Consider the following 107282-nt stretch of genomic DNA (forward strand, 5'->3'; position numbering starts at 1 on the left):
CACGGCGCCCACAAGCCCACCCACACAGGAATTGGCACCAGAGGGGCCCAGTTTGCTTGGGGGAAGGAGCAGAGGGGACTGAAGTCCCACAGGGTGCCCTGCCCTGGTGAATATCTAAGGCTCCGCCCCTTACTGTAACAGGTGTGACCAGACCAAAAACCAAAAAAACAAATAAAAAAAAAATAAATAAACGATGGCTCAAACAGAAGAACAAATCAAAGCCCCAGAGCTCATCCTTTTAAGCCACCAAGAGATAGCTAACCTATCAGATGCACAGTTCAAACCACTGGTGATCAGGATGCTCACAGAATTGGTTGATTTTGGTCGCAAATTAGATGAACATATGCAGGCTACAATAAGAGAAATGAAGAAAAATGCACAGGAAACCAACAGTGATGGGAAGGAAACTGAGACTCAAAACAATAGAGTGGACCAGAAGGAAGAAAGAAACAACCAAACAGGAAAGAATGGAGAAATAAGAATTCAAAAAAAATGAGGAGAAGCTTAAGAACCTCCAGGACATCTTTAAACGTTCCAACATCCGAATTATAGGGATACCAGAAGGAGAAGAGGAAGAGTCAGAAATTGAAAACTTATTTGAACAAATAATAAAGAAGAACTTCCCCATTCTGGCAAAGGAAATAGACTTCCAGGAAGTCCAGGAAGCTCAGAGAGTACCAAAAAGGGGGACCCAAGAAGGAACACACCAAGGCACATCATAATTACATTAGCCAAGGTAAAAATGAAGGAGAGAATCCCAGAAGCAGCAAGAGATAAGGAGACAGTCACCTACAAAGGAGTTCCCATCAGACTCTCAGCGGATTTCTCAAAAGAGACTTTACAGGCAAGAAGGGGCTGGAAAGAAGTAGGCAAGGACCTACTTCTGATGGCAAGATCATAAAGGCAAGGACCTACACCCAAGACTGCTATATCCAGCAAAGCTTTTATTTAGAATGGGAGGGCAGATAAAGTGCTTCTCAGATAAGGTCAAGTTAAAGGAGTTCATCATCACCAAGCCTTTATTTTATGAAATGTTAAAGGGACTTATCTAAGAAAAGAAGATTAAAAAAAAACATGTATAGTAAAATGACAACAAACTCACAATTATTAACAACCACACTTAAAACAAAACCAAAAGAAACTAAGCAAACAACTAGAACAGGAACAAAACCACAGAAAGGGAGATCACATGGAGGGTTAGCAACAGGGGAGTGGGAGGAGGAGAGAGGGGGAAAAGGTACAGAAAATAAGTAGCATAGATTGTAGGTAGAAAATAGACAAGGGGAGGGCAAGAATAGTATGGTAAATGTAGAAGCTAAAGAACTTATGACACATGGACATGAACTAAAGGGTGGGGGAATGTAAGTGGGAGAGGGTGTACAGGGTGGAGGGAAGTGAAGGGGGAAAATGGGACAACTGTAATAGCATAATCAATAAAATATATATTAAAAAAGGAATTCCCACAATTTACCAATAATAAAACCAACAACCAATTTTTATAAATTGAACAGACACTGCATCAAAGAGGAAATATAGATGGCAAACAAACATGTGAAAAGATGCACAAGAACCTTAGTTATTAGGAAAATGCAAATTAAAACCATATTATCCTTATATGCTTATTAGAACTGTAACCAAGCAAACCAGAGCTCAGCCACGTGGCATGTTGATACATGACCTAACAATTAATGTTGAAGGAAATAGGTTTTTATTAACAGGATTCCAACCTCAGGGTGGGGATCTGAGTGCACTCCTGCTTAGAGCCCTGTTCTCCCACAAAACCCAGCACTTCCCTTGCTCCCCAGAAAGCTATAAGCCAAAACCATGCCCAGAAGTTCCCCATATGCTTATTTGTTTTTAAGCTGCCTGCACAAACAGGTCTCCATCCCCTCTGTAAGGTGCTTTTGTGGATTTCAGAGTCGCCATCCTCTCGCAGAAGCTCTCTCCTTCAGGATCTGGGGTGTGTTGTCCTCAGCCTCCATGTAGTGGTTCAGGGAAACTTGTGCCATGTTACACTGGATTATGGTGGAGTCCAGGGAGGCACATATCCCAAGAAAGTCACTTCTCTGTATGTCCTTCAGAGAAGCAGAAGTCTGCATTCCTGGTCACAGTTTTCAGTCTGTGCTTGGTTAGGCAGTTCCCCACACAGCTTCATAAGCTCTGCTTGGTGCTTGCACAGCTCCATCGGCTCTCTCCTTACACCTTTCCTCCCACATGGCTTCTTCTTCCTCTCTCTCAGGCTGCATAGCTTCTACTACTTCACTGCAGACTGCTTGGCTGTTCTTACCTGTCTCAGCTCCTCCCCTTATTTTAAATGCTCAGCCCGGAACATCCTATGTGACTTCATATGCCCCTCCTCCTATGATGTGTCACTTTTGCCAGTTCCCCCATATCTTTTACCTTCTTTTGGCTGCTATCTTTAGTCAGGACAAGAGTTCCCCATGACACAGGGGCATCCACCTCCCCTGGCTATGTCACAAGTCACTAACTATATACCAAGTACAGATTTTGCCCTAGGCAGCAGCACAGCTATTAATTTGCCATTGTTATAGAAAGTATCTTAAGTGCCCTATCATCCACTTCTCTCCACCCCCATTAAGGTTTATGGGGAAAACACACTGCTATTTTCAGGGATCCTCATCCTGCTCCCTGTTACAGAATGGCAAAATTTAAAAAGACCGACCATGCTAAGTGTCAGTGAGGATGAAACTTTCTTATGGTGCTGGTGGGAACATTAAATGATACAGTGACTTTGAAAAAAAAAGTTTGTCAGTTTCTCATTAAGTGAAACACATACCACATAAGCCAGAAATTCTAGGTATTTATCCTAGAGAAGTGAAAACTCATGTTTGCATAAAATCTTGTACACAAATATTCATGGCAGCTTTCTTTAATCACAATTGCCCCAAACTGGAAACAATTCAAATGTCCTTCCACTGTCAACTAAATAAATTGATACATCCTTGCTTATTACCCAGTAATGAAAAACAAACTGCTGATGCATACAACATAGATGACTCTCAAATTGCCAATGCTAAGTGAACAGAATCTGAATAACAAGGCTATATACTAAATGATTACATTATATGGCATTCTGGAAAAGGCCCAACAATGGGAATAGCACATAGATCAGTGGTTCTCAGGGGTTAGGGGTGGAGGGAGGGGCTGGCTTCAAAAGTGGCCACACAGCCCTGGCCTGTGTGGCTCAGTTGATTGAATGTCAGCCTGCAAACTGAAGGTCACCAGTTCAAGTCCCAACCAGGGTACATGCCTAGGTTGTAGGCCAGTCCCTGGTTCCTAGAACATGTGAGAGGCAACCAATCGGTGTTTCTCTCGCACATCAACGTTTCTCTCTCCCTCTTTCTCCCTTCCTTCCCCTCTCACAAATAAATAAATAAAATCTTTTTTAAAAAGTGGCCACACAGAGACTATTTTGAAGTGAGAGAACTGCTCTGTCCTAGTTGTGATGGCAGTTAACCAACTATTTTATTTGTCAAGCCTCAGAGAACTGCGCACTAAAAAGGGGAAATTTTACTCTGTGTAAAATATACCACAATAAACATGACATTTTTTAAGTGCAATAATTTGCAAGCAATAAAGAATTCTCTATCAGAGGGTTGTGATCATGCCTGTTGTTATTCCTCCTCTCCGTGTGGTGTCTGCACAGACATGTCTCAGGAATGCGCCTGAGGAAAAGGAGGTGCCATGAGCATCCTGAAACCATTTAAGGTAGTGCTTTGTTTGTTGACTGTCAGGACTTGAACTGTGTCTTCTCAAAAATCATATATGTTAGTCCGCTAACCCCCAATGTCACTGCATTTGGAGATAGAACTTTAAGGAGATAATAAGGGTTCAATGATGAGATAAGGGTATACCCTAATCCAATAGGACTGGTGGCATTATAAGAAGAGGAAGAGACACCAGTGTGTTCTTTCCTCACACACATGCACAGAGGAAAGGCCATGTGAGGACATAGTGGGAAAGCAGCCATCCACAAGTCAGGAAAAGAGTCCTCACCAGAAACCAATCCTAATGGCACCTTGATCTTGGACTTTCAGCCTCCAGAACTATGAAGAAATAAATGTCTGTTGTTTAAGCCACTCAGTCTGTGGTATTTTGTTATGGCAGCCTGAACAGACTAATACATTGCCTCTCAGTTTCAGGTCTGACTTCAGGAGACTCTTCTTGGCCACATGTAAAGGCAGCAGGTGTACAAATGAAAGAAGGGAAAATCTGACACATCTTCCTTATCTAGTTGAAGGCAGCTCTGGAGCCCAGAGAGGGGATGTACAGCCTTGGGAAACCCAGGGATGAAATCCACAGCACTCCCATGGATCGGATTCTGGGACTTTGTCCACAGAACATCATGGACCATGGACCACACTGCAGTGAGTAAGGTGAGTAAGAATTGTTTGGGGAGCCTTCAGAATGGGTCTGCCTTTAAAGCCCTGCACAAACCTGGTTCATGCCAGGTCATTCTCCCATGGAATATGTATATAACTTTAGAGCCATCAATGCCTCACTTCAGGACAGTAGCTGTAATGGTGTTATCTCAGACCTGGTGGAAGCCCAAAAGAAGTGGCAAATGTCTGACTCTCCCTAAATGACAGGTGTTAGGGGAAGCTGGGGTGAATCATGGTCCACAGCCCGCATCACACAGGAAAGTTCTGCCAGATGCAGAACCTGGGAGCAATTATAGTACCAGTGAGGCAGGGTTGGAGAATGAGAGTCTCAAAGGGTAATTGGGTGTGTATGTCTGCATGGGGGAGTGTGCACATGTGTGTGCATCCCAGCATGTGTAAAACTGTGTACATGATGTCCTTATGCCTGTATGTGCACATTTATGATGCATTTATTCATACATGCATGCATATGTGGTATGTGTGTGTGCATTCAGGCTTTGCTGGTCTGGATGTAATGTCATTCTTGTGGAGATGAACCCAGCAGGTACATGGTGACCTGTACACTAACAAGAGTTTTGTGAAAAGCAATTGTGCATATGCATAAGAATGTGCTTATGAATGAGATTCCATGTCCAAACACTTATGGCTGGGGGTGCAAGCCAGAGTGTTTGTGTCTATGTGTGTACATGTGTACCCCAAGGTGCACATGTATGCTGTGTGCTAGTGCACAAGTGCAGGGGGTACCCATTAGCCCAGGCTTGTGTGTCTAGTGTCTGTGCCTATATATCTTGGGTGACCATGCATGTGCAAGTGTGAGTGTACAGGTGCACACATGGGGCTGGGCATGGGTATCGGTACACATGTACTCCTGAGAGCCTGCCCCTGGGCATGTGTGTGGCATAGGTCCAGGTATTTCCAGGTGCCCCGACTTGGATATCTGTGCTAATGTCTCCTAGCAAGTATTTTCATGAATGCATACATGTGTGTGCATGAATGCATAAGCACCCAGTAGCCTGGACCATGGTGTCTGTGTACAGGGACCTCTGGGCAGCCATGAATGTGTATGTGCATGAGTGCAGGTATGTGCATGGGCTCAGGCCTGGGCCCCTAGGTGCTCATAAATGTGTGTGTGTGTGTGCACAAGTGCAAATTTGTCAATGGGCCTGGGGCCTGGATCTGGGTGCTTGTGCACATGGATCCTATATGAATATACATGTATGTATGGACAGGTGCAGTTGTGCACATGGGCCTGGACCTCAGTGTGTATGCATATGTAACTCTGGGTGCTCATGTATGTGTGTGTGTGTGCATGGTTTCAGGTGTGGTCATGGTCCTGTGTCAGGGCATACCTCCAGGGGCCCATCCATGGGTGTGCTCCTGTGTTCAGATGTGCCTATCTGGGGGCTTGGATCTTGGAGTTTGTACACATGTCTCCTTGGAGGTCCACATATGGCATCTGTGCATGCATGTATGGCAGTGTGAGGGGGTGGATATGCAGCTTCAATTCCACCTACACCTAGCTGGAACTGTAATGAAATGCAAAGAATGCACTTCCTCTAGGAATCCAGGTTTCAACAGAGCCAGGGGAGCAGAAGTGAGGACCCCTTTGATTTTTTCAAACTTTGTTACTTGGGACAAGGCTGGAGCTTGTAAAACTCCCCTTAATTCATTCATCCCCATGCTCCCAACTTGAGTACTGTGCTGGATTCAGTGGCAACCTAAAGATAATGTGGCCAGACTCCAGACTCCAAGAAAGATGAGCAATGCTTATAAGCCACCATGATATGAAGGAGAGATGCCAGGAAACTGCTCAGAGGGGGAGAAGAGCCTCAGGTAAGGCTTCAGGGGTGGAGAGGGAGGAGAGATAAGAAGGGGCAGGGAAAGGAGCTCACAGCAATAAGGTAGGGAGCCTGGACATGCAGGGGTGGGAATAGGGAGAAGGAAGTCAAGGCAAAGAAAACTCAGAAGGCAAAGGCCTGGACGTGGGACAACAGTTTGTTTGGTTAGGAAGCTGCTTGTGGCTCTTTCATCACTTGTAAGAGACTGAGTGCCCAGGCCTGGGAAGGGCCCAGCAATGAAGGAGTGTTGGTGGCAGGGGGAGTCGTCTCTCTGTCTCTAGAGTAGGCAGCCTACACTTAAGAAGATGTTTAAGGTTCCATGGACCACAGGGGCCTAGGGTAAGCCACCTGCCCTTTCTAGGCCTCAGTATTCCTTGCTACCAAATAGCTCACCTGTCTGTGGCCCAGGCCCAGGGGAGCTTTATCCTAAAAGAGTAGCTCATAGGTAGTGAGCAGGCAAGTTGCTTCTCCCCAAGATTGTGCCTCCCTCCTGCTCCTCTGCCACCTCTGAATCCTCACAACCTGTCCACAGAAGCAAGGCTTAAAAATGGGCCTGGGGAGCCATGCCCACTGGCCCATCAGCAGCAAGAAGGCCAGACCTGATGGGGACACAACCCTGGGCTTGGAGAGGACACCTCCACCACTAGTCCCAGTCCCCCACCAACCCAACCAGGCATGGCAGGGGAGGCACAGGGAACCCAACTCTCCTCCTTGCTCTGATTGAACAAGGGATGGCTGCTGCTCCTGAATTCCAAGTCTGACACAGATATAAAACAGGTTTGGGGAAAGCAGAGGGGTCTCCCCTTCCCATCTCGGCACCCCAGCCCTGCCCAGCTTCACCCCCAAAAGCCTCTCAAGTGTAGTGTCAGGACCCTTTTGTGCCCTCAACTCAACTCCCAAGCGATGACTTTCTTTTAGATGTTCCTGGGGGCCACCACTACTGACTGTGAATGTCAGACAGCATCAGGCCACTGTGACAATTGCACTGACTGTGTCCTGACAAAGGATTCCTGGCTAAGGAGAAGAGTGGGGACAGAAATACAGCCCTGGCTTCTCTGGCATCCTGGGTCCCAATTTAGGGCTTCATTCATCAAGGGGAAGGGGACTCTTTTTCTGAAGTTCACAAAGGCACTATGTGCTAGTGGCATCACTCAGCATTGAGATCTTTAAAGGCAAAAGAAGTCAGGAGATGAGTCTGAAAGTGGACATCCCCCTATGGGTAGGCATGCCTTAGCCCAGGGTGCCTCTGAGCCGGAAAAGTCTCAGTCATTGTCTAGTCCAGCCCTAGGCATTGTCAGGAAGGACTCTGAAAGGCTTTTTAATGGGCAAAACTAGCCCCAGGTGTCCTTTCAATGGAATGCTGGTGTCTTTCCAGCTTATCTGATTCTATAGCAGACCACATCTTTGTCCTTGGGCCTGTACAACACAAGAGTTAACTTGTGCAGGGCTGACAATTCCCATTCACAAGCATGCAAATACATTTGGTCCTTTCAAGATATGACTAATTTCTGCCCTTAGAAAGGATGATTACAAATATTCTGGTCGCCCTGGCTGGCATAGCTCAGCGGATTGAGCGCGGGCTGCAAACCAGGCATCGCAGATTCAATTCCCAGTCAGGGCACATGCCTAGGTTGCAGGCCACGGCCCCCAGCAACTGCACATTGATGTTTCTCTCTCTGTCTCTCCCTCTCTCCCTCTCTCTCTCTCTCTCTCTCTCTCTCTCTCTCTCTCTCCCTCCTCTTTAAAAAGAAATAAATAAAATCTTTTTAAAAAGCACATTATTAAAAAAACAAATATTCTGATCATCTATTGGCAAATTCATTCAATATCATGGTAGCCTATATATGTATCTGTTCTGCAGATTCTCCTTTGAGAATTAGTAACATCTTGCCAGTTCTTTCAATAATAAAAAGCCTAAGTAAGGTCTTTGACACATATTCATTTTATAATTGTATGTAGTGATATTATCATTTTGGAAATTATCCTTTAACTTAATCCACCAGCTCCTAGTACAGCTGAGGTCACCGTGGGGGGAGGGAGACTTACTTCCAGTGTCTCTCAGGGGCTGCAACTCGGAGACAGAGCTGAAACCAGGCCATTCTGGGCTTTGCTCTGCTCCTGCAGGCAGGGGCCTGTGCTTTGCACAGGATGTAGAATGGGGGGCTGCAACACACCCCCATTCTGAGGATGTGGAATGATCCCTTTGGGGTGAGGATCCCCCATTGGTTCCCAGCCTTTGTTCTGTACCTTAATTCAGATCCAAGACACAGTCAGCTCCCCATCCCCAGTGGTAGTTTGGGTAGGTTTATTCAGGATACGCAGCTGCTTAAATACCCCCATTGCCATCCTGAACACTATGCTGGTGACACGTATGGGAAGGGCTTTATTCTTGGGTGGATTGTTTGAACTGCTGAACCTCCTCAGTTTCTTTATCAATAATATGCAGATAGTTATGGTTCCTGCCTTACAGTAATGTGGAGAACAGTAAATGAGATAGCGGACATGAAGCTCTTTGAATAGGTTGGTGTAGAGCAAGCACTCAAAAAATACAGCTGTCAGTCATTAGGTGTGTTTGTTTTACAGAATTTCAGTGGCAGACATTTGGGAAAGGATGCTTAGGACTGCTGGATGTTGGCCTAGCAGGACCCAGCTGCTCTATCCTTGGCTAAGATATTCAGTAAGTGCTTCCTGGATGATGAATCAGTGAGTCAGGTTTCTGGTTAGTGAGGATATGCCTGGCCTGCTGTCTTTGGCACCCCATGTTCCCATCCATGGGATCCTGGGACCTGGTGGACAAAGGAGGAAGAGCATAAGGAAAGGTGAATTCTTACAGGTAATTGTGTGGTGCCATGGGGGCAGTCATTTCTAAGGGCCTTGGTTTCTCCATCTCCACAATAAGCACTTTGGAGCTGGGAATTGCTGACTTCACAGCCACCTTTGACGGAAGAACAGATGGTCTCCAAGAGCACTAGAGTTGGAAGCTAAAGCTCTCCCAGGCCAGGCGCTGCTTCTGGAGACAAAGCACAGCAGACAAGAAGGGGAAAGTCACTCCCCTCCATAACACAGGAAGTTACCTAGAGGGTTGAAAGGGAGAGTTGGCCAAGTGCCCAGGTGCCCATGTTTCTTGGCTAATGAGGAAGACACTTTGGTTCAGACCTGCCTGAGGAACTTGTAGGGGCCAAAGGGATAGATTGAAGACCTGAGGGGTCCCCAACTCCTGGCTGCGGCATTGTGCTGACCTCAGAGAGCCAAGCTTAAAAATGAGCAAATAACTCCACCAGGGAATGAAAAGGTGGGAAAGTAGATGTAGTGTTCAGGGATCTGCGGATTGTAAGTGATGGAAGTACAAGTCAAACCAGCTGAAGGAAAAGAGATATAGGTAACTGAAGGGAGAGGGAGCATGGGGCATGCACCCCACATCTAAGGACCCTACTTCTCACTGGAAGTAGACTCTACTTTTTCTTTGGCAGCTTCACCCAGTGCGGGCCCTCCTCATGTAGTGGCTGCCCTTTATGTGGGGCCACCTTACCTCCACCTAACAGCTAGGAGCCCCAAGGTACAGAAACAGCTCTTTCCCTGTAGTCCCAGCTTTGGTTATGTGGTTGGGCTTGGCTCTCCTGACTGTACTCAGGATGACAGATTGCTCTGGTGGACTGTGTTAGTCACAGGTCCACTCCTAGAGCTTTCAGAAGGGCCAGGAGGACTTAGCCCCATAAAATAACTACATGCACTGGGATGGGGTGTGGTATGTCACCAAAAGAAAATGGAGGGTGGTGTTTAATAGAAGAGGGAAGGGGTGCTTAGTTGACAAAAGGAACACCTACCTACTACAGTAGGCCACCACTGTATCCTTAAATGAAATCACTGGCAGCTTTTGTCCCTCTCTGTCCACCATTTGGAGTTCCTCAGGTTTATGTAGCAAAATTACCTCATCTCTCTCAGCCACCAGAAATTCTATCTCCTGTGGCAGATTAAAAGGTGATATAGTAAAATGTCAATGTCTCCCAGAAATGGTTAAATATCTTTGCGAAGAAGGCAATGCCTCACTGGAAGTGGTAGAATTAATCTAATGGTGGAATTTAGGGCAGTGTGACAAAAGGCCCCAGGAGGTCTCTGGAGAGACTTCCAAGTACGCAGTGGATAATAGCACAAAGGCTGCCCAGGAGGAAATAAAAAGCTCCTTCTCATCTTAGATGTCCATTCAAGGCTGATGGCCCTCCAAGGCATGTCAGCGCTGTAGGCTGGCTCTTCTGCTCCATTCCTCTGGGGATCTCTCTGTCCAGCTGTCAGCCTCTCATTGCAGCTCTGCTCCAAAGTTGTTGTGTAGTTGTGTATGCATCAAGCATCGGTTTGTAACATTGAGGAAGGATCTTTCTAAAGAGGGAAGTTTATTCTTCTGGACTATGACAGATCACTCTATGTAGGAGGGTCAGAGGGTCATTTGTGTGGCTTGGACAATGTTCATGTTCTGTCTGTATTCACATGTGATTATAGAGTAGTCTTGATTTTGTCTCAATATATCCCCGTCTGAAGCTGATGGTCTATGAAATTGTTCACATTCAACAGGAGGACACCAAATCCTGGCTGTGAGTGCAAGGCCAGCTCCTGGATGTGGAGGCTGCTTTTCTCTTTCCCAGTGTGTTCCTAAGGAGAGGGCTTTGATCAGATTTTCTGGGAAGCCTGGGATCCCACAAAGAAATACTGCACTGGTCAGGTGGCTGAGTTGGTTGGAGCATTGTCTTATACATCAACAGGTTGCAGGTTTGATCCCTGGTCAAGACATATACCTAAGTTGTGGGTTCAATCCCCAGTTGGCATGTGTATGTGAGGCAAGCAATCCATGATGTCTGTCTGTCTGTCTGTCTCTCTCCCTCCCTCCTTCCCTTCCTCTCTCTCTAAAATCAATAAAAACATGCCCTGACTGGTGTAGTTCAGTGGGTTGGGTGTTGTCCTGCAAACAGAGGTTCCTGGTTGGATTCTTGGTCAGAGTGCATGCCTGGGTTGACTAGGTTCCTGGATGGGGCAGTGCAAGGGACAGCCAATTGATGTTTCTCTCATACATCGATGCTTTTTGCCCTCTTTCTCCCTCCATTGCTCTCACTCTAAAAATAAATAAATTAATAAAATCTAAACAAACAAGCAAATAAACAAAAAGCCATATCCTCAGGTGAAGATTAAAAAAAAAAGAAACAAACAAATGCTCTCTAAAATCGCCTGTAGCCCAGATAGACAGGGCTTGAATCACAGATATCTCTCCATAGGTGGCCCCTCATGTGGCTTACTGCATGTGACCTCAGTTGCTGCCTCTGTGAAATGGGTGGCTCTGATGGTAGCATCAGGTTGGGGGTCAGGGTGTAACTACTGGCAGAGGCTCCAACAATACTGGTAAAATTTAATCACTCTGTAAAAGCCAGTGTTTGTGAAGTTAAATCCCTCTATCTTAAAACCAACATGACCTGGCTGGTGTGACTCAGTGGAATGAGCACTGGCCTGGAACCAAAGGGTCACCGGTTTGATTCCCAGTCAGGGCACATGCCTGGGTTGCAGGCCAGGTCCCCGGTGAGGGGCATATGAGAAGCAACCACATATTGATGTTTCTCTCCCTCTCTTTCTCTCTCCCTTCCCCTCTGTCTAAAATAAATAAATTAAAACCAACATGGACTATTGAATGGCAACAAGAAAGATTGTTTGGTTTCTCATGTGAATAGCAGCTTTTCTTCTTTGTGTTTCTTATTTTATTTTTTAAAAATTTCTTATATTTTTTATTGTGTATGCTATTACAGTTGTCCCAGTCTTTCTGTCTTTGCCTTCTTCTACCCAGCCCCCCGACTCCCTCAGGCAATCTCCACACCATTGTTCATGTTCATGGGCCATGCATATAAGTTTTTTGACTATTATCTTCCCTATACTGTACTTTACATCCCCATGATTATTCTGTAACTACCTATTTGTACTTCTTAATCCTTTCATCTCTTTCGCCCATCTGCCCAATCCCCTCCCATCTAGCAACCATCAAAATGTTCTCTGTATCTATGATTCTGTTTCTGTTCTTGTTCATTTATTTTGCTTTTTAGAATCAATTGTTGATAGATATGTATTCCCATTTTATTGTTCATATTTTTTATCTTCTTGTTAAAGAAGACCCTTTAACATTTCATATAATACTGGTTTGGTGATACTCAGTAAAAGAAACAAAACACAACAAAAAAGATGATACATTGTATGATTTCATTTATATGAACTGTCCAGAATAAGCAAATCAATCCATAGAGACAGAGATTAGTGATTACCTCAGGCTGTGAGGGGTAGATGGGGAGTAACTGCTAATGAGCACAAGGTTTCTTTTTGGAATGATTGAAATGTCCTAAAATTAAACTGTGGTGATTTCTACACAAATCTATAAAATACACTAACTACCATTGAACTGTACAACTAACACAGGTAAATTTTATGGTATATAAATTATACCTCAATTTATCTATTTTTATAAATAAATATAGAAACTAATTTTAGCCTGTAAATTAAAAGAGGAATCTATGAGTCTCATATTGATACAAATAAACAAATGTATAAATAAACATGTGGGGAAGAAGGGAAAGCTGTTCCTTAGAGTAAAATCCCAGTTGTACATGTAAAAGAAAATCATTTGGCCAATATAATAGTAGTAATTGCTTCAGGCAAGAATCACCAATGGATGCTAAACTAGTGAATGGAAGTTTGAAGAAAATAGAAGAGTTACATAGTCTCAAATTATGTCCCTACAAGGTATTTACTAATTACAAAGGGAAATAGTGCCCTGGCTGGTGTGACTCTGGATTGAGTGCTGGCCTGTGAACTAAAGGGTTGCTGGTTCAATTCCCAGTCAGGGCATGTGCCTGGGAGTGAGAGGCAACCACACATTGATGTTTCTCTCCCTCTCTTTCTCCCTCCCTTCCCCTCTCTCTAAAAATAAACAAAATCTTTTTAAAAAAGAAAACATCAAGATTAGGATAGTTAAGAGAGGACTGCAGCATTGCTCAGATTGAAGGAGACTGAAAAGACCTAATAACAGAATGCAGCTCTTGACCCAGGATTTCCTTTTCCTATAGAAGGATGTTATTGGCACACCCACTAGGATGGCTAGAACCAAGTCAAGTAACAAGTGGAGACGACAATGTGGAGATATTGGAACCCTCATACTCTGCTGGTAGGAATGTAAGAAAATGTCCTTGTTCTTAGGAAATTCATACTTAACTATTTTGTTGAAAGGGCATCATGTCTGTAACTACTATCAAATAGTTTAGAAAAATATATAAATAGAAGTGTAGATAAATAGATTAAATATTATGAGGCTTGACAATTTTTGCCAATCTAATAAGTGAAAAGGTGATTTTATTGTATTGATTTGTATCTTTTTAATTTTGGGGAGACCATTTAAAATGCTCCAGAAACCATAATGCAAAATGACTACAAAGGCTATATTGCGTTACTTGGCAGATATTTATTAAGTGCCCACTTGTCTCCTAAGCTCCAGTGATAAAAATATGAAGCACCACACCTAGTAGGTGTGAAATGTATCTGTTAATTTTGCATTTCCCAGATAATGAAAGAGACTGGCTTATCTTTTCATTGGCTATTCTTACTGGCCACTTCAGAGAACTTCTTCTGTGAATTACCTATTCATGTCCACTGTCCATTTTCTGGTGTATTATTTGTCCTTTCCTTATTGATTGGTAGATGTCCTTTATACATCCTATAATCTAGATACTAGTTTTTTATCACATACATCAAAAAACTAGATGGAAACAAGTCTGCCAAGCTCAGTGTGTTGCATAGTGAGGATCTTTCAGTTTTAAATGTCATTTTGCAATTAAGGGAAATATTTCTGGCATAGGCTGTGGGTCATTGTTGACTCTACTTAAGTATGTTTGAAAACAAAGAAAAATGAGAATTAAGTCTAATGCATAAAATGTATGGCTGTATTCTGCTGTTAAGAAAAGGAACCACTAAAAAGAACAAACTAAATAAAAAGAAGAAAAGAAATTAGCATTCATGTATCTGGTCTGTGTAATTTATTCATTGTATATATTCTTACTGGTTCAGTATTTTTCTTTTTTATTGATTTTAGAGTGAGAGAGAGAAATATAGATTTACTTATTCATTGGCTACCTCTTATATGTGCCCTAACCAGGGATTGAACCTGCAACATTGGGGCATCCAGACAATGCTCTAATCAGCTAAACTACCCGTGCAGAGAATATTTTTCATTTATAATACATGAATATTAATTTATGAGTTAAACTCCATTTAACTTCATGTTAATGTTTTTTTAAAGAGGGAGGACTTTCCAACTGCATTCAAGAGCAACCTGGAGAGACTCTGCCAGCTCAGGTCAGCATAATATCTGCAGCTGCCACTCACCTTTCCTATAATATCCCAGGAAAAAAAAAATAAAATAAAGAGAGGGGACTTATATATTTCTTTTCAATTCTCACAGGTATTTCCAAGTAAAGAACTACTAATCCAGCAGCTCTGGCTGGCATAGCTCAGTGGATTGAGTGCAGGCTGCGAACCAAAGAACTACTAATCCCATTCTTTTAACTAAAGTCCTGTGAGTGGGCAGGACTTGCCCAGCTCCTTATAGGCAGGTACTAATCTAATTAGAACCTGTTTTCCTTACCTCCTCAGGTCAAGGTAGGGTCCCAGCTTTATCTGGGTTTCCTTCTCCCTTACACATCATAGCTAACCATGCAGTACATGCTCAACAGATGCTCCTTTGGAAAAATAGGCCCTTCATCAGCCTAAGGACAGAGTGGAGTGCCCAGACACTGCACAGTAGGGGAGGCAGACAGCAGGTGTAGCATAAATTCTGTGTTGGTGCATATAGAGCCTGATACAAACTATCGTTGGGGACACTGTAAAAGCTTCATAAGTGCTCTGTGTCACCCGGTGCTTCATACTAGCATCCTGGTTCACAGGGAATACTCACTAGTTGCTGGGTTCACCCTCAATTCAGGGTGAAAAATTAAAGGATGGGAAATTAAGCAAACAAATCAGTTCTCAACGACCAGCAAAGTGCTCACAAGGAGTCCCTAGGGGAAGCACAGGTACCTAATTGGTGCTCCTCGGTTACATGGTCAATACTTACAAATGTTTCTAGCCTGCCCCTGGGGGTGGGGAGGATTGGAAATTCCTTTAGTTTCCTCAAAAGGATGGAATGGGAGAGACCTCGGTTTATTTTCCCATCTGTGAATCGGGAGCTCTGCAGTGTCGAAAGTCTGCGTGGGTGAACGAACAGTCAAGGTGAGCGGGCTTTCCCTTCTTCCTACCCCATCTTTCGCATGTCAGCTTCCAAGGATTAGGAATCTGACGATTGGAAAGTTTGTTTTAGGACGGTCAGAAGACCCCCAGACGCGAACGTTCTGGGGCTGCAACGCTCAAAGCCACAAAGGTAGGGACGCAAACGTGGTACACATCCCGCAGCGCTCCGCTCCTCTCAGCCTCCCGCGCCTCCTTCCCTCGACCCTCCAGCTTTCCTCCTCCTCCTCCAGTCCCCGCCCTGCTCCTGCCTTCTCATTGGCTGAGGTGGCAAGCCGGGCCTCCCCGGGATTTAAAGGGCCCGCTCGCCGCGCTGCCCTGAGAGCCGCAGCTGGTCCCGGCCTTGCGGCCTGCTGGGGAGGCTGCCGGGAGGAGGCGGCGACGGTGGCGGCGGCAGCAGTGCGTCCCCGGCCCCTGGGACCGCAGCTTCCTTCCTGCCAGGTAGGTCGCAGGAATGCGCTCGCGGCTCCTCTGCTCCCATCCTAAGCCGGCCTCCCTTCACTGGTCTGCAGCGCGTGTTCTGGGGTCCACTCTCCATCACCTTTCAGACTCCCCCCTCTCCTCTATCCCCAACCACCACCACCACCTTCCTGAAGCCCTCGGGCCTGGGCAGGGCTTTGTTGGTGGCCAGGAGTGGCCGAGTGGGGGTGAGATGGGGCATGCTGGAGATACAGGACACCCCTCATGTCCGTATAAGGAGAGATGCACATGGCCCCCAAATGTCACAGAATCTCCCTCTCTGCCCTCCACACAGAGTGACTCTACCTTGGAAACCAGAGACCCTCCATTTGATATACCGGCCTGGAATGTACACCATTCATTCCCCATTGAACCCCAATTCCTCATAACAGGAGAGACACAGGTCCTTCATTCACCACAGGTCATGGGTTGTGTGTGGGCACCCAGGACACCCACACACACACAGTTGGTGGTTCAGTCTGATGTAACTGACACTCACACCCTCCCCCAATACTTCAGTATGCTGTGTCTACATGGGATGGACAGCCCAAAACTGAAATCTGAGCGCTCAAGTCTATTCCTTGAGCATGGTCTGCCCCATGGACATCTCGGCTCTGTGTCCCCACTTTCACAGGTCTATCCATCTGTCTATCCATCCGTGGGGGGGCTGCAATGGCCACCTTCAGCCGCCAGGAATTTTTCCAGCAGCTGCTGCAGGGCTGTCTCCTGCCTACTGCCCAGCAGGGCCTTGACCAGATCTGGCTGCTCCTTGCCATCTGCCTCACCTGCCGCCTCTTTTGGAGGCTTGGTAAGTGCCTGTCCACTATGTACCACCATGCCAATCTATATCACACTTGCCACATTCATCCATACCAACCACACCTTATTCTGCCACATCTTGCCATGCCAAGCCAGATGCCAACATGTCCAGTCCACCACATCCCATCAGGCCAAGCACCATTTTAGCACACCACATCCTACTACACCCAGCCACCCTGTGCCACATGCTGCCATGTGCTACCATACCAAACCATGCCTTTCAGTATTCCTGGGTTCTAAGATTCTAGAAAGTTGAGGTTCTTGGACTTGGAGATCCTGAAATGTCTACATCCCAAGGTTATAAGATTCTAGAATGCAGGTGTCAAAGGGTTATGGAATCCCAAAGTACCACATTACAGGGTCTGGGGATCTGATAAGTTGAAATTCTCATATTCTAGGCTTCAAAATGCTGGCATTCTAGATTTCCAGAATCAGGGCATGATGAGATTTCTGGATGCTGGGATTCTGGAATGTTTCTACAATCACAGCAAGCATATATCCAAATGATAAGAGTACAAGTTCCCAAGGTCCCTATAGGATGCTGAGAATTTTGGAAATCTGAAATCCAAAGGTTTTACACTTTCTTTTATCTTTTTATTTTATTTTAAAAGGTATTTTTTTGAAAAATAAAAGGTATTTTATTTTACTTTTCTTATGTTTATTGTTTTGAAATATTTCAGTTACTGAAGTTAAATTGAAAAAATAGTACGATGAACACCCATATATGCATTACTAGATTCTCCAACTGTCAATATCTTCCCACTAATGCCCATTGTATCTATCATCTTCCTAAATTACTTCACCCAAAATCTATCAGTGTGTGTGTCCCCAAAGAATAAGGACATCTTCCTCCAATAACCACCGTCTCAACCATCACCCTTCAAGAAATTTAATCTGGATGCAATAATATTATGCAATATAAGTTGATACATTTTTCCCAGGGTTTCCAAATATCCTTCATAGATGTTCCTTTTCTTTAAACCCAGGCCTTGCCACCTCTGTCACCCCCCATACCTGCTTTGAGCCCCCTGCAATCCCACCACATTGTAACCTTTAGGCCTTTGCCCAGGCTGTGCTCTCTGCTCAGGTTGCCCTCCCTTCCTGTCAGCCCACCCAACTTCCCTTTCTTGTTTTCTCTCCCTCTCTTGCCTGAAGGGTTACCATCCTACCTGAAGCATGCAAGCACCGTGGCAGGTGGATTCTTCAGCCTCTATCACTTCTTCCAGCTGCACATGGTTTGGGTTGTGCTGCTCAGCCTCCTATGCTACCTCGTGCTGTTCCTCTGCCGACATTCTTCCCATCGTGGCGTCTTCCTCTCCGTCACCATCCTCATCTACCTGCTCATGGGGTATGGGTGTGAGCCCTCATTCCCATACTGTTGGCAGATGAGTGGAGCAGGGCCCCCGGCTGCTCCGTGTGAAGTTGTCCAGGACAGGAAGTGGGTGAGGGGTTCCTGGAGGAGGGAATGTGGGAGACTAGTTCTTTCTAAAGGCTGTACAGAATAGGCTGGACTTTGAGCTCCCTCTGGAGGAGGGAATCCTGGAGAATTATTCTTCCATGAGGTTGTGCAGGACAGGGGAAGGCATAACCCTCTCTGAACCTTGGTCTGTCCTTTGTGGTCTCTGAGGCCATAGGAGTCATGGGCCCAAGACCGCCACCTTTTTTCCTCAGTGAGATGCACATGGTGGACACTGTGACATGGCACAAGATGCGAGGTAGGACACCCTGGTTCTCTCACCTGCCCCAGGCCCACTGCCCCATTCTACATCTCCTAACTCCCCCAACCCTGTCTTTCCTTCCCTACTTTTGTCCCTCATCTGTCCAACCCACTGGATGTGCAGGCCTCAGATTCCCTTCACATCTGTGTCTCTCTCTCTACCACACCTTTTCCCTCATCTGTCTTTCCCATCTCATGTATGTGCCTGACTTTTGAAAAAGGGCATCTGCCAGTCCTGGGTCCACATGCTCATCTGCCCATCTGACTCTATGCCTACCTGTCCACCCTTGAACTGCTCTTTTCCTACCACCCCTCAGCTGGTGCTCCCCATCTCCCCATGCTGACCTGCTCTCTGCCTATTCACTTGACCATGGGCACCACACATAGGGGCCCAGATGATCGTGGCCATGAAGGCGGTGTCTCTGGGCTTCGACCTGGACCGGGGCGAGGTGGGTGCGGTGCCCTCACCCGTGGAGTTCATGGGCTACCTCTACTTCGTGGGCACCATCGTCTTTGGGCCCTGGATATCCTTCCACAGCTACCTACAGGCTGTCCAAGGTCGCCCGCTGGTGAGGTTCTGGGTGGACAGGTGGGCAGGGACTATGGGAGCCCCCACAGGGCAGTCTTCATGGAGCCTTGATCCCCACAGAGTCGCCGATGGCTGCAGAAGGTGACTCGGAGCCTGGCACTGGCCCTGCTGTGCCTTGTGCTGTCCACCTGTGTGGGCCCTTACCTCTTCCCGTACTTCATCCCTCTTGATGGTGACCGCCTCCTTCGAAAGTGAGCACAGACTTTGAGGCCTCTGCCCTTCAGTGAGGGGTTTGGGTAGGGACCTGGGGTCTCCCCAGCTCTGAGCCTGTCTCTTAATGCTTCTGTCTGTCTTCTGTTACTACAGCAAGAAACGCAAAGCCAGGTAAATGAGGGCAGGTGCTGAGGGCAAGTGGGCTAACTGGGGGGTGGGGGCACAGTCTGACCTCTTGGTTCTGTTAAGTCTGAGACCATCTGACCATTCTACTCCATGACTGGACAGAAACAGAGTGTCTGTCTGTGGCTGTTGTTTGGCCAAGTTTGGCTCTGTGACTCTGTGTATGACTGACACTCTGACATATACTGTATATGAATGTCCATCTGATTTGCTGTTTCACCATTAGAAGCAAATTACATGACTGTAACAGAGAGTGACAAGTATGTGTTGGTTGGTGATGCTGACCTGAATGTGACTCTGGCTAGGCGTGTGTATGGGTTGTTTGTCTCTCAGCCACTGGTTCCCTACGTGGGACTGGAGTTCTGGTTGTCTGGTTGTGCCATTGTCAATGATGGGGTGTGTGGCTGTCACTGGGTAAGTCTGACTTGTAACTCTGGCTGGGAATGGGTCTGCCTGTAGCATGTTATGTGCCTGCCTGTGATGGATTCTGCCTGTGGGTCTGCCTTCTCTGGCTGCATGGTGTTGTCTAGCCGAGGAGTTGTGACCCACTCTGTGCCTCTACCTGTGTGCAGGGATGACTATCAGCCTCTGGTATGACTGTAGGATTTCATCCAGCTGTTTGATTGTATGACTCCCCTTCCTCCCCCACTCATTGGCCACTGATTGTGTCTGATGCTGAATGAGGCCCTGGAAGACGAAGTGACTTGCCCAGTGTCACCCAGTTAAGCTGCCAGGCATTAATCCCAGGCCTGATTCCAGAACTGGCTGTTTTTCCAATGCAGGACTCTGCCTGTTTTTTACTGTGTCTGTTGTATGACTGACAGGATGATTATCTTGAGTGTAGACTTGTGTATGTGGTCATAGCAGGGTGCTTGATGATCTCTGTGCCTAACTACAGCACTTTTTTGTGTCTCATGGTCAGTAAGCTGACCACGTAGGTTTGAGAGCTATGAGGCTGGGAGTATTTGTGCTGATACGAGCCTGATAGTGTTTGTGCCTGGCCACGTAGCTGTGTCACAGTGTGGGGCTGTTAGGTCAGGTCTCTGACAGTGGCTGGGTCTGGATGTGTGACCATGGTGACCATGGGAGACTGCAAGACTGTCATAGGGCAGCTCACACATCTGTTTGAGCCCCATGAAACTGACAATGTATGTATGTGTGTGACTATCATACTGTACCTCTTTTTGCCACTATGTTTCTGTCTTGTCTACATATAATTCAGGCCAGCCTCCTGGGCCTCTGACTCTCTTTCCTTTCTTCTCTGCTGCCTTCCTGACCCCTGCGGGCCTTAGGGGCACCATGGTAAGGTGAGTCCACAGAATGGGGCTTGGGATGATGACACATGGTGAGGTGTCATGCTGGCCCCTGGGCATGATGCCTCTTTCCCCTGTTCCTTTCTCCCCAGGTGGCTGCGAGCCTACGAGAGTGCTGTCTCCTTCCACTTCAGCAACTATTTTGTGGGCTTCTTGTCCGAGGCCACGGCTACACTGGCAGGAGCTGGCTTTACGGAGGAGAAGGATCACCTGCAATGGTGGGGAGGACTAGGGAGCATCCTCTCCCACAGGGTGCTGCCTGAAGGAGCTGCAGGGAGGGGGTGCTCCCATGGGGGAAAATAGCCAAGACAAAAGTGTGGCAGTCAGCTAGATTGAGATCCCAGATGAATTTCTATTTCTTTTGCTCACAGGGACCTGACGGTGTCCAAGCCACTGAATGTGGAGCTGCCTAGGTCCATGGTAGAAGTTGTCACAAGCTGGAACCTGCCCATGTCTTATTGGCTAAATAACTGTGAGTCACCAAGTCACCACTCCAAGAGTGGAAAGTCCTTACCTCAGGCCCTTTCTCATATCCATACAACAAACATTTACTGAGAACCTATTGTGTGCTAGTTGCTGAAGGTACTGCAGGGACCAAAAAAAAAAAATACCCCCAAATTCCTGCCCTTGTGGAGCTGGCATTTTTGTGGGGGAGCAGATAAGAGAAAAAATACACAATAGTTCAGATGGTGATAAGTGTCATGGTAAAAAAATAATAAAGCAGGAATGAATGATTTGGGAGTGTTGCCAGTGGGGGTAGGAGGTTGCCATTTAACATGAATTAGCCCAAGCCAGTCCAAGGGAGGAGATGACATTTGAGAAAAGACCTAAAGAAGGTGAGAGCAAGCAATGTGAATATGTGAAGGAGGAGTGTAACAGATAGAGGGAACAGCTACTGCAAAAACCCTAAAAGAGAGCCAAAGGGGCCAGTGTATAAGAGGTGAGGTCAGAGAACTGACAGGGGCCTGGTCTCTGGGGCCTCACTGGCCATGGGGAGGACTTTGGCTTTTTCTGTGAGAAGGCTGGAGCTACAACATGGGTCTGAGCAGAGGAGGGCCTTGGGCTCCCTTGGGCTATAACAGGACCCACTGGCTGCTGTAGGACAGATGGGGCGGGGGCAAAGACAGAAGCAGTGAAGAGGTCACTGCAGTAGTCCAGGCGAGGGGTGGTGGTAAGCAGCAGTGGGCGTGGAAAGGAGAGATTGGATTCTGGATAAATTATGATGGTAAAACTGATAGGATTTGCTGAATTTGGTTGTGAGAGTGGGGAGAGGACAGATCAAGGATGATGGAACTGGAAGGGTGGGATTGACTTTGGCTACACTTGGGAAGATTGTGGAAGGGGCAGGTTAGGAGGGAAGTTCAGGAGCAAAATTTTAGACATATGAAATATGAGACCGTTATAAAGACTTTTCCCTGGGGCTTCCAACATGTTGTATATATCCTCACCCTGCCTTATGGCACCCCCCAGGAAGGGCAGGAGGGAATCTTGGGAGACTCCTAACCCGCATCCCCTCTTTCAGATGTTTTCAAGAATGCTCTCCACCTGGGGACCTTCTCAGCCGTGCTGGTCACCTATGCAGCCAGCGCCCTCCTGCACGTGAGCAGGGTGAAGTGGGATTAGGGTGGAAGATGGGTGGGAGTGGCGGGGCCTCCTCTTCACTCACCTCATTGCCCCCTGGGCCCCCACCAGGGCTTCAGCTTCCACCTGGCTGCGGTGCTGCTGTCCCTGGCCTTTATCACTTACGTGGAGCATGGTGAGTTCAGAGCCCAGTATAGCAGACAGGATGGAAGATTGGTAGGGGGCTGGAACCACTGTCCTCCAAGGCTAACCTCACCCCCTTACCTCCCCCATCTATCCCAGTCCTCCGGAAGCGCCTGGCTCGGATCCTCAGTGCCTGCATCTTGTCCAAACGGTGCCCACCAGACTGTCCACACCAGCATCGCTTGGTGAGAGTTCAGCCTGGGCAACCTCAAGCCCAACACTCCCCCTCAAAAGTGTCACTTCTGTCTCCATTTTATATCTGTCTCAAGGTGCCCAGCTTCTTCAGGCACCAGGAGAAGAAGTTCTGCCATCCACAGAACTTCATCTCTGTTCACTGCCACCTGTGTCTCTAGCAAACATTTATCAAGCACCTGCTGTATACACCCAGGCATTCCTGTCCCCAGTGAACATTTATTGAGCACCCACTGGTACCAGGCATGGTTTTAGATGCTGGAGATACAATGATGAACAAAACAGACTATAAAATTTCAGTGCTCTGGGACAAACATTTTTAACAGGGGAGACAGTAAATTAAAAATAAGTCAGTAAAGTATAATAGTTTGTTAGACTGCAATTAGTACCAAGGAGGAAATACATAAGGGAAAGGAGGAGGGAAATGTCGGGGGTAAGTGGATTCAATTTTAAGCAGGGAGGTGCCTTTTGAGTACTTTAACTGAAGGAGGCAAGGGACAGAAGCATTCAAGGCAAATGGAAGAACCAGTGTAAAGGCCCTGAGTTGGGAGAGAGCCTGGAATATTTGGGGAACAGCGAGGAAGCCAGTGTGGCCTGAGCAAATGAGCAAGGGGGAGAATGATGGGTCCTTTAAGATGTGGTGGGGGTTTGCTTTTGTTTGTTTGCTTCTTTGTTTGTTTTATTCTGTTTGTAATAAGAAGTACGTACAACCTCAGATTTGCCTCCCATCTGACAACTGATGTTTATTATCATAAACCCTTGACCCAGAGCTCCACCATTTTGCCTCCCTTGCCAGGATGATCTGAACCATCTCTTTCCCACCCCTCGGGTGCTGTGGTTATCCTCATTCCTGGAACCCACTGCACTTTGTGCATCTCCCTGGGCTCCCCTGTCCAGGTGGTACTGAGAGGCAGTGAGTAGGTCCAGCAGCCAAACAAATCCATCTGTCCCCCAACAGGGCCTGGGGGTACGAGCCTTAAACCTGCTCTTTGGAGCCCTGGCCATCTTCCACCTGGCCTACTTGGGCTCCCTGTTTGATGTCGATGTGGATGATACCACAGAAGAGCAGGTGAGATGGGGCCCTGGGTTGGGGATACCCAGGGATGTGCCATCTGCTCATGGGAACCATGAGGACAAAGGGAGACAGGGAGGGTGAGGCATGAGGACTTTGTGTGGTGTCTTCAGCTTGTGCACCCAGTGCTCCCCAGTCGTTCTTTCCCATTGTCCCTCCAGTTGATTCACACTGCTGGCTCTTTTATTTGGGTGAAGTGTGCAAAATATGTTTAGTGTACTTGCAAGATTTATTTTATAGAGATGGAGTGTAAAATCCAGCTTTTACTTTTTTCAATTAGTCATTTCATCATATTTTTGTTTAGGTAGAATTTGCAAGGTTTCTTTCTTATTTTTTAATATAGCTTTACTTAGCTTGAGTGTAAAAGCTCTGGATTCTACTTTAAAAATGTATATTAAAATGTATGTACCATTTTATGCCCTGGCTGGTGTGGCTTAGTGGATTGAGTGCTGGCCTGTGGACCAAAGAGGGTTACAGGTTTGATTTCTACTCAGGGCACATGCCTGGGTTGTGGGCAAGGTCCCCAATTCGGGACATGTGAGAGGCAACCACACTTTGATGTTTCTGTCCCTCTCTTTCTCCCTCCCTTCCCCTCTCTCTAAAAATAAATAAAATCTCTAAAATGTGTATACTATTTTTATTTTCATTCATGTGGAGTATGCACATTCCAGATTTTACTCCTTTTTAAATGAAAAACAGATTTAAAAATGTTTATTTATATGGCTCTTGAAGGATCCAGGTTCTGTTTCTCTTTTTGTTGTAGTTGCTGTTGTTCTCTTTTAAATTTTTATTTTTAATTAAAATAAAAATACATTTTTATCTTTAAAAACAAACTTTTTTTTTAAAGATTTTATTTATTTATTTTTAGAGAGGGAAGGGAGGGAGAAAGAGAGAGACAGAGATATGAATGTGTGGTTGCTGGGGGTCATGGCCTGCAACCTAGGCATGTGCCCTGACTGGGAATCGAACCTGCGATGCCTGGTTCACAGCCCGCGCTCAATCCACTGAGCTACGCCAGCCAGGGCTAAAAACAAACTTTTCAAATACTGTATTTATTTCTTAGAGAGAGGGGAAAGGAGGGAGAGCAGGAAACACCAATGTGAAAGAAACATCAATCATTTGCCTCTCCCATGCCTCTCCCCAACTGGGGACCCTGCCCACACCCCAGGCATGTGCTCCAACTGGGAATTGAACTGGTGATCCCCAGTCACAGGCTGGCACCCAACCTGCTGAGCCACACCAGCCAGGGCTCATTAAAAACCATTTTTAATTTTTATTCTGGTTGAGTATGTAAAATCTGGGTTTTGCTTCCTTTTAAATAAAATTGTTTATCTTATTTTAATTAAAACATTAAAAAATTGTTAATGTACATCACAAGGTTCAAAAAACCAAACAATATTCAAGATATTCAGGGGAACCTGGCTGATGTAGCTCAGTGGATTGAGCATGGGCCTGTGAACCAAAGGGTCACTGGTTCAATTCCCAGTCAGGGCACATGCCTGGGTTGCAGGCCAGGTCCCCAGTAGGGGGCACATGAGAGGCAACCACATATTGATGTCTCTCTCCCTCTCTTTCTCCTTCCCTTCCTCTCTCTCTAAAAGTAAATAAATAAAATCTCTTAAAAAATCAAATTTAAAAAAAGTTATTCAGGGGAAAGTCTTGTTCCTACCCATCTACTTACCGCCTTCTTACAGGTAAACATTTTCATTCATTTTATTAAAATATCCTTCAAAAAGTTAAGCATAATAAGAAAATATAAAAATATATTTTCATTCCCTCCCCCTGGTTTTTACCCTAGAGATATCTCATGAATGACATGATGCTACATGTTGCTTTATTATATAAATCTTTGAAAATCTTCCACATTAGAACATAGAGTGTCCTCACTCATCACTTCCGTTATAAGGATATGACACAGTATAGTTTGTCCCTTATCAGTGGACATCCAGGTGATTTCCAGTCCTTTCCTACTGCAAGTGACAGTGCAGCAACTAGTATTCTCATGTCCATGTGGATTCACACAGGTGAACACAGAACTGTAGGATCTATTCTTGGTGGTTGAAATAAAGAAGTTACCTTTTTGCCCTCTCACCAGCAGCATATGAACGCATCTGTCACCCCACCAACAGAGTGCCTCTCAGATTCCTGGATGTATTTGTTGGTTTGACAGGAGGAAGATTATGAGTGAAGCCATATATTTAAGAGCCATTTGGTTTTTTCCTTTGCTGAGAATGGCCTACTTACTTCCTTTACCAATTTTTGTCTTTAAAAAAATTGTTTATTTATTTTTAGAGAGAGGGGAAGGGAGGGAGAAAGAGAGGGAGAGAAACATCAATGTGTGGTTGCCTCTCACGTGCCCCCTACTGGGGACCCAGGTATGTGCCCTAGACTGGGAATAGAGCCAGCGAGCCTTTGGTTTGCACAGGCTGGCACTCAATCCACTGAGCCACACCAGCCAGGGTGTCTCATCTAGTTTTTAAAGAAGAAAACAAAAGAAAAAAACTAAATCTGCTTGCCTTTTATATGTACCCAGTCTCTTTGGGGCCTCACCTAGGGTTACTGTGGAGTCACAGAAATGGCCTTCAGCAAAGGATGGGTTTTCCTGAGGACTTACTTGTTCTTGCTGAGTGGGACCATCACCTCTTTCTCTCCCACAGGGCTATGGCATGGCATATACTGTCCACAAGTGGTCAGAGCTCAGCTGGGCCAGTCACTGGGTCACTTTTGGATGCTGGATCTTCTACCGTCTCATAGCCTGAGGCACATCTGTGGACCTTCCCAACTCCCTCAAGATCCCTCTTCAGGGTGCCAGCTCTGATGGAGGATGAGGAAAGGCTCCCTCTCTAGTTCTTGACCCCTCTCCATCATAGAACCCCCCAACACATCTATACACACGTGCGCGCGCAATTTCCATGCCTGCTGATTCCCACTCCATCACAAGGTGGAAAGGGGGTAGTCCCTGCTGGGGCCTAGGGGTGGGGGATGCTCGGAGAAGCAGGGTGGAGGAGATCCACGGACTCCCCACCTTCGTACTCCCTTTTTATATACAGTTTGTTATTGTCAAATAAAAATAGGAAATATACAAAAGACTCTTTCTTCACTGCTCAGTGGGGAGTAGAAGTGAGTGAGGAAAGGGGCACAGCATGGATTAAGGTTTGGAAGCTAGAAACCATGAACAGGGAGCAGGTTGTGATTAGAACAGTTCATGGTTAATTTACTATTGTTCATGATTGGATGATGAGTCTGAGGATGGCAGTGCTTCATTTGAGTAGGGCCTGGACAGATTGGACAGTTGTATATGGGGGAGGCCTGATACCAATAGGCTGGAAAACACAGGGATCCCCATTCTGATTGGTTGCTCTCACTGAGATAGAAGCAATGGAAAGCAAGACAGAGTTGATGTTTACTGATCTTTAGGACTGAGGGTTGTGATTGGATAGGAGGTCTGGTATGAGTCTGGGTTCTGATCCTGTTATCTGGGTGCCCACTGGCTTAGAGTTGTGGAGTTCTGATTGGTTCTTTAGAGCTGGCACGGGGAGACTAAGGGTCTCCATGTCAAGCGGCTCTCAAGGAGTTTTGATTGCTTTTTTCTGACTTGAAGTCCAGAGACGTGAGGATGGCCGCTGAAGGGTCCTGAACGCTAAGGCAGAGAATGGAGGCGTAGTGCACAGGATGTGATCTGTCTTAGTATAGTTTTATTGCGCATTCGGGCATTAAGATTGAAGGATTGTCTGGAAACTAATTGGTCTGCTTAGAAAATCAGGGCAAAGATGAGAGGACGCAACGCAATGCTGATTCAACCGCAGACGATAAGGATGAGTACCCACTTTCCCAGATGATTGACTGATAAGGGATAGGGAAACTGAAGCCTAGACTAGAAGCGGGTTGGCTTCAAGCAGGAAACGCCTACCAACCTCGGCAGTTCCTGACTTCACCCACCTCCTGACTGTGGCTCAGCCAACAGCGAAAATGGCACCACGCTTAAGGGCGGGGCCGACGGCACACAGAGAGCTCCTATTGGTTGGAGGCGACACGGGCCGCCTTCCCAGTCCCTCCATTGGCCAACTCCGTAAGACGAAAAACTAAATAAGTAGGTCTGAACTAGGGCTGTAACAGAGCCTGCTAGACAGCCTCAAGAAAGCTAGGAACCTGTAGGAGAAACCGCTCCGACTGCGCTGCCGGGTGAGTGCCCCGCGCCTGGACTGTCACTCCATCCCTTAGCTTTCCATTGCTAAATGGCCGGCCCTAGGCGCGCCTGTGCGAGACCCTTCCCTTCCACCCCACCACCCTTTCTACCACCCCCACGCGCCTGCGCGATACCCCCAGCTACTGCGTGGTTGTCCCGACTACAGAAGGTCCTCCTTCTCATTGGGCAGCTGGACTAGAGGGTTCTAGTTCTGATTGGTGGTCTCTGTATTTAACTCTCCTTTTCCCTTGTACCCACTGCGAGCGCTAGACCTATGCCTTCCACTTTCCTTTTTCTTGCAGGTTAAAGGTGGTGTACGCAATTGCTGGAAGCGTGTGTCTTTCCACACATTGAACCTGAGGGTTGTAATTCTCATTAGTCTTCTCCCTTCTGCCCTGCTGCAGAGAGGGAATAGCTGTCCGCTGAACGAGGCAAGACACTGACCCCTCCAATGGGACTCAACCTGGTGTCTGTGTCTTTCTCAGCCAACACTGACCCCTGATGGCAGGGAACTGGTCTGGTTACTGTGTCTACCACATCGTATGGCTCCCAGAGGGCAGAAACAAGATTTCAGTCTTCCTGTGGCCTTATAGCCACATTTTTAAAACAGCATATAATTACTCTTTGTTTTTAGTCCAGTTTTACAAGTCTATTAACTAATAAATTTAGTCCATTTGCATTCTTGTGATAATAAACCATTTGGATTTGAATTTATGATCTCATTCTGTACTTTTTATTTATTCAGATTTTTCTCTTACTCTTTTCTTCTTTCTACTTATCCACACACAGCCTTCAGCCAACAAAGACATGGCCACCAATGCCAGTCCCTTGCACCCATACTGGCCTCGGCACCTGACACTGGACAACTTTGTGCCTAATGACTGCCCTACTTGGCATATACTGGCTGGCCTCTTCTCTGCCTCTGGAGTCTTAGTTGTGACCACATGGTTGTTGTCAGGACGTGCTGCTGTCATCCCACTGGGAAGCTGGAGGCGACTGTCCCTTTGCTGGTTTGCAGTGTGTGGGTTTATTCACTTAGTGATTGAGGGCTGGTTCAGTCTCTACCACAAGGACCTGCTTGGAGATCAAGCCTTCTTGTCCCAACTCTGTGAGTCCTGAGTTCTTTCATTTGCTTTGGGAGGGAATTTTCTGTGTAGGGATTGGCTTAAATGTTTAGCTGCCTACCAACTTTTCTTCTATTAATTTGTTTAAAAATTTAATATAACTTCATGTAGCATATATATTGACATGGGTCAAAAAAACAAACCATTTAAAGAGGTATATAGAGAAAATCTACCTTCTGTCCACCAAGTTTTGCCAATTATTAACCACTATTAATAATTGCTTATTTTTTTCCAGAGTTTATTTACACATAAATTTTACACAGAAGCCTCAGTTTGCTCACTTGTAAAAGAGGGATAATAGTAATACCCAAATATATGTAAGGCACTTAGAAAAGTGTTTGGCAAACAGTAGATGTCATATAAGTGTTTAGTAGTAGTAGTAGTAGTCAGACAATAGATGCTCTATAACTATTACTGTCATCATTGCTTTTATTTTTCCCTTTTTTGTAAACAAATGATAACATGCTATATACACTTCTGAACTTTGCTTTTTTAAGCCAGGTCATTCCTCATCAGTTCATAAAAGGCTTTCAAAGCATAGATGTTACAGAATTATTTCACTTGTCTAGTATTGGTGGGATTTCCCCTAGGCTTTTGCTATTATAGGCAATACTTCTTTTTGACCTCATGAAGAAAACTGCTATGAACATTGTTATATAAGTTTTTGTGTGGACATCTGCTTTCATTTTCCTTGGGTAAATATGGAGGAGTGGCTGAGTTGTATGGTAGATGTGTGTTTAACTTTATGAAAAACTGCTAACCTGTTTTCAAAAATGGCTGCACCATTTTATATTCTCACCAGAGGTATATGAGAGTTCTGCATCATCACTGACACTTGTAATGGTCAGGTGTTTCTTAAATTGTACTCCCTCTAGTAGATGTGAGTGATAGCTCATTATGTGATTTTAATTTGCTTTTACTTAATGACCATTTGGAAATCCTCTTAAGTGAAGAACATACTCCAGTCTCCTGACTGTTTTATATTGTGTGATCTGCCTTTTTCTTACTGATTTTCTGCTTACTCTTTCATTAATTCATCTGTTCACCTTCATTCTCATTCTCTCTCTCTCTCTCCCTCTCCTTCTCTCCCTCCCTCCCTCCCTCCCTTCCTCCCTCTTTCCCTCTTCCTCTCCTCCCTCTTTCTCATTGGCTACTTCATTTACTCCATCATCTATACCTGCCTCCTTGTATTCTACAGATATTTACTGAATACTAGACAATCACAGAAACACTGTTCTATGTTAGGTTTGCACACATTATCTTGTACATATATATTAACTTTAAAATCCAAACAGCTACCCCATTTCAGATGAGGAAATGGAGGCATGGAGAGGTTATAAAGCCTGCCTTATTATATGAGCCCTCAGTTCCTTTTTCTGCCTTTATTCTTCATGTATGTCTCTTGTCTTCTTCAGGGAAAGAATATGCCAAGGGAGACAGCCGATACATCCTGTAAGTCTTTGCCTCTATCAAGCGATACCTGAATTGGTTTGGGGTGGTAGTAAGTCAGGGGGCACTAATGAGGTGCCCTGTGGTTAGAGCACAGTGATGCCAGTGTCACACCATTCTTTCTCTCACAGGAATGACAACTTCATGATATGCATGGAGACTATGACAGCTTTCCTGTGGGGACCACTCAGTATTTGGGTGGTGGTTGCCTTTCTCCGCCAGCAGCCTCTCCGTTTTGTCCTACAGCTCGTGGTCTCTGTGGGTGAGGAGAGGGCCCATATTCGGTGCTGGAGGGATTATCAGGGATGCAAATACATGGGTGGCATCCATGTTGGTGGGATCTCTCAATTATGCCCATCCAGCGCTGAGTCAGACTGCATGACATACTCCTTGAAGTTCCAGAACAGCCATGTCCCACTCAGCCTGTCTTCTCAAGCAGGAAGTGTTCATTTCTCCTCCTCCTTCATCACAAAGTCTCCTGTGAAGGTTACATGAGGTGGTCCATCCTGGCAGGAAGCCCTTTGGTCCTCTGGGCTGAGGATTTTGAGCCTCTTTCATCTGAGATCTAGTTCTCTTGTGTTCTTACATGGTTAGCTTTATTTAGTTCTAAAAAATGTGAGTTCTCTTTAGTCCTGGAATCCTGAGCTGTCTTGAATGAAAGGATTTTGAGCTTCCTTAAATTCTGAAAATATGAACTCTCCTAGGTTCTAAAATTCTCAGGTTCTGATTTCTAGAATTCTCATTTTTCCGATCTTTCAACTTTGCAGCCATATGAGTTCAGAATTCTTAGCTCTCTGAATTTGGGAATCCTGAGTGCTGAGATTGCAAATGATGACTTGGAAAATACTTTGGAATAGCTCATCCTCCTCACAGGGTTTACCCCTTTCCCTTTTACCTCCCACAGGTCAGATCTATGGGGATGTACTCTACTTCCTGACGGAGTACCGTGATGGATTCCAGCATGGGGATCTGGGCCACCCGCTTTACTTCTGGTTCTACTTTGTTTTCATGAATGCCCTGTGGCTGGTGCTGCCCGGAATCCTTGTGTTTGATTCTGTGAAGCAGCTCACCCGTGCCCAGAGCCTGCTGGATGCCAAAGCCACAAAAACAAAGAGCAAGTAGAACTAATGAGGGATGGACTAGGCTTGACCACTGGCCGATGACAAACAATCCACCTGCCAGAAGAGTCCAATTCTTGCTCCCACAGGTCAAAAGGACAAAGTGAATTGATCTGTCAAATAGGCTGATAGGCAGGCACCAAAAGGGCCAGAAATGGGGAAGAAAGTGGCTGTGTGGAGCTACTGCCAGGAGCTGTTGGGACAAAAGTCCAAGAGAACCTAAGAGGTTTGCAGTGGTGGCAATTTTTAAAACCAAGAAATAAAAGTCCTTGACCCTAACACTGAGAGATCTTTAATTACTGACTGCAAAGATGCACCATAACTGACCCCACAGATCCCTCCATCACTCACTCATTCCACAGACCACCATTCTCTCAGCCATAGATCCCCATCCTCATCACACATGGACCTTCAATCACATACACCTCACAAACCCTGATTACTAACCCCGGAGATTCCTAAGATGGCTGATTATATTCATGAGTCACACACCTGCAGTCTCTTTAAAGGAGTGATCTTCCACCCACACCCTTGGAGTTCTTGCCAGAACATACTTTCTCGTTTTTTGCAAGAGAGACAGTCTGAGAATTTCCCAAATCTTCAAGTCCTGGAATTTCCTCAGCCTCTTGCCTCCTGAGTAGGCACCCCACAGCCACCCCATCATTCATCTCACAGATACCCTGTTAACTCCAAGGACCCTCATCACTGACCCCACATACTCATCACTACCCTAAAGATCCCCATCATTTACCCAAGAGACCCTACCATTATTCACCTCATATACCCCTGGATAACATTTGAAACAGCTATTACTGTCCCCACAACAGCCTTTCTTTTACTCCGTAAACCACCCACCATTCACCTCACAGACTTCTATCACTCACACCACAAACCCCAATTACCCAGTAGATCTTCCATCACTCACCTCACATCCTATCACTTATTCCATAGATTTCCACCATTCATCCCACAGATATCCCTCATCCTTCATCTCACAGCCTCTGTCATTAACCTCAGATCTTCAATCATAAACAAATGGGTACTTGAGGAATTTCGAGGAGGTGATAAAGAATGACTGATAAAAGTACAGATACCTGTAGGCTGGCTCCAGGTGACCTGTGCAGAGCAGGATTTCAGTCCCAATCTTGGCTGTGCTTAAGCCTACAACATAACTTTTGAGAAATGCCTCAGCATTAAGGCCAAAGCCATGAGTTACTAACTTACCTCATGTCCGTCACTGATTTCATCATTTCTTAAGGTATGCTGGCCTTCTTGTTCTTCCTCAAACATGCCAAGTATAGCCTTACCTTCCATCCATTTCATGATCTACTCTGTGCCACTCACTGTCCCTTTGACCTTGAGCATGTTTCTTCCTGACCTTTAGTGCTTTCATCTGTAACATGCTACCTCATAGGGTTTTTATTCAGATTAAATGAATTAATATATGTAGACTATCTGGCATACAATATGTATTTGTTGAATGGAAGAATAAATAAATGAAAGAAAGAGTTCTCCCCAGAACATGGTAAGAACCTCCTTGTTGGTCTCCTTGTTTCCATTACCTTTCCATCCAAGGCTTTCTCCACATCCAAGACAGAGGCTTCTGACCGCATCATACCCACATCTAAATAAAGCCTGTGCTCTCAGGATAAACTCCAAGCTCCAGGCTAATGTTTCACTCATCCTGCCCTATAATTTTAATGAAAAACAGACTCTGAAACTCCTTGTTTCCCTCAAGAAAAAAAATCCAGCAGTGCCATAAGTATTTTTTCACTCTACCACATGGGGCAAGAGAAATGTGTCAATAACCCTCTTCTGGTTTTCAAAAAAATCTCCCATTTCTACATTCCAGAAAATAGATGTCAATTTAATATAAATATCAAGGCAACAATGTATTTTAAAAGATACCAAAATAGAATCTTAATTTTTTTTTAAGATTTTATTTTTAGAGAGGAAGGGAGAGAGAAAGAGAGGGAGAGAAACATCAATGTGTGGTTGCCTCTCGCCTTAGTTGTGACCTGACCCACAACCCAGGTATGTGCCCAAACCAGCAACCTTTTTTGGTTCTCAAGCCCGCCCTCAATCCATTGAGCTACACCAGCCAAGGCACAATATTCTTTAAAAAGTTAATACTGCCCTGGCTGGTGTGGCTCAGTGGATTGAGTGCCCTCCTGCAAACCAAAGGGTGGCCAGTTTGATTCCCAGTCAGGGCACATGCCTAGACTGCAGGCCAGGTCCCCAGTAAGAGGTGCATGAGAGACAACCACACACTGATGTTTCTCTCCCTCCCTCTCTCCCCTCCCCTCTCTACAAATAAATAAATAAAATCTTTTTTAAAAAATGAGGGCCAACTTTGTCCTGGCTGTTGTGATTTAATGGATTGAGCGCTGGCCTGCGAACCGAAAGGTCGTTGGATTCCAGGTCTGGGTACACGCCTGGGTTACCGACCAGGTCCTCAGCTGGAGGCGTGTGAGAGGGGCAACCAATCCTATGTATCATTGCCGTTTCTCACTCCCTTCCCCTCTTTCTAAAAGTAAATAAATAAAATCTTCTAATTTTTTTAAAAAATTCTGGGAAAGGGATTATTTTTCCGTTCAGCGTATTCATTACAAGAGAGGGCCACAGCATTTGAAATATATGACATCATCTGAAACTGAGGCACAGGCAACTTAGTGCAGGCTGTAGGATGACATAACCTCATCTCCCAGCAGCTTCCTTCCCCAACCCACCCCTCACTTCTCTCGCTCCAATAGGTCATCACTTTAATACTAACTAGGAAAATCCAGAAGTAAACTACCCAAACAACCGAATCGCAACAGGGGAAGGCGGGGCCTAAGTAAGCACCTGCGCACTAGCTGAAGTAAGGCAAAATGCCCGGCTTTGGGGGCGGGGCTTCTGGCTACTGTACTGTATACGCACGCGCAGAGGCCACCTCCCCTCTGCCAGGTGGGAGGGGCGGTGACAGGGGTTGCTAGGGTCGCGTAGCGCCCTTTGCGCCTGCGCTCGGGCGCAAGGTGGGGCTGCGGGCGCCTCACAAGGGGTGCGCGCGGAGGTAGGGGGCAGCTGTCACCTGTCACCTTAAAGGGGGTGGCGGCGGGATGGCGACGGCCCCTGGGTCTTCGGACTTGGCCGGCTCCGGAGCGCCCTCACCTGGCGGGGGAGTCCAAGCGGCGGCGGCTGAGGAGGAGGAGCGAGAGGTGGTACGGGTTCGAGTCAAGGTGAGGTTGGCTGACGCTCAACCAGACTGCCCGGGGCTATCATGGAAGGAGAAGGTGGTGGCTGTCCTAGGATGGAGGGCGGGACCTGAGATTTGGGGTGTTGCCTTAGGGGAGAGGCTTGAGGGCCTAGTGATGGTGGCAGGGATTGGAGTAAACTGGAGCTGGGAATGTGGAGCAAGGCTGGAAGGCGTGGAGACGAAAATGGAGGGATAGGGGCCTATGGAGTTGAATGAGTGGAGATTATAGGTAGAGAAGAGAGGCTATAGGGATGGAGGAGGGGGCTTAATAGTTGAGGAGTGAGGCCCTGAGCAATGGGGGGCGGGTGCTGTGTGAAAAGGAGGCACCGAAGTCAGTTAACATGTGTTGAGAGTACACTTTTGTGCAAGTCTCCACCTGGATGAACTGACATGACAGTTCGTGGGGGAGACAAACAGCTACATAAATGAGATGCTGCGGACACTGGTGAATGTCATGAGGAAATAATAAAAAAGGTTCTGAACTAGGGTGTTACTTTACTCAAGGTTGTATAGGGAAATTCCCAGAGAGGTACTGAAGAAGCAGAGGCCGAATTAAAAGGAGTCAGCATGTGCCTGTGGGGGGGGATGAGTGTTCTAGGTAGAGGGAATAGCAAGGGCAAAGGGTGGGAGGTGTGGATTAGCTCGGCATATGCCCTTAGGTTCCCTTATTGCTGGAGCCAAGGGAGTGAGGGGAAGAGTGGATGAAGGTGAATTGCAGAGGTGAGAGAGGGGAGATTGTGAAGGGCCTTTGATGTGTACTCTTAGTAAGAAAGCTGTTAGCCCTGGCTGGTGTACCTCAGTGGATTGAGCGCAGGCCTGTGAACCAAAGTGTTGCTGGTTCAATTCCCAGTTAGGGCACATGCCTGGGTTGTGGGCCAGGTCCTTAGTAGAGGGCACATGAGAGGCAACCACAAATTGATGTTTCTCTCCCTCTCTTTCTCCTTCCCTTCCCCTCTCTCTAAAAATAAATAAATAAAATTTAAAAAGAGAAAGCTCTTACACTAGTTCCAGCAAGCAGTGATGGTGACTCGGACTAGGGTGGTGGCACTGGTGGTGTTAAGAAAAGGGTAGATTCTGGAGAGGAGTAAGTGCATCTCTTCAGTGTACTAGAGGAAGCTCTAAGGTAGAGGTTTGAATGTTCAGAAAAGAGATGATACATGAGCTGAGTGAACCATTTGAAGAAAGTGGGAAGGACCCCCAAGAGAACAGAATCAGCACAAGCAGAGGCCTGAAACCAAAGGTGTGTTCCAAGTAACTTTCAGCAGCTTAGTAGTACCAGCATGTAAAGTTATAAAAGCTGACAGGAGACAGGCTGGCTACGGTCCTATAGGCCCACCTGTTTGGGACCCTTTCAAGATATTTAAGCAGGGAAAATAGGGGAAGGGTCATCAAGGAACATGTATGAAGGGCACATGGACAATGCCAAAGCGGGTAGGATTGAGGGTGGGAAGTGAGGATGGGTGGGGTAGGGGGGAGTAGTGGGGGAGAAATTGAGACAACTGTACTTGACCAGCAATTTATCAAAAGATATTGAAGCAGGGAAGTGTTGTAGCTTGATGTACTAGATTGGTTGCAGCATGTAGGACTGATTTAATAAAGATCAGACTGGACATGATGATCCTGGCAACCATTGTTGAGGGGATATAGAAAAAGGACTGAGTGCCTGGACTATTGTAATAGCCCCCTCCTCACTAGACTGCTGCTGTCTCCCTTGCCCTCCACTCTGTTCTAGACAGAGCAGCCAGAAGGATCCTGTAAATCTTAAGTCAAGTACATCCTTCCTTTCTCAGAACCCTCCCAATGCTCCCACCTCACTCAAAGCAAAAACTTAAGTCCTCACCATTGTCTAGAATGCCCACCTTGATATGGTCCCTGCCACTTCTCTGACCTTGCCTCCTACTGCTCACTCTGCTTTAGCATGATGATATGCCCCTGATAGCCTACCCCATGTCTTCTCTCCTCAGAAATGTGAGAGCTTCTTGCCACCTGAGTTCCGTTCTTTTGCTGTTGACCCCCAGATCACCTCACTTGATGTGTTACAGCACATCCTCATCCGAGCATTTGACTTGAATGGGTGAGTAATAGGATGCTGGTGATCCACCAGTGGGCGACCTACCTCAAAAGCAATTGTTTGGATTTTTGTTGTTGCTGTTTGGTAGGTTATTTGTTTGTTTTATTATCGTAAATAAACCCACAGTGAACAGCCATATATGTGTATCTTGGAGGCTTTGAGGAAATCTAGTCATAGATTAAAGGGTGTATGCTTTTTATTTTTAAAATTTTTTCAAAGATTTTATTTATTTATTTATTTATTTTTAGAGAGATTGGAAGGGAGGGAGAAAGAGAGGGAGAGAAATGTCAACGTGTAAGAGAAATATCTATTGGTTGCCTCTCATATGCCCCCAACTGGGGACTTTGCCCACAACTCAGGCAAGTGCCCTGACCAGAAACCAAACCAGTAACCACCCCCACCCCATCCAGTTCACAGGCTGGCACTCAGTCCACTGAGTCACACCAGCCAGGGTGGGTCTGTGCTTTTTAAATTTTCAATTAATTGGCCCTGGTTGGTGTGGGTCAATGGATTGTGTACTGGCCTGTGAACCAAAGGGTTGCCAGTTTGATTCTCAGCCAGGGCACATGCTTGGGTTGCCAGCCAGGTCCCCAGTAGGGGGCATGCAAGGGGCAACCACACATTGATGTTTCTTTCCCTCTCTTTCTCTTTCTGTTCCTCTCTGTCTAAAAATAAATAAAAAGTCTTTTAAAAATTTCAATGGATGGTTCCAAAATGCTCTCCAGACAGGTTTTACCAATTTACAATCTCACCAGCAGCATATAAAATATGTTTCCCTGACACCCTCATAAACACTGGTTATTAGAAAACACTGGAGATTTTGCCAACCTGATGGATGAAAAAGTGGTGTCCCTCAGGGGCAGGTGTGATGGTTATTTTGTTGTGGTTATTTTGGAGGAATACATGCACATGGTAACAAAACTTAAAGGAGTACAAAAGTGATGGGTATTGGATGTTTCCATGGTTACAGTAGTCATCACATGACACACCTCTTTGCATAGTTACACAAGTGTATCTGAAGAACAAATTTCTAGTTGTTATTTGACCTTTTTTTCTTAAACATCGTTTATTGTGAAAAATGACAATCATACAGATTGCTTTTTTATGCAGAAATAAGACTGCTTTCTTTCCACTTCTATCCTTCAACTACCCTGTCACCCTCCCTAGAAGGTACCAACATTTTACCAGTTTCCAGTGTGTCCTCCAGATATAAGCAAGTGTGTGTCTGTTTCTGTTTGTGTAACAAAGATGAACAACCTGCTCACAATCCTTAGCATAATACCTAGCATATAGTAAATAGTTGTCAACACCATCTACCACCCCTTGATTCTTTTGAAAACTGTCCCTGAGGCCTCCAGGGCAACTGGGGCACTGAGAGCTGCCACACCTCTCACGAGCAGGAAGAAGAACTTTGGCATCAGCTACCTGGGCCGGGATCGGCTGGGACAGGAAGCTTACCTCTCACTCCTATCTGACTGGGATCTCAGCACGGCTTTCGCCACTGCCTCCAAACCTTACCTGCAGCTGCGTGTAGACATTCGGCCCACTGAGGACAGTGAGTACCCAGTGTCCTTCACAGAATTGCTCTGGGACCTACCTACCATGTCCCCATATGATGACTCTACCTCTTGCATTACCCTCCTTCACACCAGGCTAGGGAGCAAGGTAGCCTAGTTCCAAGTCTTGGCTTGGCCACTTTTCTTTACCTGTAGACTTAATGGTATCTTAGGGCTATCGGGAGGATTAAACAGGGAAATTTATGTAAAATACCTGTAATAGTGCATGGCTGCATAGTGAATACTCAAAAAGTATTAGCTCTAATAACAATAATTACCATTTTATATTTACCATGGTAGCATATAATCTAGTAATATACAATTATATAATGCAATATAACAATAGAGCTACAGATTGTATGTTTCAGTTATGATAATATCTAAATATAACAATGCTGATTATAGTAATGATAGTTGTATTTATTCATTCACTCATCTTATACTCATCCATTTGTTTGTATTCTTTTTTAATATCAATACACTAAAGTTTATGATTTTTAAAAATTTTTATTGTACTTTTTTACAATTTGTATTATTTTTTATCTTTTTAATTTTTTAGATTTTATTTATTTATTTTTAGAGGGAAATGGAGAAAGAGAAGAAGAGAAACATCAATATGTGGTTACCTCTCACGTGCCCCCTACTGGGGACCTGTCCTGCAACCCAGGCATGTGCCCTGACTGGGAATCCAGCCAGCAACGTTTTGTTTCGCAGGCTGGGACTCAATCCACTGAGCTACACCAGCCAGGCCTGTATTCTTGTTTTTTTTAAAGATTTGTTTACTTATTTTTAGAGAGAGGGGAAGGAAGGGTGAAAAAAAAGGAGAGAAACATCGATGTGCAAGAGATACATCATCAGTTGCCTCTCCCCCATCCCCAACTGGGGACCTGGCCTGTAACCCAGGCATGTGCCTTGATGGGGAATCAAACCAGCAACCTTTTGGTTAGCAAGTGGGCACTCAATCCACTGAGCCACACAAGCCAAGATGATTTGTTTGTATTCTTGTTCACTCATTCATTTGTTCCCTTGATCTCTCAGCTACTTCTTTTCTCATATTTATTCCCCCACTCTTGCCTGTGCTGGTCCCTCAGAACACACAGATTCACTTCAAAATTATATGTATACACACAGAGAGAGTGAAATTAAGCAAATATGCCAAAATTGTCAATAGTTAGACGAGCTAAATGAAGGATGTATGGATGTTCAATGTATTCATTTTTTTAACTTTACTATAGATTTGAAATTCTTTAAAATAAAAAACTGTGGATTGAAAGACATGGTTCCCAGCCTTAGGGAACTCCTGTGGCTACTTGGGGTGACTGAAGCATTTTATTGACATCATAATAACATATAAATAGCTAATGTGTTGAGTGCGTGGGGCCATTTTACACACAATAGTTATTCATTGGATTGTCAAAACAATCCTACAGGGTAGGGCCAATTGTTATCTCCATATTATAGATGAGACCACTGAGGCTCAGAAAGGAGACAGAACTCGTCCAAGTCACACAGTAAGTGGGGGAGCAGGATTTGAACCCAGGTGGAGGTTGGAATGACGCCTCAGTCTTTGCTCATAACCATTTGACTGTACAAAATTTTGCCCTTGTTAAGATTGGCAGCCTTGAGAAAAAGAGATAGGAGAAAGACAGAGGTAGAGAGTGAAACAGGAGTCAGAGAAAGATGGTGACAGAGACGGACAGAGAAACAAATGGAAAAAGACAGATAGCCAGAGGTACAGGAACCTCTGCCCCTAAGCAGCCCTATGTGCTTTACTCATGCACTTAACTTATTCTTCAAGCCTTGCCTTCCTCCCTTGTAAAATAGACAGTGTAGTGCTACTTCAGTAAAGAAATTAAGTCTGCTCGGCTAATAAATACATGAAGAAAACTTCAACTGGGTAAGAACTGAGAGGAATGTAAATAAAGCAGGGAGACAGATTTTTTTAAAGAGAATCAACTTTCTGGTTATCAATGAGTCCATTCTTTTCCTCCTGTTGTCTTATTTACCAAATTCTTTCACCTATACAGGCTTGTTTCTAAATTCCTGATTTTCCAACCTTGATCTCTGTTAAATCCTAAACTAGTTCCATATTGTTTTAATCACATAACTTTATGATATATTTAATGATTTCCTTTCTAAATTTTTTTATTGATAATTCTGTGTACTTACTGTTCTTTTCATTTAATAGAATTAGCCCTGGCTGGTGTGGCTCAGTGGATTAAGTGCCAGCCTGCAAACCAAAGGGCCACCTGTTCAATTCCCAGTCAGGGCACATGGCTGGGTTGTAGGCCAGGTCCCCAGCGTGGGGTACGTGAGAGGCAACCACACATTGATGTTTCTCTCCCTCTCTTTCTCCCTCCCTTCCCCTCTCTCTAAAAATAAATAAATAAATAAAATCTTAAAAAATAAAATAAAAATTCCAGATAGTCAATTATGCCAGCATGATTTTCATTGTTATTCTATTACAGTTGTCCCAATTTTTTCCCTTTGCTCTCCTCTACCCATCCCACCCCCCACTCCCAAAGTCAATCCCCATACCATTGTCCATGTCCATGTGTCATTTATACATGTTCTTTGACTAGTCCCTTCCCCTTCTTTCCACCATTATCCCCCTCCCACCTCCCCTGTGGCCACTGTCAGTCTGTTCCATGATTCCATGCCTCAGGTTCTATTTTGCTCATTTGTTTATTTTGTTCATTAGATTCCTCTTATAAGTGAGATCACATGGTATTTGTCTTTCACTGACTGGCTTATTTCACTTAGCATAATATTCTCTGTTCCATCCACGCTGTCACAAAAAGTAGGAACTCCTTCCTTCTGCGGTGTAGTATTCCATTGTGTAAATGTACCACAGTTTTGTTTTTTATCCATTCATTTACTGATGGGCACTTAGGCTGTTTCTAGCATTTGGCTATTGTAAATAGCACTGCTATGAACACAGGAGTGCATAAGTTTTTCTGAATTGGTGTCTCAGGATTCTTAGGGTATATCCTCAGTAGTGGAATCATTGAGTCAAAAGGCAGTTCCATTTTTAATTTTTTGAGGAAATTCCATACTCTTTTCCACAGTGGCTGCACCAGTCTGCATTCCCACCAACAGTGTAGTAGGATTTCCTTTTCTCCACATCTTCACTTGCACTTGTTTGTTGGTTTATTAATGGTGGCCATTGTGACAGGAGTGAGGTGACAACTCATTGTAGTTTTAATTTGCATCTCTCTGATGGCTAGTGATGTTGAGCATCTTTTCATATGTCTACGGCCATCTGCACGTCATCCTTACAGAAATGTCTATTCACATCATTTGCCCATTTTTAAATTGGATTGTTTGTCTTCCTGGTGTTGAGTCATATGAGTTCTTTACACTTTGGAGCTTAAACCCTTGTCCAATGTATCATTGGCAAATAGGTTCTCCCATATGGTCAATTACCTTTTTATTTTGAGGATGGTTTCTATTTTTTAAAAAAGATTTTATTTATTTATTTTTAGAGAGAGGGGAAGTGAAGGAGAAAGAGAGGGAGAGAAACATCAGTGTGTGGTTACCTCTTCTGTGCCCCCACCCAGGGACCTGGCCCACAACACAGGCATGTGCCCTGACTGGGAATTGAACCAGCAACCCTTTGGCCTGCAGGCCAGCACTCAATCCACTGAGCCACACCAGCTAAGGCCATTTCCATATAAATTTTTAGAGTATTTGTTCTAGATCAGTGAAACATGCCATTGGTATTTTAATAGGAATTGCATTGAATCTCTAGATTGCTTTGAGTAGTACGGACATTTTAATGATGTTAATTCTTACAATCCATGAACAGGATATATGCTTCCATTTATTTGTATCTTCCTCAATTTCTTTCTTCCATGTTCTATAGTTTTCTGAGTGCAGGTCTTTTACCTCCTTAGAAAAATTTATTCCTAGGTACTTTATTTTGATTGTTGCTATAGTAAATAGGATTTTTTTCCTAATTTCTATTTCTTATAATTCATTGTTGCTGTACAAAAATACCATTGATTTCTGAATATTGACTGTATATCCCACTACTTTGCCAAATTCACTTATTAGGCCGAGTAGTTGTTTGGTAGAGTCTATTGGGTTTTCTATGTACACTATCATGCCATCCACAAATAATGACAGTTTTACTTTCTCCTTCCCTGTTTGGATGCCTTTTATTTCTTTTTCTTGTCTGATTCCTGTGGCTAGAACTTCCAGTACTATGTTGAATAAGAGCAGTGGAAGTGGACATCCTTGTCTTGTTCTTGATCTTAAGGGAAAAGCTTTTAGTTTTTGCCCATTGACTATGGTTCTGGTAGAAGGTTTCTCATATATGGCCTTTGTTATGTTGAGGAATGCTCTCTCTATTCCCACTTTGCTGAGTGTTTTCTTCATAAATTGGTGCTGGATTTTATCAAATTTTTTTCCGCATCTATTGATATAATCATGTGGTTTTTGTCTTTCATTTTGTTTATGTGATGTATTACATTTATTGATTTGCAAATATTGTACCAACCTTGAGTCCCTGGGATGAATCCCATTTAATTATGGTGTATGATCTTTTTAATGTATTACTGGATCCAGATTACCAATATTTTGTTGAGGATTTTAGCATCTATGTTTATCATAGATATGGCCTGTTTCTTTCTTTGTTGTGTCTTTACCTGCTTTTGGAATTAGGGTAATGCTGGCCTTGTAAAAAGAGTTTGGGATTCTTTCCTCTTTTTGAATTTTTTGGAGTAATTTGAGAATAGGAGTTAGTTCTTCTTTGAATGTTTGGTAAAATTCTCCTATGAAGCCATCCAGTCCAGGGCTTTTGTGTGCCAGGAGGGTTTTTTTTTTTTTCTTTTCTTTTCTTTTTAGATTTTATTTATTCATTTTTAGAGAGAGGGAAAGAGAAGGAGAAAGAGGGGAAAGAAATATCAACATGTGGTTGCCTCTCACATGCCCCATACTGGGGACCTGGCCTGCAACCCAGGCATTTGCCCCAGTCAGGCATCGAACTGGTGACCCTTTGATTTGCAGTCCACACTCAATCCACTGAACTACACCAGCCAGGGCTGCCAGGAGTTTTTTTATTACTACTTCAATTTTGCCAGTTGTTATTGGTCTATTCAGGCTTTCTGCTTCTTCTTGATTCAGTTTTGGAAGATTGTATGTTTCTAGAAATTTATACATTTCATACAGGTTGTCCAATTTCTTGGCATATAAATTGTTCATAGTAATTTCCTACAACCCCTTGTATTTCTGTGGTATCAGTTGTTACTTCTCTTTCATTTCTGATTTATTTGGGTCTTCTCTCTCTTTTTCTTGATGAGTCTGGTTAGAGGCTTGTCAGTTGTATTCTTTTCAAAGAACCATTTCCTGTATTCATTGATCTGTTGAATTGTATTTTTTTAGTCTCTATGTCATTTAATTTTGCTCTGATCTTGATTATTTCCTTCCTTTCACTCACTCTGGGCTTTGTTTTTTGTTGTTCCTCCAGTTCTTTTAGATGTAGGGTTAGGTTGTTTATTTGAGATTTTTCTATATTTTTTAGGTAGGCCTGTATTGCTATGACTTCCCTGGACTGCCTTTGTTGTGTCCCATAGGTTTTGGACTATTGTATGTTCATTCTCATTTGTTTCCAGAAACTTTTTGATTTCTTCCTTGATTTCATTGTTAACCTATTCATTGTTTAATAACATGTTATTCAGTCTTCATGTATTTGAATGATTTTGAGTTTTTTCCTTGAGGTTAGTTTCTAGTTTCAAGCTATTATGGTCTGAGAAGATGATTGATATGATTTCAATTTTCTTGAATTTGTTGAGGCTTGTTTTGTGCCCTACCATGTCGTCTGTCTTTGAGAATGATCCATGTGCACTTGAGAAGAATGTATATTTTGCTTCTTTGGGGTGAAATGCTCTGTAAATATCAATTAAGTCCATTTGATCTACGGTGTCATTCAGTGCCACAATATTGTTGATTTTTTGTTTGGAAGATCTATCCATTGTTGACAGTAAGGTGTTAAAATCCCCTATGATGACTGTATTGCTGTTGATCTCTTTCTTGAAGTCCTCCAAGATTTTCCTTATGTACTTAGGCTCTCCTGTGTTGGGTACATATATGTTTACAAGAGTTATATCCTCTTGTTGGATAACTCCCTTAAGTATTATGTAGCGACCTTCTTCATTTCTTGTTATGGCCTTTGTTTTGAAGTCTATTTTGTCTGATATAAGTATTGCCACCCCAGCTTTTTTTTTTCTGTCCATTTGCTTGGAATATTTGTTTCCAGCCCTTCAATTTCAGTCTGTGTAGGTCTTTTGTTCTGAGGTAGGTCTCTTGTAGACAGCATATGTGTGGGTCATGTTTTCTTATCTATTCAGCAATCCTATATCTTTTGATTGGAGCATTTAATCCATTTAAATTTAAGGTTATTATTGATAGGTATTTATTCATTGCTACCAGCATTGGTTTTTAAATTGATTTGAGAAAGAGAGAGAAACTTCAATTTATTGTTCTACTTATTTATGCATTCATTGGTTGCTTCTCGTATGTGCCCTGACCAGAGATCAAACTTGCAACCTTGGCATATCTGGATGATGCTCTAACCAACTGGGCTACCTGGCCAAGGCATGCCAGCATCTTTTTAAAAATATATGTTTATTGATTTTAGAGATAAAGGAAAGAAAAGACAGAAAGAGAGAGAGAAACATTGATTGGTTGCCTCCCACTGTGCCCCAGCTGGTTCTCAAACCCACAAGCTAGGTATCTCTCGTGACCAGGGATAGAACCCCCAACCTTTTGGTGTACAGGACAACACTCTAACCAACTGAGCCACACTGGCAAGTGTGCAGACATCTTTTTAAAATAACTACCTTTTCTATGGTGACTTGAAATGCTACTTTTGTGAATGTTGAGCTTCCATGTGCACTTGGAATTAACACGTACTTCTAGGCTTTCTATTGCATTCCACCAATTGGTTCTCTTTGTTTATTCCATGCTAACATCATATTTTTATCACAATGCTTTTGTGGTAAATTTTAATAAGGCAAGCTTTGCCATCCTCCCACTATTCTTTTTCTTGACTCTTCTTTTTCTTAACTATTCTTAAATATGAATTCTTTCATATGAACCTTAAAATAGTTTTATCCATGTCTATAGAAAACTCCATTAGATTTCTGATTAGCATTGCACAGCATTTACATATTAATTTAGGGTTTGGGAAGCTTGATAATTTTATGATGAGGAAATGCATTACATATAGCATATATTATATAATACTGCAAACAGGGTCTGAGGTCACACCCCATAATGAAACACTTGGGTGTTTTTTTCAGGAAAATGTGTGCATATTCACACTTAGTGGGGTTACATAAAGACTATATATAGTCTTGTGTTAGTTTAGATGGTTAGTGGTTTTGCCACTAGATGAGTTTGTACTTGTAGAAATCCTTTACCCATTTTATTAATGGGCTCTTTCTTTTTAAAATCAATATAGATTTTCCTGTAATGTTTTTGGCCTCAAGTGATGCTTTTTTCTGACATTCATATCACTGCTCTTGCTTTCTGTTTGTGTTTTCCAGGTACAATATTCCTTCAGGTTTCTTCAGTTTTCATCTTTTCTTTGTCACCTAGTTTTGGGTATATGTCTCATAAAAATCCCATAGCTGGATTTATGCTTTTTTACACAATTGGCAGTGACATCTTTACAACACTTTTCCACTCCAGTGTTCCCCACCCTCCCTAGCCCTCAAAATGGAAGCTTTGGCTTTGGAACACTTCTACTTCTAATTCTTCCTCTGATCCCTAACCCTTAACTTCTGGGTTTTTTTAAGACAGTAATTTTTGTTTCTTTTTAAATTCCAGGCTATCACTATCTTTTCTTTATAGTTGGTTACTTATGTTTCAGGAATGCTAAAGTAACACTTAAGATTACAAACTCCCAATCACAGTGTCTCTTTCAGCTTATGTTTAACTATATATGTTACAAACTTTTGGCCCATCACCCTTTACCCTTCCTTTGCCTTCCCTACCTTAAGCCCTTGTAATTGTTTCCTTCGAGAACTTCTTTGTTCTCTTCCAATAAGATACATGGGTTAGATGTACTCTAGTGATCAAAAATGTCTTTCTTTGGCCGCCATAGATATATACTGTTTTGGCTGGGCATGGAGCCCTTGGATCTTAGGCCTTTCTTCTCAGTGTTCCATAGGTACTGCGAGTACTGCGAGCTACTGTCTTCTTGCTTCCGGAGTTGTGGAACAGAAGTCCATCACCATTCTGACCTTCTTTCTGTTGTAAGCAGCCTCATCCTTGTCTTTGGAAGCTGGCAAGAGTTTTTCTTCCTTCTTGGAATTTGGGCACTTCACCAGCATCTGGATAGAGTCAGAGGAGGCCTGCTGTATGTGTTGTTTGTTAAATAATGCTATCTAAGATTTGGTGAGTCATTTCTTCATCTCATGGACCTTCTCCTTCATGCCTGTACGATTATACTGTCTCCTCCTGATCCCTGTTTCCCCCCTGCATTTCCCAGTATTTGTGTATTAGGTCTCCAGGTCTCTCGACTTTTTCACTCAAATCATGATGAAGCTTTAGCTCTGTGCCTTGAAGGGGTTTTTCTAGGTCTTTCAAACCATTATTTTGACCTTCTTCATTTTACCTGTTCAGTAGTATGACCTCCATTTTATCTGTTGTGTTTTAATGCTCTGATTAATGTTATAGAAAGACCACTCTGGCAGCTGTCAGGAGAGAGTGGAAAGGGGTAAAAGAGGAAGCAGGGACTGGTTAGGCGGCAGTTTCAGGTGAGAGATATGGTGGCTCAGACAGGGTGACAAATGAGAGAGGTGGTAGAATTAAAGTATGTCCTGCATGCAGAAGCCATGGGACTTAGCAAAGGTTTGGCCCTGGGAGTTGAGAAAGCGGGAGACGGCGAGGATGTCTCTCGAGTTTCTGGCTTAAGCAACTGAACAGATAGAGACACTGTTAACGCACATGTGGAACAGAGGAGGAAGTCATGTCTAGATGAACTCCCAGGCTCCCCTTTTGGACCCCTTAGGTTTACAGTCCACTGTGAGACATCCAAGGAGGAGCAGTGCCATCCAAATGCAGCCTAAGGTTTGCTTCCCCTTTAGCTCTGAGGGACAATGTACAGTGAACTCCATGGACATGCTGCTTAGGGATGGCCCTTGCCTACAAGTGACAACACATTATACAAATCCAAGTTGATTTGTTTCCCATAACAGAGTTTGAAAACCACTGGGTCTTGCTGTTGTTTTGCCCACCACATCACATTTGAGGTGGAAGAAAGGATGCAAACAGGTTTAAAGATGAGAGAGAAGGGACAGACTTCTGCCGATGTTCCAAGGGCCAGAACTGGAGAAAGTCAAGCATAGCATTGTTTCCTCTGTCTAACATACACAACATACCTATTCCAAAAGTATTTTTTCTAAAATCTACATGGGCTCTGGAGTAAGGCAAATAAGGTTCAGATCCCAGCCCACCATTGCTTAGCTGTAGAATCTTGGCCATTTACTAATTGTCCTAACCCTTTTGTCATTGTCTATAAAAATGAGAATGATCATGGTAAATTATATTGTTTGTGGGAGAAAAACTAGCATGAATATAGCCCTGGCTGGTGTAGCTCAGTAGATGAGCACTGGCCTGCAAACCAAAGGGTTGCTGGTTCGATTCCCAGTCAGGGCACATGCTTGGGTTGTGGGCCAGGTCCCCAGTGTGGGGCACATAAGAAGCAATCACACATTAATGTTTCTCTCCCTTTCTTTCTCTCTTCCTTCCCCTCTATCTAAAAATAAATAAATAAAATCTTTTTTAAAAGAGTATGAATAATTTTCAAAAACTAGCATGAATACAGATTAATAGTTTGGAAACTCCAGCTTTGGACCTGGGCTTCATTTTTTGGTTTGTTCACTCCTAGCTGTAGGGCTTTGGACAACTATCTAGTCCTGACTATGCCTGCTTCCTCATAGAAATTGGCAGTAATAATAGTGCCTAATTTATAGGGTGGATATAAATATAAAATAAGCTAATATTTGCAAAGGGCTCAGAACACCTCCTGGCACTTAGCACTATGGCAATATTGTCTCATATTCTTATTGTATATATTAAAAGCTAAGACCTTTTCACAGTACCTGGTGCATAGTAAATATTTTAGAATCTGCCCAGCAATTTTGTGAGACAGTTACCTAATATAAAAGACGGTCTAATAGAAAAACAGTTATGTATGGCTCTGTTTTTTTCATGATTTAGATGACATGGGAAGAGAAAGTGGGAGTCGCTCATTGTCTTATGGTAGCCTGGCATTGGTAGGAGAGGAACCATGCCTGGAGGACTAGATTTCTCATCCCCATTCTCACGTTGTTTCATTCTGTGTGTCCAGGCCCACTGCTGGAAGACTGGGACATAATCAGCCCAAAGGATGTCATTGGCTCCGACGTGCTGCTGGCTGAGAAACGGTCGTCACTGACAACGGCTGCCCTGCCCTTCACTCAGTCCATCCTCTCCCAGGTGGTTTCAGGGACCCCCGGGCCCTGCTGTGGTTGTAGGGCAGGGCCTACCTGGCTCCCCTCATTCTAAGCCTACTGGTTGGCACCATCCCTAGCCTGCCCAACTGACAAGTGGCCTCCCTCCCTCCTTTACAGGTGGGCCGCACCTTGTCTAAGGTCCAGCAGGTGCTAAGTTGGTCATATGGGGAGGATGTCAAGCCCTTCAAGCCACCCCTGAGCGATGCTGAGTTCCACACATACCTGAACCACGAGGGCCAGCTCTCCCGCCCTGAGGAGTTGCGCCTGCGGATCTATCATGGAGGTGTTGAGCCCTCCCTGCGAAAGGTGAGCTTCCTTGGCCACTCATTGGACCCATTGCTCCTGCAGACATGAGTAATTCATGAGACACATGCAGTGGACCACACAGTCATGGAATGGAGTGGTGATGGTTCAGTGTAGCAAGCTCTCCTTTACCAGGGGCTAGGAGTCAGAGGTGAAAGGCAGATCTTTCTGGAGGACAAAGGTCCAGGGCAGGTGGGTAGGTGGTGGCAGATATACCTTGGGATGTGGTGGCTCATCTGTAGAACTCTAGCCTCATCCTTTTTGTCCCTGGCCAGGTGGTGTGGCGATACCTGCTGAATGTGTACCCAGACGGGCTGACAGGCCGTGAACGGATGGACTACATGAAACGCAAGAGTCGGGAGTATGAGCAGCTTAAGAGTGAGTGGGCTCAGCGAGCAAGTCCCGAGGACCTGGAATTTATCCGCAGCACTGTCCTTAAGGATGTGCTGCGTACCGACCGGGCCCACCCCTACTATGCGGGGCCTGAGGATGGCCCACACCTGCGGGCACTGCACGACCTGCTCACCACCTATGCCGTTACCCACCCACAGGTGTCCTACTGCCAGGGCATGAGTGACCTTGCCTCACCCATCCTTGCTGTCATGGACCATGAAGGCCATGCCTTTGTCTGCTTTTGTGGCATCATGAAGCGCCTAGCCGCAAACTTCCATCCTGATGGCCGTGCCATGGCCACCAAATTTGCCCACCTCAAGCTGCTGCTGCGACACGCTGACCCTGACTTCTACCAGTATCTGCAAGAAGCTGGTGCTGATGATCTCTTCTTCTGTTACCGCTGGCTGCTGCTTGAGCTCAAGCGCGAGTTCGCCTTTGATGATGCCCTCCGCATGCTTGAGGTCACCTGGAGTTCATTGCCCCCAGATCCTCCTGAACATGAGGTAGAGCTTGTTGGACCCCCCAGCCAAGGGGCAGACACTGGCTTCGGTAGCCACAGGGGGCGGCCTGTACGACAGAGGCACATGTTAAGGCCTGCCGGTGGGGGAGGCAGTGCTTTTGAAGATGCAGTTGACCACTTGGCCATGACCAGCCAGGGGCCTGGTGGTGGGGGGCGTCTCCTGAGACAGGCCAGTCTGGATGACCTCCAGCAACTCAGGGATAACACTGGACCCAGGAGGGACCCCCTGGTCCAGCTGCCCCATCCCATTTCCCTCATCAGCTCCAAGTCCCTTTCCGAGCCCTTGCTCAACTCCTCAGACCCACTGCTCTCCTCCTCTTCCCGCCCTGATTCCCCATCCTCATCATCTCCTCCATCCTCCCAGGAGGCCTCTCCTGCTGGTGATGCAGCTACAGGATCCCCCTTGATGCCAGAGGTGGGCTCCCCACAAGACCCTGGGAAGTCCCTGCCACCCCAACACCCATTGGGCTTGCCCCCACCCCAGGAGTTTGGCCGGGGGAACCCATTCATGCTGTTTCTCTGCCTCGCCATCCTGCTGGAGCACCGTGACCACATCATGCGCAATGGGCTGGATTACAACGAGCTGGCCATGCACTTTGACCGCCTCGTGCGAAAACACCACCTGGGGCGCGTCCTACGCAGGGCTAAGGCTCTCTTTGCTGATTACCTGCAGTCTGAGGTGTGGGACTCAGAGGAGGGAGCTGAGGCCACAGCCTCATCTTGATTAGGCTCCCTCTGGCCTACCATCAGCCTCACCACATCTCCATTCTTTGCCATGAGGGCCTCCACAATGAGACCCCACCTCCCTACCTGTCAGCCCTAGACCTGTTGGAGTGTGAGAGCCTCTCTCTGCAGGTCTGAGAGTACGGGGCTCTACTTCAGCACTGTCCCATTGAGACTACAGCCTCTTTTCTGTTTTTGTTGCTTTGTTTTTAACAACTGTAATTTGCACACATGAAGGTCACTGTGGTCTATTTATTTCTCTGCCCTCTTTCTGGTTTTTGTTGTAAGTGGCATTCTCAGGGGCTTTTTACATGATGGAGCTGAAATAGTTCACTTGGTGGAGGGCGGGTCATGCAGTGCCTCCTTCCCCAGTGGTGGAAGAGTGGATGCTGAGAATTGGTTCTAAAAGGTGAGCCCGGGCAAGGACTGCTTGAGGAAGCCTTGAGGCTGTTGTGTGGTACATCTGTCTGACTATATGGATCTGGATTGTGGTTGTGAATGTATGTTTTCAGGACAGGCACCTGAATGAGGAATGACAGAGATCCAGGCTTGAAAAGGGCAAGATTTATACAAAGACTAGGGAGTATGGCTACTTAGAGAGAAACATTGGGCCAGTCACCTCTAGCTTTCCACACGGCATTGGTTCCAGGATCCAGACCCTTCCTTATGAGTCTTCTGCAGTAATGCTGGCAGTCCTAGGCAGGGGTTTAAGGCTCCTATCTTGTCACCTGCTTTAGGGCTAGCTTGAGGGACTGTAGCCTTGCCATGCCTAGGGCCCTAAGCCCTAAACTGGATTTCCAGCTCATGGGTACCTTTCTTAACTGTTTCATTAATACATACTTTTTATTTGCCTTCTCCATCCCACTACTGTGGACAAATAAATCAAGCACTGATAAAGCTTGGGCCCTAGAAGAAGTCACCTACTTATTTAGAAGTTAGTCACTAAAAGAAAGTCCTTTTTCCCACTTACATTCTCCAAAGGTGGATTGTGTCACAGGTCAGATGCTGTTGTCCACAAGGATGTGGCAGACAATGGGTAGGGTAACTGGGGACCTACAGGTGGTGTCCTTGCTGTGCTAGGTTCTGGCCAGAAATTGCTGCACAAGGCACCGCTAACAGAGATGAGGGGCATTACAGCAGTCATCTTCTCATCTGTCTCCCCAAGAATGCCATGTAAAGCTGGAAATAACTCTTAAAAGGCTCCTATCACACCTCAGTATTGGAGGGGAAGCTGACCATTCCTCAGATAAGGGCTCAGTCACTGGAAGAGCAGGACGAGACCATTCTGTGTATGGGGTGCTCCAAGGCTGTGGGTCTAACAAGTACATATAAGGGACACAGGTAGCCCCACACACATATACCAAGGAGCATCCAAGATATTGGGGTATCTGGCCCTCTGAGGACCTGAAATGTTCCTCGCCTTCAGTAACCAGCTGACACCCTCCTGAGTGTATTCTATGATTAATGATCTCATATATTTAGGGGCAATACAAGTCAATTCTATGTATGGCAACTTGGGACCTCTGAGAACCAGAGGAGTCCTTTCTGTGAATAAGAGGCTGAAATAAGCCTGAAGGGCAGAAAACTCTATTAGTCTCTGAGGATGCCTAGCTGGGGCATCTGGTTCCTGCCAAGATGGCAAACAGCACAAACCATTAATTCCCTTGCCCGAAAGGAATTCCGGAGAAACCACAGAGGGAAACAGGAGTTCCAGAAACTTGCACAGCTATGAAGACCCATAGGGAAATGGAAGACTGTCTTTAACTGGCCAGTATTTTGAGTGGTAGATGGCTAGAGGTAGCAAATACAGGATAGGTTAGAGATTTAAGTTCTGGCTCTTACCTCTCCTCCATGTTGCCTTGAGAGGGCCCTTGTCTGCCCTATCACTGCAGAAATCATCCCAGCCACGAGTACAGGTGTCTGGGGGGCTAGTGTCAGGGCAGCAAACAACCTGCTGGTGGTGACACCTAGGGAAATGACCTTGTCTGAGGGTTTAAAGATGAAACCCCTGCCATAGGAATTGTCAGGTGGTGTGATAGCAGATGGGACTGAGAGCTCTGTTTCTGTGGTGCCTGGGACTGTCCAATCTCTGGCTTGTCTCCCCACATATCCCCTAATCCTTTGAAGTCCAGGTGATTGAACAGAGTTGAGTCTGGCCTTCAGCCTTCCCTTAAGATGTTTTTCCAGCCAGAACAGCTGCTCATATCAGGGGAATATGCACTCAGCACCAAAATAACTAGACACTGGGACAGTATACCTCCCAGAGAAAAATAAACTGGATGTATTGTCTATTACTGCATAACAAATTACCCCCCAAACTTAGTAGCTTAAAACAACAAATCAATTTTCTCAGTTTCTGAAAGTCAGGAATTTGGGGGCAGTTTAGTCCAGTGGTCCAGGGTTTCTTCCGAGGTTTCAATCAAGTTGTGAGCCAAGACTGCAGTCAGCTGAAGGCATGACTTGACTGAAGGGCCCACTTTGAACATGGCACACTCATGGGGCTGTTGGTAGGAGACCTGAGCCTCTCCACGGGCCTCCTCACAGCACATGGTCCCAACAAACAGGTGAGAGACTATAACAAAGACAGAACCACAGTGTCTATTTATAACTTAACCTCAGAAGTGATATTCCATCACTTCTGCTGTGTTTTCTTGGTCACATAGACCAACCCTAGTGCAACATTGGAGGGAACTATACAGGAGGCATGGATTGTTGGGTGCTATATCAGAGGCTGCCTTCTACACTGGGTGACATACAATATCTAAAGCAGAAGTATTGAGACAGATGAATAATTTTAAATATAATAGATAATATAAGAAAGATAAAACAGAAACACAAGACATAAAAAACGCCCAAAGAAAATAGGCATGAGTATGACGGTAGAAAAAAAGGAACAGAATAACACTAACTGGAGAATATGAAATGAGATGTTAGAAGTTTTTTAATTCTTTTTGAAAAGATTTTATTTATTTTTAGGCAGAGGAGAAGGAAGGGAGAAAGACAGAGGGAGAGAAACATCAATGTGTGGTTGCTTCTTGCACACCCTCTACTGGGGACCTGGCCCGAAACCTAGGCATGTGCCCTTATCTGGGAGTTGAACCAGCGACCCTTTGGTTCACAGGCCAGCACTCAATCCACTGAGACACACCAGCCAGGACTGATGTAAGAAGTTTTAATGGTAATTACAAAAACAGAGCACAGAGACCCCCTCACTGGATTTTTTAAAAGGTCCAGTGGTATATACACACATACAAAGATTTAGAAATGTTGAAAATGAAGGAATGAAGAAAGGATACAGCAAGGGATTTGTAATTGGACCAAGGGGCCCCTGAAAATCAACAAGAAGAAAAATACTGGAATATGGGAACTGGCCTAATAGGAACATAGACATGAAGAAGCAATTTCATGAGGAAACCCAAAATCAAACAAGTACATGAAAAGTACTCAAAATCATTATCAATCATTTTGAAATACAAGTTAAAAAATTATGAAATTTGTACCAGATAGACTGGAAATTTTTATTCTTTTCAGTGCAGTGTCAGAAAGGAGACGGGAATGGAGCAGGTGTGCAAGATGGAGGGTGAAAGAAGGAGAAGAAAGGAGAGGGGAAGAGAGTGGAGAGGGGCAACTGAGTGAGCGGGAGGAGTGAAGCGGGAAGGATGGGCAGAGGGAGTGGGAGCTAAACTGGAAAATTTAGAATGCTGGGTAATGCTAACTGTTGACAGAGACAGGGGAATGTAAGCACCTTCATTTGTTGTCCCACTCATTCCAGATAACAATCTGGCTGGCACTGCTTACAAAAATTAAATATGTACATGTCCTATGCCCCAGCTTATTTTCTGAGTACACATCCAAAAGAAATTTTCACACTGGCCCATAAGGGAGCATTCACAAGGCATTATTTATCAAAATGGGGGTGTTGGAGGCAACCCAGTGTCTCTTGTTGGGAGCACCCAGGGATAAAATGATGCAGTGGATGTACACATTGGAGTTTATTGCAACCATTAGAAGCAACATATAAGCCCTGGCTGGCGTAGCTCAGTGGATTGAGCACGGGCTGCGAACCAAAGTGTCGAAGGTTTGATTCCCAGTCAGGGCACATGCCTGGGTTGCAGGCCATGACCCCCAGCAACTGCACATTGATATTTCTCTCTCTCTCTCTCTCTATGTCCCTCCTTCCCCTCTCTAAAAATAAATAAAATAAAATCTTAAAAAAAAAGAAGCAACATAGAGATTAGATGCACCCATGACAACACAGAGAAATGTTAACATAATGCTAGCTGGGGAAAAGAATATAACTACCATTTAATTAAGAGCATGGACAAAATGTGGATTTTATATGATATAACAAAAAAGATACACATTAAACCCAATAAATTGGTGAACTGTGGGAGGAAGAAAATGATATTCAGGTGCAGGAATAAAAGAATAAGTAAAATGAGATTTGCATGGAACAAAAATGACAATGTGTCATAAACTATGGAATATGATCAGAGGGCAGACACTTTGAAAGGCAAACAAGCACCCCCTTTTTTTGCATGAGGCTCAGATTCTCTGAGGGCTATCCAAGACCAGTATGTATGAGGACAATGAAATCTGTTTACATCCATCCTGGACATAGGTCTGAATATGGCAAAAGCCAGACAAGTTCATTTTGTGGATGCATGTGATACTGTACTCTGAAAGTTAACAAATCTAGTCTGTTTTGGGGGATGGGGCTGACCCTTAGAAAACTACACAAGTCCATTCTATGGATGAGAAATGTAGTCTTTGAAGGCAAACTAACCCATCCCTCCTGGATGGAGAGCTCAGAAACGAAGTCTGTCAAATCCATTCACTGCAAAGGTAGCTAAGACACGCTGAAGGCTGCACAAGACCAAATCGTGGGTAGTAGATTCAGGCACACCTTGCTTTGGATAAGTCTACTGTGTATTGTCAAAGTTCTTTCTGTGGATCAAGGGCTCAGTAGCCCTGAGTGACAGCAAAAATTGTTTCGTGGACTGGGAATTACTTCCTTCGGAGATTGGAGCATCCAGTTTTGTGGAAGGCATCTCACACAGAATACTGGTGGAGAAATCAAAAGACAGCCTTCAGGACGCTGTCAGATAAAGATGAGGGCTGAAGTCAGAAATGAGAAGGAATGATGCCAGGAAAACGGGTACCATAACAGGCGGCTAGATGTTAGGTACAAAGAAGAAAACGTAGAGGTCCGGATCAGACACTGAGAAAATGTAGGGTCTGATGTTAAGAACTATGAAGGGTCAGGGAAAGTGGGGGATTAAATATCGGGCCCTTGGGGTATAAACCATAGGGCCCTCAAAGGATATGAGGTTAGAGGGCTAGAAGGTGAAGGAGGTTATCAGAGGGCGGTAATGTCATCAGAGACATAAAAAAAAAAAGACGACTGAGATCCTGAGAAAGTCGTCAGAACCAATGGGAAAATGACGTCAAAGGAGTAAGGGCAAGAACAGAAAGGGATGTGTGAGAGAAAAGGTTCATGCTCATAAGGGATGAAGATGGCTGGGGCCGGAGGGATGCTTATGTCATTCTGCACAGACCACACAAAGCTCGCCTCGGTTCCAGAAACATAATGAGCACTTCGCTTCCTTTGCTCGGCGGTCCTTTCCTTCCACCCCTCCCCTCGCTGGCTTCAGCCAATCGGCGCGCGTGGGGGACGTTCCGTGACGTGTAAGATACGTACACTTTATTAAGCCTCTTCCCGCGCCCCAACCTCCTCAGTTGCTCTCCTCTTCAACGGTTGCTGTCTGTCTGGCCATTCTACGTAATTTCTAGGTAAGCGTAGTCTGACTTAAGAACCCTCTCCTCTCCTCTCGGGTGTGCGCCGCGCCGTCCTTGAGCAAGGCGCGCGAGTGGGAAGAGAAGCGGCTTCAGACACCTAGGGTTGGGCTTCTCTGGGGCGGGTGGGTACCGTGCTCCGAGGTTAAACTTTTGGTTTGGTGGGAAGTTGGCACATTGTATCCAAGCACCAAGAGTGCCAGGAGGGGCTGAAGGCATTGGTGGCCGGAGTGATCATGCGATGGCCCAGACTTGCGGGGTGGGGGTGGGGGGGTGCTTTTCCCACGTGACTACCGCCATCTTGTTCTGCGGGAACAGAGTGAAAGTGTGGGTGTTCTGGGCCTGCGCGGCGTCACAAAATGACTGGCGTGTTGGCAGGGGATGTGGGCATGCGCGGAGGAAGCCCTCAAATGGCTACCTCTCTGATCCTGTCCCACGGATTTCCGTCTTCTTGGTCCGGCATTTTCGTTTTCCCCTTAGTTACGTGTCTGTTTTTGTTGTCTCCTTTCCTATTTATCCTTTCTTCAACCTCTTTCTCCCTCCCACTGTTCTCCCACCCTTTTCCATATTCTTATAGGACTCAAATTCACTGCCATGTCCTCTGAAGAAGGGAAGCTCTTTGTTGGAGGGCTCAACTTCAACACCGATGAACAAGCCCTGGAAGATCACTTCAGCAGCTTCGGGCCAATTTCTGAGGGTGAGACGTGGGCCAGACTCATAATGGATGGGTATGGTAGAGGAAGTCTGGGGCCCCCGGGTTTTGGAGAATCTGATAACTTTTCATTGAGTCTTAGTGGGAGGGGTCCGTTCTCCACCTGATACCTGTCACTTTTCCTCATATCTATCTTCTCTTTCTCTTCCCCAGTGGTCGTCGTCAAGGACCGGGAGACTCAACGATCCCGAGGTTTTGGCTTCATTACCTTCACCAATCCAGAGCATGCCTCAGATGCCATGAGAGCCATGAATGGAGAGGTGAGGCCTTCTACCTGCATTAGGGCCCTGCCCCCATCTCTGCCACTTCCACTGTTCTTTCTGTTTTTCCCTCTGTGTCTGCTAGGGGCAGCGCGGCCACCAAACCCCACGGTGCCCACTCACAGGAGCGTGACTGCCTTCTGTTCTAGGGGGTGGAGGGCAGCGGCAGACAGAGCCGGGCTGCCTGGGAGGCGACGACTGGTCCTGCATGAGGCCGAGAAGCCACCCGTGGATGGTTGACCTTGACCTGCCCTGGGCTTAGGTAGTAGAGTCTGCAGACCTGTGGGCCTGGCCCGGAGAGGACCTCGTGAGTCTTCTGGGATGGACTCTGAAGCCTCAAACCAAGAGAGGTGTCTGTCTAGCCCTTGTAGTTGGGCAGCTTAGAGGAGTGGGGAGGAGAACTCACCTGAGATCAGTCAAGATGTAAGTAGTAGCAGGGGAACATGGTGGATTCAGGTCATTTTGTGGGATTCTGTAGCTCCTGATAAGGCCATTCTGGTCAAAGGAGCTTGTTGTGAACATGGCACCCAGAATCTGGTGCCCAGCAGGAGTTTCTGGGTTCTTTTGCCCACCTGCCCCGCCCACTCTTTCCTCACCACTTCCCTGGGTGACCACCAAGCCATCCTCTTTGTGTCTCCTCATACCTAGTCTCTGGATGGTCGCCAGATCCGTGTGGACCACGCAGGCAAGTCAGCCCGTGGAACCAGAGGGGGTGCCTTTGGGGCCCGTGGGCGTGGTCGAAGCTACTCCAGAGGTGAGTACAATGGTAAGTTTGATCACAAGGTCTGAGGGAAAACCAACTGTTGGTGGTGTGTGTCTGGACAATTGCAATTTAAAATAATTGTTTGTCGTAGGTGGTGGGGACCAGGGCTATGGGAGTGGCAGGTACGACAGTCGACCTGGAGGATATGGATATGGATATGGATATGGAAGGTCCAGAGACTATGGCGGCAGGTGGGTAACCAAGGGGTTTGGAGCACTCTGGTGGCACTGCCTTTCTCTTTAAGAACTGGGCTGCTTGGGTGTTTTTTACTGTGGTGTTACTGTTTGTTTTACAAATTATAATGAAACTAAAAGAAATATGAAGTATAATACTTTGAGTTACGTGTAATGCATTGGCAAATTGTAAGATACTATAATTGCAGTATGTGATGATGTGTATGTTGTACCGTGTTGGTTAGTTGTCTATTGCAGTAATGTTTAGTATGATTTAATGTACAATGTAACTTATAAGCCATATAATTATGTGATTTCTATATAATGTTCGTATGCTTCATATGTCTTGTTTTGCAAGTATTAAAGTTTTATAATGTGATGAAATATGTAAATACGGTTTTTACTATTATCTGGGGGTATCTGATACATTCCCGCAACTGTTTTTTCCCCAGAAGCCAGGGTGGTTATGACCGCTACGCAGGAGGAAATTACAGAGACAATTATGACAACTGAGATGAGGCATGCGCACCTAATGTAGGTGAGGCTTGTAGGTTGCCACTGAACAGACCCTGTTGTGTTCCCTCACCTTTACCCTGCCTGCATGTATGTCACCTGGCCCACCTGACAGCATTCCTAGGCCTCCCTTGATCTCAGGTGCTTGTCAGGGCTATTCTGCCTTCCAGGGTATAGGGGAGGGGTATCTGAAAACCTTGTACCCCTGTAACCTGCTGGGCATGTAGATGAGGGTGTGTAGTTGTGAAGTCCTCAGTGTCCTTAACAACCCCAGGAAGTGAGCGTGTCACTTGTTCCTTCCTGGCATCACAATTCTTCCTCTTCTTACTGTTCTCAGATACACAAGGAATAAAACTTCTGATCCAGGATCGTCCTTCCAATGGCTGTATTTATAGAGTTTTGGAGCTACACTGAAACATCTGTTTTAGTACATAAACATATTTTTGAATTGAGCTCCCAAGGTAGCTTGTTGAAGACCTTTTAGAAAGCTCCGTGTGTTTTTATTTTTAGTTTTCTCTCCCGTTTCAAGACAAATTCTGAGGCATTTAGTTTGTGCTCTCAGGATTGGTTCTGGCAGTTTGACCAGACTCTCCCCCAGAAATCATGTGCATCTAGGGACATTTTAAAAACTCATAGACAGTGTTTACCATGTTTAGGAAGCAATTTCCAAATGTAACTATAAGAAATTAAGAACATGATTACTTAGAGGTGGTGTTTTTTATTGAAATCACTGACCTGATATATAGATGTTTCTTAAAATACTTGTGAATGTCATATTTTTTTAATACTGGAAGAAAAATATTCTGTTGTGTTTTCATGTAGCATTTAGGATGTCCTTCATGGAGCTGATTAAAAAGATGAAACCTGAAAAACAAATCGATATTGATAGTGCTTTTATCCTTACTCAACCCAGTTTGTAATGTAAGAACAGGGAAGATCACTGGGAAGGGAGTCTTTGAGCAAAGGATTTAGTTGAGGGGTGGGGTGGGCAGGGATTGCCAAAAATTTAAAGTTTGAGATTGATTTGGGTCTATGCAAGCACACCATAGAGGTACTGTGGGTTCATTCTACACCACAGCAGTAGGAGTGAGAGTCTCACTATAAAGAGTCACACCCTTTTTGCTGGTGGAGGGCTTTGGTTTCCATTTGTTAAGAAAAGATGTGTGAGGTGCAGTAGAATGGGATATGCTTGAGGTGAAGTCCCCTAATAAACCAGAATTGGGTTTCTTCATGGTCCCATTGTCTTGATCTTGCCAGCATTTCCTGTTGAGGATAAAGCCAGTTTATTAGGCATATGGAGCCATTGAGAACAGTTAGCCACACCTTCCACCACAGGGGGTCATAAGGTGGTGGCAGAGGCCTGGACTACTTTTGTGCTTCTAGTTAATGTGAGTTCGTTCCTCAATTCTCCCTTTAGTCAGGATTCTGGTGGCTGCATTGGAATCCCATAGGGTTTAGCCTTTCATCCTAAATTTCTAATCAGTTGTGTCCATGGCTTCCACCTGACTGATGTTGAGCTTAAGTGCCAATAGATTGAAAGTTTCAAAACAACCTAAACTGCCTTATTTTCAGATTACTGGGACTTAACATTAACAGACTGATCATGTTCCCTCAAAATGTGTTGGAACCCTCCCTGATATAATGGTATTAGGAAGAGAGGTCTTGGGGGGTTACTTGGATTAAATGAGGTCATGAGGGTGGGGCCCTCATGATGATAGACAACTCACTTCCCTGCTCTGCTCCATGTGAGGACACAAGGCATTCTGGAATAGGGCCCTCACCAGAGCTGAACCAGCCTGATACCTAACTTCCAGCCTTTGGAACTGAGAAATTTCTGTGTACAAGCCACCCAGTCTGGTAGCAAACTAGACTGACAGCATGGGTCCATGTATTATGAGTACCAGTATTGGCAGCCTGGTTCCCAGGTCCACCAGCTAGTTGGGACAGGCCCCAAGGACCCTTCCTCCCATCCAGATGGTCCTGCCAAGCCCACAGCAAGGTCCAGAGAAGGGTGTTAGGTGCTGGACCTTCCAGGACCCACGGCAGTGAACCACTATTAACTGCCTTGTGAGGGGGTGAGGAGAGGCTTCTCTGTTGCTCCTGAGGGAATAAAATGTCCTTACCACCAGTGTGGCCTAAGAATAGAATCCCATAATTAACTACCAAATTCCTGTAACAAAATGACCCCCCACGTGACATCAATAAAGACCGTAAGTAGCCTCCTATATCTGAGTGACACCTTGATCAGCTTGTTCTGCTCTCCTGGTTTAAGGTGCCTTGTAGTCCAGCCCAGGGAGGCCCAATCTCTATTTGCTCTAAGGAATGGGTCCTAGAGAACAGTTGGGTTCTTTTTGCAGTGAAATTGCTGATAAAATTTCCTGACAAAAATGCCCATTAGTCCTCTGCTTAACCAGGATCTCACTAATGTGCATGTTTCCCCAAGAACCTGCCAAAACCAGAAACTCCCATACGCTGGCCTTGGGAACTTGTGTCCCAAGGCTTGTGAAGACCAGATTCCTGGCCTGCAAATACTTCAAGTTTTTTAAATATGTTTATTGATTTTAGAGAGAGAGACAGACATCGATCGGTTGCCTCCCATACCCACCCTGGCCGGGAATTGAACTTCCAACCTTTTGGTGTACGGGACAACGCTCCAATCGACTGGGCCCCACCGGCGAGGGCTGCAAATACTTTTCAAGCCCTGGATCGAGCTCTTACCAAAAGCTATCTACAAACATCCCATAGACAACCCCTGCACTTCAAGTTCCAGAGTAAATCCCAAGCCCTGACCCTCCCACCCCAGGCAAGCTGAATCACTGTTGCCTTAGGTTCAACATGTATAAAAGGAATAGTGCTCACCTGATGGTGGGGTCAAGGATGTTAAATGCAACATGTATAGAACAAGGTAAATCCCTGATACCCCCATATCCTCCCCCCCATTGTAGATGTAGGGGTGTAGAAAACTTTCAAATAGCCTCTTAAATAAAAATGCTGTGAATACTTAAGGTATGTCAAAAAAAAAACATTGGACAAAGATCAGTAGCCAGTGTTCTTATCATTCCTCTGCTTATCAAGACAAAATATTCCCGGTTCTGCCCTGGCTGGTGTGGCTCAGTGGATTGAATGCCAGCTTGGGGTCACTGGTGCGATTCCAGGTCAGGGTACATGTCTGGGTTGTGGGTTAGGGGTATGCAAGGCACATTGCTGTTTCTCTCACTTCCTCCCTTTCCCTCTCTGTAAGTAAAATCTTGAAAAAAAAAAAAAACCACACATGCCAGGTCCCTGTCCAGCTGCATACCTCTTCTATCTCCCCCCGCCCCCGGGCTAACATAAGGATCATGATCCCTTGTAATTCATCGTGCCCCAAGATCTGAAAAACCAGAAGGGTGTTCCATCTCAGTGTGGAATACACATACAGTATACTGGAGAAATGTTAGTGGTTATGGAGAGCCTCCCTAGAACCTGTGGGAGGGGGGACTTCAACATAGAGTGAATGCACAAAGACAATTAAGGCTTCTAAATTGTTACACGTAATCTGTGGAGCCCTGACCGGTGTGGCTCAGCTGGGTATCTTACTGCAAAGTGAAGGGTTGCCGATTTGATTCCTGGTCAGGGTACATGCCTGGGTTGTGGGTTCAGTGGGGCATGTGTGTGAGGCAACCAATTGATGTTTCCCTCCCTCCCCCTCCCTCTGGAAATAAATTTTTTTGTAGTTTTTAAAAATTTATTTTTTAGAGAGAGGGGGAGGGAGGGAGAAAGGGAGAGAAACATCAATGTGTGGTTGCTTCTTGTGTGCCCCCTACTAGGGACCTGGCCTGCAACCCAGGCATGTGCCCTGACTGGGAATGGAACTGGTGACACTTTGGTTGGCAGGCCAGCATTCAATCCACTGAGCCACACCAGGTAGGGCTAAAATCTTTTTTAAAAGTGAAAAGATCTTAAGACACTTACTTAAAAAAATACCATGGCATTGTTCTGCATAGACATTTCTAATATGCCATCAAGTTAGATTTTTAAACTCAATTTTAAACTTTCTGTAAGCAAAACTCATCTCTGAAAGTTTCCTTTACTCTCTAGTTCTTAATAGTTTTCAAAGCACAGGATTTGTGATCAATTTTTAACTTTATGACTGCAGTCCACGGTGATAAGTACATTTTTCTTGAGGTACAGTCCACCCATTATGAATGAAATTTGCAAAGTTCCCTGATGTTTCTTAGTTTATTGTACTTTAACAAAGTCAGCTAGACTGCAACCATTCATATGCTATGGAGGCTGCAGTTTGAAAAAATGCTGTTTAAAATTGTTGAATCTGGGTGACTGGTACATGAAAGTTCATTCTATCAATACTAGTGTAAGTTTGAGATGTTCCATAATAAAAAGTTAAAAAGAAAACTGTTTGAGGTGTGGTTTGTTGGACTTCCACATTGGCATGGGAGGTAGGTAGCTGTCATCAGTTTTCTGAAGGCCTGCTTTGTGTCCCAAAGCCCTCTCCATAGTTGCAGGCATTTCTATTCCAAATGGGCCTCAAGATACCATGGTGTATAAATGCTAGCTTCTATTTCTTTCTTTGTTTTAAAGATTGTATTTACTTATTTTTAGAGAGGATAAGGGGAGGAGAAGGAGAAGGGAAACATCAATGTGTGGTTGCCTTCTCTCGAGTGCCCCCTACTGGGGACTTGGACCACAACTGAGGCATGTGCCCTGACTGGGAATTGAACCGCAACCGTTTGGTTCACAGGCCCACACTCAGTCCACTGAGCTACACCAGCCAGGGCTATTTCTTGACATCTGATACTCCTTAAGTTAATATTTTCCAGACACTGGCCCTAGAACCGCTTCCTGCTTCCCCACCCATCATGACCCTTCTAGCTTCTCCAAACGGAAGGAACATCTGTTTGCCCAGCACCAGAGGTCCTGCCTCCCCTCCTCCAAAACCCAGGGCCTCTAAAAACCTGTCTCTTCACCTGTAATGTGGGGTATAATACCCATTAAATGAGTCAAGACATGGGGAACATCTAGAACAGTGTCTGGTAGATGTAGTCAGTAATGTTATATAGTGCCAGATAATAACAGGGACACAGCAAAGAATACAACATATTTCTTTCCCTCAAGAATCATGCATGTATTAGAGGGGTCCACAGACAATAAAGTAGTAAACTGGTGCATAAGGTAACACGAGTGTCAAGCATTAAGGAAAATAAAGGGAGGGGTGGAGAGTGATGGGATGTGGTATTTATTTTTCACGAGGTGGTCAGGGAAGGCAATTCAGAGGAGGAGACTTTACAATAGAGACCTCCAGACAGAAGGAGAGCAAACGAGGAGGATATCTGGTGTAGGACAATGGTTCCGCCACCGTGCTCTGTGTGCCTCGCACGTCTCCACATAAGCCAGGTAGGCAAGCTGATCTAAGTATTGGCAGAACACTCTGTGATCTTCAGAACACAGAGCACTAGAGGCTTGTGAGGAAATGCTTTGAGGCCAGCTCTCATTAACCTCCCCATCTAGCAAAGAAGCTGTCATGAGACAGTTTCTCATTGCCTGAGGTTCTGATGAAGTCAGAGGTGTTCTAGAACTCTCCTCCCCCCGACTTGAGGGTATAGAACTGGTTAGTCTGGAGCGAGTTCCTCTGCAGCAGGGTGCTGTAGCACTCATGCTGTAGTGATCTGGCCCCTTACATTTCAGTGCTACCTCCACGAGGAACACGAGCTGGCATCTGAGACTATTCTTGCTTTTGCTATGTAAGTAGCAAACACCCGAATCGAACAAGGGCTCGTTTCTTTACTGGCCAAATCAGTCAGCCTTTCCCAAACCTGGGAAAGAATTACAGGCAGAAGGAAAAGCAAGCAAGTACAAAGGCCCTGAGGTGGGAGTGTGGTTGGTGTGTGTGAGGGAACAAGGTCAGTGCAGCAGGAGCAGAGAGAGCCAGGGGCAGGGGGCAGGAAATGAGGTCGGGGAGCTGACAGGGGCCTGGTATGTGGGGCCTCACTGGCCATGGGGAGGACTTTGGCTTTTTCTGTGAGAAGGCTGGAGCCACAACATGGGTCTGAGCAGAGGAGGGCCTTGGGCTCCCTTGGGCTGTAACAGGACCCACTGGCTTCTGTGAGGACACATGAGGGGGTGAGGGCTGAAGCAGTGAGGAGGACACTGCAGTAGTCCAGGCAGTGGAGGCAGTGGAGGCAGTGGACATGGAGAGGAGTCGGATTCTTGATAATTCTGAAGGTGGAACTAATAGTATTTGCTTGCAGATCAAGTGAGGAAGGTGAGGGGAAAGAAGGTGCTTGTTATGAATCCACACTAGAGGAGCTCACACGGAATAATTTGGCAGTTGGTGTTAAGTAGAGTAGTGATGCCCTGGGCAGGTGGCTTGGTTAGAGCATCTTCCCATACAACAAAATGGTTATGGGTTCGATTCCTTGTCAGGGCACATACCTAGGTTGCAGGTTTGATCCCTGGTCAGGGGGCATGCAGGAGGCAAATGATTGATTTTTCTCTCTCCCTTTCTCTTTCTCAAATCAAAACAAACAAAAAAAGACATATCCTCAGGTGAGAGTTTAAAAACAGTGTAGTAATTAAGAACAAGGATTCTGGAACCAGGTGACCTGGGTGTAACTTCAACTCCATTGCTTACTGAGTGCTCTTGGGCATATAACTGTTTGCCTCAATTTCCCCATGTATGACACAGGATAATTGTACCAATTTCACAGGGTTGTTGTGAGGATTAAATAAGGTTTTCTATGTCTGCAAAGTACTTAAAACAGTACCTGGCACAGAGTGCTTGGTATTAGTAATATTACTGTGGGGTGAGTTGACATGTTTACTGCATGAGTACATAGAAGAGAGCGTTCCAGATCCCAGGAACAGTTTGTGCAGTTTTCAAAGGATGTGCAATTAAGTCAGTGTGACTGGAACATACCCTGATTGAGGAAGAACAAAGGATGAAGTTGGAGAGTAGGCCTATGAGATCAGCTTCTCCTCAGAGCAGCTGGGGGCCACTGTGAATTTCAGGGTGGATCTACCAGTGCAGGAGAGAGGTTGGGAGAGAGACAGGAGAGAAAATTGATTTAGGACTTGATGCAGGAGCATGTACAGAGAGAAGAGAGAAAGGAATGGGCACTACTGTAAATACTGCTGGCTGGTTACCATGTGGTTTCTGGTGCCCAGGATGAGAAATTTAGTCCAGTTCTACTTCCTGCCTGGTCCAACTGCTAGTTCTAAAATATTCTACATCTGTGACCATGGGAAGTAAACCCCTTTAGGGGTCACTTCCCTCATCTTCAAAGTGGGGTTCGATGTTGCACCTACTTCATTAGGGTGGCCATGATAATTACCTTGATGGATGTTATAAGAGCTCAGTAAATGCAGGTTATTACCAAAAGCAAGCGGGCTTATCCCAGGAACACAAGGGTGGCTTAACATCTGAAAAGCAATGAGATGTAATCCAGTGTATTAGCAGAAAAAAAAATGGGAAGAACTAGGGGCTGTACCCATTTCACTATACTACCTGGGACTGAGGTACCAAACCCAGGGTCCAGTCTTTCCCCGGGCCCACAGTGTGGCCCTGAACCTCTCACTGAGTCAAAGGAATTGCAAACCAAAGAGCAGAGCAGCCCTAGTTCCAGCCCCGCAAAGTGATTTCTTCCCCTCTGAGAATTGGTCACTGACTGGCCTCACTGGCCTTATCCACACATTCGGCATCCAGAGCTGTGTCTCTGGCTTCTTTTTATTCTGGTTCCAGCTTAAACTTATTTCTCATCCCTTTCCCCATCCCACAGCTCAGCAACACTAAGGGAACTATTTTAATGACAGTAAATACCAAATTCTAAACGATCTTCATTATTGCTTATTTTTTCAGTTAGAAGGGCATTTCCATGAGTGGAGACCATTTGTCTGAGTTACTGCTGTTGCCCCAGTGCCTGGCACCCAGTAGGGGCTTGATCACTATGTGTTGGAAGGCTAGCTCCCTGTTTCAGTTTGCTGGGGGTGTTTGAGTGGTTTGTGAGGCTTTTCCTAACTGCAAGAATCTTGTTTATGACTCATGCCATGGAGAGTTATCATCATTCAGATTTTGGGGACCATGAGAACTTTGGCTTCAGAGGCTAATGTTCTCCTATTAGGAAATGGTAAAATGTCCAACGCCCACTTGTCCCATATTGGAAGAAACTTCAGGGATGAGATAAATAAGGACTTAGCATTTACACTCCAGTTATACCTCAGTCCCATGTCTCCCCCAATTACTCTCTGGCCTTGATTCTTGTCACCCCCAAGCTACCCAGGCTTTCCCTCAAATCATATTTGTTCCTAGGATAGACCCCAACTTCAGGTTTCATTTTAGCCTGTGTTAGTAATAAAAAGTGGACATAGCTCATGTGGTCCAGTGCTCGCCTTTGCATTTCTGAACTCTGGGGGCCAAATAGGCAGGAGGTGTATGAAGGAAGGAGTCCAGGACAGACACGGCCCTGCCTGTTTCTGCCACTATTTGAGTCACTATTGTGATGTGGTATTCTCTTCAAACAGCTCTGGCTTACCTGTCTTTTCTGTCCAAATCTGTTTTAGTTTGTTCATTTGGCTAGGACCCTCAACTGTCATTCTGACAGTGAAATAGCCCTGATCCTGTTAGAGTGAATAGGACCTGTGGTCCCCTATGGGCTTGAGCTTCTTTTCCAGAGGTCATGAGATGGTAACCAAGGTCACTCACAATCTCCAGGAACTGATTCTCATGACTTGATACCACAGGCCTGAGACTCTTTTCCCCACCCACTGACTTGCCATTCATGGTGAGAAACTCTGCCCCTTCTCCCCAAACTCCCAACAAACTGAAAGTTGTCTTCTATCATCAGCTTATTATTCAAAACCTATTTTTTAATCTTCTCCCAAGGATATGTTTGTTGATTTGAGAGCGGAAAGGGGAGTGGAGGGAGAGGGGGAGAGAGAGAGAGAGACACTGACTGGTTGTTCCTGTATGCACTCCTACCAGGGATCAAAACTAAAACCTAGGTATGTGCCCTAACTGGGGATCAAACCTGCAACCTTTTTTGGTGTATGGGACTACACTCCAACCGGCTGAGCCACTCAGCCAGGGCAAATCCTATTTTTAATCCAGTGAGAGTGTGTAAAAGCTTAAGAAGAAAAACTGAAAAAATGCAGAGCACCTAATAGGTGAAAGAAACAGTTGTGGTCATTCTTTTTTTTTTTAATTTTTAAAAGATTTCATTTATTTATTTTTAGACAGAGGGGAAGGGAGGGAGAGAAACATCAGTGTGTGGTTGCCTCTCACGTACCCTCTACTGGGGACCTGGCCCACAACCCAGGCATGTGCCCTCACTGGGAGTAGAACCGGTGACCCTTTGGTTTGCAAGCCGCTGCTCAATCCACTGAGCCACACCAGCCAGGGCGGTCATTCTAATTCACATTAGTTCTGCACCATATCTACCCTCTGGCAGATAGATCTATTAATGGGAAAAGTTTTTAAAACATCTAACAGTAGCCAACACTTAGTGGGTATTTCCTCTGTTCCAGATGTTAGTCTAAATTTTACAAGTATTAACCTCATTTAGTCCTCCCAATAACCCTATGAGGCAGTGTTTTTAGAGGGGGAGACTGAGTCACAAAGGAGTTAAGTGACTTGCCCAAATACACAGAGCTCCAGGTTGGCAGAGCCTGTGGCAGTGATCAAGGTATACTGCCTTGTACACATTATTTTACTACCTCTCAGAATAATAGCAAACTATTCACGAAACGGGTCTTATGAACACTTCTTTTTATCCTCGCCTGAGGACATGCTTACTGATTTTACAAAGAGGGGAAGGGAAGGAGAAAGAGAGGGAAACATCACTGTGAGAGAAAAACATCAATCCATTGCCTCCTGTATGGACTCCAACTGGGGACAGACCACACCAGCAAACTAGGCATGTGCTGTGACCAGGAATCGAACCAAACCTGTGACCTTTCAATTTACAGGACAACACTCCAACCAATTGAGCCACACCAGCCTGGGTATGAACACTTTTTATGCATTAGTTAATTTATAACAACCCTATAATTGGGTTGTTTTATCTAGTATCTTATAGCCTTATAGGAATGAGGTTTTAAAAAGTTTTTGAAATTTTAACATATAGATATTATAAAAACAACAAAAGAATCAACTCTGGTAGTGAGACAGTAAATCTCCCTGGCTTCTCTGACTTTCCTGTGACTTCTTCCCATCATTTGTCTTTGGAAGGAGAGTGGTGGGATGAAGGGCAGGGCTCTGTCCAGGGAGGGTCAAGGTGAATGGGAAAGGCACTGATCATAGCACCCTTTATGGTGAAATGAACATGGAAAAAAACCCAATGCTGGTCACAAATAGGGAACCAGTTTAATAAAAATGTCACTCTTGAACTCTCTGAGCTTCAGATTTTATCATCTGGAAAGTGGGGATAGTCAGTCATAGGTCCCAAAACACTCAGTTATCAGGATTAAATAGATTAATACATATAAGTCACTTTGAACAGTGTCCAGCACATTGTCCAATAAGTTATGCATTTGTGCAGTGAAATAGTTTATTCTTCAGCAATAATGAAATAGAAGAGTATTTAATATCCTATAAAGACACCAGTCGCTTAGTTACATGGCAAGGGAGGTGCCAAATCCATAAAACACAATGTGGTCTATTTTTATTAGAACACAAAAAAAGGGCAATACATTTTTGGACGTGTCTCCTCATTTCAGGTGGCTTTAGAACATTTTTCAGGTTGTTGTATTTGTGATAAAAATACTGTAATAACAGTTTTGAGAATTGTATCAGTTGATGTTAAGATCCAATAGGAAGCTACTAAACCTTGTATTTCAACTTTGTAAATTGTATATCCTGACCACGTTAAGATGAATAGAGAGGTGGTTTCCTGTTGAAGTCGCAATAAGGATGATTCAGATAGGCTTCTGGGATTGTTCCGCCTAATTATTTAGTGATTCACGCCCATACCAAGTTTCCTGGAAGCACCAAGCCCAACGCCACACCCATCCGGCGCTGCGCGCGCGCTGGCACATACACACACTCCCACTCTCCTCAAAGAACCTACTCTTCCCCTCCTGGGGGTGTCTGGAGGCCCATCAATTACTCTAAGAACTGATGAACTTTGTAGGGCCTCTGCATGTGTGATTATTTTATTCTCTGCTTCAAATCTTGCTTGGCCAAGATTGTGCTACTAAAAAGCCGCTTATACACCGCTCCTTTACAAGAAAATGTTTACTTTTTTTGAAAGTCGTATATCTGATTTTTAGCGAGTGCTTCGCATACTCGCCCCTGTCCCTATGGCCATTGGACATTATTCTTGTGTATACAAAAAGTGCCTTTAAGCACGGGGTGAATTGAATTTAAGGGGAGGAGCCTCCGCCCTGGTGACGGAAGCTACTGTACCTTAGAGCGCCTGCGTAGGTCTCCCACGCTATGGGGAAGATTCCCATCCATTCGCTCTACGCTTGGCAGCCCTTCCTGGCAGCAGGCAGCCATCTTGCCGGGAGCCTGGGAAAGGGAGAGGAGAGACAGAAGGAAAGGGCGACACTGGTCTCAGGGCCGCCCTGGGGGCCTCAAGAGCCGGAGGCAGCCCCGGAGGTGGTCACTGATCTGGGCCCTGTTCTTAGACCCGAAAAGGGAAGGCGGGCGGTGGGGGCAAGATGGGTGGGGACAGCCCCCTAGGATTGCTAGACTGGGGGAGGGGCGTTGCTATGGCGACTGGGGAGGGGCGAAGTCAGATCAGAATCCCTGCTGTGAGCCTTCCGGGAGCTCCCAGAGCAGGGCTGGGGTGTTGACCATGCTAACAGCCGGGTGGGATTTGACATATCGGCGTGGAGGGACTCAGTGTCTGTGGAAATGATCACCTGGCAGAAGGGGCGGAACTAGATCCCTTCACTTGAGACGCTGACATTCCAGGCCCTTGTCCTGCAGGCGCCCGCGGGCGGATACGGCGGAAGAGGAGGCCGGGTAATGGCCGCGGTGTGGCAGCAGGTCTTAGCAGTAGACGCGAGGTGAGACGTGGGGTCAGATCCCAAGGGAGCGGAAACTACTGTGGTGCATGCGCAATGGTGATAAGTGAGGCTGGGCGGGGAAGTTTCTGTGGCTGCGTGAGCATGCTGGGGAAATGCAGTCATATATGGGCATGCGCAAAAAGTGTGTTATTAGAACCTTTGGGTGTGGGGGAGGTGATGGAGCTCACGCTGGTGACATCCTATTTCCCACCATTGCTCGCCAGAGTTAATCTTACTACCATCATTTCTCTAGTCTCACCCCATCACCATCCCATACTGATCCCTTCCATTGCCCCACACTAACCATCACCATGTCAGACTGACCCCTACTATTGTGTACATTGACCCAGCCACCCCATATCGAATTAAGCAAAGCTGCAGACTGCCTCCATCATCCCCATACTGACCTCATCTCCATGTCCATTCTTAGTAAAGACACACTCGCATCCCATTACCAGAGGAACCCCCATCACCACTGCTGATCACTTGCCATACTGACCCCTACCTGCCACACACCTCATTCTCCTTCCCTATCCCCTGAGCTGATTGATTCCCTCTGTCCTGTGCCTGCTGCTCGCCTGCCTCCTGCCATCGCAGGTACAACGCGTACCGCACACCAACGTTTCCACAGTTTCGGACACAGTATATCCGACGGCGCAGCCAGCTACTACGGGAGAATGCTAAGGCTGGGCACCCCCCAGCACTGCGTCGGCAGTACCTGAGGTTACGTGGGCAGCTGTTGGGCCAGCGCTACGGGCCTCTCTCCGAGCCGGGCAGTGCTCGTGCCTATAGCAACAGCATCGTCCGCAGCAGCCGCACTACCCTTGACCGCATGGAGGTGAGCTCCCTCCACACCACCTACCATGCATACTACCTGCCTTCATGTATATTCACGCAACAGACTTGTCAAGCACCTGCTATGTGCAACGCATTGTTCCAGACTCTTAGGATGAGCAGAGGGCAAAAAGAGATAATATATGAGATAAGTCAGTAAATGGACAATAAATAAGATAAACAAGGTGATAAGTATACAATAAAGATAAATAGGTGCCCTGGCTGGCGTAGCTCAGTGGATTGAGCGTGGGCTGTGAACCAAAGTGTCGCACTTTCGATTCCCAGCCAGAGTACATGCCTGGGTTGCAGGCCATGACCCCCAGCAACCACACATTGATGTTTCTCTCTCTCTCTCTTTCTCCCTCCCTTCCCTCTCTAAAAAATAAATAAATAAAATCTTTAAAAATATATAAATAGGTCAATAAACATAGCAAACCAAATAAACAAGTCAATAATTACCATGGCTTATAGTGAGGCATGCTAAGATACAAAAATAAAGTAGACTGGGAGAACAAATCAGGACTGGTGCAGGAGATAAAGGGAAGCTACTTTTTATGGGTATGAAGAAGGAAATCCTCTGTGAGGAGTTGAAAATTGAGCTGAGACTTGAATGAAGCAAGAGACTGAGCTGCATGGTTTTCTGGAAGGCATTCACTCTTTATCTACTGAGTGGGGCAAGGGTGGGAGAAAGCTAACTAATGCAGAGGCCACCACAACACAGGTGATGGTGGTGGCACTGGATGGGGTGAGAAGGGATCTGGTCCTGGATATATTTTGAATGCTCCAGACCTCATAGGTTCTTGAGGGCTGTTTGCAAGATGTGCCCACCCTGACCCTCTCTGTTCACAGGACTTTGAGGATGATCCTCGGGCCCTGGGGGCCCGTGGACACCGCCGTTCAGTCAGCCGAGGCTCCTACCAGCTACAGGCACAGATGAACCGTGCCGTCTATGAGGACAGGTAAGCACCAGGGCTGAGGGTTTGTAAGGAGGAGAGGAGCCATGGGCAAAGGCAGGCTGAACACTAGTACCTTCCTCCTCTCACCTCCTACTCCTGTTGGGGCCCAGGCCCCCCGGCAGTGTCGTGCCCACATCAGCAGCAGAAGCAAGTCGAGCCATGGCTGGAGACACATCGCTGAGTGAGAACTATGCCTTTGCGGGCATGTACCATGTTTTTGACCAGCACGTGGATGAGGCAGGTGAGCCAGTAGATAGCAGGTCCCATCACCATGAATTTTCCCCAGTTGTAACAACCACCCAGTATATCCTTTTCTGGAACACAAAGTCTCTGGCCCAACTGTGAGGGAGGAATTATCCATGAAACCTTTCACAAACCTAAAAGCCCTCTACAAAGTTGTCTGCAAAATCTCAGGTATTTTGTCTACCATAAAGGGGCTCGGCATCTTAAAAAATCCCTTTGGAGAGGCTTCTGGGGTCACAAGTCACTTGAACAAGTTGAAAGCTTTTGCTGCACAGAAATCCTCTTGCAAAGGACAGACCGGGTCTGGCAAACTGCTAAGACCTTGGGAATTGTAAAGTGCTTGCTGAGATGTGGAGGCCTTTTCACACTGTGGAACTCTTGCAATCCATACAGCACCTGCTAAGATGTAGGAAGCTTTTGGCAGAGGGCTTTCTGGGGTTCCAGCTTCCTTTCTCAGTGAAGGAAAGCCCTTTGGTTAGACCACTGTGCCTAGTGCAGTGGGTTCCTCCCCTCAGCTCACACGTCAGAGCCTTTTATAAACAAAAAGCATCTGGTGAGTGTACTGACTCCCACAAGTGGCTCCTTGGCATTGCAGTCCCAAGGGTACGCTTCGCCAATGACGACCGGCACCGCCTGGCTTGCTGCTCCCTTGATGGTAGCATCTCACTGTGCCAGCTGGTGCCTGCTCCACCCACCGTGCTCCGAGTGTTGCGGGGCCACACCCGAGGTGTCTCCGATTTCGCCTGGTCCCTCTCCAATGACATCCTTGTGTCCACCTCACTCGATGCTACCATGCGCATCTGGGCCTCTGAGGACGGCTGCTGCATCCGGGAGATCCCTGACCCTGATGGCGCTGAATTGCTCTGCTGCACCTTCCAGCCAGTCAACAACAACCTCACTGTGGTCAGGCTCCAGGGCGCCTACTCACCGGGGGCGGGGATGCTGGGCCAGGAGGGCTGTTCTAGGGCATCAATATGCAGGGGGAGGGAGGGTTACCTCTAGTCCATCACCACAGTCCCCTGGTAGTCAGATTCAGAGGGAAATAAGTCAGAATGAGGACATGCAGCTCTCAGTTTGGGTTGGCCTCACTGTGGTAGACTACAGGGGTGACTAGTTCGCAGGGGCAGGGTCGTAGGTCTGCCACTTCTTTGGTCCCATCAGCTGCAGTCCTACCATTTTCCAACTGCAGGGGCTACTGGTTGGGGAGTAGGATTACTAGTTGGAAACCTCATCTCATCTCAGTGGAAGCTTGACTGAGGTCTAACCTCAGGATAGAGAGTCAGAGGGTGGGCAGTTGGGGAAGGACATGAAAAGCCTGGCCTGGCTCTGAGCAGGTAGTAGAGGGGAACTGGCCAAGTGGTCCTGTGCTCTGGGATCCTTTTAGTTGTGGCGGCAGCAGCAGCCCCAGTGGAATCAAGGCTCCAGGAAGGGCCAGCCAGGGAGTGGATGAGCTATTATCAAGGGTCTGGGATAGTGCTGTACTTTGCTGAGCACAGGGAGCGCTGGCCAAGGGGAAACAATATGGGTCTGTGACCCCTGTAGCCCCTGCAGCAGCTGTCTACTCTGGTCAAATTGCAAGAAGGGTTGGCTTGGGAAGACTGTAGGCCTGGGTCACCTCTACATTACCCACCATGACCCCACTGTGATTAAATTTCAGTAGGGAGAATCGAGTCCCATTAATAGCAGTCCCACTGTGGTCAGATTCAAGGTGGTACTGGCTGGGAGCAGGATGATGGTATGTGGTTCTCACCCATAGGTGGGGAATGCCAAGCATAACGTACATGTCATGAACATCTCCACGGGAAAGAAAGTGAAAGGTGGCTCCAGCAAGCTGACAGGCCGCGTCCTCGCTCTGTCCTTTGACGCCCCTGGCCGGCTGCTCTGGGCAGGCGATGACCGAGGCAGTGTTTTCTCCTTCCTCTTCGACATGGCCACAGGTAGGCAGGTCCCAGGCCTTCATCTGAGTGCTTGCACTCCTGCCCTCCTGGTACACAGGTCTCCCCCTTACTTTTGTCTCCTGTCCCCTCCATGGTTGCAGGGAAGCTGACCAAAGCCAAGCGTCTGGTGGTGCATGAGGGTAGCCCTGTGACTAGTATCTCCGCCCGCTCCTGGGTCAGCCGTGAGGCCCGGGACCCCTCACTGCTCATAAATGCTTGCCTCAACAAGCTTCTGCTCTACAGGTCGGTCTCCCTATCCAGCCACCTGGAGATGTAGGGCCTGCCGCCTCCATCAGACTAGGAGGGGAGGCCTATCTCCTTCAACAGGCTAATTTCACTGAGAAAAGAGGTCCAGGTTCCTCCCCCTCTTCCTCGTTCTTAGCATCATTAATATAATGATGAGCTCAGTAGTGGCAGTAATAGAAATAGTAGTAGCTGGCACTTAGGTAACAGTTGCTGGTACCAGGTCCTATTCATAGCTTCTCATACGCATCACCTCATTTAATCCTCATAACAACCCTGTGAGGTGGGTGCTGTTATGACCATTTCACAGACAAGCGAACTGAGGTGTAAAGTGGACTAGGGCCCCTTAGAAGAGTGACCTGTTTTCCTTTCTCTCTCTCTCTCTCTTTTTTTTTTTTTGAGGCAGAGTTTACTGTCCCCACTCACATGTGTCATGTTTCTCAAATGCAGTTCTCAGCCTTAGCCACATACTGGAATGACCTGAAGGGCTCCCAACATTCATGACCAGGCCCCAATCCAAGTCAGGGATTTCAGAAGCTCTTGGGCAGGCTGGACATCAGTATATTAAAAGTTCCCCAAGTGTTGTCCAGCCAGGTCTGAAAACAGCTGCCTGACAGGATGCTTGCCATTTTGCTATTTTATTTTTCTTCTCCCCTTAAAAATTATTTTATACACAAACACTGACAATTTTTAATTTAAGTGTACTCCTGAGTTTCTTGCCTCTTTCCCCCATCCTCTGCCTTCTCTCATCCTCATTCCTGCCACACTGGCCGCCCCCTGCCATAGTTAAGCATAATAACAACTTCATATGTACTGTTCCATGCTTTACTCCCTCTCCCACAGTCCTCAGCATGTACACACCCACACATTTCTAAGGGAGAGTCATTATTTTACAGAAGTGGGTTCCTTTTACATCCTTTTCCACATCTCACTTTTCTCACCAGATGACGCTATGGACATGCCTCAGTTCATGCCTTTGAACAGCTGTGGGGTAGCCATGGTACAGGGGTGCCAGAGTTTGGTCAGCCATTTCTTCTCTTTGTACACATCTGAACACCAGAGCTCTTAGAGGCCCTTAGAAAGAGAAACTAGTGAATTACACTGCAGAGGCTTCCTATTTCTATCAACATTTAAAGTGTCCAAACTGTCACTAAATCACATACCAGCCCCTGCTTTACAGGTTTCTGCCATCATCTCAAAACTGGATTTCATGAACCTTGAAAAGAACTCAGGCACGGGGGTGGGGACACAGGCTACTGCACCATGCGTTCACCTCTGGGCTGAGGCCGTGCCCTGACCTGCTCTCATTCTCCCCTCAGGGTGGTAGACAATGAGGGGACCCTGCAGCTGAAGAGAAGCTTCCCCATTGAGCAGAGCTCACACCCTGTTCGCAGCATCTTCTGCCCCCTCATGTCCTTCCGCCAGGGAGCCTGTGTGGGTGAGTTCCATAGGGTTGGGGTGTCTGGGTGACTGAGGAGGGGCAGGCACTGGGGCTGGTGCTGGTGTGGCTCATATGTCATGACACCTTAATGCCCTGACTTCTGGGCCTTGAGACCTGTCATACCCCAACAGCCTTCCGCTTTGAACACAGAGCCCCAACCAGCCCAGAAACTTCATGGCATAAGAAACAGACTTCCCAAAGAGCTGAGAGACCTCACTTTCTAGACACAAAACCAAAACAGCCAGTTAACCTCCCATCTAGATAGGGCCCCCCTACACCTCCCCAGGCACGCTGGGACCTCATACCTTGGACATGACTCCCTCAACACCTAAGTCACCTCAGAGACTTCACGTCACCACGTGCAGCACCTCCTGATGACCTCTCCTTCTCACCTGGGCAGTGACTGGCAGCGAGGATATGTGCGTACACTTCTTTGATGTGGAGCGGGCAGCCAAGGCTGCAGTCAACAAGCTGCAGGGCCACAGCGCCCCTGTGCTGGACGTCAGCTTCAACTGTGATGAGAGCCTCCTGGCTTCCAGTGATGCCAGCGGCATGGTCATCGTGTGGAGGCGGGAGCAGAAGTAGGAGCCTCCCAGCCCTGCCATGTCCACCTTCCCACCTGGCCCATGCTCCAGCCTTGTGTTTGTAAATAAAGTTCCTGTGCTTGTACCGATGGCTGGCTCCCAGGGCTGCTGGGGGCAGAATAGTAGAGAGGGCAGCTCTAGGGCCCGAGATAGGAATGGCTTCACTTACTCATTCACTCATGCATGTATTGATTTATTCCTTCCTTCAAGAACCATTTACTGACTATCTGCCATGTCATGGGCAACACTTTAAGTGTTTTACGGTCATGCATTGGACGGACATTACTGAGTATTCACTGTGTGCCAGGAACTGTTCTAGTCTCTGGGGGTACTGCTGTGACCTAAACTGACAAATCCCTGCCCTCCTGGGGCTTGCTTTCTAATGGAAGCAGGTAGGTAACAGAAATATTTAATAGGTCAGCTAAAAATGATTGTTGTGAGGACAAATAAAGTGAGGATAGGAGATACCATTGCAGGAGTGGAAGGTTGGCCTCTTTTTGATGCCATGATCAGGGAAGACATTCCTGACTGTGGTGTTTAAACAAAGACCTGAATGCAATGAGAGGGAGCTGTAGTGCGTGGCGGAGGACAACATTCCAGGCAGAGAGAAAAGGCAGTGCAAAGGCACTGAGGCTGGAGTGTGCCAGGAGAGCGGTTGTAGAAGCGGGTGCAGGAGGTGATGAGGTTGGCCAGGCCCAATCCTGGAGGGCTCTGTGGACCATGGTGAGAACTTGGACTTTTTATCTGAGCGAGGGGTGAGTGACCAAACAGTTTTGAGCAGAGGATTCCTCTGTGTGCTGTGAAGAGAACATACTGGGGGGCAAAGGTGGAAGCAGGACAACCTGTCAGGAGACCCTGCAGTAGTTGAAGCGAGCATGATGAGGACCCGCACCAGGGTGGGGGCAGTGGAGGAGTTGAGGTGGCAAATGTTGGCTTCTACCACAAGGTTTCATCCTAGAAGTTTGCAGGGCTCTGCTGCCTCAGGGAGGCCCAGGCTTCCACTAGCCACTGCCTGGGCCTCACGTCTGTCTGTGCAGCAAGCAGGCTGTTGCCCACAAGCATGGAGCTGAGGACTTGGAATACAAGCCAGTATGGGACCAACCATGGACTCAAAAGCTGAGCTAGTGGCTTCTGCTGGGAGTGGAGGGGATGGGGCCTCTCTCCATCTCCAGAGGAACCCCAAACCACCCATACCTCCTGTCATGCCCACTCAAGACCCAAAGTCAAGGCCTGGAACTGTTCAGAGGCTACCAAGTGATGTTCAGTATTTCAGGGGAGCCCTGAATGAGAAGAGAAAGCTCAGGGTATAGACGGGACAGATCACCAAAATCCCTTGTCAATGACCTGAGTCACCAGATGTCAAAGTTGCTGGAGATGTCAAAGAGTCTCTTGGTCCAGCTGGCCCCTTCCCTTCACCTCCATGGGCTGCCATGTCTAGATGCATCAATGGGAAGGGTGGCTACCACCTTGAGTTCTCAGCATCAGTCCGCAGAGTCACAGAGACTCCAACCTGGCCCAACATCATTGAGCTGCTGAACTAACACCAGCAGTCTTGTTGAGGGAGGAAAAAAACCCTGTTTTTTTAAGCCACTGTTATTTGACCATGTGGTTACTTCAGAAGCATTTCTACCTGGTACAGCAGGTCCTTGAATAATATTTTGTCAATGTCATTTTGTAGAAATGTTGATGAAATGACATAGCAACTTAACTCTTATTTCTATCAATTAGCTTATGGTAAAATTGGTTTTATTATATGTTGTTTCACTTAAAGTACAGAACCTATCGACAGTGTTAAGTGAGGACTTGTGTACTTCCATCTGAGAGACCTTAAGGTAAATGGTGTGAGATGGGGCCATCAGAGAGCTGGACTGTTCACGATCATGGTCATGTATGCATGTGTGTGGGAGGGCCTCAAGACTACCCATACTCAAGGATTTGCTAGAAGGACTTTCATTCTCAGTGTACACATGATGATGATTTCCTCCAGCAAAAAGACACAGAGATCAATCAGCAAGGGGAAAACAAGTCCAGGGGAGACCATGCACAAACTTGCAGGGATCCTCTCCCAGTGGGGTTGCACAGGATACACTTAATTTCCCCAGTCCTAGGTTGTGACAGCACATGGGAAACATTGCCAATGAGGGAAGCTCCATAAGAGACTCAACATACAGTGTTTCTAATGGTGGCCGGTCACCTAGGCAGCCTCTCCCAGGCATATACATAACTTCCAGACTCCCAAAAGGGAATCAAGAGTTCAGCATAAACCACAGTGCTTGTATGAATGGTGAGAGAATGGTAAGAACCCTTCTGAAGTCTAAGTTTGCAAATGCCAGCTAAGGGCCAACCTTGCAGCAGACCTTTCCAAGGACAGCAGTTTAGGCCTGCTCTGTTAACTCTTCTGCCCAGTATGCGACACTAAAAAGATGCTCAGTTTCAGCAAAGGTCAGTGTATGAGCAAGATCATTCGGGAGAACTTCATTTATCTATTAACACTTTCTTCACACTCTTCTTGTTCTTTATTGAGTCTGGATTCAAGATGGCTGATTATGGATATTGTTATACATGACTTTGTGGGTTTTCTCATTGTGAAATTAATTCTGAGGTGGCAGAGTTGACATCCTGTTTTAAAATCATCTTCATGATATCTTTTCTTGATTTACAACCTATGGGGAAATAAATAATGAGCATGTAGTAAAAATAATCTTATTGATCAAATTTGGGCTTCTGTTAATTTGTCCATCATCACTGTGCCTCTGGTTAAACATCAGATCTGGAACTCTTAACCATTCTGCCATCAATGCCACTCTAGTCTTGCCTCCAATCCAGGTCTTCATTAACTGTTCCACATTTTTTGTCTCACTTGGAATCTGTGTTTTTTTACTTCATTAAGAGCTTCTCTGGTCTGAGCTTGAAGCTGGGCCTTAGTTGACTATTATCCCATTAGTGTACCACTGGTCAGCTCTCAAACCAGTGTCTCCCTGTGAAGTTCTACCAACTATAGTCTTCTGACCTGACTTTGAATTTTGTGATTCTGTTAATTGTCATGAGTGCCTTTTTGCTCCTTTCTAACCTTGAGGACCCTTAGTCTTGACCTTGAATCTGAGCATCCATTAATTATTTTACCATTAATACCCTCATGGTGCCAATTCCACATTGGGGTCCACATCCTACTCTGTGTTGCCCCAAGCAGGGGACAGTTGAACTGTAATGCAGGCCCCACAAGACCTTGGTGACCTAGTGGTCAGCTCTGAAGCAACCACTGCCAGTCAGAACGCAGGCCTGTTGGGAGGAAATGCCCAGCTTCGTACCTCTTCCCAGCTCAATCACCATGTGGAAAGGCCCAGTCAGGGCATAACCTTGGGAAAGGTGGCTCTCCAAAGCTGGGGCCAACCCTGTGGAGCTGACAGCTGCCCAGCAAGCACTTCCTTGACAGGGGTCTGGGTGGTGCCAGGAAAGTCATGAGGAAAGGGGCTGTGAAAAGAAACAGATATGCCACTTGGTAAGTAACTGGGGACCCAGGTAAAATCCTGGTCCCTCCATTACTCAACCCATGGTCATGAGTCAGTCACCTCACCATCATTCTGTGCCTGTTTTCTCCAAACTCAGTTGAGGGTTCGAGAGTCATTTTATTTATTCTGACATAAGTTGACTAAGTCTCTACAGTGTGCCAGGCACTGTGTCAGGACCAATAGTGAACAAAACAGGCAAAACCTCTGCCCTCAGGAAACCAACATTCCCAGTCACCCTTAAAATCCATCCAGTGATGCAGACTTGGATCAGAGGTCACCCCTGGCCTCACTTGAGATGATTGTTAGACACACAGTAAGCACCATGGCTTCAATGCATATTCAGACAGATGACAGGGGCTGGTGTGGAAGCTGAGGAAACAATTGGCTGGATTCACATAGTAACGGGAGGGAGCCACAGCAGGTTCTTGAGCAGGATTGCAAAGAGGTAAGTGGAGTGTTAGAAAGGTTATTGCACCAGCAGTCAATAACCAAAGTGCAGAAAAAAGAACTTTTTACTGCATATCACCCTTCTAACATAGGTCAAATAAGGGAAAATGTATAGCCAAGGTCAGGCCACACTGTGGGTCTAGCTCTGTGTGAAATGTTCATTTTTGGCTGGTTTGTAGCCAAGTTATTGCCTGTCAGTGGCAGCAATGGTTGGGGTTTTACTTTGTGATCTGACCATTTGGTGAGCTCTGTGAATGAATGAATGGATGAGCGACAGACAACAGGGCAACTGGTTTGTTAGTCTGCATCACTTGCAGTTCTTGCCCTGGGGCTAACAGTGTAGAAAATTGAAGCTTTAAGCTCTCTGTGTCTATGTGTCTGTCACTCAGTATGCTATCACTCAGTGTATAATGTTTTCCTGTCTCTGGAAGGCTTTAACAAATTATTTTGTGAAGTCTCTTAAATTAAAGGAGCTCTGTTCTGATTGGCACATACAAAGAAATAAGCACTTATATATATATTCCTAAAATTCCAAGAAAATGAGGAAATTGAACTTCTAATACTTTAAGTGCACTAGACTTAAAAAGATTCATCTTTCAGAAATTAACTTAGAAGCTTTTAAAGAATCCAGGTTGAGGCCCTGGCCGAGTAGCTCAGTTGAGTAGAGTGTTGTGCCGATATGCCAAGGTTGTGGGTTCGATCCCCAGTCAGGGCACATACTAGAATCAACCAATGAATGCATGGGTAAGTGGAACAACAGATCTCTCTCTCTCTCTCTTTCTCTCTCTCTCTTTTGCACAGTGACAAGAATTGAACAGACTTTGTGGGATGATTGCATTTTGAGCTGTGTACATGTCGAATTGCTGTATTGTACACCTGAAAGTAATATGCTATAGTATACCAAATGTACTTAGAAAAAATTTTAAATTTAAAAAGTGTTAACATTCATTTACTACCTGCCCCCTCAATCCCTCTCCCTGCCGAACACCACCACTATCCCCTTCCTCCCGCCTCCTGTTTGGAATAAATGTAGAAAAACATATCTACTGTGTCTTCTCTGGAATTTAAACAGTAATTGCTGCATTCCTACGATTGCGAGCTTGACTGCGCCCTTGCTTTCCATGCACCACCATCAGTGAGGAGGAAAGCAAGGGGCCTCTGGCAGAAAGAAAAGGGAATGTAAAAAGAAAGTCTGTTCCTTATCTGGCATAGCTTGAGACTGACCTTGGGGTGCATGATTCCCCCACAATGAAGAGCCAAGAGACCCCATTGGAGTTGTGGAACAATAGTCTTTTTTTTTAAGATTTTATTTATTTATTTCTTAGAGAGGGAAGGGAGGGAGAAAGAGAGAGAGAGAGAAACATCAATGTGCAGTTGCTGGGGGTTATGGCCTGCAACCCAGGCATGTACCCTGACTGGGAATCGAACCTGCGACACTTTGGTTCACAGCCCACGCTCAATCCACTAATCTACACCAGCCAGGGCTAGAACAATAGTCTTGAAAGTCCTTAGAGGACGTAAACATGGCCCAGAGACTGCCTGATACCCGATGTAGAGCCTGTGGAGGCAATGGCTTGCCCTGGGTACTAGTGGCAAAGGACACACAAGAGCACCTGCCAACCACCTCTGCCAGTGCTGAGTGCTCTAGACTTGAGGTGGCCTCACAGTTGGAATACTGACAAGTGAGAGCTGATACATGGGCCGATGCATGCAGTGCAAGCCCAAGGATCAGCAGTGGATTGTTCAAACCCAGGGCTTTGAACATGGCCTGTAAACAACATGAATGAGGGTCACTCAAAATCAGAATGTCAATACCACACTGATGGCCCAATCTCATGAGATCCAGTGAAAGAAAGCCACACTAGTCAGCAGAAGTGATCCATTTGCTAGGTCAGATCCCCTGGAGCTGCCACAGAGCCCTGGGATAGCCTCATAGGGATAATAAGTACCAGAGTTCATCAGGGAATCTGTCTGACCCCCATACATAGGGTAAAGAAAACACCTTTAAAAAACAAAAAGTGGGGATCAGGACCCACTTGGGTCCTGGTCCAGACTGAAGGCAACTCTCTCAAATGAACTTCTGGCCCTAGCCAGTCCCGGCCACTAGAGGGAGTTTTAGACCACTTTGAGGAAGACAAGCCAAAGGCATGGGGCCCCCTGCGGCCCAGGACTCAGAGCAGGGGTCCTACTGCTTGCTTGTGGCTTGGTTCAAGGTATACTAGGTTCCATAGGGTCTTACTTTAAGGAATTATTGAAGCCCTGGCTGGTATGGCTCAGTGCATTGAGCGCCGGCCTGTGAACCGCTCAATTCTACTCCCGGTCGGGGCACAAGCCTGGGTTGCGGGCCAATGCCCAGTTGGGGACGTGTGAGTCTCATCGATGTTTCTCTCCCTCTCTCTCCTACCTCTCTCTCTCTCTAAAAGTAAATTTTAAAACAAGTGATTAAAGAGCATTAGCTTGTAATATATTAGTGTGCTGCATTTAAAATATGTCTGTAAATGCTTTGGTACTCCCCTATTGAAGAGATGGTGCTTAATTCTCCTCCCCTTGAGAGGGTGCTAGACTTAGTGACTCACTTCTAGCAAATGGAATTTGGGGACATGACAGCCTGTAACTTAAAAGGCATCAAAGTTTCTTTCTCTCTCACAAAAAAAATAATACTGTCTATAGTGTAAAGAGAGTCACATAAAATAATACACACAAAGTACTTAGCATAGTGCCTGTAACATGGTAAGTGCTCAGTGAAAATTAGAAGTTATTGTCAATAATCATTATTGAACAATGAGACATCTTGGTACACCTAAGACAAGGTGTTGTAGGTTGAAGTATGTTGCCTCAAAAAGATACATTCAAGTCTTAATGCCTGGTACCTGTGAATGTGACTTTATTTGGATCTCAGGTGTTTGCAGACGTAATTAAGATGTAAATTAAAATTATCATGGTGGACTGTAAACCCACTCACTAGTACCCTTATCAGAAGAAACAGAGACACCCACAGGGAGAGTGCCACGTGACAATGGGGACAGAAATTAGAGTGATGTAGCTGCCAGCTATGGACCACTAGGGATTGCTGGCAACCACCTAAAGCTGGAAGAGGTGAGAAAGGATCTTCCCTTAGGGCCTTCAGAGGGTGCATGGCCCTGCCGACAGGACACCTTGATTCCAGACTTCCTCAAGACTCCCCCACCCGTTTTGATGACTTGCTTTGAAGACTCCAGACTCCATGTAGTCATACTCACAGCGATGATTTATTACAATGAAAGGACACATAGCACCATCACCAAACGGAAAACGCCCATGGGTGAAATCTGCAGGGAGCCAGGAACAAGCTTGTATGACTCCTCTCCTAGGGGGAATCACACAGGCCATGCTAACTCCTCCAGCAGTGAACTGTGGCAACACATCAGAAAAGGAAGAACCACCTGAGCCAAACAGTCCAAGGCTTTTATCAGAGGCCAGTCCCATAGACACCCTCTGGCTAGCATGTACCAAAGTCCCAGATTCACAGGAGGAAGGCAGGTGTTCAGCATAAATCACAGTGTTTGTACGGTTTAGGCACAGTATGAGCCACACATTATTTACAGAGGGGCGGGAATCCATCCCAAAATCTGAGTTCTCAGATGCTCAGGCTGCCTGTGAGACACCACTGACTGTGTGGCTTAAACAACACGCATTTGCTTTCTCATAGTTCCGGAGGTTAGAAGCCCAACATCAAGGTGCCACCAGGGTGGGTTTCTGGTGAGGACTGCCTCTCTGGTTTGTAGATGGCTGATTTCACATTATGTACTCTCTTGGCCTTCCCTCTCTGGTGCAGGGGAAAGAGCGATCTCTGGGTTCTTCTCCATATAAGGACACCTGTCCTATTGGATTAGGGCATCACACTTGTGACCTTATTTAACTTTAATTACCTTCTTAAAGGCCTCATCTTCACATATAGTTGCTTTAGGGGGTTAGGGCTTTAGCATATAAATTTGGAATGTGGAGGAACACAATTCAGTCCATAGTAATAACCAAGGGCCAACCTTGCAAGCAGGCCTCTCTAGGACAAGTCTCAGGCCTGCCATGCTCTTTCCTGCACAAGCTCCATACCAGATTCCAGAAGCCTTGAGATGGCTGCCAATTACATTGCTCCCTGGGAGGAAGGGGTTCCCATTTGATGCTTACAGTTCAGATTACAATGGCTCTCTCCTTGCTCATTGAGAACCTTCCTGCCACCTTGGCTACAGCTGACGAGACCAGAGGTTGATGTGTGAGCAGAAGGCAACTCTACATGGAAAGAACCTAACAGCTCATGCCAACAGAGCCACCTGTATTTGGTGGCTGTGATAAAAGCCTGTCTTTGGGAAGTGACATGAAAGGGAAGCATGTTGGACATCAGTTCAGTACATGGGCTTTAGAGTAAGGAGGCAGTTTGAAGTTCATGCTGGTTTGGATTTCTGGCTCTGAAACTCTTATTGGTACAAACCATGCTGCTCTTTAATGAATATTTGAAGAGTGCTTGAAATGCATGTTTACCCTTGGTGAAATTAATTCTTTAAGTCTTGATTTTATCATCTGGAAAAATTATGATGGTAACTGTTCAATAGATTCAATAATTTAATGTCATTTAAGTGCTTTTTCACAATGCTTGGCTCTGAGTAAGTGCTGAAAAAAGGACAACTAGCATTCTAAATGGTTAGGGAATGAAGTACTATAAACTAAGAATCACACGAATGCAGGTGATTTCCCAATGCTGCTGCTATAAGCCATCAGCTTTGGAAGTGACTGAATTCCAAATGACTGGGTAGATGATGAAATATTTCTGATCTTACCACATATTCTCATGAATCCTTGCAAAACAAATCTCCAGCATTTAATATGTTTATAGTTGGAGTAGTTGGAGTCTTGGAAGCCTAAAGAAAAGGAGTGCACAAATACATAAACACTGACTGAAAACATGTCATATGCTCAGAACATGAAAGTATGATATTGTTCAACATTTAGCACTGGAGATCCAGAATGACTCAAGCACGTACAGTGCTAAAGAGAACAGTTCATAATAATGCTATAATATCATAAACCTGAATGTACTCAATAATAGAGTGGCAAGATGCAAAATGTATAACCTCCAGGAAATGCAAGAAATAAATAGAAACACAGCAGCAGCCCACTTACTTACCTTTGTCAGCTTGCATGGACTCAGTAGTTACAGCACAAATAGTATAATTAATAAAGCTCCAACAAGCTTATTCTTTTATAACAGTGGATGCATCTTTTAGTAACTATGGTAAATTAATAATCATTTAACCTAATATTAGGCCACGAAGAAAATTTCAATAAAATCCAAAAGGAAGAATGGATATACATTACATTCTCTGGCCATGATGTTATAAACAGATTTTTAAAACAAAATCACAAAACTCCAATAGCCTTGAAAAAACTTTTAACATCTCTCTTAAGCAACTCTTGCATCAATGTACAAATAAACCAAAATTTGAAGGACTAGAGTAATAATATTGAAACAATTTTCTGCTATGAAAACATCACATATCAAAACATGTAAGATTTAGCTAAAACGAATCTCAGAGCAAAATGCATAGTTTAAGATATACAAGATATAGTTGAAAAACACTAAACAACTAAATGTACCCCAAAACAAATTCAATAGACAAATGTTAAGCTGGGGGAAATAGCTGCAACACTTGAAAGACAAAGGGTGTGATATTGTGATTTATATTTATATTTGGTCTTTGTCCACAGTTCCTGGCTCACAGCTCCCAAAACCCTTGGAATTTCCCAAGTGATGGGGGTGATAAAGGTGTCTCTTATTATGTTAATAAGGTTACTTTGCAAGTCACCTAAAGATTGGGGCTGGTTGCCAGGGAAACCAGCCAAGTGATTAGAGGATTACAATTTTCAGTACCACCCCCTGGCCTCTGGGAAAGGAAGAGGGGCTGGAGATGGAATTCAATCACGGAAGGCTGTGATTTACCATAATCAGCTATGCCTCTGTAATGAAGCCTCCATTAAAAAAAAAAGATGAGGTTCAGAGAGCTTCTTCTGTTGGTGAACACCAGGAGATTTGGGGAGAGTGGCATGCTAAAAGAGAACATGGAAGCTCTGTACCGTTTGCCCAAACCTTGCCCTAAGCATCTTAGTGAAACAAAGGAAGGGCATATGGTAGAAGAAACAACAGGAAAGACAAAAGAAGCAACAGTGCAACAAAAGAGAGGGCTTATGGTAGAAGAAGCAGCAGGAGAGAGTTTAGGATGTGCTTTGCTTTGACTCTCTAGAAACATTCCAGGAAAGGAGTGAGCCATGGTGGGGCTGCTGTTAGCTCACTAAAACGTCAGAGAAAAGGGGGCCTTGGAGGCAGCTTCAGGGACGAACTGCCCATAGCTCACCTGGTTGCAAGTCTCCAGGGGATCCTTATACTTTAGGAGAGAAGTAAAAATGCACACCTGAGAAGGAAGAAAGATGTGGGCATGCTTCAGAGAGAGCCCACCCAATTTAATACACATTTTAACCCAAGAATTCCACTGCCAGGAAGTTACTCTTTAAATTTATTTTTAAAACATCTACCTATCTAAATATTTTTAATGGAAGTATAAACCAAAACATGTATAGACAGCTATTTTCAAGAAAGTCAATTTAAAAAAGGAAGATAAAGTGAGTTCCTATGAGAGAAGGGGAGGAGACAGGGAGAGAAGCTAGATTTCTCAATATAACATCTTATTATTATATTGGGAACCATTCAATATAAATATGATAATCATGTTATAGAATTATATTCTATTTCAGAAGTCTTGTCATACTCCAGTGCAAGAAAATTAATTGAATATTACTAGGATCACATCAAGCAGGTTTAAAAGGCTTCCACTCGCCAAAGATGGAGCAATTTGAACATTGAAAAACGTAACTTCAGGCCCTGGCTGGGTTATTCAGTTAAAGAGTTGTCCCAATACACCAAGGCTGTGGGCAAGAATCAACCAATGACTACATAAATAAATGGAACAACATGGGGGGTGGGCTGGGATGGGAGTAAAAGGAGGAAACTATACTTGAAAAATTAAAATAAAAATAAATAAACCAACCAAAATAAATAAATAAATAAATAAAACCGATGTCTCTTTATCTGTCTCTCCCTCTTTCTCTCTAAAATTGACAAATAAAATTTTTTTAAAGGAATAACTTCAGTGAATTGAAATATATCAACTAGGCATGAGATGATGATGAGGCTAAAAGATATCACTGGCTGCCTTTGGAGGATGCCAGTGGACCAGCGTATTATCCTGAAAACTGGAAAATACAAAGAAAAAGTAACCAACTAGATAATTGAAGATATTAAAGAACTATTATTGAATTTTTGAGATATGATAATGATGTATAGCTAACTTGTTTAAAAGAGTTCTTGTTTACAGGAACATCTTGAAATATTTATGGACAAAATGATATGATACCTGCTTAGTTTCAGAATAATCCAGTGGGGATGGGGGAAAGGGTGGAGACTATAAATGAAACAAGATTGGATGTGAATTGATAACTGTAGCAATGGAGTAATGCATACATGGAGATTTATTGCATTATTCTCTCTCCTTTTCTATGTGTTTGAAATCTTCCATAGTAGAAATATAATTTTATGGATGCAAAATTATATTGAGAGCGTGACTTGAGCTGACACTGCTAACCATGATGTTTTAAATCATGTTTGCTTTGGTTTATTTTAGAAAACAAAAAGAGGGGAAAACCAGAACTGCTACAGAGAGAAGGGACACATAAGCAATGTCTTTTTAAAACATGAGTAATTTTTTACCTACAATTCCAAGCCAAAGATGGACTGTGGACAAATGCATGGCTACTTAGAATTCTATGTCATTTCTGGGAGAACTGAAAATTACTTCTGGAGCCAGATAGCCTAGGTTCACATCTCGTTTCTGCCACTTACTCCCTGTGTGATTGTGAGCAAGTTATTCAACCTCTCTGTGCATTAGTTTCTTCATCTGGAAAACGGGGATGATTGTATCTAACTCATGGGTTATTGTGAGGATTAATAAATTAATATGTGGAAAGTATTTAGAACATTGGGTACCTTGCACATAATAAGCACTTGATAAGTGCTGGCTATTGTGATTGCAGTTACTGTTGGAGTGTATAGTACAAGGGAGAAGTGATGAGAGATGAGGCTGGAGAAAGTAGGTAGCTTTGCAGGTTAAAGGAAGGAGTGCGTCTTCTATTTGGCAGAAATTCATTGAAAGGTTTTGAGGCACTGCTGACTGAGGACAGAAGCTTCATTTCTCACAAGTGGTTGATGAAACATGAATATTTCTTTTTTTTAATCCTCACTAAGGACATTCTTATTGATTTTAAGAGAGAGGAGAAGAGAGTGAGACACATCGATGTGAGAGAGAAACATTGATTGTTGCTTCTGTTATGTACCCTGACCAGTGACTGAACCTAGGTTTGAAACCTAGGCATGTGCCCTGACCAGCAATTGAACCCGCAACCTTTCAGTTTATGGGATGATGCTTCAACCAACTGAGCTACACAGGTCAGGGCAACATGAATTTCTTACATGTACCATTAACTATGAAATGGCTCAGGGCAAGCTGAGAATTTCTGATTGTGTCTACCAGAACCCTATGAATAAAACCTAATTCCAAATTCTAAGTGTGTATAAAATGCAGCACCACACTAATTCAAGTCTGTCTTTACTAGAAAAAGAAAAGCTAAAGGTGGACTGAACTGCTATTTTCTTAACAGTAAGTAGGTGCCATGGGTTTGGGAAATGACTCGTAAGTGGTGACATGACTCAGGATTGTCTAAAACTTCAAGACACATTTTAAGAAAGCTCTAGGTATACAAATTATAGAATAGGAGTATGTTCCAACTGTGTGTTCAAGGCTAGCTCTGAATTAAGGGCACTGTGCATTTAAAAAGCATAATTCAAGTAATCAAATTTTGTTTTCACTTTTTATTATGGGAAATTAGAAATGTATACAAAAATGGAAAGAATAGCAAAATAATCAACATTCCTTACTCATCACCCAGCTCCAACCTTTATAAACTTGTGGTCAATCTTATTTCATCCACATCCCACCCACTAGGGACCCCTCAGCTATTTTGAAGCAAATCCCAATATATTATTTTCATCTAGAGTATGTAAGTATACATTTCTGAAAGATAAGGACTCATTAGAAAATTTAACCTCAATACCAATTTTTCACCTAAAAATAATAATTCCTAAGTGTTGTCAAATATCCATTCAACTTTCACATTACCCCGATTTTTAATATAATTAGGCACATACTGTTGGTTGTCTCCATCTTACTGATGCCATCAGTCATTGGTGAGCATTGGATCGATCCATTTATTCACAAGGGGATGATAAAATGGAATGTTCTGATCTCTCCTTCCTTTTTCAGTTCTTAGCCCTAATATATTTATAAAGGAGAACTTACCCTGGCCAACTCTTTGGCTTGTATAAGAAAAAACAGGATAAATGCTTGATTATTCTCTGTATTTACCAGTTTTCAATATAAAGAATTGTTTCCCAAGCATCTTTCCCAAGGCGACCAATGACCTATCTTTATTTGTATCATCCTGAGCTTGTGCACTGTAAGCATGTTTATATTTAATGTGTTTCACGCCATTGCAATTACAATCCTTGTTGGTGTTCCAATTGTCCTATCTACAGTCAGTGGGGTCATCTACTTGCCTTCTGGAGCCTTTTCTCAGGACTTCTGGATTTTCAGCTGTAACAAAGCCTGCCTTTCTTTCTGGTATCAGGCTCATCCTGTTTGCCCACATGGTCTGCCACTTTGTCAGAGGTTCCTCTTGGTGACAGTGTTGCTCCAGAAATACTAACAAACCTGCATTTCCTCACCCCACCACCATCTACATAGTCTCTTTTCCCACCCTTGGACTTAAGGGAAAAAAAATGCTCCAAAGCCAAAAGCTTCTGGAAAGGAGGCTGCCTGCTGCAGGGCTTGTGCAGGGTTTGCCAGAAACTTGCTCACTGCAGCAGTACTTGCCTTTCTTCTTTGAATCAGAAGTCAACCTAAACTGCCAACTCTCATCAGACATCAATTGTAGAATTCCATTTCTACTTGACCTAGGCTTTGTGAGTAGGCCCTAGTTAACTCCACGTTAGATCCCGCAATTTTCCTGTGTTGTCAGGAAATGGCTGGAAGCTAAAGGCCTAGAGGAGAGCATCCACAGGCACCAAGCTGTGAGGGGCAGGGCTTCACACACCTTCTGGGCTAAGGGTGGCAGTAAGTGTGGTCCTGGGATGCATCTGCAACAATGGGAACTTTTTAGAAATGCAAATGCCGAGACCCCTCACTCCAGACCCTTTGTGGCGATGGGGCTCCCAGCCTATGTTTTAACAAGCCCTCCATTGGATTCTGAGAACTGGTGCCCTAGGCCAGCTGTGCTAAGTGAGAAGTAACTATTTGGGACAGTCCTCAGAGGACCAGTCGAAAGGTCCCCATCAGTCCATTAGCTTGTCCCATACAATACACACCTGGAGGACAAACACACGGTTCTTACTTCTTTTGCTTTAATTTCAGAAATAGTGTTTTCTTGTACCATTAGAAAAGTCATCCACACTGCTGGCAAGTTTTTCAGAAAACAAGGAGCTATGTTGCAGAAATAAATGGCAAACATAAACCCAACATCCTAACAATAATTTCTCATTTCTTTATTTACATTTATATATTTTTAAATCACTGTGTGTATATGCATATATATATACACACACACACACATATATATATATATATATATATATATATATGCATATATATATAATTTTATTTATTTTTAGAGAGAGGAGAAAGGAGGGAGAAGGAGAGACAAAAACATCAATGTGTGAGAGATATATCCATCAGTTGCTCTCACAAAATTGGTTGCCCCTGACATAAACCCAACTGGGGACCTGCTGCGACCCAGGCAGGTGCCCTGACAGGAATCCAACGAGCAACCTTTGGTTTCACAGGCTGGTGCTCAGTGCACTGAGCCACACCAGCCAGGGCTCCATGTTTATATTTACATAAATACATTTCTATAAAATCATGTTCACTTGTACATATCATTTTGGATCATACTTTTCCACTTCTGGCCTGTATTATTATATAATACAAAGTTTTTGCAGTAACAATAACTTATGAATGCATGTTTCACCATTTTTAAATAGAAATGTAATACTTGATTAGAGTGAAAAATTCAGGACTACAGAAACAAAATAAATATTTCAAATCTTAATGACTTTCTAGAAATATATCCAATAATATTGGCTTGGTGTGCATAACTTTAGACTATATTTACATACAATGAATTATATCTAATACATATGAGCATGGATACAGAATGCCCAGTGCTCATCAGCACAATCCATATAATATTTATCACTCATTTTAGCAGGTATATTGAAGTACATATGTAAGCAAATTTACACACAATCACATTTTTTCCACTTATACAATCATATCACATAATATTTCATTGCCTCAATTCGTTATTTACCCTCATATTATAAAAATGTCCCATACAGTTATTCTCAAAGTGCCTACCTACTTCTTTATATTTTTAATAGCTTTTTTTAAGTAGGGTTTATTCTGATTGGAAAGTCAACACATCATTCATTTGCAAAGTTCAGAAAAATTTAAAATTGATAAAATCATTTACTTTATCCCTCATATAAAATTATACATTAAAAATTTTAGGTGCATTTCATTTTATACATAAGTAATTTATATTTCACATAAAAGTGAAATTGTTTTCTACAGTTTTACATAGTATTTCTGCATGCATCATGTTATGATGTTGCAAGTTTTTATTCCACAAATTACCCCAAAAAATGAAGGCCTAATGACCTTTTAATCTAATTAGCATAATGATTTCATTTAATTAGTTGTATAACCTCTAATTTTAAGCCACCTATATATATATAAAACTTTAAAATTTTTTGAATTATTTTATGTTCTTTTTTATTGTTGTTCAAGTACAGTTGTCTCCATTTTCCCGCCACCACATTCCCCACCACCCACCCTTACCTCCTACCCTCAATCCTTCCCTTTTAGATATCTTTTTTTTAACAAAATATCAATATATATTGTGGACAAAAGAGGGGCCACAGACTAAATCTGATAAGCTCAGGGAGACCAGCATGGTGGGACTTACAAACTCAGATAATGTAAGTGACCACATAGGATGGCCTGAAATTAAAACTTCTTAACTAAAGACAGATCTTGGCAGGTAGTCAAGTCCTAAGGCAGTGTTTTTCCCTAACAAAGGTTAATCTCCACATTAACTGAGCCTGTCCTCTTTTTGCATCCAGAATAACATACTTTCGGAAAAACAAAGTAATCTCCTTTTCCTATCCCCCTCCTCCAAAGCACTACCACCACAGGAGAGGGGAGACCACAAATCCCCTCATTGTTATTGTTATCATGTTAATTGTTAACTGTTAACTATTCAGTACTCACCTAAGTAAAAGAAATATGTGCCTATTCATTTTACTTTTTACCCAGATGTTTTCTGGCTTTGCTTTCTCCCACCTCCCAAATCTATCACTAGTGGATTTCATGTAACATCTTCCCTTTTGATTCTGATGTATAAAATAAGTGGTAAAACTACCATTTTCTGGAGCATTTTCTCAATTTGTTGAAATTTTGTTTCCTGGCAATTGTCATGTTTGGCTAGATTAAACTCATAAAAAATCCTTACAGGTTTGGATGTTTCTTATGTTGACAACATGTACATTTGTTTCACTTCCAGGATTGGTTTAGGGGTTTTTATTCCTTTTTTCCCCCTCAATGGCTTGGAAGTTATATTTTCGATTCCTGTTTTAATGTTTACGTAGACTTCTTAACAAACTGAAACCTACACTTTTCCTATGAATAACTAGTTTATCAGTATCCCTGTTGTCTGCTTTTTAAAAACTCGATGTGTCACTTTACTAACAAGAACAGATTCATTGGCATCACAGAACAACTTCTTCCTCCTATCCTTCATATTGATATTTTCAGTAATTTAATGTCTAGCTTGTTATCACAGGTGTAAAATATATAATTACTGTTATCTTTTTTTTTTGATAGTCAATATTTGAGCCCTGGCTGATATGGCTCAGTGGGTTGAGTGCTCGCCTGTGAACCGAAGGGTCACTAGGTTGATTCCCAGTCAGGGCACATGCCTGGGTCGCGGGCCAGGTCCCCAGTTCAGGGCATGTGAAAGGCAAGGAATCTGTTTCTCTTCTTCTCTTTCTCCCTCCCTTCCCGTCTCTCTAGAAATAAATTAATTAAATCTTTTAAAAAATAAAATAAAATAAAATAAAATTGTTTTCATCCCCAAGTTTATAACAAACAAAAATAGTGGGGAAATAACTTGAAAACATATCAAAATAAAAGCAAAAGAGTTAATATCCTTAATACAGAAAGAGTTTGGTTGTTACAAAAGACACACATTTTAAACTGGGCAAATTATTATTTTTAAAAGTCCTCATTGGAGGGTATGTTTATTAATTTTTTAAGATTTAATTTTTAAAAAGATTTTATTTCTTTATTTTTAGAGAGAGAAGGGAGGGAGATAGAGAAGCATCAATGTGCGGTTGCTGGGGGTCATGGCCTGCAACCCAGGAATGTACCCTGACTGGGAATCGAACCTGCGGCACTTTGGTTCACAACCCGCACTCAATCCACTGAGCTACGCCAGCCAGGGCTATTAATTTTTTTTAGAAAGAGGAAGAGAGAGAGAGAGAAACATCTATGTGAGAGGGAAACATTAATTGGTTGCCTCCTATACATGCTCAGACCTGGGATCCAACCTGCAACCTAGGTATGTGCCCTGACAGGGAATCGAACCCCCAACCTTTTGGTGTATGGGAGGATGGTCCAACCAAGTGAGTCACATGGGCAAGGGCACAAAATGGAGTTTTTAAATTTTATTGTACAGTTACATGGCTTTCACCACATATAGATATTTGTGTGAGCACCACCACAACCAACATACAGAACAGTTCCATCACACCTGAAAAATTCCTTCATATTATCCCTTTCTAGATACACCCTGTCCCACTGCTACCCACTATAAACCACTGAGCTGTTCCCATCACTAGAGTTTTGCCTTTTCCAGCATATCATGTAAATGGAATCACACAAGATGTGACCTTTTCAGACAAGTTTCTTTCACTCAACATAAGGACAATGTGGTGATAATCTGCATATCCTAATGGCTAATGATGTTGACCATCTTCATATGTGCTTATTTGTCATCCTTACATTCTCTTTGGTGACATGTCTCTTCAACTCTTCTCCCCATTTTAAACATTGAGCTTATTTACTTACTGTTGAGTTCCGAGAGTTCTTTACATATTCTGGATACAAGTTATTTGTCTATGTGATCTATAAACATTTTCTCCTAGTCTTGTAACTGTCTGCAGTGGTGCTGAAACGACCAGAGACACTGTCAGATGGGAGCCTCTGCAGCTTGGCAGCCCCATGTCCCCTGCCCTACTTTACTTATTTCTAGCTGCAGCTTCCAAACCAGCACCATTTCAAGGGACATCGACACAGCAGCCAAGTTCACTGAGGCTGCCACAGTAGGAGTAGCTGGCTCTGGGGCTGGAATTGGAACTGTGTTTGGGAGCCTCGTCATCGGAGATGCCAGGAACCCTTCTCTGAAGCAACAGCTCTTTTCCTACGCCACTCTGGGCTTGGCCCTTTCAGAGGCCATGCAGCTCTTTCGCCTGACTGTGGCCTTTCTCATCCTCTTTGCCATGTGAAGAAGCTGTCTCCACGTCCCATAACTCTTTCTCCTATGTCTCATCTGCCTATATGTTGTTGTCCTATACTTCCCCAGGCAACCTCAAGAAAGAGGTTGACTGCTGGTTCAACAGAGGGAAGACGAATGAATACTTTATTAATAAGATGTTTAAAAAAACATTTAAGAAAAGCATGGGTATTCTTAAGTGTTTTTTAACATAATCAACAAAAGAAAAAAGCAAACAAAATATAATCAGAGACATTGAAATTAAGTAGCATCTGGCAGTAACCAGAGGGGAGTGGGGAGGAGACAGTGGGGAGAAGGGTTTTCAGGAACTACTGTAAAGGACACATGGACAAAACCAAGGGGGAGGGTGGAAGCAAGGGAGGGAGGTGGGTTTGGAGGGGGTGGGGAGAAAATGCAGACAACTGTAATTGAACAACAATAAAGTAATTTAAAAAAAGAATATCCATTAAATAAAGAACTTATAGAAATATTTTACATGAAAAGTAAAATGTTTACTACCTAAAAATTCAATCACCTCAGGATACCCACTGTTGAAGTGTTTATACATATTTTTCCAGTGTTTTTTCAATGAATATTATAAAATAAAAATATTTTTCCTCAGAAAAAACAAACCATAGACTTGGAGAAAATATTTTCAAATCACATATGTGATAAAAAGGTCTTATATCCAGAAAATACAATGAACTCTTAAAACTCAATAAGAAGACAAACAACCTAATTTAAATATGGGAAAAGATTTGATTAGACATTTCACCAAAGAAGATATAAGAATGGCTAATAGCTACATGAAAAGATACTCAGCATCATTAATCATAAGGAAAATGCAAGTTAAAACCACAATAAGATATCACTACACACCATTTATAATGGCTATAATAAAAAAGACAGATAATACCAAGGTTTAGTGAAGACAAGGTGGGGAAACAAATCCTCATACATTGCTGGTGGGGATATAAAGTGGTGGAGCCATTTGGAAGGGAGTTTGACAGGTTTGTTGAAACTGTGTACATGAACTGACTATATGATATGACCCAGCAATTTCACTTCTAGGAATCTACCCAAGAGAATAAAAAACATGCCCACACAGAGACTTTTATGGAAATATTTATAGTAGCATTATTTATAATAATCAAATTCTAGAAACTATCCAAATGTCCATTACTGATGAATGGATAAACAAAAAGTGATATATCCATATAAGGGATTACTATCAGCAATAAAAAAGAACAAAATACTAATACATTCTACAACATGAATGAGCCTTAGAAACATTATACTAAGTGAAAGAAGCCAGATGCCAAGGCCCACACAATGTATAACTGCATTTATATGAAATGTTGAGAAAAGGTAAATCCATAGAGACAGAAAGGTTGGTGGTTACCTGGGACTGGAGGGGCGGGGTTTGGGAGTGGGGAGTGACTACAAGTGAGTGAGCTTAAGAGCAATTTTGGATGTGATGGAAAAGTTCTGAAGCTGGATTGTGATGATGGTTGCCAATTCTATAAATTTACTAAAAATTATTGAATTATACACTTATAGTGGGTGAATCTTACGGAATATAAATTATACCTTGATCAAGCTATAAAAAAAATGTGGCCAGAACTAGGAAAGATTGATGGGCTTTATCTGGCCCCAGCAACCAAAGCAACACTAACCAGAGTTTGAGACCTGAAGATAAACCCAGGCAGGGTTTACCCTCATGCCACACATGAGAAATGAGGACTAGGAGATGATGGTGCACCACCATGTTCCTGACCAAAGACTGTTGACTTCCTCAAGGACCTGTTATTAGAATTATGAGAAGCCTTCCTAGAAATCTTCACAAAAATAGTATTTCATTTTCTTGGCTTGAAATTAGATTTTTCCAGGCTTTCACCAATAGACCAAGGTTTCTGTCTAGCTCCCTCTTTCCCCGCAAATCATCACCAATAACAAGTGAGGTACAGCCACACCAATTTCTTAAACCAAGAAGAGATCACAGGTGCTCCTGGGCCTTAACACCATGAAAAATACCTTTGTTTGTTGCGAAGTTTTACAAGTACCCCCAAGCTTATTTCCTTATCCCTTCAGCGGATGTCTCATCTTATAGAACTTGGAAAAGTAAAAGTTTCCTTACCTTTCTTCTCTCCTTCCTGTCTAGTCTTTAACATCTTCACACCCATTCTTGCTTCCTCCTCCGGAGCACTAGACAATAATGTGGCTATGTTCTGAGATTACATCCTTCATATTTTTTAAATTATAATTTATTGATTATGCTATTACGGTTGTCCTGATTTTACCCCTTTTGTGTCCTTCATATTTTTTATGTGAAGAGAATGTTTCTTTTGTAAAATGATGGTGAGAATAGTTAGAAGTTGAGACTTTGTTAGTTTGTTAGTGTCCTAAATTGGCAAATTTGAAAGTTAACCGACCTCTGCCCTCTCCTACACATAGATGGCTACGTGTGTGTGTGTGTGTGTGCGTGTGAGAGAGAGAGAGAGAGAGATTCATTAGTCCATAAAATTTTTGACTAGTCTCCATATTATGCATTTAAATTTCCTTTCACTTTAGCCCTGGCTGGTGTGGCTCAGTGGACTGAGTGTTGGCATGTGGACTGAAAGGTTGCTGGTTTGATTCCCAGTCAGGGTACATGCCTGGGCTGCAGGCAACCACCCATTGATGTTTCTCTCCCTCTCTTTGTCCCTCACCCCTCTGTAAAAATAAATGAAATATTTTTAAAAATAAACTTTCTTCGATTCCCAGCCAGGGTACATGCCTGGGTTGCAGGCCATGACCCCCAGCAACTGCACATTGATGTTTCTCTCTCTTTCTATCTCCCTCCCTTCCCTCTCTAAAAAAATAAATAAAATCTTTAAAAATAAACTTTCTAAGCCCTGGCTGGCATAGTTCAGCGGATTGAGTGTGGGCTGCAAACCAAAACATCGCAGGTTCGATTCCCAGTCAGGGCACATGCCTGGGTTGCAGGTTACGGCCCCCAGCAACTGCACATTGATGTCTCTCTCTCTTTCTCTCTTTCTCCCTCCCTTCCCTCTCTAAAAATAAATAAATAAAATCTTTTAAAAATCTTTAAAAAATAAATTTCCTTATACTTAAAAAATGTATGCAATATTTATCATAAATTAATGATTTATAATAAAATCAACAATATTCTCCATATTGTCTCTAAAAAATGGCAATCTTTACAGAAGGGTGGATCTTCTAAAGAAATATCAAATAATAAGAAGAAAAACATAGTATTAGCTACAAATCGGGTCCAGGTACTGGCTGAAGGAAGTGGCCAGAGACAATCTTAGAGGAATGAGAAGAAATGTGGAGCCTGGTACCCAGCACAATGGGGTGTCCTGAGGGCAGCAGGAACTGAGAGAACTTCTCAAGTAAAAGTCCTGTATTTAATGTTACATTTTCTAATGTATGGCCCAGGATAACCATCCTCCTCCTGTGGCCCCGCAAACAAATGGAAACAGAAAAACACAAAATTTTTGGAGTCAGTGATATGAGCTGCCAGTAAGTAAAGTAAATAACATGTAATGTAATAGTAAAAGAAAAATTGATGATGATGATGATGATGAAGACAGAAGGATACAATGTAGGAAAACTTGTATTCTTGGTTAAGGGGCTTTGTTTAATTAACTACATGGAATTAATGACAAGTGCCTCTGTCAAAATTCTGTTTTCCAATGTTCCCTGTTTTTGCACTATACCCTGTCTTTTGGTTTCTTTTTCTTTTTCTTTTATTTTTTTCAATTATATTTGGCCATACGACTTCACTTATATGTGGAATCTAAAGAACAAAATAAATGAACAAAGAGCAACAGATTCATAAATACACAGAACAGACTACTGGTTGCTGGGGGTGGGGGGTGGGGCAGGGGTGGGAGAGGTTGGGGGACTGAGTGAAAAAGGTGAAGGGATTGAGAAGTACAAATTGGTAGTTACAAAATAGTCATGGGGATGTAAAGTACAACATAGGGATATAGTCAGCAATGTAATAGCTATGTGTGGTGCCAGGTGCATACTAGACTTGTTGGGGGAAATCACTTCATAAATTATATAAATGCATTCTACCCTTTCTTGACTGTTTACAAAATCTATGCGTCTCTGGTCGGAGTATGTTCAGGGAAATAGTTTTCTAGGCTTCTATTGGCTCACCCTGATTAGCTCTTCCTCTTGCACCCCTGAACCCTTCTTTAGTGATAAATTTCTGGAAAGGAGAAGCCAGGTCTATTTCATCACCCTTACACATTGCCTGGCAGAGTGCCTCATGCAACAAGGTAGTTAATAAATTAATACATAAAAAATAATTTCAAATCCCTTTGGAATCATTGGAGAACTGCAGCCAAGCACAAGCCGTAGACTTAGGTGTCTGATTAAAGCCTAAAAAAGGTATGGTATTTCTGCTGTGAAGATTTCAAACACACGAAAACTGCTTAGTAAAGGAATTAATGAAAAGGGTGACTCTTCAGCAAGATCCAACGTTTCCCCCTTTGACTATACTCTAACATTGAGTTTGGTTATTCACTTTCCCACAAGGTGGCAGCAAGAATCTCTTCTTAGCCCAGAGTCTCCTAGAGGGGAGAAAAGGAACAGCGGGGAGCAGGGGGAAGGGGTGGCAGGTGGAGCAACAGGGAGCAGCAGAAAACAAGGGGATCAGTGAGGGGCAGCAGGAGCAGGGAAACAAGGGGGCAAGGGGAGGCAAGTGAAGCAGCAGGGAGCAGGGGGGCAGGTGAATTAGCAGGAAAGGGGGCAGAAGGAGCAGCAGGGAGCAGGGGGGACAAGTAAAGCAGCAGGAAGGGGGCCAGGGAGAGCAGCGGGGGGGGGGGGGGGAGGGGAGGGAGGCAGGGGAAGCAGGGGGGCTCCTCCCCACCTGTGGCCCAATTAGGAAGCCAGGGATGTAACAGAAGGCCAAGAAGACTCACAGGGCCAGGCCTGGGGTTCTCTTTGTTCCACCTCTTTTCCCATGCAGAGAATTGAAAGAAAAAAAAATGCTGAATGACAAGAATTAATGGTGTCACACAAATACCATCAAAGACAATTTAAGAATTGTTCTTCTCTATCCGAAATGAATGAAGAAAACAGAAGAGTGGTAGCTTCCTTTTTACCATTAAGTACTCTGTATTTGGAAAGAACAGATGAACAGTGTTTTTTTTTTTAACACTGTTTTTTTTTTTGTTTGCATTGTCATTCAGCTCGATTGATGCTCACAAATTTACAGTTCAGAGATTTTTTTGAGGGAACAGTTTGCTACAAATCATATAGTCTTGATTGATCATAACTGTAACCTTGTTTATAATCTCAGAATGCCATTATGCCTACCATGAATATAGAATTGTTGTTTTAAATCTTTTAAAGCAGACTTTGTTAAGAGCAGTTTTAGGTACACAGGAAAATTGACCAGAAATTGTAGAGGGTTCCCACATACTCTCTACCCACACACACGCAGCCTCACCCACTGTGCACACCTGAACCAGACTGGTGTATTTGTTGCCTGTGTTGACAGAACATTGTCATCCGAAGTCCATTGTTTACATTAAGGGTCACTCTTCGTATACACTCTATGGATTTGGGTATATACATCATGGCATTTATATATAATTTATATTCATTATTGTATCAGAGTATCTTCACTGCTCTAAACATCCCCCATGCTCTGCCTATTCATCCCTCTCTCCTGTCGAACTGCTGACAACCACTGATGTTTTTACTGTCTGCATAGTTTTGCTTTTTGCGTAACATCATATTGTGGGAATCATACAGTAGGTAGCCCTTTTCAGATAGGCTTCTTTCACTTAGGAATATGCATTTAAGTTTCCTCCTTATCTTTTCATAGCTTGATGGCCATTTCCTTTTAGCTCTGAACAATGTTCCATTGACTCAACGTATCACGGTTTACCCATTCACTTACTGAAGGACATCTTGGTTGCCTCCAAGTTTTGGCGATTATGAACAAAGCTGCTGTAAAGATCCATTTACATGAAGATAAAAGTTTTCAGCTCCTTTGGGTAAATACCAAGTAGCATGATTACGAAATCATATGGTGAGAGTATGTTTAGTTTTCTAAGAAACAGCCAAACTGCCTTCCAGAGTGGCTGTACCATATTCTATTCCCACTCACAATAAGTGAGAGTTCTTCTGCTGCTCCACATCCTTGACAGCATTTGTTGCCGCCAGTGTTCTGGATTTTGGCTGTTCCAATAGGTGTGTGGTGGCATCTCATTGTCACTTTAATTTGCATTTCCATGACGATATATGATGTGGAGCATCTTTTTATATGCCTAAGTTGCTACTTGTGTATCTTCTTTGGTGAAATGTCTTTTCAGGTCTTTGGTCCATTTTTAAATCAGGTTGTTAAAAGTTTACTATTTTATTTTAAACTGAGATGTAATTAACACATATCTATCAGTTTTAGGTGTACAACATAATAATTTGACATATGTATACACTGCAAAATGATCACCATCATAGTTTAGTTAACGTGTTTTCTTATTGTTGAGTTTTAAAGAATTCTTTGCAGTTTGGGATAACAGCCCTTTAACAAATGTCTCTTGCAAATATTTTCTCCCAGTCTGTGGTTAGTCTTCCCATTTTGTAATCACCTTTTTTTAAAATGAAAGAAATTAAAGGAAATTAGCCACTTCTAAACCTTTCTTTGCAAGCAGAACACAATTCCTGCAGAGCTAGTGTTTGGTGCTAAAGGGGAGGGGTGGGCAGAATCAGTCAGCTTGGGCTTCAATACTTATTAGCTATGCAATTTACTTAAAGTCTTGATACTGCACTTTCATCATCTTTAAAATGGGGATTATAATAGTGCTTATCCCACAGGGTTGCTGGGAAGATTAAATTAATTAACATAAGAAATATAAGAGATTTAAAGCAGGTCTTGAAGCATTTACTATAAAATTGTTTAATAATAATTTCAATATTTAAATTACTTGCTTAGAGCAGAAGCTATAGTTTGTAGAGTTTCAGAGGCTTGAATGAAAGGCAAGGGTAGGTGGAAATCTCTAAATTGAAGGGCTTGCCAGTTGAGATTGTTCTCCACTGAGCAGCAGCACTTCAGTTTTGGATGCTGCATCAAAGCTACTTTGGTTTTTGCAAAGCGATTTCCATTTATTTTGTACAGAATGCTAACTTGCTGTGTGAAAAGTGACAATGAAGTAAACTAAGGTGAGACATCTAGAGGTCTCTGCACAAATCACTTTACTCTTCTATGATGAAGTTATATATTAATCACCTCTTCAAATTTTCTGTATTTTATGGTTTCCATACTTTATAGTTTGACATTTTGGGACAGAATGGACAGACTTCCTCTCCCAAGGCTAATCCTGGACAGACTTCCCCTCCCAAGGCTAGCTAACTCCTAGAGAGAGCAAACAACTTGACCTTGAGTGCCAACTTTGATATGCAGACCAACCAATCCCAAATCCAGACCCTCTACCCCTACTTTATCTGCCTTTCATGCATTTTAGAACAACTACAGACAGTAAATATGTATCAACCCATCCTATATTTATAAATCCTAAGAATTTTGTAATTGATTCAAAGGCGATTTTCTCCTTTTCCTTTATGTTTTGGGTTTTGAGTTGCAATGTTGAAGCAATGCGCCAAAATTGCTTTTATTTTCCCTAATTAAAAGCACGATACTATCTGTTCCCACTAGCAAAGAAACAAAAGATACATTAGAGAAGGAAAGGTAAAATGAAAATAGGGTAGTATATTTCCTTTCAGGATCACAAATAGAACTTACAGAATTAAGCTCCATACATTTTCCAAATCCTGAGACACAGAAACCTCTCATCTAAGTTCTAAGTCTACTCCTTCTAAACATTTCTGTGGTTCACCCACCTGCCCTCATGCTGGCAAGCTGCTGATGACTGCAGCAGTGATATCTGAAATTATTAGACCAGGAAATTTAGAATTAGGGTCTGAGGACAGATTGCTGTACACATTTACATGGAAGCAGTGTATTATCTATCACACGCATATATACCTTTCTCCATCTTTGGTCTGATCTGAACTGAGCACCGTGGAAGGAGCACAGAACTATGAGTGACTCACTGTTCTTATCCTTAAACTGCTTCCAGCCTTCTTGGGAGCTCAGCCCTGTACTATATTCCCTCTCCTCCTCAGTCTGGAGGAGAGGGAATGTGTGACTGAGTAGGGCAGCTTCAGTGCAGGACCTGGGATTGAGAAGATGAAAGCAGTGAGAAGAGGACAAAAGCCAGGCAAAATGCACTGGAATTATTGGCAAATAATAAGCCACTTGTAATAATATCCACTTGTATAATCTCATTCACAGGTATAATGTGTTTATCCTATTCATCAGCATCTGATTCTAAAGGTATCAAGTTCAATTCTCCAGTTCATAATGTATATTCATGTTATTTTTCTCAAATGTATTTGAATTGGGAAACTAATTTGGACAAACCAAATGTTATTTGCTTCATCTCCCATGACATCGGTTTATTTTTCTTCCTTCAGCAGCCCTTCCTCCACCCCACTGTTTTCTCCAGCCCAGGGCACACAGCATTACCCTCAATTGTTTTCTGGATTGTCTCCCTAATTAGCGGTGAACCCACCAGGTGGGTCTCATTCATTTCTGCCTCTGTACCTTACCCCAGGGGGCTCAGCCCTGGGTCAGCCCAAAGTAAGGAGGCACTCTGTGTCTGATGGGAAACTATGGGGGGTTGTGGAAACCTTTGGAGTGCATTGGTCACGCATTCATTTATTCAGTCATTCAACTGCTATTTTTTCTTTGTTTAACATCTTTTTTTATTATTGAGGTACCATTGGTTAATAACATCATGTAAATTTTAGGTGTACAACATTGTAATTCAATATCTGCATACACTATAGTGTGCTCACCACCAGAAGTCTAGTTTCCATTCCTTACCATACATTTGACCCCCTTTACATTTTGTCCTGCTCCCCACCTCTCTTCCCCTCTGGTGATCATCAATCTGTTGTTGTTGTTTTTTAATCTATTAGTTTGTTTTTGTTGGTTTTTTTTGCTCATTTGTTTCTTTCTGTTTTTGGTTCATATTCCACATATGAGTGAAATCATAAGATTTTTGTCTTTTTTCGTTGGACTTATTTCACAGAACATAATACCCTTAAGGTCCATCCATGTTGTTGCAAATGGCAGTATTCTGTCCTTTTTAAAGGCCAAATAGTATTCCATTATACATATGCACCACATCTTCTTTATCCATTCATCTATGGATGGTTGCTTCCATATCTTGGCTATTGTAAATAATGCTGCAAAGAACATAGGAATGTATATATCTTTTCAAATTAGTGTTTTCATATTCTTTGGATAAATACCCAGAAGTTAATTGCTGGATCATATGGTCATTTTATTTTTAATTTTCTGAGGAATCTCCATACTGTTTTCCATAGTGGTTGCACCAATTTACATTCCTACCAAGAGTGTATGTGTTCCTTTTTTTCTCCACATCTCTCCAAAACTTATTTTTTGTATTTTTGATAATAGCCATTCTTACAGGTATGAAATCATATCTCATTATGGTTTGATATGCATTTCATTGATGATTAGCGATGCCAAACATCTTTTCATGTGTCCCAACAGCTATTTCTGGACTGGTTCCTATATATCTGGAATTGGGGAATAAGGCCAGCAATTTAGCAATTACAGAGGAGGGAAACATGAGCATAGTAAATGTGATGCGGTACATTCTAGGGGCCACGGGGAGCATCCATGAGAGGCAAAGAACCTGAACTCAGGGTGTCAGAGTATATCTCCTAGGGAAAGTGAGGTCTCAGCTAATATCCAAAGCATGAATAGGAGTTTCATAGATGAAGGAGATGAAGGGATGGGTGAGCTGGGGGCCAGAGTTTTATATTTTTTGTATCCTCACTCGAGGACATTTTTTCATTGTTTTTACAGAGACGGGAAGGGAGAGAGAGAAACATCGATGCAAGAGAGAAGTATTGATTGGTTGCTTCCCACAATCACCCAGACCATGGACCAAACCTGAAAGCTAGGTATGTACCTTGACCTGGAATTGAGCCCATGATCTTTGTGGAAGACACTCCAACCAACTAAGCCACATTGGCCAGGGTGGGACCAGATGTCAGAGTACACAGTTCATTCTCAGCTTTATTTGTGCTGGCTGTGTGGCCTTGATCAAACAAGTCACCTAAATTCTTTGAATTTCAGTTTCCTCAGTAGTAAAATGGGGACAAAAGTAGCTACCTCATGTATTTGTTCTGAGGGTTAAAGGAGAGAATGTATATAAAGCATCTGGCAGAATGCTGGCATATAGTAGATGTTACGTAGACATCTGATGGAGTAGAGATATCTGTCATTCATTGGGTCAATCTCCCTGTGCTAAAGCAGGGATAGTGCTCTTGTTTGGAGGCAAATGTCCAGTTTTTTTGACCCAATCACTTCGGCTTTACAAACTGAGTAGATTAGACTAAGAGTGGACTAGGAAGGCATCAAGAGCACAGCTATTAGCCCCAGCTGGTGTGGCTCGTGGACTGAGTGCTGGCCTGTGAAACTGGGGTAGGGGGTCAAAGGTTTGATTCTCGGTCTGGGCACATGCCTGGGTTGCGGGCCAGGTCCCCTAGTAGGGGGTGTGTGAGAGGCAACCACGCATTGATACTTCTCTCTTCTTTTTCCGTCCCTTCCCCTCTGTCTAAAAATAAATAAATACAATCTTGAGAAAAAATATATACTATCACTCACCTATAGTACAACTTGCAGTGATGCTTCTTTGGTGAAGGCTCATAACTGCATTTTTTAGCCCTAGGTAGCTCACTTGGTTAGAGTGTCATCCAGCTACACCAAGGTTGGGAGTTCAATCTCTGGTTAGGACATATACAAAAAGCAATGAGTGAATGCATAAATAAGTGGGACAACAAATCAATGTCTCTCCTTCTCTCTCAAAAAGAAATCTTGTTTTAAAAAAATTTCCAGTAGTCATTACCACAATTTTAAAGACAGCAAAGGCTATTGATTCTGAATCTGGGAAGAGAATTAAAGTGGACAAGTGTCCAGTGTCACAGTGGGGCTTCTAGCCTAGAGTGTCTTCTTTGTCTACTTGTGGGAGTTCCCTGGCTTACCAACAAGGACTGGTCCTTTATCTGCCAAAATAAAG

General features: G+C 44.3%; 5 protein-coding genes, 1 long non-coding RNA gene and 2 pseudogenes across 21 annotated transcripts; 7 read left to right on the plus strand and 1 right to left on the minus strand.

The window, feature by feature from the left end:
* Positions 1–14539: 14539 nt before the first annotated feature.
* LOC123832863 lies at positions 14540–14654 on the plus strand (annotated as a pseudogene).
* A 1201-nt stretch (positions 14655–15855) lies between these two features.
* On the plus strand, positions 15856–26829 carry PORCN (porcupine O-acyltransferase). 3 transcript variants are annotated; one of them, XM_045860523.1, is made up of 15 exons: positions 15856–15979; positions 16632–16805; positions 17972–18164; positions 18488–18531; positions 18921–19102; positions 19183–19313; positions 19429–19446; positions 20751–20765; positions 20864–20989; positions 21143–21243; positions 22294–22379; positions 22472–22527; positions 22635–22720; positions 23686–23796; positions 26457–26829. In XM_045860523.1, the coding sequence occupies exons 2-14, from the start codon at positions 16670–16672 to the stop codon at positions 23763–23765; spliced, it is 1254 nt and encodes a 417-aa protein (XP_045716479.1). In that variant the 5' UTR covers positions 15856–15979; positions 16632–16669; the 3' UTR covers positions 23766–23796; positions 26457–26829. The 3 variants fall into 3 exon arrangements, with proteins under 3 accessions (XP_045716479.1, XP_045716477.1, XP_045716478.1); XM_045860521.1 differs by having other exon boundaries at positions 22294–22370; positions 22464–22527; XM_045860522.1 differs by lacking the exons at positions 19429–19446; positions 20751–20765 and having other exon boundaries at positions 22294–22370; positions 22464–22527.
* A 1028-nt stretch (positions 26830–27857) lies between these two features.
* LOC123832732 (EBP cholestenol delta-isomerase) lies at positions 27858–31955 on the plus strand. 3 transcript variants are annotated; one of them, XM_045860484.1, is made up of 6 exons: positions 27933–27981; positions 28288–28347; positions 28775–29093; positions 30525–30561; positions 30690–30820; positions 31463–31955. In XM_045860484.1, exons 3-6 carry the CDS (start codon positions 28793–28795, stop codon positions 31678–31680), a joined length of 687 nt encoding a protein of 228 aa, XP_045716440.1. In that variant the 5' UTR covers positions 27933–27981; positions 28288–28347; positions 28775–28792; the 3' UTR covers positions 31681–31955. The 3 variants fall into 3 exon arrangements, with proteins under 3 accessions (XP_045716439.1, XP_045716440.1, XP_045716438.1); XM_045860483.1 differs by lacking the exon at positions 28288–28347 and having other exon boundaries at positions 27858–27981; XM_045860482.1 differs by lacking the exon at positions 27933–27981 and having other exon boundaries at positions 28288–28416.
* Positions 31956–34616: 2661 nt separating this feature from the next.
* Positions 34617–51218, plus strand: TBC1D25 (TBC1 domain family member 25). Of its 2 annotated transcripts, XM_045860463.1 has the most exons (7): positions 34617–34894; positions 36876–36985; positions 38383–38537; positions 48899–49026; positions 49161–49349; positions 49622–50242; positions 50624–51218. In XM_045860463.1, the coding sequence occupies exons 1-7, from the start codon at positions 34775–34777 to the stop codon at positions 50981–50983; spliced, it is 1683 nt and encodes a 560-aa protein (XP_045716419.1). In that variant the 5' UTR covers positions 34617–34774; the 3' UTR covers positions 50984–51218. The 2 variants fall into 2 exon arrangements, with proteins under 2 accessions (XP_045716419.1, XP_045716418.1); XM_045860462.1 differs by having other exon boundaries at positions 49622–51218.
* A 5420-nt stretch (positions 51219–56638) lies between these two features.
* Positions 56639–62863, plus strand: RBM3 (RNA binding motif protein 3). 10 transcript variants are annotated; one of them, XM_045860632.1, is made up of 7 exons: positions 56639–56775; positions 57356–57475; positions 57644–57750; positions 58399–58516; positions 58605–58704; positions 59139–59224; positions 59537–59775. In XM_045860632.1, exons 2-6 carry the CDS (start codon positions 57373–57375, stop codon positions 59197–59199), a joined length of 489 nt encoding a protein of 162 aa, XP_045716588.1. In that variant the 5' UTR covers positions 56639–56775; positions 57356–57372; the 3' UTR covers positions 59200–59224; positions 59537–59775. The 10 variants fall into 10 exon arrangements, with proteins under 10 accessions (XP_045716588.1, XP_045716591.1, XP_045716593.1 ...); XM_045860635.1 differs by lacking the exon at positions 59537–59775 and adding an exon at positions 61765–62863 and having other exon boundaries at positions 56734–56775; XM_045860637.1 differs by lacking the exon at positions 59537–59775 and adding an exon at positions 61765–62863 and having other exon boundaries at positions 56734–56775; positions 59139–59220.
* Positions 59781–71190, minus strand: LOC123832804. Its single transcript, XR_006788110.1, has 3 exons — positions 71056–71190; positions 70595–70699; positions 59781–60462 (listed from the first exon to the last, which is right to left on the minus strand). It is a non-coding gene; the product is annotated as an uncharacterized LOC123832804 (long non-coding RNA).
* Positions 70665–77934, plus strand: WDR13 (WD repeat domain 13). 2 transcript variants are annotated; one of them, XM_045860630.1, is made up of 10 exons: positions 70665–70789; positions 71123–71202; positions 71800–72040; positions 72886–72995; positions 73103–73233; positions 73831–74138; positions 74992–75172; positions 75274–75415; positions 76735–76853; positions 77257–77934. In XM_045860630.1, the coding sequence occupies exons 2-10, from the start codon at positions 71162–71164 to the stop codon at positions 77439–77441; spliced, it is 1458 nt and encodes a 485-aa protein (XP_045716586.1). In that variant the 5' UTR covers positions 70665–70789; positions 71123–71161; the 3' UTR covers positions 77442–77934. The 2 variants fall into 2 exon arrangements, with proteins under 2 accessions (XP_045716586.1, XP_045716587.1); XM_045860631.1 differs by having other exon boundaries at positions 70745–70789; positions 71834–72040.
* A 17325-nt stretch (positions 77935–95259) lies between these two features.
* Positions 95260–96154, plus strand: LOC123832711 (annotated as a pseudogene).
* Positions 96155–107282: the final 11128 nt, after the last annotated feature.

Source organism: Phyllostomus hastatus, unplaced genomic scaffold (genome assembly GCF_019186645.2).
Source record: "Phyllostomus hastatus isolate PE091 unplaced genomic scaffold, TTU_PhHast_1.1 phas_scaffold_200, whole genome shotgun sequence".
Taxonomy (NCBI): domain Eukaryota; kingdom Metazoa; phylum Chordata; class Mammalia; order Chiroptera; family Phyllostomidae; genus Phyllostomus; species Phyllostomus hastatus.

Excerpts from the sequence above, each read along its gene's own strand:
- PORCN (XM_045860521.1), top strand. The coding sequence starts at position 16,670 with ATGGCCACCTTCAGCCGCCAGGAATTTTTCCAGCAGCTGCTGCAGGGC. Across the intron at positions 22,371-22,463 it reads CAGCCAGCGCCCTCCTGCAC|GGCTTCAGCTTCCACCTGGC; the intron begins GTGAGCAGGGTG and ends GGCCCCCACCAG. Across the intron at positions 23,797-26,456 it reads ATGATACCACAGAAGAGCAG|GGCTATGGCATGGCATATAC; the intron begins GTGAGATGGGGC and ends TCTCTCCCACAG.
- LOC123832732 (XM_045860483.1), top strand. The coding sequence starts at position 28,793 with ATGGCCACCAATGCCAGTCCCTTGCACCCATACTGGCCTCGGCACCTG. Across the intron at positions 30,562-30,689 it reads GGAGACAGCCGATACATCCT|GAATGACAACTTCATGATAT; the intron begins GTAAGTCTTTGC and ends TTTCTCTCACAG. Across the intron at positions 30,821-31,462 it reads ACAGCTCGTGGTCTCTGTGG|GTCAGATCTATGGGGATGTA; the intron begins GTGAGGAGAGGG and ends TACCTCCCACAG.
- TBC1D25 (XM_045860462.1), top strand. The coding sequence starts at position 34,775 with ATGGCGACGGCCCCTGGGTCTTCGGACTTGGCCGGCTCCGGAGCGCCC. Across the intron at positions 38,538-48,898 it reads CATTCGGCCCACTGAGGACA|GCCCACTGCTGGAAGACTGG; the intron begins GTGAGTACCCAG and ends CTGTGTGTCCAG. Across the intron at positions 49,027-49,160 it reads CTCAGTCCATCCTCTCCCAG|GTGGGCCGCACCTTGTCTAA; the intron begins GTGGTTTCAGGG and ends CCTCCTTTACAG.
- RBM3 (XM_045860632.1), top strand. The coding sequence starts at position 57,373 with ATGTCCTCTGAAGAAGGGAAGCTCTTTGTTGGAGGGCTCAACTTCAAC. Across the intron at positions 57,476-57,643 it reads CTTCGGGCCAATTTCTGAGG|TGGTCGTCGTCAAGGACCGG; the intron begins GTGAGACGTGGG and ends TCTCTTCCCCAG. Across the intron at positions 58,705-59,138 it reads TCCAGAGACTATGGCGGCAG|AAGCCAGGGTGGTTATGACC; the intron begins GTGGGTAACCAA and ends TTTTTTCCCCAG.
- WDR13 (XM_045860630.1), top strand. The coding sequence starts at position 71,162 with ATGGCCGCGGTGTGGCAGCAGGTCTTAGCAGTAGACGCGAG. Across the intron at positions 71,203-71,799 it reads GTCTTAGCAGTAGACGCGAG|GTACAACGCGTACCGCACAC; the intron begins GTGAGACGTGGG and ends CTGCCATCGCAG. Across the intron at positions 75,173-75,273 it reads CCTCTTCGACATGGCCACAG|GGAAGCTGACCAAAGCCAAG; the intron begins GTAGGCAGGTCC and ends CCATGGTTGCAG.